Source organism: Triticum urartu, chromosome 3A (genome assembly GCF_056163025.1).
Source record: "Triticum urartu cultivar PI428250 chromosome 3A, HENAU_Tu73, whole genome shotgun sequence".
Lineage (NCBI taxonomy): Eukaryota > Viridiplantae > Streptophyta > Magnoliopsida > Poales > Poaceae > Triticum > Triticum urartu.
Window position 1 is genome coordinate 55,207,492 of NC_141875.1, and position 144,179 is coordinate 55,351,670.

At 46.3% G+C, this 144,179-nt stretch overlaps 6 protein-coding genes and 2 pseudogenes across 11 annotated transcripts; 3 read left to right on the forward strand and 5 right to left on the reverse strand.

The window, feature by feature from the left end:
* The first annotated feature begins 18,441 nt into the window (after window positions 1–18,441).
* On the forward strand, window positions 18,442–26,277 carry LOC147978495 (uncharacterized). Its single transcript, XM_087514771.1, has 2 exons — window positions 18,442–18,825; window positions 25,960–26,277. The coding sequence occupies exons 1-2, from the start codon at window positions 18,442–18,444 to the stop codon at window positions 26,113–26,115; spliced, it is 540 nt and encodes a 179-aa protein (XP_087370897.1). The 3' UTR covers window positions 26,116–26,277.
* A 463-nt stretch (window positions 26,278–26,740) lies between these two features.
* LOC147978496 (MADS-box transcription factor 29-like) lies at window positions 26,741–28,729 on the forward strand. Its single transcript, XM_087516611.1, has 7 exons — window positions 26,741–27,029; window positions 27,342–27,426; window positions 27,539–27,694; window positions 27,813–27,854; window positions 27,959–28,000; window positions 28,086–28,282; window positions 28,395–28,729. Exons 1-6 carry the CDS (start codon window positions 26,836–26,838, stop codon window positions 28,239–28,241), a joined length of 675 nt encoding a protein of 224 aa, XP_087372737.1. The 5' UTR covers window positions 26,741–26,835; the 3' UTR covers window positions 28,242–28,282; window positions 28,395–28,729.
* Window positions 28,730–34,166: 5,437 nt separating this feature from the next.
* Window positions 34,167–91,361, forward strand: LOC125547915 (chaperone protein ClpB1-like; annotated as a pseudogene).
* LOC147978497 (uncharacterized) lies at window positions 34,921–38,962 on the reverse strand. 5 transcript variants are annotated; one of them, XM_087546328.1, is made up of 6 exons: window positions 37,579–37,713; window positions 37,295–37,491; window positions 35,935–36,088; window positions 35,727–35,828; window positions 35,535–35,624; window positions 34,921–35,405 (listed from the first exon to the last, which is right to left on the reverse strand). In XM_087546328.1, exons 2-6 carry the CDS (start codon window positions 37,467–37,469, stop codon window positions 35,240–35,242), a joined length of 687 nt encoding a protein of 228 aa, XP_087402454.1. In that variant the 5' UTR covers window positions 37,470–37,491; window positions 37,579–37,713; the 3' UTR covers window positions 34,921–35,239. The 5 variants fall into 5 exon arrangements, with proteins under 5 accessions (XP_087402454.1, XP_087402453.1, XP_087402451.1 ...); XM_087546327.1 differs by having other exon boundaries at window positions 35,935–36,094; XM_087546325.1 differs by having other exon boundaries at window positions 34,921–35,387; window positions 35,935–37,491.
* On the reverse strand, window positions 62,589–64,715 carry LOC147978498 (uncharacterized). 2 transcript variants are annotated; one of them, XM_087516614.1, is made up of 4 exons: window positions 64,658–64,715; window positions 63,517–63,586; window positions 63,145–63,427; window positions 62,589–63,052 (listed from the first exon to the last, which is right to left on the reverse strand). In XM_087516614.1, exons 2-4 carry the CDS (start codon window positions 63,577–63,579, stop codon window positions 62,661–62,663), a joined length of 738 nt encoding a protein of 245 aa, XP_087372740.1. In that variant the 5' UTR covers window positions 63,580–63,586; window positions 64,658–64,715; the 3' UTR covers window positions 62,589–62,660. The 2 variants fall into 2 exon arrangements, with proteins under 2 accessions (XP_087372740.1, XP_087372739.1); XM_087516613.1 differs by lacking the exon at window positions 64,658–64,715 and having other exon boundaries at window positions 63,517–63,688.
* LOC147978499 (uncharacterized) lies at window positions 65,837–66,993 on the reverse strand. Its single transcript, XM_087516612.1, has 3 exons — window positions 66,944–66,993; window positions 66,744–66,834; window positions 65,837–66,655 (listed from the first exon to the last, which is right to left on the reverse strand). The coding sequence occupies exons 1-3, from the start codon at window positions 66,991–66,993 to the stop codon at window positions 65,837–65,839; spliced, it is 960 nt and encodes a 319-aa protein (XP_087372738.1).
* On the reverse strand, window positions 67,007–69,507 carry LOC147978500 (uncharacterized; annotated as a pseudogene).
* A 27,536-nt stretch (window positions 91,362–118,897) lies between the features above and the next one.
* Window positions 118,898–121,236, reverse strand: LOC125531036 (uncharacterized). The gene is made up of 2 exons (XM_048695446.2): window positions 120,802–121,236; window positions 118,898–120,249 (listed from the first exon to the last, which is right to left on the reverse strand). The coding sequence occupies exons 1-2, from the start codon at window positions 120,982–120,984 to the stop codon at window positions 119,269–119,271; spliced, it is 1,164 nt and encodes a 387-aa protein (XP_048551403.2). The 5' UTR covers window positions 120,985–121,236; the 3' UTR covers window positions 118,898–119,268.
* Window positions 121,237–144,179: the final 22,943 nt, after the last annotated feature.

The window sequence follows — 144,179 nt, forward strand, 5'->3', positions numbered from 1 at the left end:
CGCTCGTGCTTTGCCCCCTCTTCTCGCTCTCCTTTGCGAATAAGTTAGCCACCATATATGCTAGTCGCTTGCTGCAGCTCCACATATACTTGCCTTATCCTGTCCTATAAGCTTAAATAGTCTTGATCGCGTGGGTGTGAGATTGCTGAGTCCTTGTGGCTCACAAATACTATAATTCCAGATGCAGGTCCAGGTGATTCCGCTCCAGGTGACGAGTACGAGCTCAAGTGGGAGTTCGACGAGGACTCTCAGCGTTATTATGTTTCCTTTCCCGATGATCAGTAGTGGTGCCTAGTTGGGGTTCGATTCAGGGCCTTGTCGCATGTTGGGTTCTTTTCCATTTTGGCGCCGTAGTCGGGCCATGAGTGTTTGTTTGATGGATGTTATTTATGTACTCTGATGTGACGTGGCGAGTGTAAGCCAACTATGTACCTCCCCTTTATATTATTTATGTACATGGGATGTGTGATGATTTCCTGACTTGCGACATTGCTTTCAATGCGGTTATGCCTCTAAGTCGTGCCTCGACACATGGGAGATATAGCCGCATCGAGGGCGTTACAATTCAATGCTGAAATCAGCAGAGGTGGAAATCAAAAAGGAACATCAAGTGTTGATGGTGAATAAAACCACTAAGTTCAAGAAAGGCAAGGGTAAGAAGAACTTCAAGAAGGACGGCAAGGGAGTTGCCGCGCCCGGTAAGCAAGCTGCCGGGAAGAAGTCAAAGAATGGACCCAAGCCTGAGACTGAGTGTTTTTATTGCAAGGGAAGTGGTCACTGAAAGCGGAACTGCCCCAAATACTTAGCAGATAAGAAGGCCGACAACACTAAAGGTATATGTGATATACATGTAATTGATGTGTACCTTACCAGTACTCGTAGTAGCTCCTGGGTATTTGATACCGGTGCTGTTGCTCACATTTGTAACTGAAAGCAGGAGCTGCGGAATAAGCGAAGACTGGCAAAGGACGAGGTGACAATGCGTGTCGGGAATGGTTCCAAGGTCGATGTGATCGCCGTCGGCACGCTACCTCTACATTTACCTACGGGATTAGTTTTAAACCTCAATAATTGTTATTAGTGCCAGCTTTGAGCATGAACATTGTATCAGGATCTCGTTTAATTCGAGATGGCTACTCATTTAAATCCGAGAATAATGGTTGTTCTATTTATATGAGAGATATGTTTTATGGTCATGCTCCGTTGGTGAATGGTTTATTCTTAATGAATCTCGAGCGTAATGTTACACATATTCATAGTGTGAATACCAAAAGATGTAAGGTTGATAATGATAGTCCCACATACTTGTGGCACTGCCGTCTTGGTCACATAGGTGTCAAACGCATGAAGAAGCTCCATGCAGATGGACTTTTGGAGTCTCTTGATTACGAATCATTTGACACGTACGAACCATGCCTCATGGGTAAAATGACCAAGACTCCGTTCTCAGGAACAATGGAGCGAGCAACCAACTTATTGGAAATCATACATACTGATGTGTGCGGTCCAATGAGTGTTGAGGCTCGCGGTGGCTATCGTTATGTTCTCACCCTCACTAATGACTTGAGTAGATATGGGTATGTCTACTTGATGAAACACAAGTCTGAGACCTTTGAAAGGTTCAAGGAATTTCAGAGTGAGGTTTAGGATCAACGTGACAGAAAAATCAAGTTCTTGCGATCAGATCATGGGGAAGAATACTTGAGTCACGAATTTGGCACACACTTAAGGAAATGTGGAATAGTTTCACAACTCACGCCGCCTAGAACACCTCAGCTTAATGGTGTGTCCGAACATCGTAATCGCACTCTATTGGATATGGTGCGATCTATGATGTCTCTTACCGATTTACCGCTGTCATTTTGGGGCTATGCTTTAGAGACTGCCGCATTCACTTTAAATAGGGCTCCGTCGAAATCCGTTGAGACGACACCGTATGAATTATGGTTTGGGAAGAAATCTAAGCTGTCGTTTCTAAAAGTTTGGGGATGCGATGCTTATGTCAAGAAACATCAACCTGAAAAGCTCGAACCCAAATCGGAAAAATGCGTCTTCATAGGATACCCTAAAGAAACTATTGGGTATACCTTCTACCTCAGATCCGAAGGCAAGATCTTTGTTGCCAAGAATGGATCCTTTCTAGAGAAGGAGTTTCTCTCGAAAGAAATAAGTGGGAGGAAAGTAGAACTCGATGAAGTATTACCTCTTGAACCGGTAAGTGGCGCAGCTCAAGAAAATGTTCCTGAGGTGCCTGCACTGACTAGAGAGGAAGTTAATGATGATGATCATGAAACTTCAGATCAAGTTTCTACTGAACTTCATAGGTCCACAAGGACACGTTCCGCACCAGAGTGGTACGGCAACCCTGTCTTAGAAATCATGTTGTTAGACAACGGTGAACCTTCGAACTATGAAGAAGCGATGGCGGGCCCGGATTCTGACAAGTGGCTGGAAGCCATGAAATCCGAGATAGGATCCATGTATGAAAACGAAGTATGGACTTTGACTGACTTGCCCGATGATCGGCGAGCCATAGAAAATAAATGGATCTTTAAGAAAAAGACAGACGCGGATGGTAATGTGACCATCTATAAAGCTCGGCTTGTCGCTAAGGGTTATCGACAAGTTCAAGGGGTTGACTACGATGAGACTTTCTCACCCGTAGCGAAGTTGAAGTCCGTCCGAATCATGTTAGCAATTGCCGCATTCTATGATTATGAGATATGGCAAATGGACGTCAAAACGACATTCCTTAATGGTTTCCTTAAGGAAGAATTGTATATGATGCAGCCGGAAGGTTTTGTCGATCCTAAGAATGCTGACCAAGGTGTGCAAGCTCCAACGCTCAATCTATGGGTTGGTGCAAGCATCTCGGAGTTGGAACATTCGTTTTGATGAGATGATCAAAGCGTTTGGGTTTACGCAGACTTATGGAGAAGCCTACATTTACAAGAAAGTGAGTGGGAGCTCTGTAGCATTTCTCATATTGTATGTGGATGACATACTGTTGATGGGAAATGATATAGAATTCTTGGAAAGCATAAAGGCCTACTTGAACAAGTGTTTTTTAATGAAGGATTTTGGAGAAGCTGCTTACATATTAGGCATCAAGATCTATAGGGATAGATCGAGATGCCTCATTGGTCTTTCACAGAGTATGTACCTTGACAAGATATTGAAGAAGTTCAATATGGATCAGTCAAAGAAGGGGTTCTTGCCTGTATTGCAAGGTACAAGATTGAGCACGGCTCAATGCCCGACCACGGCAGAAGATAGAGAAAAGATGAGTGTCGTCCCCTATGCCTCAGCCATAGGGTCTATCATGTATGCTATGCTGTGTACCAAACCTGATGTAAACCTTGCCGTAAGTTTGGTAGGAAGGTACCAAAGTAATCCCGGCATGGAACACTGGACAACGGTCAAGAATATCCTGAAGTACCTGAAGAGGACTAAGGATATGTTTCTCGTTTATGGAGGTGACGAAGAGCTGGTCGTAAAGGGTTACGTCGATGCTACCTTCGACACAGATCTGGATGACTCTAAGTCACAAACCGGATACGTGTATATTTTGAATGGTGGGGCAGTAAGCTGGTGCAGTTGCAAGCAAAGCATTATGGCGGGATCTACATGTGAAGCGAAATACATGGCAGCCTCGGAGGCAGCACAAGAAGCAATCTGGGTGAAGGAGTTCATTACCGACCTAGGAGTCATACCCAATGTGTCGGGCCCGATGACTCTCTTCTGTGACAACACTGGAGCTATTGCCCTTGCCAAGGAGCCCAGGTTTCACAGGAAGACCAGGCATATCAAGCGTCGCTTCAACTCCATTCGTGAAAGTGTTCAAAATGGAGACATAGATATTTGTAAAGTACATACGGACCTGAATGTGGCAGATCCGTTGACTAAACCTCTCCCTAGAGCAAAACATGATCAACACCAGAACTACATGGGTGTTCGATTCATCACAATGTAACTAGACTATTGACTCTAGTGCAAGTGGGAGACTGTTGGAAATATGCCCTAGAGGCAATAATAAAATGGTTATTATTATATTTCTTTGTTCATAATAATTGTCTATTATTCATGCTATAATTGTGTTATCCGGAAATCGTAATACATGTGTGAATACATAGACCACAACACGTCCCTAGTGAGCCTCTAGTTGACTAGCTCGTTGATCAAAAGATAGTCATGGTTTCCTGACTATGGACATTGGATGTCATTGATAACGGGATCACATGATTAGGAGAATGATGTGATGGACAAGACCCAATCCTAAGCATAGCTCAAAGATCATGTAGTGCGTTTGTTGTAGCTTTTCCGAATGTCAAGTGTCATTTCCTTAGACCATGAGATTGTGCAACTCCCGGATACCGTAGGAGTGCTTTGGGTGTGCCAAACATCACAACATAACTGGGTGACTATAAAGGTACACTACGGGTATCTCCGAAAGTGTCTGTTGGGTTGGCATGAATCGAGACTGGGATTTGTCACTCCGTATGACGAAGAGGTATCTCTGGGCCCACTCGGTAATGCATCATCATAATGAGCTCAATGTGATCAAGTGGTTGATCACGGGATCATGCATTACGGTACGAGTAAAGTGACTTGCCGGTAACGAGATTGAACAAGGTATTGGGATACCGACGATCGAGTCTCGGGCAAGTAACGTACCGATTGACAAAGGGAATTGCATACGGGATTGATCGAATCCTCGACATCGTGGTTCATCCGATGAGATCATCGAGGAGCATGTGGGAGCCAACATGGGTATCCAGATCCCGCTGTTGGTTATTAACCGGAGAGTCGTCTCGGTCATGTCTGCGTGTCTCCTGAACCCGTAGGGTCTACACACTTAAGGTTCGGTGACGCTAGGGTTGTAGAGATATTAGTATGCGGTAACCCGAAAGTTGTTCGGAGTCCCGGATGAGATCCCGGACATCACGAGGAGTTCCGGAATGGTCCGAAGGTGAAGATTTATATATAGGAAGTCAAGTTTCGGCCATCGGGAAGGTTTTCGGGGTAATCGGTATTGTACCGGGACCACCGGAAGGGTCCCAGGGGTCCACCGGGTGGGGCCACCTATCCCAGAGGGCCCCATGGGCTGAAGTGGGAGGGGAACCAGCCCCAGATGGGCTGGTGCGCCCCCCCCATGGGCCTTCCCTGCGCCTAGGGTTGAAAACCCTAGGGATGGGGGCACCCCACTTGGCTTGGGGGGGCACTCCACCCCCCTTGGCCGCCGCCCCCTTGGAGATGGCATCTCCTAGGGCCGGCGCCCCCCCTAGGGGTCCTATAAATATTGGGGGGGAGGGAGGGCAGCCGCACCCTAACCCCTGGCGCCTCCCTCTCCCTCCCGTGACACCTCTCCTTCTGCCAGTGCTCGGCGAAGCCCTGCCGAGATCGCCGTAGTTTCCACCACCACGTCGTCGTGCTGCTGGATCTCCATCAACCTCTCCTTCCCCTTTGCTGGATCAAGTTGGAGGAGACGTCTTCCCAACCGTACGTGTGTTGAACGTGGAGGTGCCGTCCGTTCGGCACTAGGTCATCGGTGATTTGGATCACGACGAGTACGACTCCATCAACCCCGTTCTCTTGAACGCTTCCGCGCACGATCTACAAGGGTATGTAGATGCACTCCCCTCTCCCTCGTTGCTAGATGACTCCATAGATTGATCTTGGTGATGCATAGAAATTTTTTAAAATTCTGCTACGTTCCCCAACAGCCGCAGCCGCGCGCGCCGCGTTGTCACAGGCCTTCTTGGCGATGGCCCTGTTCAGCCGGTCGGCGGTGACAGCCTCCCGTCACTGAACTTCCGCCCTCCACTCGTCGTTCGGCATGCCCGGTGGCTTCGACGACGGCGCCCTCGGCTTCCTCTGCTTCGGCTGGGCGACAGAGGCGGTCGCGGTTGCCGCCGCGCGGGGGACGACATACTTCTTCGGTGGCATGGCGGCCGGCTGGGAGGCGAGCGGGAGGGAGATTGGCGGGAGGAAAGGAGAAAATGTGAGGGAAGTGGGGGAAAGCGGGAATAGGCGCGGGACTCGCCGACAGGGCGGACCCACGCGCCCTTTTCGCTTGTGTCGTCGCCCCAGGCGCCCCCCAGGGCGCCAGGTTCTACCTGGGTCCGCCGGCATCAGTTTCGGCCCGAGCCGGCGAAAAACGGGCTTCTGGGGGTGACTGGGCGTTTTTTCGGCGCCGGCACGGCAAAAACGCCTGGGGAGGGCCTGTTGGGGGCACGCTGGAGATGCTCTTAGTCTCAACATGTATCATGTACAATATGTATATAGTATACCCGTGATCACCTCCCAAGTGATCACGACCCGATAGTGGAAGACGGACAAGAATGTAGGGCCACTGATGATAAACTAGCATCCTATAGTAAGCATTTAGGATTGCAGGTAAAGGTATCAACAGTAGTAGCAAGGATAGGCTATGCAACAGAATAGGATCAACCGAAAACAGTAACATGCTACACTACTCTAATGCAAGCAGTAGAGATAAGGAATAGACGATATTGGGATGATCAAGGGGGTTTGCTTGCCTGGTTGCTCTGGCAAGGAGGGGTCGTCGTCGATGTAGTCGTACTCTGGGTCCGCAGCAGTTTTGGGGTCTACCGGAAAAGAAGTAACGCGGAACAAATAAACAACGGAGCAAACAAATGCATCACACAATGTATGTCAGGGCAATATGTGTTGGTGATATGCTCTAATGCATTACTACACATTTTAAAAGAATAGTTCCCAGCTCCAGGTATTATCCAGTTTATTGACCTAGGCGTGAATTGTTGATGTTCGCCATGTTAGAGCGGTGCGCCAGGTATGTGGATGGCATATTCGGATTTGCTATATTTTTCTGGTCATTTTTCATATATAAATTATTCCCATCTGACATACGGCTTATTTTTTATGTATTTTCAAAGTTGAAAAGATTTTCTGAATTCTCTGGTTTTATTTTAATTTAATTTAATCCGAATTGACCAAGTCATTTGTCTGGTCAAAAGAAGAGGTAATGGCCTACATGTCATTGGCTATACCAAATAAATAAATAAAAACTAGCTTAATTAAATGGGGGTCCACATGTCATATGACTAGTAGCTAACCTAACTAGTGATTAACACTAAACTAATTGGACAGGGCCGTCCTCACATCTAGTGGCTGTGCCACGGCCAGCACACATGGGGCAGAACCACGGCGGTCATGGTCATTAGCAGCAGCAAGCAACAACGTAGTAGCAGGAAGATAGAGCAGTAGTAAGCAGCACTAGAAGAGCAGCGACGAGACGATAGAGCAGCAAGCGGAGCATCAGCAGTGCGAGGAGCAGCAGTAGTCAGGCAGCAGCATCGGCATAGTAGCAGCAACTCTCGGGAGCGGGTGAGCGGACGCCGCAGGGCAGCTGCAGCGCGAGCGGGGAGCAGTGACGCGGGCGAGCGCGGCGAGCGGACGTGGGGCGCGGCCAGGGAGTACCCCCAGGGGCGGCCAGGACGCGGCGTGAGCGCGGTCAGGGGAGCCCAGGGCGCGCACTGGGCGGGGGCCGGGGCGCGGGCTGGGTTTCGGCATAACAAAATACTAAGTACATATGCATGTTTTTAACCTCATCTTGTTTAGCCAACCAATCTGTGGTTGGATGGTTAGAGAGTCAGTAGTACCCTTAGCCCTGGTGCTCACATTATTTCTTTATTTATTTCAGGACTTTCGGCAATGTGTTTTCAGTGTGAGGAGACGCTTCCATTAACGACGAGGTGTACTGATGTTAAAAAACCCGTCTTGTTTAAGACTTTATTAAGTACAAACAAAGTAGCATCAGGCGGAGCAAAAACAACAAATTTTGACCTTTATCTAGTAGAGAAAATTAGCAATAACAGTAAATAAAGGATTTGAACAAACTTTATTATTCTAAAATTATAATTAGCAGATCTATAGCATGCATGTTTGTAGCTAACACAACCTACATGCAAATGTGAAAAAAAATCTGGATGAAAATTAGTTATCTCACATCTAACTTCTAAGCCTTTTGATGGAAAACTTTAGGATTCGTGTTTGTTTTGAAGGGTGCACTCGTACAACGCCCTTTTTCTCGTCCCGTGCGTTGTCGGGAGTAACTAGTTAACGAGCGCTTCTTCGGGAGCCTCGCAACGATCAACGTCACTTGACGCGCTCTCAGCCATTCGCCACGTGTTGTGCTTTGGATACTCCCTCCGGATTTTGTTTTTTTATTTTTCCGCACACGTTTTCAATTTTTTAAACGGGTTTTTTTCGATGTTTTGGTTTTCCCCGGTCTTTCTTAACTTTTCGATAAAAAAATCCGGGGAAAAAAATTGCGCAAAAAAAACACGTTTCTTTTTTGTCTTTCGCGAAAGTCACGGTTTTTTTCCGCGCGAGGCACAGTTGTGCTTTAGTAAGAGTCACGGCCGTGCCCTTCGAAAACGAAAAAAAAACACGTTTTCTGTTTTTTTTGTTCTTTCGCGAGAGTCATGGTTTTCCTTCCGCGAGAGGCATGGTTGTGCTTTCGCGAGAGTCATGGCCGTGCCTCTCGGAAAGGGAAAGACAAAACACGTTTTCTATTTTTTTTTCTTTCACGAGAGTCACGGTTTTCCTTCCGCGAGAGGTACGGTTGTGCTTTCGCGAGAGTCACAGCCGTGCCTCTCAGAAAGGGAAAAAAGTATGCGTTTTCTGTTTTTCTTCTTTCGCGAGAGTCATGGTTTTGCTTCCGCGAGAGGCACGGTTGTGCTTTCGCGAGAGTCACAGCCGTGCCTCTCGAAAACGAAAAAAATGTGTTTTCTATTTTTTTTCCTTCCACAAGAGTCATGGTTTTATTTCCACGAGAGGCACGAGTGTGAATTCGCGAGAGGCACGGGCGTGCCTCTTTCGGAAAGGGAAAAAACGTGCTCGCGGTTTTGGTTTTTTCCTCTGTTTTTTTCATGAAAAAATAGTTCGTCAAAACCTATCAACAGTTTGAAATCTCGACGCAAGGAATCCAATAGTGAAAACAGTTTGAGATTTGGACGCAGGATTTAAAAGATAAAACGTTTTGAATAAATGGATCTACGAAAAAAAGAAAACTCCCAGGTTATGACAAGTGGCGCGCTGCATGTGCGCCACTTGTCACGACCTGGGAAAGTGGAGTGTTCTTTACAACGAGTACTCCTTAATTAATGATTTCGTGTGTTTGTCCTAGCGGTTTCTATGATAGGCTTTTTTTAGCGAAATTCCTACGCTAGGTGCAATCGGCTCAGATGGGCTGTGGTCTTTTCTCATGCATTTTTATGGGCTGCCTTTTCCTATTTTTTCTATATGGATAGCTGTGTTTTTTGGTCATTTTATCTTTTTCCTTTTTCTTTTTTGGTTTCATTATTTTTTAAAATTATGAAATGTTTTAAATTCATGTTTTTATCTTTTATTTATATTTTATATTTCCTATTTTTCATTTATTTTCTATTTTTGTTCCTTATTTATTTGTTTTAAATTCTTGAGTTTTTCACTCAGTCATCTGTTCGCTTTAAAAGTCATGCAAATCTTAATTGCGGGTTGTTTTGTCAAACGGATTTTGTTATTACAGATTCTCGGACCTTTTAATATCATTTTTATGTAAACAAATCCCTTTTTTTTTTTTGCGCCCCGTCCTATCCCTGTACACCTCCCCGCCGCCCCACATTCTGCCGGTCCGCCGCGACAGTTTAGTCGCCGGTCACCCTCCGTGAGTCTGCCCTCCTTGCCCATTTCGAGGAGGAGAAGGGCCGATGGAGGGCTGTCACGACGGCGCTGGCGCCGGCAATGGCGACGAAAACAGCAGCAGCTGCGGAGGGGGAATTAAAGTCAGCCAGAGCGGTGGCATGGAGGAGCAACAATGTCCAGGGATCGTCGACAACGCCGAGTCCCGCGTGGAGGAGCAACCGCGAACCAAGAGGAGGAGGAAGAATAAGGTGAGAATCTGAGTTTTAGTTTGGTTTATTATTTGTGTGTCTGCTGCTGCTCCTTGATGATCCCCTCCGCCTACCCCTCAACAGGTCAGCCTCGACAATACCAATGTTACCACAGCTTTGACATGATAAGCAAGGTGGTGGTGATAAGATCGTCGCTCTTCTGGCCAGGGACAAGAGCAGAAGAGGGTCCCTCAGAAGAAGAAGTCAACGCGGCCCAACCGCATCAACACGTCTCGCTCGCGTTCTCAAACCAAACCCAAAAAAAAAAAGATGACCTTTTCTTCTTCGCGCACAACAAGAGATCGATCGAGACGTACGAGGGAGCCTAAGCTTCGTCCCCGATTCCGGCGCTGATCGATGAAGCATATCAAGGCGACCTCTTTCGTCCGCCACGTCGTCTCGTCTCCTCTCGTGCCCAACGTCCCCTGCCGTAAGGCGACGTCCAGAGCCGCCGACCTACTCCTCATCCTCATCCTCATCCTCATCCTCATGCATGCTGCAGTCCGACCACGAGAGCTCTCTCCCTCAAATTTAAAAGCTCGGCCTTTTCTTCTTTGCAGATGCCGACAACAGTAGAGAGAGGCTTCTTCCCCAGTTCCGGTACCGGCCATTCTTTGCCGCGCCATGACGATCGGTATTTGCATGCATGCCGTCCTACTCATACCCGCAGAGAGTGTGGATCCAGGTCCGGGAGCTAGCGGCCAGCTGCCCACGTACGAGCGAGCTCTTCCTGACCGTAAGATCGTTGGCCTAGTTAGTTAGCCGCACATAAACTTGAAGGTAATGATGAAAACAACACGGGAAGGAAAAACTAAAATTGACAGACAAACAACACGCTGTTCCCATTTATACATGCAAGAAAAGTCTTGTTTAGGATGCTTTTCAAAATAGTGTGAGACGATCGAAACATCTAAGCACAATGGGGCAATTTTTGAGACACATAAGTAATCTCAATCTCTGAAATTTATGTCCATCTAGTAATCATACTCAAACAAGCACAATACCTAGGACAGGCAGACATGTATCTCCACCTCCGTCACCCATTATGCATATCTTTTTTTGTGTGGAAAATTATGCACACAACACAAGAGATTGAAACAAGTAGCATTTCACGTTCATCTAGCAACAGCGGTCACACACATTGTCAAACCAAGTACTCATGGATACATCAGTTAATCATATATAGCAAACTAGATTATATAAACTGAGTGGAGTGTTTCGGTGCTCAGGCTCATTTGCACCCGGTCAAAAAAACACAACTTTTTTTGCATGGTAGAAAATTTATTACGTGGGGTCCGCTTCAATTTTCAGATCATTTGAACATCTGAGTATCTCTCAGCAAAAAACACAAATCAGGTCAGAACAGTGCATGAACAGTAAATCTTTTTTGCAAACACTAAATTTGTCTTTTTTACCAAGAGCTGTTAAGATGTCCAAATGACTTGAAAATTAGAGCGGACCTCACGCATCAAATGCGCCGGCTCCGTCACCGGGCACGGGGCCGGCCTCCTTGGCCTTGGCCTTCCCGACACACCAGTTGGGCAAAACCACAACGGTGGCCAGAACGACACAACCGATCAAGGCGGCCGCCCGCTGGCCCTGGATGGCCTCCTGCCAACAGGAGGACCCCGGGTAAGTGTTGTTGAGAACCGCGCTGGACATGCCTACAGTAACAGTTCTGCTTCGGTACAACCCCCTTAAACACATCAACAGACGAGATCTCTTCATACACCTTTATAATAAAGGGAAGAGCTATGTGTATAGCTGAGGGGGATGTCCCCCCTCCCCCCCGGCACCAAATACAAATCCCTGAAGGAAATTTGCTCCCCCTACATTGCAGTCAAGCTCCGTCACTTGGCACAGGGTCGGGCTCCTTGGCCTTGGCCTTCTTGACACACCAGTTGACGGGCAGAACCACGACGGTGGCCAGAACGACGCAACCGATCAAGGCGGCCGCCCGTTGGCTCGGGGTGGCCTCCTACCAGCAGGAGGACCCCGGGTAAGTGTTGTTGAGAACTGCACTGGACATGCCTGCGGTAACATTTCTACTTCGGTACAACCCCCTTAAACACATCAACAGACGAGATCTCTTTACGCCTTCATAATAAAGGGAATGATGGTCTTTTCAAAAAATATGTCGTCCGCGTGGAGTGTGTCGATACACGGCCTGTGTACGTACTACTCGTACACGAGCGGCATACATGGCATACCCAAAACCGAATTTGATGCGCTCAACTTGCTCGCACCTCATCCGCTTTTGTTGCTGCCTGGAGCAAGCCATATCATCATGTCACGGATCCGCTCATCGCAGAAGCCATGGCTCTACGAGACGGAGTCATTTTCGGCAAGCTTCGAGGTGCTTCGCGAGTGGTGCTCGAAGTAGATTGTCTGGAGTTGGTACAGCTCTGGAACTCGCGACAATTTTCGCGCTCTGTCATAGCGCCTATTCTTCTCAAAATTAAAGGGCTAGCCTCAACTTTTCTTAGTTTTGATGTTCATCGTGTATTGAGACAAGCTAACAACTCAGCGCACCTCTGTGCAAAGCATGCAAGCACATTGGGAGTGACTGATTGTTGGATGGACTCTCCTCCCGGTTTCCTAGTGACGAGCCTGATGGCTGATCGCGCTGGAGCCGTTTATGATTGAATAAAGCTCTATGTTTCCCGCAAAAAAAACTTTCTTCCTATTTTTTTTGCATGGTAGAAAAATTATTGCGTGAGGTCCACTTCAATTTTCAGATCATTTGAATATTTGAGTATCCCTCAGCAAAAAAGTCAAATCGGGTCAGAATAGTACATGAACAGTAAACTTTTTTACAGACCCTGAATTTGTCTTTTTTACCAAGAGCTGCTAAGATGTCCAAATGAATTCAAAATTGGAGAGGAGCTTGCGCATAAAATTATTTATCATGCAAAAAAAGGAATTTTTAAATTTTTTTAGTATTTGTTTTGATTTTTTAGCGCAGGTGCAGATGAGCCTGGGCTCGGAAATTGATTATCAATATATACTAGTGGATATATGCCAGCATCAGCATGTACCGAATCAATCCCAGATGGTAGTAGTATGGCATATGTTCACAAACAGTACAACAATATAAATTAACAGTCACATCCGAACCCTTCCCGTGCGTATATGACAAACCCTTATTTTCTGTAAAGTGGTAGTGCAGATGACCAATGTGGTGTGAATTCCACTTCTGCAGATATCTTGTTGATGGCACTATTTTCTGTCACTATAAATACATCGTTGTATACTATTGTTACACATGATTTCATAGTTTGCCAAGTATCACAGAATTTGTGGTTGAGTACTTATATCCAAAAGCATCGTGTTAGTACTGAAGTTAATTTATGCATTGTTATTGGAGTTGCCTTAATGTTTCCCGTGCTATCAAGATCTACCCATGCTCTGTTTTTCACCATCTAAAATCATGAATAACCTGAGCCATTATCGTCTATCGAATCGCTTATGTAACCTCTAATACTGCAGCTTGTTGCTTTCCCCAAGCAATTCAATTGGATATTTCTAGGGATCAATTTCGGGAAATCACATAGGTACTCAGTTTATCTCATTTTGCGGTTATTTGAATGACTATGTATTGTTGTACTGCCGTGCTCCGCGGGTTGGCGTTGGCCGCCAACAACGACGAGGCTGGCGGCTCGGGCGCGGGCGTCATCAACCTTGATCTGTGTCCTATTTTTTCTTTGGTTTTTAGTTTTTGTTATGATCAGTGTCCTGTTTTTTCTTTTATAAATTGCAATGAACGACCGAAGCTCGACGAAAATGTCCTAATCTCATTGTATTTGAGTGTTATTCATTTAGCTCTTCCAAAATTTATAGTGTGGCTTCTTGTAACATGCCATTTTCATGTGTTTATGAAGATTGCAAAAAAGCAACTGGAATGAGCGACTGCCAACTTGGCACCGCCCCAACTTCCTCTGAGGAGGCGCCACAAGGTGGCGCCCCAACCCCTAATTACTGAAAAGGGACTACATTGGCCAGGCAATCATCCAAACAGGGCTATGTCAATTTAGTCGGGCAGAGAACAAGCACAACCAACGGTTGTTTCGGGCACCGACGCAACTCCTCGAGTCGGGGCAGATAGTTGCTCGGCAGTGGCACCCATCAATGCAGACTTACACACGAGACTGCTTGCATCTCTACCTTCATGCAAAAACTCTAACGCCTAGCCCGTTGACTCTCCGTGGCCCGTCGGTGGTCTGTATGGAGACTCCGCAGCAAAATCAAATAACCCACATGAACATCAAATCCACAAGTTTTATTGTATTTTGATGAACAAAAGCAGAAAAATTGTCGCACTACAACCTACATTCATGGAACAGCTACAACTAATTATAACTATAGGGACGTTCACGGCAAGGACTAATTGCGGCCACGCCCACAGCTACCACCCATGGGATGTCCGCGAGCACCTCCGACGCCTCGGCCACCGGCACGGTCACGCCCACGGACATGGCCATGGGCATCCCCATGGCCAGCGCCAGCGCCATGTAAGACCACGTCCATGGCGTGTTGATATCTATCCTTCCTCTGGCTCCGCTAACTCCTAGGCAAGCTCCTCCAAGGTCGACTCCGTCTGTGCAACCTCCTCAATGGCTAGCACCATCTGCGTCTACCATGTTTATGTTTGTTAGTTCTACTGTGAGTGTATCCGAAATCAACTTAACAAAGTAGAAAACTAGCACATCGATTTAATTTCGTGTGCATGTAAAAAACAAGCACCTTTCACCGATAAATGGTAGTTACCATGGTTACATTGATCTCTTGCTGCCGAAACTTCGACAAGTCCCGAAGAAGTACACCTACTTGTGATAGTATTGCCACTCTCTCGGCTTCTTTGGGCAGGGATGAATCTTCAATTCGTCATCTGCTCCTAAAGATATTGCCATGCAGTCAGCTTCTCCCGACACATTCTCTGCATAGTAGGTAACACCACAACAAACATCAGTTCAGCCAAGCGACTTTGGTTTGTTTTGTAAAACACATGATTACAATAATAAATAAATTTACACGAGGATAAAAAATAGAGACACTTTCAATTAGCCCACTTTGCACTTAATTATAAGATGTAGATCCACGTTTCTTATATTTTCCTATCCTAATGAAGTAATGAGGGCTTCACATCTGTGTCTTCTTAAGCAAGAGAGCAGAGGACCAAAAGTACAACAACAACAACAACAACAACAAAGCCTTTAGTCCCAAACAAATTGGGGTAGGCTAGAGATGAAAGCCATAAGATCTCGTGACCAACTCATGGTTCTCGCACATGGATAGCAAGCTTCCACGCACCCTTGTTCATAGCTAGTTCTTTGGTGATACTCCTATCCTCCAGGTCACTCTTAACGGACTCCTCTCATGTAAAATTTGGTCTATCCGACCTCTCTCGACATTCTCCGCATGCTTTAACTGTCCGCTATGCACTGGAGCAGACCAATTCGGTATAAGTGTATCCAGAATCGACAAAATGAGCCAAAATTCTAGTCCATCAACACACACAAAACTAGTCACAACTCAATGGCTGGGTGCACACCAAGGAATCAAATCACCACAAAGGTCTATAAATGGAACATCATCTAGTCTACTAGAAATTAGGAACTACAAATATGATAAAGCACGTTTACTCTAATATGTGGAGTAAATAAAAACGGAGGGAGTACAATATAATTCAATGATTGGTAAAAGTAGCAGTTTAGATGTTCACATCTATAGACAATTTATAAATGGCTACCACATGGCTCCAGAATAAAGCAAACAAACTTCTAAATTCTAAAGGGGGATGAGTTATTTTGAGCGTCAAAACGTAAAACTCAAGGAAATCGGCACCGAAATACTGGTAAGCAAATAACCAATACAAGGAGCTATTAGCTATTCAATCAATACATATCAAATATCTTGAAACACCCAACAATGTACATTTTTCACACATGTGCAGCAGTTGGTAACTTGGCATGCATACATCATAGCAGATTACGTAAGCTAACAAATAAACTTGAGCTACACCTGCTATGCTAACGGAAAAACAATTGCACCCATAATAGCAGATTCAGAGGCGAAAGCATTCGTGCATGTTAGGATATCAGACCTGTAGTATTCATGTCAGAAACTTTATGCTAGGGGTCACTAGATAAGGAACTAATTCAAATTTCATAGAAATATCGTCAAAGCAAGATTATATAAGCCCACCCAAATCTTCACTCCCAGTCAGCTAGAACAAACAAGATTATAAATGATGCACTTGTTGTTTTCTACAAGCAGAAAAAGCTCTCAGTCCAAAAGCAACAGCACAAAACACTGGCTGATTCAGCAATATAACTTTTAGCTAGGGGAGAAGAACGAGAGGATTGCAACCTAAAGACTAGGACATCAAGTACAAAATAAACTTTTGCGTTGATACAACAGTTGAAATCTTTACACCATAACAATATAAACAGCAGACAAAGAGACTCGGGAGGACTCACCTTTAATTTTTGTAGACATCGTTGTAGTAGGGTGACAGTGGAGAGCTGGACGAAGATGAGGACCAAACAACACGGCCAGCGGACACGCATGTAGGAGGCAAGACATCCCAATCAACTACCCAATTACATACAACAAAAAAATTCATTGTATTCTCATTGCATCTGACAAGGCAATGAGGTAGGACTGCTACAGCTGGGATCATGTAAATTCTCTTGTCGGGACTTAGCATAACCCGCTCCGGAACAATATATGGTTATATTAGCCCTTCTCGATGATGTTGCACCAGAGAGAGCTAAGCAATGTCCGGTTTTCAATATATTTACTTGACAAGACAAGTATTTTTACCAAAATACAAAGCCAGAGAGAGCCCTTTGATAAAACTAAACCATACTAGAATAGGGCCCTTCTATAGCAAGAGGAAAATTGACTAGCCAGCAGGAACCACTAGAGCATCATCTACTGATATAATTGAGGCCAAACCCAAAACCTAAGTGGCCTTGGCACCCAAAGTTATACGCATAGCCATGGCTCTATGATTACGTGCTTAGAGCAAGGGGGGGAAAAGGCTCAGAGGACTCACCTTCAATTTTTGTAGCCATCGCTATTGCAGGGTGACAGTGGAGAGCTGGACAAAGACAATGAGACCAAGCCCAGCCTACATGGCCGGTGAATGCACGCGCGGGAGGCAAGACAACCCAATTAACTGCCCAACTACATACAACGAAAAAGTTAAGCTTTTTCTCAGATCGTACAAATCATAAGTGGATGCTAGTAACATGTAACATGTTGTTCGGAAATGAAACTAACGCCTTGCATCAATGATACCGAGAGTTTCAGCACCATCTACTCATCTTTTGTTCAGGGCTAATCGATGAACTAAGCAAGTGCTGACCAAACCAAAAGGCTCTAAAGAAAAGCATGGTTACAAGAAGCAGCTCCAGTGTTGGATAGCAAAAGCAAGCAGCAAGTATCTGAATATATCAACCAACAGAATCAAGAAAATCAACAAAAAAATCAGTATCTTCTCTAGAGCATAAAACAGTCAACCATGGCCAACAAAAACATATCTCAGTCACTGGACAAAATTAATACTGCAGTAGCAAGGAGGCCACTGGCACTTTTTATGCAGATTCTGAACAATGTGAATACGAGCAATGTTACACTTACAGTCATTTTTCTACTGATGGGAGGTTACGGATGGAAGTGGCCTCATTAGATTGGGGACAGGAGGGCCCCACACCTAAAATTCAGGGGGGAGTGGTAAATTAGAGTCTGCCAAATCTGTCCGTAGAAGAGTTTATGTAAGTGCCGTCCGTAAGTGGAGCATTGTGGATGGGAATACAACATGCACAACTGTACCAGCAGAAGTGGCCGTCCAATTATACAAGGAGAGGAAAAAAATGTTACCCTAGTCATTCCTGGCGAGGCACCAAAGTAGCCAGCCAATAGTGGAGAACCAGGATATTAATCTACATCTCCAAGGAGTACAATGACTCCAATGCCATGAGAAACAGAGGCAAAGGGTAACCTGCCAAGTTTTTGGCTAAACAGAACTCCCACTAATAACAAAGCAATCAAAGAGAGAAGGAACTTTGGTTGCTAGTTGAGTTAAACCATTTCCCCGAGAGGAATATAGGAATTCGGCTATAACAACATTGTATGTAGAGTCGCAAAAACTGGGAATTGATCAAATACAGGAGCAGGTAGATGGCAATGGTAGTTTTACAAACCCAATGACACTTGCTTGAGCTACAAATTATAAGTTGGAAACCGATAAGATTAAAACTTAGTGAACCGAGTATTTCAGAACATCAATGTCACTTAGCAGTGTACTCTTAGTGTTGTCCTGTACTCGAAGTTGATCATGTATTCCTTTAATATATGCCCACGAGGCGCGGATAAACATCAACAATTCCACAATCTCCCCCTCTATTCTTTGTACGGACGTGCTTTTCTTTTGGTTCCAATGTAATTGTGCTGTAACCACCCACTGAAGGATGCACATTTTACACATGTCCCGAAGATAGACTAGAGGTTAACGGGTATGTCAGGGGCGACTCCTCGGGCGACTCCCCGGGGGACCGCGGAGGCCGCCGCCGCGCCGAGCCCCTCCGCGGCGGCTAGGCGGGCAGGCATCGGGGGCCGTTTTTGGGCTCTGGTGGACGCGGACGACGAGGATGACGCCGGAGACAACGAAGACAGAGAAGGTTCGCCGCACTCGCCTACACCTTCGGATTTGATTTGTGATCTTTTTCATGCAGGATATGATGAAGATGATGTGGCCAAGACCGTAGACACGGTAGTGCCGGTGGAGGATCCGGCGCGGGTGGGGCTTCATCCGGACGAGAGGACGGAATTGGTGCGACGTGTCGTTCATCGGAGGAATGCGGCATCGGCGGTCAGGCCATGGAAGGGCCCGTTACCTAAGGTTCGCCTTCCAAATCTTACTCTCTTCGACAAGATTAGGCCAGATTCGTGGATTACGGTTAAGAAACGTAAGAACGGGAAGCTGAGGGGCGATCGTCCCACGCCGGCGGCGGCCATGGCATACGCAGGGCTCTCCCAGATCGCTGTGATGCGATCGGCTCGGTTGAATCAGTTGGTGGGCTGCGTTGGGCCGACTTCGTGTCGGTCGGAGATGAGAGAAGTTGGGCCTGGGACGCCTGGGTATGTGGCCCAGGCTGGACCGGTACTGAGTCTCTCACGTAGCGATACTCCATGCACGAACGCAGCGATCGATCTTTCCTCCGCTACCGTGCCGACGGCTGTTAACCCTAGGGCTCCTAGGCGCGGGACGCCGGGCTTCCCACCGTGCGGTGCGGGTCGGGCGAAGAGGATCCCACCTCTCCAGGACATGGCTGGTCGCGGGACGGCAGCGCCGCCGGCCAAAACAACCATGGCGGCCGCCCCTTCAGGTCGGGATGGGGTTGTGCCGCCGACGACCGGGGCTGCGGCGGCTCCTTCAGGTCGGGATGGGGCTGCGACGCCGAGTGCTAAGGCCGCCGGACGTGGGGCACCAGTGCCCACAGGCCAGAGGCAGCCGGCGGGTGATGGCGCGGCGCCGGCCTTCCCTGGTCGCGGCGTTGGTACCCAGCGGCCAGGGTATGTGCAGCAGCTGCCGTCGGCTGGTCGGGGTAGGCAGCGTCCTCCGGCACCAGGCTCGGTTGCCGTGCAGACGGCTGTGGGTCGGGGCGGGACTCGGCCCCCAACACCGGGCGCGGCGCACGTTGTGCAGCCGGCTGCGGGTCGGGGCGGGGCTCGTCCTTCGGCGTCGGGCGCGGCAGCACCAGGCCGGGGTAGTGCTTCAGGAGCTACGCCAACTTTAGGCAACCAGCCTCATGGCAAGCCTCCGCCGCACTACGTCGCGCGGCCCGCGCAGGATCGGGCGGGATCCGTGCAAACGAGACAGAATTCCAACTCTACAGAGTCCTTTGATCCACCCCGAGGTCAGTGGGGGGATGATGGTTCTCATGCATATGGAGTTGGACAGCATCGTGGGTCTTCATCCACGGGTGGTGGCCGTGGCTATGCCTGGCAGAGTGACGGGTCGGCTGAGAGACCGTTCCTCGGCCCGATAGGAGGTTTCGTCGAGGGGGCTTCCGGCCCGGATCACCGTCAGAGAGGAGGTTTTCGTGGTCATCGTGGTGGTAGGGGTGGGGGCCGTGGGAGATTCCGCCGTCCACCCCCGCCCCAGGCTGTTGATCCCGCGGCGTCCACAGCGGAGGTTGACCATACGCTCACCGAGTCCCAGGCGATGGAGGTGACGAACGCCGTGGTTACGGTCGAGGTCCCTGAGGCTGGGACGGTAGATGAGGCTGCTGAAAGGGCGTCCAAATATGCACGAAAGAAGGAACGGATGCTTTGTTACCGCTGCGGTGAGAAGGGTCACTTCATTGCTGAATGCGTGGCTCAGCTGTGTGAGACGTGTGGCAAGACTGTGCATGAGTCCGGGGAGTGCCCGCTAATGCGTGACCTGCCTCCGACGTTGAACATTTATGGAGTCTATTGTGCTGAGCTCATGTTTTTCGAGTCCCCGGCGGCGAGAGTGGTCCCGGAGGATACACTTAGCTTGACTACCGGGATTGTGAAAGCAACCCAGGGCGAGGTGACTGAGGCACAGATTGTGAGGAGGCTTCAGGAGTTGGCTCCCGGGGATTTTCGATGGGAACTGGTGCTTATCAAGGACAGGGCTTTCAAGGTCGAGTTCCCATCTGTGGATGATCTGCAGAGATTGTTGAGCTTTGGCTTGTGTCGAGTTCCCGGTACTACGTGTATCTTGGAGTTCCATGAGTGGAAGCAGGTGGAGCCTAAGGGGAAGCCGCTTACGCAAGTCTGGTTGCGGTTTACAGGGGCCCCTTCTAAGCCTCTGCAGGACGCTCGAGTGGTGGCTAGCATGGGCATAATGGTGGGGAAGACAGAAAAAGTGGATATGGCTTTTACACGTGCCCATGGGGTGGCCCGGATATTGGTCAGTGTGCTGGATATTGAGTTTGTGCCCGATAAGGTCAACTGGACTTATAGGGGAGTGGTGTTCCCGCTAGACATCGAGTTTGAGGACACGGATTTATTTGACGATGCGGTTAATGGTAATGATGTTGACATGCAAGACAGAGATGGTAATGCCGGGGCCAAGGGGGCACCGTCAGATGAGCCCACGCACGAGGGGTCTAATGGTTCTTCTCAGTTGCCCGGGGATGGGACCGGGAGTGAGCCTGCTACTTCCCCAGTGGTGCCCATGACTACTCTGCGTTTTGGGTCTTTTCAGCCAGCCTCGGCACCTCCCAAATTATGGAGTGACCGGGTAGATTCTGATGACTGTCTTGAGCACGCGCTCCCCCCGTTGGAGTTCGGGAGGGAGGCTGGTTTGTTTGCGGGTCGCCAGACCAGGACTAGGGTCGGAGCTACGGAGAGGAGCCTGGAGGGAGCTTCTCTTGCACTGGCACCCCAGGCGGACGTGACTCCGGTGTCGGCGTCTACGGGCAAGGTGAGTCGTGGGGGAGGAGCTTCGGGGCAGGTGGCCTCGCCTCCTCCCCACCCCACCACGCCCTCGGCGGCGTCGGTCACGCCGGCCCAGTGTGGGTCGGCCGGTACGAGGGGCGGGATCCCGAGGCAGGCGGCCTCGGCTCCTGCCTCCCCGACGGTGGCGGTAACCACCGCGGCAGCAGCGGAGCTGGGGGGGCGCTGGGGCAGGAGGCCTTGGCTCCCCCTTCACCCTCGACGATCAGGAGGACCGTCTCTCCCTCACTGATGGCTCACGCGTCTGAGCCTGCGGCTGCGGTCGGAGGAGGGCGCGGGCAGGCGGCCCCCGTCATCATCTCCTCTCCGCCCCTACCCATGACCAGGGTCCCTAGTGTGGGACTCCCGTCTCAGGGGATCGGGAGCCCGCTGACGCCTGCTCAGGTAACCCCAGTAGAGCCTTCGGGGGGCTCTATGCCAGGTGTTACTAGGGAGGAGGTGGTCGCGTTTGGCGGGATCCCGGACCCGATCGCCGAGGGGAGACAGATGAGTGCTCGCATCCTGGACGTCCCCGAGATTGATGATATGCAGCAGCGGTGCGCTATGAGGGCGGCCAAGCTTCAGGAGGCTGCTTTATCTTCCGGTATGTCTGTCAACATATCTAATTCCTTATTGCATTTTTCTAATGAGGACATTATAAATAATGCGAACCAATTCGGAGTTTCACTAGGGGCTACGGATAGTGCGATTTCCAATTCGGTGAATGTTTTATTAGATTTGGAGGCGGAACGTGCCCTAGAGACTATTCGTAACCTTGCAGCCGTTAAACCATTGAAGGATGATGAGATTGATGCGTTAGGGGTCAGAGTGCTAGACAAGCTATGTGCGGATTTAGCACCACACAATCATGACTCTGACGAAGATGATGTTCCCCTACAGAATGAGGATAGTAATATTTGTGAACCCGGTTATGCGGACCGGGCGACAGAACCTAGTAAACCTAAGCGTAAGTGGAATCGGAAGATCTATCCAGATTCCGCCGTTCGTAGGAGTGCTAGGATTCGAACCACTAAAAAATTCCATGATGAATTATGAGAGGAATATTTTGGAATAGCAGAGGTCTGAAGGACTTGGCTAAAAGAAGATTCCTTGCCGAGGCAGCTTTAGAGCAGAGGTTAGATTTTGTTGCTCTATCGGAGACGGGTAGAGATATCTTTGCACCCCAGTTTCTCTCTTCTCTGGTGGGTGGTATTGATTTTGATTGGCATTGCCTCCCTCCGCGAGGAAGGTCGGGTGGTATCTTACTGGGTGTGAGATGCGATTCGCTAGAAGTCCGCAGTGTAGTGATGGGCGACTTCGCGGTGAAGTTCCGAGTCAGGTCTAGGATAGATGGTTTCAACTGGGCTTTGGTGGCGGTGTATGGTGCCGCACAGCCAGAGCTTAAAGCGCAGTTTCTGGCTGACTTGGTTCGTATCTGTGGGTCAGAACAGCTTCCAATTTTAGTTGGAGGTGATTTCAATATCATCAGGAGGAGAGAGGAGAAGAACAATGATAATTTTGACGGTAGATGGTCGTTCATGTTTAATACCATCATTGAAAGCTTGGACCTGAGAGAGATAAAGCTTTCTGGTAGAAAGTTCACCTGGGCTAATGCTCTGCCACACCCAACATATGAAAAACTTGATCGAGTTCTTGCGAGCGTGGAGTGGGAACAAAAGTTCCCTCTGGTGACGGTACAAGCTCTTTCAAGGGGAATATCTGATCATACTCCATTGTTCGTGGACTCTGGTGAGCCGAACCATGTGGGTAACAAGAATACCTTCTCCTTCGAGATGTCTTGGTTTGAAAGAGAGGGGTTTTTGGATTTGATTGCCCGGGAGTGGGATAAAGGTCTTGGAGGCAAGACTGCGTTAGAGCGTTGGCAGAATAAAATTAGGCATTTAAGGAGTTTCTTACGGGGATGGGCTAAGAACCTCAGTGGTGTGTATAAGATGGAAAAGGATAGACTCCTTGCTCTTATACAGGCCCTGGACATACAGGCCGAATCCACTATCCTAACGCCAACTGAGCTTCAGGCTAAAAATGAGGCGGAGAAGAGGTTGAAAGAACTGCTCCGCGAAGAAGAATTGAAGTGGGCTTTGCGTGCTAAAGTTTGCAAAGTGGTCCAAGGGGATGCGAATACTCAGTTCTTCCATTTGATAGCCAATGGCAAGCACAGAAAGAAGCATATCTTTCAGCTTGAGCAAGACGAGGGTACTATCTTAGGCCAGGACAATCTAAAAACATATATTACCGACTATTATAAGCAGTTGTTTGGACCTCCAAAGGATAATTGTGTGTCCCTCGATGAGTCCAGGACTGAGGATGTGCCTCAGCTATCGGCTAGCGATAATGATATTCTGGTTGCCCCGTTCTCGGAGAAGGAGGTGTTTGATGCTATTGCACAGATGAAAAATAATAAGGCTCCCGGGCCGGATGGATTCCCGGCAGAGTTTTATAAAAAGTGCTGGCACATTATTAAGGGGGATTTATTAACTATGTTTCATGACCTATTCAGTGGCCAGCTTCAATTATTTCATTTGAATTTTGGGACAATCACATTGCTTCCCAAGAAGACGGATGCGGTGAGGATTGAGCAATTCAGGCCGATCTGTCTCCTCAATGCTAGTTTCAAAATTTTCACCAAGGTCGGGACAAACAGACTTACACAGATTGCGCATTCTGTGGTGCAGCAGTCTCAAACTGCTTTCATGCCGGACAGAAATATCCTTGAAGGGGTGGTCGTCCTGCATGAAACGCTCCATGAAATCCATTCCAAAAAATTAGATGGAGTAATTTTTAAGGTGGATTTCGAGAAAGCGTACGATAAGGTCAAATGGCCATTCCTCCAACAGTCATTGCGTATGAAAGGTTTTGATGAAGCCTGGCGTCGACAGGTTGAATCATTTACGCAAAAAGGTAGTGTAGGAATTAAAGTTAATGATGACATAGGTCATTACTTCCAGACACATAAAGGCCTCAGACAAGGAGATCCGATGTCCCCTATCTTGTTTAACATTGTGGTGGACATGTTAGCAATTTTGATAGGAAGGGCTAAGGAGAATGGTCAAGTCGGTGGATTGGTACCTCATCTAATTGATGGAGGTGTATCCATCCTTCAGTACGCCGATGATACCATCATCTTTATGGAGCATGACTTGGCCAAGGCGAGAAATATGAAGCTGGTGCTATGCCTCTTTGAACAATTGACCGGGTTAAAGATTAACTTTCATAAGAGCGAGCTGTTCTGCTTTGGTAGGGCCCAAGATGAACAGGAGGCTTACAGGCAATTGTTTGGGTGTGAGTTGGGCCAGTTACCCTTCTCTTACCTGGGGATTCCAATCCATCATCGTAGGCTGACTAACAGAGAGTGGAAGTGCATCGAGGATCGGTTTAAGAAAAAAATGAGTTGCTGGAAGGGTAAGCTCATGTCATACGGAGGCCGATTAATCCTGATTAACTCGGTGCTCACGAGTATGCCAATGTTTCTCCTATCGTTCTTTGAGGTCCCAGTTGGAGTCAGGAAGAGACTGGACTTTTATCGATCGCGCTTCTTTTGGCAGGGTGATGAGCATAAAAGAAAATATCGGCTTGCTAAATGGGACATCATCTGTAGACTGAAAGACCAAGGGGGTCTAGGTATTGAGAATCTAGAAGTTAAGAATAGATGCCTTCTTAGCAAGTGGCTGTGGAAGCTCTCATTGGAGAATGACGCCATGTGGGCTCAAATCCTTCGCAGCAAGTACCTCCAGACAAAAACTTTGTCCCAGGTCACTGTTAGGCCGACCGATTCGCCTTTCTGGAAAGGCTTGATGAAAGTAAAACAGTCGTTATTTAATAGGACGAAGTTTGTTATTGGAAACGGCACGAGTACACGTTTCTGGGAGGATACTTGGCTCGGCGATACACCCTTGGCCATCCAATATCCGTCGTTATACCGTATCCTGCAACGACGTGAGGTGTTCGTTGCATCGGTCTTTCAATCGACCCCCTTAATATTCAGTTCCGACGAACGCTAGCGGGCAATCGTTGGGAACAATGGCTCCATCTAGTTAGGAGACTGATGGACGTCCAGCTTTCACAACAACCCGATGAATTATGCTGGAAACTGACTAAATCTGGAGCATTTACGGTTAAATCAATGTATATTGATGTTATTAACTCAAACTCCATTCCTACGTCCAAGCATATTTGGGATGTCAAAGTTCCTTTGAAAATAAAAGTGTTTATATGGTTTGTCCATAAACAAGTTATTTTAACTAAGGACAACCTTTTGAAGCGTAATTGGACAGGACCTACTAGGTGTAGTTTCTGTGATCGGGATGAGACTATCAAACATCTCTTTTTCGATTGCCCGTTAGCCAAGGTACTTTGGCAGACGATCCACATTGCTTTTAGTATCACTCCACCGAATTCTGTTTATGCGTTATTTAGGACATGGCTTAATGGGATTGAGCCTAACTTAGCGAGACACATTCGGGTTGAAGTTTGTGCTTTGCTGTGGACTATCTGGACTTGCAGAAATGATTTGGTTTTTAACAGAATATCATGTATACATTTTTTGCAGGTCATATTCCAAACTACGGCACTGATCCGTTCGTGGTCGCTGCTCACTCAGACGGAGGCCAGGGAGCATTTGGTTACTGGGTCTTTCCGATGGGAGATGGTAGCTCGGGATATTATCAACCGGTTTGGATGGCGGTCATGTAATAGGATTGCTTAGATTTCCTATCTATTTTTTTAGCCAGCCGGTTGTGCCGTCTTTTCTTGGCTAGTTGGTGTTTCTAGCCCCTGTTTTTGCTCTGTGTGAGCTGTCTGTACTTTTATTTTGAGACCTTTGGTACCATGTTGACACTACTTTTTTGGTTAATAAGAGGGCCGTATGCATCTTTCTGATACAGAGGCCGGGGAATCACCCCTTTTTCAAAAAAAACGTGCTTTTCTTTTGCTTTTCTTTGTGAATGGATAGACGCGCTTTGGGAAATTTACCGATCGACATGCTACTTATTACCGTGCGCTGGACCGCTGGTCACCGCCGTGTATCTTATCGGGGTCACTCACGGTCGGGCCGCGCTTTCGCTTTACGCCGGAAACGGCAAGTTTCCACGGCCCGGAAGGAGGCGCGGTGACCCAACCACTTCCCAGACTGGCAACGCAGCCGCCGCTTTTGTTTTCTTCCACGCGCACCGCCGCAGAGGATCGGTGACCGGCTTGCTTTCCGGTCGGCTGTGACGGGCGGACCTTTCACAGTACTACTATCCATCACTAGTCGCCGGCGAAACTAACTGGAATTTTCGTCTGTACGGCGGCGCGTGGCCACGGACTATCACTAGAGGAGAGGAGAGCACCACGGACTGACTGACTTGCTGCTCGATCTCTTCTTCTTCTACCTAGCTTGGCGTCGGCGTCGATCACCAGTCCCCGCGTTCCGAGTCTAGAGAAGATGGGCCGCGGGAGGACGGAGATGAAGAGGATCCACAACGACGTGTCGCGCCGGGCCACCTTCGGCAAGCGCCGCCGCGGCCTGCTCAAGAAGGCGCGCGAGCTCGCCGTGCTCTGCGGCGTGGACCTCGGCCTCCTCGTCTTCGACGACGGCGGCGCCGGCAAGCTGTTCGACTACTGCAGCCCCAGCACAAGGTCCGTTCTCCGTCCGTTCCGTCACGCGCTAGTCGAGACAAGCGAGATTCTGCATTATGGTTTTGATGATCATGCCGATTACTGAATCTGCATCCCTTGCAAGTGCCATCTTTGGCATCGTCCTAGCCTGCCGCAGTATTGGCAATTGGCATGCTCGAATTGTGTTTTGTTTGTGATCAAGTTAGCCAGATGATGCTTTCGAATTTGGCTCTGATTTTAATCTTCTGCTCGGATTCAGATGCTTATGTTCATATTCAGTGTACAATATTACTATAGTTGTGACATATTTATACTTCACCTGTCAATGTTAAGCTGGAGCGAGCTAATTCAGCGCTACGAGAGCATCACCAACCACAAGTTCCAGTTCCAGGGGATAGATCATGATGATGATGATCAGGTCAATAAACAAACACATCCAGTCATGTACAACATACACACACACATTTGTACACTCAGAGTTAACTGCATGCTTGCCTTTCTGATTGATCTATGCGATTCTTCGCACACAGCAACCGTTGGCGGATCTGAGGCGTGAGCGTGACCGTCTCGAGGCCAGCGTGAGGAGGCAAACCGGAGAAGATCTGCCATTCGCCGCGACGGCGGCCGAACTGGACGATCTGGAGCAGCGGCTGGAGTGCGTGCTGGGTGAAGTCCGTGAAATGAAGGTACACACATCCTACACTGCACACAATTCTGTGTTGCTCACATGCCCAGTGTTTGAGTGAGCTGCATGACAGTCTCGTGTGTGTGTGTGTGTGTGTGTGTGTGTGTGTGTGTGTGCAGGACAAGCTGCTGGAGCAGCAGTTGGCCGAATCATACCACAAGGTAAGCGTAATCCTAGGAGAACCAAAATCAATTCAATCAGAGGCACACACGCAAATTTTCATCTGGAAACTAACTGTGGATGACATTGCACATATGACACGTAGGTGCACATCTTGGAGGACCAGAACAGCTACCTTCGCCGCATGGTAATTTGCATCGCTGCCTGCCTATGTCTGCTGAGCTGCTATGCATACTTACTGACTTCCTGAATTTGTTTTCACTCTTTGTCAGATGGGCGAGGAGGGGCAGCAACGTGCTGCTGTGGAGGCGTCATTGGTGGCGCCAAAGCTACCGGCGATGGCGTTCGGGGGATCCTTCCCGGAGGAGGAGGAGAAGGAGGAGTTGACGGCCCTGCGTTTGTGGCCGCGGCAGCTCCCCGACGTGTAAGGCATATGCCTGAAGCCCAGCCTGCAACTCCGGTGATTAAGGTCGTGGGCATGGACACACTACTAGACCACCTTCCTGCAGAAAAAAAGACTGCCTTATTGGTGATCAATCTGCATCCTAACAAGACTGCCTTATTGTTCTGTTGTTTTGCAGGTCGAAGAGAGATGATAGCCTGACGGAACACAAACGGAGATTATAATTGACGATTAGTTATTAAGAATCTAGCTTAAACTTACTAGTAGCAGGCCTAAGGATCCGGCGTATGTTCAGAGAGCATGCATATATACGTTAACAAGTAGCAGACGGACGCCAGTATTTTGCTCCGCACAATTTCCTGTACGACTGTGTGAGCAGCACTCCCAAATCCCCATATGTAGTGGTATCACGTTGGTTCATATGAATTTTACATCAGTGTTGGAGCTCTTTTTTTTTGAAAGAAAGTGTTGGAGCTCTGACGTGAATGGATTGATCAACATGCATGGGTACTACTTCGATTTTTTAGGTAATATCGCTAAGGTTTATTGGTCAACCATAGCTTCCTTCTTCCTTGCAGCCTTGCCACGAGAGATGGAGCGTTGTGTGCCTGCTTGCCTGGTGCTGGGCTAACAGGCCCTGCAAGTTACACCAAATTGGATGCGCAGCTAGGGTTCTTCGCTAGAGAATTTGCCAATATTAACCCAAACTGGAAAATTACAAAAGCTATTCAAACAAAAAATTGGAGGGGGGAGTTCATGTTGCTTCGCTGAACTTGTTCTAGAGTTTTAGATAGACTTTTAGGTAGTAAAACTTAAATTTCGATTTGGTTCAGTTTACATCCAAACTTTGTAAACCGTTCACCTTGGCGAATTCAGCAAGCTAGTCGCACTCCATGCTTGAGTTGCCTGTGTGCATGTGGCTGCGGGTTGCCTGCCTGCTTCACGACGGCCGTCTTGGATCGATCACGCCTTATTTCCAGGAAGTCGTCCATTGTGATAGTTGATAAACTCGGGACGAGACTTGAGGAACTCGTAGAACTCCTCGTCCGGCGGAGATACTCCACGTAGCCTCCCCCGCTCTTGAGGTGTAAAGTCTGCAAAAAGGCCGTATTTCTTTCGCACAGACGGGGAGTGGTGCGACTCGATGCACTCGACACTGGCCTTGAACAATTGAAACCGCATAGCCTTCTCTTCCTCGTCGAAATATGTTTTGTTGTACTTCTTCATCCAGTCCTCGAACTCCGCCTCCATGTCCCGCTCTTCCTTCAGGGGCTCGCTGCCACCAGTCGCCTCGTGTCCGGCCTTCCCATCGTCGCGCGCCTCGTCGCTGACGATCTTTCCAGGCTTCATGTCAGTCACCTCCTTCTCGTCCCGACTCATCTCTGTTTTTCTTGAGATGCAGAAACGCGAATCCACCGGATGACGCAGCCGCGGCTACAGCGGCGCCACCGACGGCGAGGCTCCTCCAGGAGTGGAGAAAGCGCGACGGCCTCCCAGCAGCCGATCCTCGGGTGGGCGGCGCTTGTGCCTGCGCGCGTGGCGAGAAGCTCCGTGTGAGGAGCGAACCGAGGGCCCGGAGAGACATGCTTGCGACCGCCCCCGGCCTCTTCGATTTCCTTTTCCCTCGTCTCCGCCGCGGCTGCCGCCTCGCCTGGATTCTAGTCTAGGGCTTGACGGACCTTCGCTCGTGCCTAGAGTTTTTTTTTTTTTTTAACATCGTGCCTAGCAAGGTCGTCTTCAGAAATTCGAGGACCCGATGCGAAATGCAAATGGGCCCTATAAAATCTAAAAGTTTCTTACAACAAAACATGGAAAACTCTTACCTCCTACTGACCGACCCGCGCGATCGTTCCACCTGCTCCTTGTCCGTCTGATCATGACTTTATCAGACGGTCGAGAGCATTCCCGCATAGGCCGGCTCCGTGTCCGTTTCCAGCAACCCAGCTCTTATTTCATGTCCGTTTCCTGCAACTGCAGATCTAGCGCTGGGCATCTGCCGCCTGCGGCACATGACGCGTGTCGCATGTAGACCCACTGCACCGCACATCATTCTCCCCTTATCTTATCTCTTCTTCAATAAGTCTTTCTTCCCCAACTCCTGCAGCACTGCCCGCCTCGTCCCAGCAATGCCGTCCTCATTATGGGCTTTTACCATTCGATGCCAACACTCCTCGTTCATGGCTGGCCATGGTCACCACCATCTCAAGCTCCTGCAACGCCACTGCTCACTCAAGCCAGCCGGCCGCCGCTACGCGCTCGCACGCGCCCGTGCTCGCGATCGGCCCACGCGCAGCAGTCGTCGTTCGCCGGTGAGGTAGAGTGAGGCATGGCTCACAGCGTGCTTCTGCAACAGCGGCAATGGCAGCGCATGTCCGCGGGCGACCATGGAGAGGTAGTATGCAAGCAGCAACTAGTGGCTACAGCCGCGAGCGCCATGGAGGTAGCATGCGAGCTCGTCGGCCGATACGGCCGGTGATGAGGATTGGCGGTGCTCGGAAGTGGATGGCCTTGTGGTTGGCACGACGACGCGAGCAACGGCGGTGTTGTCGGCAACACCTCCATTCACTTTCATTGATTTTTTTCTGCAACATCATCAATGTTTTAGAAGTTTCTTCTGCAACAACACCCATATTGCAGAAAAGTAAAGGCGATTTTTTTCCAGCAAGATCATTTATATTGCAAAAGCTCCTTCCGCAACAACACTCATGTTGCCGAAAAGTAAAAATGTTTTTTTTTGCAAAACCATGTATGTTGCAAAAATTCGTTCCGCAACAACGCCCATGTTGCAGAAGTTTGTATGTAACATGCTCTTTTGTCACAAAAGTTTTTATGTAACCTGATATTTTCTTTTTGAAAAAAATCTGAAACATGCTCTTTATTACAAAAGTTTTTCTGCAACATAAACTCTACTGTAAAGGTTTTTGCAACCTCATATATGTTGCAAAGTTTCTTTTTGGGGGTGCAAAGTTATTTTGCAACAAAACGCTTGTTTCTGCAACTCGACCTTTGTTTCAGGAATTAATGGGTCGAGGGAGGCGATCGAGCTGCGTGACAGAAGTAGATCAGATGGCCCCGCGCGCGTACATCGAACGGCCGTCGAGGTGGTGGATATTTCATACGGATCAGCCGGTGGACGCGTAGCAGTCCCCAAAAAAAACATCCTCCAATGCATTTTCGTTAATGGGGCGCCTGCAGTGCACACCACTTCCCGCGGGCTGAGCCGGCCCATTTAGCGTAGCAGTCCCCAAAAAAAACATCCTCCAATGCATTTTCGTTAATGGGGCGCCTGCAGTGCACACCACTTCCCGCGGGCTGAGCCGGCCCATTTAGCGTAGCAGTCCCCAAAAAAAACATCCTCCAATGCATTTTCGTTAATGGGGCGCCTGCAGTGCACACCACTTCCCGCGGGCTGAGCCGGCCCATTTAACTTTTTCTGTTATCTGCTATTTGTTAAATTGCAAAAAGAAGCGCAAAGGGAATCGAACCAGCGACCTCCTGCTTTCAAGCACCCCGCGCTAACCACCCACCGAACTCCTTCTGACCCTTTTAATTGCCTTCTTTTGAGTTGATTTACATATAGTGTTTTCGAATGGTTTTGTTCGTTTTTCTTTTTACATTTTTTCCTTTTTCTTTCTTTATTCTTAGACTTTTTGATAAATGATCACTGTGCAAATTTTCTTCAATTTCTCTTTTCTATTTGTAAAATCGATGAACTATTTTTCAGAAGGTGATTTTTTTTGAATTCAATAAACTTTTTTTCAACTCGATGAACTACTTTTTCAAATTCGATAAATTTTTCTAATTTGTGAATTTTTTAAAATTCGATGGATTTTTTTTCAAATTGGATGAACTTTTTCCAAATTTCATGAATATTTTTTCAAATTCAATGAGCTTGAGCATTTATTTCTAATTCGATGAACTTTTTTCAAAAAAAATCTATGAACTTTTTCAAATCGATGAACTTTTCGATTTTGGTGAACTTTTTTTCAAATACAATGAACATTTTATTTCAAATACGCTGAACTATTTTTCAATTCCATGATTTTCATTTTTGTGAATTTTTTCAATTGGTACAACCTTTTTTTATTCAAATAATTTGTAGCGGATATGTAATACCGGTATATGTTTTAAGTTTCGTACTGAAAGAATTGTCAAATAGTACTATTTTCCTCTAGCAATCAACAAAATTGAGTTTGGCTGGGTGGTTAACTTGATTTGTATTACTAACGCGTGGCTGCCTCTTTAGTCTTGGTCGGTGTTACAAATCGGGACTAAAGGTCCTCCTGCTGGGGCGCCCCACAGCGGCCACGTGGATCGCCTTTAGTCCCGGTTCATAACACGATCGGGACTAAATGTTGTGGGCATTAGTCCCGATCGTTTAGTCCCGGTTGCAGAATCGGAACTAAAGGTCCTCTGAAACGGGGACTGAGGCCCTTTCTTTCTACTAGTGTGCAAAAGACTTCTTCTCTCCAGCAAATCCACTCTTTTGCCTCTATAGGGACACACTATTAGGACATATCTTCTTATTTCTGGGGCAAAAAATTATTTTGATGCTTCTTTCGAATGCACAAAGATCCCAAGTCTAACGCATGAACAAACAACCACGGATATTGGTGTCTTTCTTAAATTTTTCCAGGATCAAAGGAGCATGCAAGTCTACATTCAAGTCTCGACCTAGCTCACCTTTTCTCCATTACAAGCAGAAGCACATGCTCTTGTACTTGCTACGAGGGTGACACAACTTTTGTAGATTAGCCAACCTACCTTCCTCACTGATAATCTCTCTTTGGCTAAAGCAACAACAAGAAAAAATGTATTAGCTGATGCGATTCCTTGGTCGATCACAAAGCTCGTTGCAGAGTTCTACGACACCACTCGAGAGTTACAATGGCACATGTTCCATATATTCAGGGAAATCAATGGGATATCCCACAGTGTAGCTCATCAGGTTCTGACCAGATCCACGGGACCTGTTTTTAGTTGTTATTCAGCTCATTCTCACTCAACTTGCCATGTCATCTCCACTTTGTCTACTTGTAACATTCAGGGAGTTGCAATTCATGTTGTACACTGCTACTATACTGAGTTGAATGAAGTTTTTTTTTGATCAAGAGTTGAATGAAGTTGGCACCATGGGGTGCCTTTCTCCGTTCAAAAAAAGAAGAGAAAAAAAACCTGGAGGCCCAGTTGCGGCAGGGCCCACATGAGCTTCAAGGCGTTAATTGGTGGGTCGGACTCGAGCGGCACCTGCTGCCGGAGCGTAGGCGACCAGGGCGAGGGTTGGACAGGGACTCGAGGCAGCGCCGGCCGGAGCGCACCAGGCCAGGTCTCTCTTCTTCTGCTCCCTCTCTCTCTTCCTCTGCTACCTCTGTATCTCAAATTCATTCAATATATAGATCGTGAACACGGCGGCTCTAGGCCATCGGCGGAGCGGCGAAAGGTGACTGGGATTCGAGTGGCGCCGGTCGAAGCGCGCCTGACCAGATCGAGCCGACGAGGGATTCAGGGTGGGCGCCGAGCAGCGGCGGAGGGGCGCCGCAGTGCTTGGAGGACTTGAGAAGAGGTAAATTTTTCCTGTCTTCTTCTATCTTACTTAAAAAGGGGAACTTTTCCCCCCATTTGATCTCGAGTCCCGATTTTGCTACTTCAGTTCAATCAAGATCAAGAGGAACAAGCATAATCGCATGGTGACTCCATATTTAAGCTAAAAGAAGAATTATCTTTCTTTCATTCTCTCAAAGTTAAAATTTTGCACTGGTTATCTTGCATTAAGAAATATACCGTGTATGGCTGTATGCAATATGAAGTTTGATCATTTACAACAAGTCATCTCGATCATGAAGTAATGCAATCTTTTTCCTTGTTCAGATCAGGGCTTTTGGTCAGGTATGGGAAGGACCGGAACCTTCGATCCGCTGCTGGGGACCATGACTAAGGCACCCAGAGTCATATGTACAGGGTGTGGCGACAGATCGAACCTGTAGTCTGCCTTGGAGCAGCTGTTGGTCTCTGTTGGGCAGCTTGGAGCTACTACGCGCGCAAGTCATGTCTGCGCACCTACGGACGCTACATGAACGGCAAGACAAGCGGCCCGGTGGTCGGCCGGGATGACGAGATCGACAGTGTCGTCTCCATTCTCTGCTGCAAGACCAAGAATTGTGTGGCACTCGTCGGAGCCCCAGGGGTTGGCAAGACGGCCATCGCCGAGGGCCTCGCACAGCGGATTGCTGCTGGGAAGGTCCCTGCCGAGCTTTCCAAGGCACGTGTCGTGGAGGTTGATCTGGGGGCCATGGTGGCCGGCACTGTACTGCGTGGTATGTTTGAAGAGAGAATTCCTTATTTAACACTCGCTTAAATTTTTGTGCCATATTTAACATCGTAAAACTTTTTCTTCCTTATCTAACAACAATGTTAAAATTTGTTCCCTTTGTGACACTTCCGTCTATTTTGAGTACTAACGGTGTTAAATGGCATATGAAAAGACGATCTTACCCCTAATGCAACTTGTGATCAAAATCATTCACATGGGGATCAATAACTTTTTCCTGCTGTTAATTGCAAAACTGGGCAGAACTTTTCTTGTAAACATGCAATTCTGGACAGTTTTTTATTTTAAAATTTAATTCAAAATTGGGCATAGCCTATGACACAATTCATATGTATATTGTTCAACACACACCTTTCAAATTTGCCAATGGCACGAGACACTCCATATACATCCAGACTCACATCCAAGTACACATATATGACTCACATACATCATACGTATACATCATATTAGCAACCCAAAAGTGGCTCACATCATGCCCAGGTTCACATACATTACTAGTCCACACATACATCATATTAGCAACCCAAAAGTGGCTCACATCATACCCAGGTTCACATACTACTCCAAGTCCACACATACATCATATTAGCAACCCAAAAGTGGCTCACATCATACCCAGGTTCACATACATTACTCCAAGTCCACACAACATGACATGAGCAGCAACAAAAGTGACATTAAGTGAAAGAAGTTCACAAGCTGAGCCGCCTTTTGCTTCTTGTGCCCATTGCAGGGCTAGTTGGGTAAGCTTTTTTGCTTCTAGTGCCCATTGCAGGGCTGTCAAATGGCACCATCGGATTGTTTTGATCCTTTTTAGCAAGCTCCATCTTCCTTGTGGCCCTTAAAATAACAACATGGCTGTCAAATTATTTTAGTGCATGTATGACAACAATACATATGGATATATTTGATACATGTATGGCAGCAAATAACAATATCAACTATGCATAATATGTGATATTAAAATCCAAAAATAGAAAAGGTCACCTTTTCCCCCCTTTTGCATTTTTCTTGTTTGTAGTCTCCAATGTTTGGTTATGCTTTCCCTTCTTCTTGGTTGTAGTTTCCAAGTTTTGGCTATGGATTACATGAATACATACAAATCGAACTCAGTTTTCGTTTGGCACAAATAAAAACTCAGTTATCATTTGGAACAAGCATTGGTGTAGAATCGGTAACCTTGGTGGAAAATACATAGCGGCTGCCGGCGCGTCATCACCTCTTGGCACAATGGATGATTCGGATGTTTTAATAGTCTTCCTCCTCTTCTTTGGTGGTTCTCTACACGAGAAATGAGAAAGTAGTGAACATTCATAGGTGATTACAAAACAATAATGCAAGAAAGTAGTTAACATGCAATAGGAGAGTAGAATGGATAGTAGATTACCTCATAGCCATGAAAGCAGCAATGTCATCTTTGTTACCCTTCTTGCACGTATGCCAATGGTGCCCGTATTCCTTGCAAATAGGGCACACGTGCTGGCCACTTTTCCTCTTTTTCTCACCACAACCCTTATGCCTCTCAGTTTGGGGCCGACCAGCTACAGCTTTTAACAAGGGTGGATGCATGAAGAATCCATGGTTAGATTCAGGCCACTGGGTCTTGTCACACATAGCAGGGATTAGTTGACCATAAGCTGCCCTAAACTTGTCAATGGAGTAATACGAGTCCACATAATTCTGTATATGTGCATTGACAAGTGATATGATGAATGCTAGAGCATGCTTGCAAGGAAGGCCAGAAACTTGCCATTGTCTACAAGAACATGTGTTGCCATGCAAGTTGACGACAAACCTAAACCCGCTGCCTCCCAATTGAGTAACTTCAGCAACTTCTTCCGAGCTTTCTACCACCTCCAAGTTTAACTCTCTACTCTTTGCATTCAACTTCTTCATTATGTGGGGCAAAATTAATAAGCCAGCTAACTTCTTTGCTACTTTTCTCCTTCGATTCCACATGATCATAATCATCTGCCTAAGCTTGTCCATTAAGTCATCCAAGTTCAAGGACTTGTGGTGCTTAATCCATTTATTGAAGCACTCTGCCAGGTTGTTGGTTACATAGTCCACCTTACAAATGGTTGAGAACTGACTCCTAGTCCACAACCTAGTGTGCCACTTCCTAAGATATGTAGTTGCCGCTGGCTTTGCTGTCTCCATTGCAACCCATTTTTTCTCAAATATATACTTGTTCCATGAGTAAGCAACAGCCCAAAGATGGTCATCAAATACCTTTCCGTGATACTTTTTCTTGAAGTTTGACACCAAGTGAAACATGCATTCCCTATGTTCTACCTCTGGGAAAACATCCTTTACCCCTGTCATCACCGCCTGCCCAGCATCAGTGCTTATGGCTAAACCCCTTGGCGACCCTATGGCTTGCCTAAGCAATTGCATGAACCAGATCCAGTTCTCATTTGTTTCAGAATCGAAAATTCCAAAACAAAGTGGATACATCCAATTATGGCCATCTACAGCGGTAGCACTGGCAAGCTGCCCCTTAAACCTGCCTATTAAGAATGTGCTATCTACTGCCAAATACGGTCTGCAACCACTAAGGAATCCATCTATGCAAGGTTTCAAAGCAAAGAAGAACCTTCTAAACCTGATTTTTTCTTTTATAGTGTAATGATCAATCTGCACTATGCTACCAGGGCAAGAGATTTCAACTTGTGATTTAAACCTATACAAATTGTCAAAGCTGCTATCCCAATCACCATATAGTTCTTTCAGAGCTAGCTTCTTACCCATATATACCCTCTTGTAGTGGATGTCAACCTTGTGGTGTTCTTTAATCTTTTTGCGCAATGCCTTCGCTCCGAGAGTAGCATCTTCAATCAGCCAATCCTTCACCTTATCACATATCCAATACTTGGTTGCATTCTTCATCTTCTTTTTTCCTTCTTGTACTAGAGCAATCATGACCACATGGGTTTTTCTTCACCTTAAAAAGAGAGATAGAGGTAATTAGCTAAAAACACTTGACAATTATGCAATAAATGTTCACAAATGAATAGAGTTAAACAATTACCATTACGGTACACTTATCCTCCGTCGTAGAAGCATGTATCCTCCATGGACAATTATCAGCATCTCGTCTTGAACAATAGCCCCTAAACCGACGAGGTGTACTATACTCGGTGTTATACTCAAATTCATGTTTGATTGCATGCTGAGAAAGTGCCAACTTGAACTCTTTCATGCTGGGATATGTAAAGCCTTTTGTCATTGGAGGGTCTAATTTGTCATACTCTACATGTGGAGTATGCTCTGCCTCATGCAACTCCTCATCCTCCTCTACTTCATCATCCTTTTCTTTATTAGGACAAAGAACCACATCTAAGGGCATAGGTTCGTCCACTTCATACATATTCTCCTCATCAACACCAACATGCTCATTCTCATGTCTTGGGTTGCGAAGGTAAGTATCATCCTCATGTTCTATATTGCTGTTAGGTTCATCCCACTCAGTGATAGGCTCATATGGCTCCGAGGGATCACAATATGCAATAATCATATGCAGCACCTTTGTCTCCGAGTGTTTTTCAAACATAATCATCAAATCTTGGTCAGATTTTACTTCTGGACAGTTTTTAAGAGCATAGTCATAATATTGCACATGTGCAACTTCCAAATAACGTGGCGGGTACTGCTCTACAATTGACTCGACCAAATCCTTATAATTTGTCAAGTCACAATCGATGACCTTCTCAAAACAAAAACATCTTATGTCCTTTCGAGCTTTCTTTGGATTGCCAAACAACTTAATTTTGAGCAAATAACTCGAATTTGGATCCATCCTGTGAATTAAAAAGACAACTTTAAACTTTGCTTTAAACCTATGCATGAGTATTGCTAGACAATCTGATCATCAACCGAAATTAAGTGAAAAGATCTCTTCCTCAAATACACAGCTACACAAACTAGCACAATCATGATAATTGCTACTAGATGGACTGGCCCTTACCCATCTGGACACGCCCATGTTGCTGGCGGCAACTGAGTACCGCCCTGGCCTGAAGCTGCTGCCAAGAACGACCCAGCCGTGCCCTCGTCGGAGACCCCAGCCACTGCCGCGCCCTGGCCCGAGCCAGCTACAGCCGAGCCACCGGCCAGGCCCGAGCCAGCTGTAGCCGAGTCTCCGGCCTGGCCCGATGCTGGCTCAACCCCACCGCAGCCCGAGGCTAGCCCGACGCCCTGGATTGACCTGACCTCAGCCCTGCCGGCGCCATCGGCAAGCCATGGCACGTCCGCAGCCGCGCCATGGCCGTCGTTCGCAGCCGCGCCATGGCCGTCGTCCGCGGCGTCGTCTCCATCCGCAGAACTGCCGCCATCCATAGCCCTCCGCCGCCGCTAAGCCTGGGAGGTTCGCCGCCGCCGCCGCCTCTAGGGTTGGGAAGAAAGGGGATGAGAAGAGTCGGGTCGGGAGAGAATAGAGAGAACGGGTTGGTCTCTGTTTTTCTTTTTCCTCAAAGGGTAATTTCGTCCAACGAGAAAATACTGACATCAGTCAATCCAGATCTTAACGACATATGCTAACGGACTTGACGGAAGTGTTAGAAAGGTAAAAAAAATTACACTTGGTGTTATTTAGGGAAGAATTTTTTTAGTGTTAAATAGGGAACCAATATTTAAAACAGTGTTATATAAGGAATTTTCTCATGTTTGAAAGCCGTTTGAAGACCATGATAAAGAAGGCGGAGAATTCGGGCGGCAATATAATTCTCTTCATCGACGAGATGCACATGCTGATTGGCGCCGGTGATAAATGGGGAAGCAATGATGCTGCTAATATTCCGAAACCCGCGTTGGCCCGTGGTCGTATCCGATGTGCGGGCGCGACAACTTTTGATGACTATCGCAAGTACATTGAGAAGGATGCAGCGCTCGAACGACGGTTCCAGAAGGTGCATATTGAAGAACCGAGCACGCAGGCGACCATTGCCATTCTGCGGGGCATAAAGCAGCAGTATGAACGGCACCATAGCTTGGAAATCCAAGATGCCGCTATTGTTGCTGCTGCAGAGCTCGCTGGCCACTACATCACTGGTGAGGAATTAATTTACTCGTATTGTTTCTTGAGGTGATCAGTAGAAGCATAACCTCACCTAGCTACTTAGGAAGTACTCCCTCCGTATCAAAACATAAGATGTTTTTTGACACTGTCATAGTGTCAAAAAACATCTTGTATTTTGATACAGAGGGAGTATGACAAAAAGAAAGAAAAAGAAATGCATGCTTAATTGGTCATGGTCAGATGCCCATCCCTGTTGAGGTCTACTAGCTCATGTGCCTATCCTTGTTGAGGTTTACTAGCTCATGTGCCCATCCTTGTTAAGGTTTACTAGCCCATGTGTTAAATTTTCTATCTACGTGAAGGTTATGATGTGCACTTCAAGGGCAAGAATGATCACATTAGAGCACCCTGGAGTAACTATGTTATGTTACCTTGGATACTTGAAGTTGAAATAATCTATGAATCTTTTTAAGGTTCTAATTAATCCGTGACAGTCATATGTATAAAACTATAAATTGATGGGGTAACCTGAACTGCAATGTTTCTTCTCTGCCGAGTTGCACTTGTCAGTGGCAAGAATGGCTATATGTTGTAGTACAATGTTAATGGGTTTTATCGCTGGATGTATTTGTAGGTCGTCAGTTTCCTGATAAGGCTATTGATCTGATTGATGCGGCGTGTGCTACTGCAAAGAAAATGATGCAGAATGACAGTCAAGAAAAGGAAGAGGACAATGTGAAGAAAGCAATTGTTGCACCAAATCATGTCGCACAAGTGAGCATTCTCTTCCAAATGACTTTTGTGTACCATTTCGATCAATGAGATGTGTTTTTCATGCAAACTCTAACTTTGTCATTTGAAGGATGTGAGCCGATGCACCGGAATTCCTGTCTCTACGCTTGATCAAGAGGAGAAGGATAGGTTAATCCACCTAGCGGATAGACTTCATGAGCGAGTTGTTGGCTAGGATGAAGCGGTAAATCTGGTTGCAGAAGCAGTCTTACGTTCCAGGGCTGGCCTTGATCAGCCTGGCCAACCCATAGGCTCGTTCCTCTTCTTAGGATTGACTGGTGTTGGAAAGACAGAGCTTGCAAAAGCTCTTGCCGAGCAGCTATTCGACAGTGAGAAAATGTTGGTTCGCATTGACATGTCTGAATATGTTGGGTTTGGAGCTGTGGCGCGCCTAATTGGAGCTGCACCAAGGTTTACTTTGTATATTGTATGCTCATTACGTTATGATATCAGTACGGATCTTTCATTTGACTGATGTTAATGCTTCTTTTATAACTTCTTAAAGCTGCATTGGCTATGATGATGGTGGACAACTGACTGAAATAGTGAGGAGGCGCCCATATAGTGTCATCCTTTTTGACGAGGTGGAGAAGGCAGATCCCTTGGTGTTGAACGTTTTTATTCAACTTCTTGATGATGGTGTTCTGACTGATGGCAAAGGCCGGACCGTAGATTTCAAGAATACTATCATCATTATGACCTCAAATCTAGGAGCAGAGCACCTAACAGCTGGAATGGCTGGAGAAAGCACAATGGAAGCTGCAAAGGAGCTCGTGATGAAAAAGGTTTGTGAATACCATATTTGCTGCTGTTAAGGCTCTATACTAGTGTGACCTACTGATGTGTCATATATATATATATATATATATATAGAGTGGAACTATTCTAATCCCAGGATTAGAATAACTATTTGGATCACAGCAGCCCTATATAGAGCCCGAAGACAGGTTCCCGAACTTCCCTGAACTGCCGGCCCAGCCCGACAGAATCCCACCTGGACCCCGATCCCGACAGAATCCCACCTGGACCCCCGATCTCAATCGAGCCGCCCCTCCCCAACCCCCTCCTCGCCGCTCCTCCCCTCGATCTCCGCCGTGATTCGCCGCCGAAAATCCGCCGGATCCAGCGCCTCCTTCCTTCTCCAGATCCTGGCCGACTGGATCGAGCTCCGCCCCCTCCGACTCCACCTCCTGCCCGACCGTCGGCACGGGCGAGCGAGCGACGGCGGACGCCGGCGCGAGGGAGCCCGCGTCGCCTGGAGCCGGCGGAGCCGGCGAAGCCGCCGGATTTCTGCGACGAACGGCCGCCATGGACTTCCGGAAGCCTCATCCTCGGTCCATCGTCGCCGCCAGACGGCTTGGCAGTGCTCGTGGCAGCCAAGGCGCAACCTACGGCGAACAATGCACCCAAGGAAGCATCTCGGCGGTGGAGGCCGCATCGGCGGCGCCTTCAAATCTAAGAACGGTATATGAATTTCCTCACTGATCTTGCCTTCTTCCTCAATCTTGCCTTCTCTGATCTTCTTGCTTCGTGCAGATGAACTTCGCGCCCCCTGCAAGACATGGATTTCCATCGAATTCCTCTCATACCTCCACGACGAATTGTTCTCAAGCTGGCCTATCAGCTGCTGGAAAAAGGTTGGCCGACCTTCTAGCCAGGGTATGGTTGAACTTCTTCCTTCCTTCGGTTTGTTATTTGCTTACAGCTATGTGAAGTTCAGGTGGTGTGTGAGCATTAGTCCAGGCTACAACAACTTTTTTAAAATCTGCGTGCCTACTTACAACCATGTGAAGTTCTGGTAGTGTATGAGCCTCAGTCCAGGCTACAAAACAGTATTGTAAAATCTGCCTGCCTGCTTACAGGCATGTGAAGTTCAGGTAGTATGTGAGCCTCAGTCCAGGCTACAAACACTATAAAATCTTCCTGCATTCACATTCACATGTGCAAAAAGCCATGTGAAGTTCAACTAGTAAGTGTGCTAGAGTTCAGGTTGCTATGTGTCTGGTTCTATGCAAAAAAAAAGGAAAATAGAACATGCATGTGATATGACATGAAGGTCAGGTTGGTATGCACTAGCAGTCCACCCATTCAAAAACTCATGAAGGTCCAGGTTTTTTAACTGTAGACAGTATTTCCCCTTTGCAAAACAAGAAGTTCAGGTTGTGGAGAGTGCTTAGTTCAGGTACATATAAGTAATCAAAATATTGTAGAATTGAAAAACATGATGTGAAGTTCATTCTGTGAAGGGTGCTCAGTTCAGGTACAAAGGCGTTGACAGATGCTTAGCTCAGTGCATAGTGTGATGGCTCTCACCACTTTTATATAGAGAAGTTCAGGCTGTGAATAATGCTAAGTTCAGTTACAAAGGTATATGCAGATATAACTTGTGTGCTAATAGACATTTTTTTCTTTTATGTCAGCAAGACGAGAGACGCATGAAGAAGCTTAGAAGTTCCTAGCAGCAAGTACACAATCCAAAGCCTGTACGCGTTGCACCACCCCCTCAATGGGTCACACCTCAAACGCACCAACACCAATACCAACCTGCTCCAGACCAAAAATGGATGACACCCGAAACACACGGATACTTCCAAGATGCTGGGTCACAGCCCTATCCGCACAGCTTTGCGCCTCCACCTAATTGGGTGACGCTGGAAATCCCCCGCGGATTCTTTGTATCCACCAGCAAACTCCTAAGCACGCCGATGGAGGAGGGGGTTAGCTCAAGTCCTGCGTGTAACTTTGGAGGTTATCCTGGTGTGCCTCATTAATGCCAAAGCGAAGCAACTAAACCGGATCCCAGGACAAATCCAACAGCAACACACACGCGGAGGAGAGTGATCTGCACACTACCACTGTTTGATCCTGCTGCTGCTCCTACAAGTCAGAATTCTACGGGGCATAAGGTAGATGGATTGCTTCACAAAACAAAAGAGCAAACCAAGACCAGGATTGCAATACCTCCACAACCACCTCAAGCAAAAAGGACGCAAACAAGAGAGAGGCCATCTTTAGCCCTCCTTCCTCCTCGTGATCCACTGCTGCATCCTGCTATGATTACTCCGCCATGCCCCATCCCAGAGGGACAACAGCAGACACCAGCGGAGTTGCGATCATACACGCACGTAAGTGAAACAAAAATATATTTATATACGCATCTTGTATTATCTGCACATTTTCTGCTCCCTCCAGAATAACAAGTTCATAAAATTGCATTTTAACATGCTATTTGGATTATTTTTTCTTTTTCTACAGACGACGGATCTACTGGATTATCTAATACCAAGACTAAAGATGCGATTCAAAGATGTAGAGAAAGCAAGGGAATTTTATAACAGATACGCCAAGCACGCTGGTTTTGGAATCAGGAAGACGGGTGGAAATGACAACCACAAGTATTTTGTTTGCGCCTTCCAAGGGATACACACATCTTCTGTTTCAGAGGCCAACAGGAAGAGAAACAAAACATCGCAGAGGACGGGCTGCAATCCAAGAATGAGGGTGAAGGTGCAGGAGGATGGCACATGCGTGGCAGTGGACATTGAGTACAATCATAATCACCAGCTCATGCAAACTGATGACATGCTGGTATTCTTGCACTCACACAAGAATTATGACCCCACTATTCTGGAGTATGTAAAGCTCCTGCAGTACCATGATGTCAAGCACACAACAATCATGTCCATGCTATCTGAAAATGAAGATGGAAGCTACTTCCTAAGCATGACCGGACGAGACCTGCTAAACCAGTAAGTATTCAAACACCCACATGCTGCAATGTAAAATAGCATCCTAGCTCACAACCCCTTTGATAGCAAAAATAACAAATGCATGTTGGTGTGTGATTTGTAGGAAAGCCATGAATGCAAGGAAAGATGATTTGGATGATGTATTAAAACTTGTTTCATTCTTCAAAGACATGAAGGCAATAAATGATGAGTTTTTCTATGACATCCAAGTGGACAAGGACAAGTCAATTAAAAACATTTTCTGGTCCAATGCAAGCTGCCGAGGAGCCTATCAAGACTTCGGCGATTGCGTAACATTTGACACGACTTACAAGACAAATTGATTTCATATGCCCCTGGGAGTGTTTGTTGGAACAAACCATCACTTGCACTCAACGATATTTGCCGTTGCCCTGATAAGAGACGAAGATGCAAAGTCATTCAAGTGGCTGTTCGGTACATTTCTACGGTGCATGAACAACAAGCACCCAACTTGCATTCTAACAGGTGAATTAAAAAAAAACTCCTTAAGTTTCATCATCTTTTTCAGTCTATGGGTCTCAGTTGATTGGGTACATTTGTTTTTTCTGAAAAATATGTAAAAAATGCAGTTCAACCACTGTTAGCACAGAAGTCCAACTAACAATACAAGAAAGCAAAATTATCTGTCACATGTTTAGAAAAAAATTAGTTATGAATGTGAAGTTCAAGTACATGAATCATAGAAGTTCAAGGACGAAGCTGTTAGATAAAAATATGTAGAATGTTCAGAAAAACATAGTTATTTATGTGAAGTTCAATCACTGCTACCACAGCAAGTTCAACAACACTGTTGTAAGAAAATTTTTGAGTCTGACACTACTAGTTTGTCATACTACTAACTGTGAAGTTCAAGCACTGGTACCACAGAAGTTCAGCAACACTGCTGTAAGAAAAAAATACATGTGACATTCTTAGATAGCCATACTACTAGATGTGAAGTTCAATTACTTGTGCAACATAAGTTCACCATCAGTACAAAAAAAATCAAGTTTCATTTTTTTTAATTCAATCAGACCAGTGCCCATCGATGGCGAAAGCTATACCACAATCATTTCCAAACACCGTCCACAAGCTATGCCGTTGGCACATATTGAAGAAGTACAGGGAATACCTCACGTTGCTGTACAAAAAGTATAAAACATTCAAAGAGGAGTTCACAACTATATTGAACTGGCCGCTGATGGCAACAGAGTTTGAAGATGCCTGGGCTGAACTCGTGCACAAGTACCACCTGGAGAACGACCAGATGATGATGCAGCTCTGGTGTGATCGGAAGATGTGGATTTCAGCATATTACAAGAACATTTTCTGTGCTAGAATGACTTCCACACAATGAAGCGAGAGCATGAACCACGTGCTAAAGAAAGGGTTTGTCAAGGGGACCCAGAACCTACACAAGTTTGCTAGGCGGGTCAATGCTTGCATACAAACTCGGATGCAGAAGGAGAACGAGCAAACAATGACCAGCATGGTATGATGACAAGTACAAAACACCACCATTATGTTATGTTTACCTTCAACATGTGCACTTTGAATTTTAAAAAATGAAACCCATATGATTCTGCTTCGACTAATATCTTGCTTTTTGACATGTGCAGACCAATCCTGTGACAAAGACAACTTACGGCTACGAGGAAGACATGTCTATCAAGTACACGAGAGCCGTGTACACCGAGATGAGGAATAGGATGAGAAAAGCCACGCTATTTCGCGCAAAGCGTACAGTAGAGTCCACTAAGTACCTTGTGTACTACCACAACAAGCCCGGCCATGATGATGAAGAAAGATTTTCCTGGTCAAAGCATGAATTCCAGGTTGTAGCTGACCCAGACAATGAAATATACGAGTGAGAATGCAAGCTCTGGACACACACAGGTGAGCGGGAAAACAAACTCATTAAATAGCTAGACTAGTAGTATCATATCAAAATTTATGAAACTCATTGCTGGCTCACAAACTATGTATTCTGCATTCATCGCAAAATGCAGGCCTGTTCTGCCTTCACATCATGAACATACTGGACTACCTGAAGCCTGACAAATTTCCAAACAAGTATATCCTCAAACGGTACACAAAGACTGCAAAATCATAGCCAACCTTTGATAAAAGGGACTACAACACAACCGCATCGGATGGCAGCTCAAGGCTATCGAAGCAAGACATCTTGTTGCAGCTGAATTTGATGGTTAACAAGAAAGCGATGAGATGTGATCAGCAGTATGACAGAGCCTACTATGTTCCCAAGAGGCTCGTGGAAGAGCTTGATGCAATACATTCAGCAAATCGAGCGGATGCTGACGAAAGGATGGCTGAAGAGGACGCTGAAATTGAAGATGACCTTCACTATTATGCAGCTGAAATGCTAAACGCCGCCGCTGAAGCCAACCAATGCAAGCAGGGTGATGGCCAATCAATGGAGCAGCGACAACAAGAGACGATGAAACTGCCACTGTATTCTGAAACAAAAGGTAGGAAGAAAAATACTGCAGCAAAGAAAAGTGACAAGAGAGCGCAAATAAAGGCACCACCTGCAGGAAGAGTCGTGGTGCTCGATGAGAATGGAGTGCCACTTGGACACAGGAAATGTAGTGTGTGCAACCAGGTTGCGGGACACAACAAGCTGACCTGTCCAACACTCTTGGAAAGAAACAATGCCGAGGAGGTCAAGCAACCACAATCTCAAAAACAGCAACCCAAAGTTATGGAACAAAAGAAGGGACCACACCCACAGAAAGCAAGCACCAAACTTTGTAGCATATGCAAGGAGTATGAACCACATAATGCAAGAACATGCCCGAAGCGAGAAGATGCTGAAAAGACAAGCAAAAAGCCATAGAAGAAACAGAAAGCAAAACCCAGAGCCAGCAACAAGAAAGAGGTGGAAGAGGAAGAGGAAGACGAAGACACCGTCGAAGAAGAGGAAGACGAAGAAGAAGAGAACGATGAAGAGAAGGAGGAAGAGGATGATGAAGAGGAAGAGGAAGAGGACGATGAAGAGGAAGAGGAAGAGGACGATGAAGAGGAAGAGGTACATGTCAAGCAAAAACCTATACAACCAAAGCCTAGGAGGAGCGCAGGGCTGATGAACAGTTAGAATAGGTCAATTAACACAATGCAAACTTATGTCATGTCAATGTCCAGAAATATTATGTCATCCCCTTTTATTGTTGAACTTTCAAAGAAGTCCCGGTAACACACACTGTGAAGTTCACGTAGTATTACTGCAGAAGTCCTGGTATGTTATGAGATGAAGTGCTGTGCTGATGATGTACTGCATGAAAGAGCAAGCAGTAATAAAATGAAAAACATACACTGTGAAGTTCAAGTAATATTACTGCAGAAGTCCTGGTATGTTATGGGATTAAGTGATGTGCTGGTGATGTATTGCATGGAAGTGCAAGCAAGAACAAACATGAAAAACATATACTGTGAAGTTCAAGTAAGCTTACTGCAGAAGTCCTGGTATATTATGGCAGGAGGTGCTCGTGTTGTATTCCATAAAAGTGCAACTAGCAAATAATCATATAGTACTGAAGTTCAGGTCAGCTTATAGAAGAAGTTTTGGTATATAAAAATCGATGTAGGAAAAAATATGCTTAAAAAATAAAGTTTCACTGCATAAACTAAGGTTAGCAAGCCTAAGACAACGCGTTCAAATGTGAAGTTCTGCTTGGATACGTGCAAAAGTTCATGTACAATGCGGACAAAAAAGATAAAGAAACGTCAACAATATTTCTGCACAGATTTACATATGAAATACGTCTGCACTTGAAAAAAACACAAAAAAACAAAATATAGATTCTAGGCAAAAGCATACATATTGGTTAGGTTGAACATTACCAATACATTACACAAACACAAAATATCCTCTCCATCTGAAACCACCAGCCCAGCCACATCTCAAAGCAGAAGTTCAAGTCTACGATCATATGTTGGGAGCCCGAAAATAAACAACACAAAAAAATCAAGCAGCTAAACCAAAACCGAGGCAGAAGTTCAGGTACATCTGTTGGGGTAAAAACATTCAACACATGGATACTGAAAAACGACGCAGTACATTGAAATTCACAAAGCCAAATCATTCTTCACACCAAATGCATTTTTCCACAATATCATAAGTAATAGTGCTACACCTATAGATACACAAATCACTAAAAACATTCTTACAACCAAATCTTTACGGAATTGTTCCAATCATTATCAAACCTAAAAATCTGTATGAAATCAAAACTACAGATGAAACTAATGCTTCGAATTCACGGGCCAAAGGACTGGATCTCTTTAGGGAGCTCTGAACCCACGACTTCATTCTTCTCGCTAAAAATCAGAGTGTGCATGAACTCAGCCTTCCAGTCATCTGCAGCAGCCTGCAAACAAAAGAAAGGTGAAAACGATGGTTTAGTAACGGATATCTAAAACCACAGCAGGAGTGTCTCAGCAAAAACACACAAGAATAATCAAAGGATGATGAGACAAGAACAAAAGACAGAACATACTTCCACATCACCAAAATCTTCAACAATATCATCGCCATCATACGAAGAGCTGAACTTCACGGCAAAGAAACCACAATCATTACTCTTCAACTTTCGGGCGTCGGATAGATGAGGGTAACTGTATTTTTTCAGGGGAGCGATAGGAGAACGGCACTTCAAAGGAAATCTAGATGCTCTCTTGGAGGAAGTTATGTTCCCAGACTCAACTGCCGGTTTCCTCCTGGTGATGACAGCATTCTTCCCACCTCTACCAGCAACAGTACCAGCAGCACATTTGACATTCTTCGGGTAATCAATCTTCTCAAAATCATCATCGAACGAAATCACTTCTGCTTCGGCTGCTTCGATTGCATCAGCCTTCCTGTAGCACGGGGTTTTTGGAGTACCGCGAATACCACCAGCCCGCTTCCCCAACTTGGAAGGAATGAGGGTCCGAGGTCTATCATCTTCTATCGGAGCTGTACTCATCGGTTCCTCCCTAGGCTGGTATTCCTGTGACCCGAGGAATGAGTAGTGGTAATCGGTCAACTCCAACGGATCCACTGTCAAAGAAAAAATGAAGAGAAAACATCACCATTAAAAATACAACTAAAGTTTAGGAACATCACAATGTGCAGTACAACTAATAAAGATGACATGGTTACTACTCAAGCTGACCTAAAAAAATTAGTTGCAGTAAAAAACTAAATGAAGTTCAGGCACAACCAGAGGCACAATTCAGGATAAACCGATGAACTGGAAATCATTCAACTACAGCTAACAAAACCATAGAAAGGCATCATCTCTGAAGTTCAATTATAAAAGAAAATTCTCATGTCCATTTAAGCAAAAAAACACACAAGCAAAATTAAAAAAGATAGAAATGAAGTTCATGTACAAAGAAAATGCTCCTCTCCTTCCGAAATCAGCAGCCCAGCCAGACCTCAAGCAGAAGTCCAAGTTTAGAGAAAAATATGAAGTTCAGGTAGAATAAAAGATGTAGTGCAGGTAAGCAGTACAAGTTCCAAAATACTTACATGTGTAGTAGCCAAACAGAGCTTGGAAGTCTGTCTCAAACAGGTTAGAAGAAGCGATTGAGTACAGCCACGTCTTCCTGATATCCCCGATATTCTCATGGGAATAATTTGCAAGAACCCCGTCATGATACGAATTAACATTCGTAAGCATGAAGAATCCGCAGTCGATACTGCCATCAAACGAAGTAAAAAGAAATAGTGTTAGGACAGAAAAAGAAAGCCAATGAATTAAACACGTCACAGCTTAAGTACAACTACAGTTAAACAGATGTGATAAAGAGAAAAAGTCGAACTCATACTTGTTTTGCTGCTGGGGGACATCAATCCAATCCAGAGGGAAATTGTCGATGCTAATAGGACTGAAGGGTGTCTCCCTGTCGTTGCTGGCATCCTTCCAAAGCCTCTTGATGTTGTCGGTCATCTGTCGAAACAGTCGTACCGCACATTCATCTTTTGGTCCATAGTAGGAATCGAGAAGCTGGAACCTTGAATTCTTCAGGTCAAGGAACACCGACACCCAATGAACGACACCGCCCATGGAAGCAGGAAGCTCAGGCGGGTCAAAAGTAGGGAAAACAACCTGAAGCATCATAAACACACGAATCATTAAAAATGAAAATTAATATCAGAATGGTACAAAAGAGAAATAAAACAAATATTAACACAGTGGATCGCACTGCAAAACTAATATAGAGGCAAAGAACAAGATATTGCAAACCAAATCATGTGCATCCATGCTATCTGGACCACTCGCCATGAAGTACTTCCTCACACGGGAATCAAATTGACCTCTGAAAATCTTGTCCTAAAATAATGCAGACAACACCAACATATGAAAAAAATACAAAAATGAGACGAATAAGTTTTAACTAAAATGGTAAGGAACAAAACAGAAAAGAAATCACTCTATGGTTGACTTACACAAACCCAATACGGCAGGATGAGTTTATCCGATCCCTGGTACTTCGCACGTAGATAATAGAGTGCACACTCAGCCACATTAGATGTAAGCATTCCGCGAGGACCAAAAGATATTGCGACTTCTTGAACAGAAGCTTCACACTCCTTGTTTTGGAACATAATCATTGATCTAAAAACAAGCGAATAGAAAGTAAAACAAGTTAAGCAGTAGGAACTCAGGAAGTTCATAACACATGTTAGCACAGAAGTTCAGCTATATCACAACAGGCAGTACAGTACAAAATAGGCCAGAAGTTCAGCGCCAGAGAAGCAAAAAAAACAAGAAGTTCAGGTACATAGAGTTGAGAAGTTCAGCTATGAAACCACAGGCAGTTCACAGGGGGTACATGGATGATGTAAATGTTGAGCAGCTGCACTCACCTCTTGGAACGGTCGCTCCTAAGCCTAGTTACACTGTAATAAAAGTCATCAACCTTCTTTCGCACGACAGCAAGGTCACTATCTGCTCACCAAAAAGAAAATAGCAATTAACAGCAACACTCAAAGCACATAGATTCACGACAGTTTCAATTAAGACCAACATTCAAGCACAAACATTCAAAACATAAGCACATCTCAGCTGCTACATCAGAAAAGATAAAACACAGCATCATAGACATCACAACCCATGCATTACAAACATCCACTCACATAGAAAATAGGTTCACTTAAAATTCTTTACAACCCACACGACAAACAACAAAACCAGAAGTTCAACTTAGACCACATAGGCAGTTCACAGGGGATATCATGGACTAAACCAAAACAACAAAGGGGGAAGGGAATGGGAAAGAAGAGAGAAGCATGCTCCTCTCTTCATGGATCCTTGCCTAGACCAGTGGCAGCACTGGAATGATCAACCTCCTCTCCATAGCTATCGCTTTCGGTATCTTCATCGTCATCTCCAGCAGACGTTGCAGCGTCGTCAGGAAGGACACCAGCAGCAGCTGGAGCAGCTGGAGAATCTGAAACAAGAAAAAAATTTGGTTGTGCCTGCACAGCATTAACATCAACTGATGGCTCTGCTGCAGGAGACTTCTCCGGGCTTGCAGTAGCACTACCACCAGTTTCAACAGCAGACTCAACAACATCTTTCTCCAAAATGATGTCTGCAGTTGTCTTGCCCTGCTCAGCATTTGAAACCTCGGCGACAATGGACGACTGAGGTTCAGTCAGGACCACCCCGTCGGAGCAGCCGGTGCCTGAGACGGACATGTCTGCAACGTTCTCTGGAGGAACACTAACATCATCATTCTGCTGCTGCAAAAAGAAACAGAAAGTCATTACATAAGTGCTGACTGAACCTCATGCACAGGAGCAGCAAGTCCGTCTCAGGGGCAACAAGACAAAATGGACAAGAAAAATGGTACCTCATTTTCACTGCCATGAACCTCATCAACTATTACGCCACTAGCCGGAGCAGGTTCATGCACAGGGGCAGCCTCATGCACAGGAGCAGCTTCATGCGCAGGTAAAACATCCTCCTCAACCCTAGCATCATCATGAACAGCCTAAAAAATAAAAAAATCATTTAAAAAACAAATACCTAATTAGCAGAAGTTCAGATTGCACAATCAGAGAAGGTTCAACTATCACAACTGACACATAATGAAAGTCCAAAATACAGTAAACATAGTAGGTCAGATATCAAACTACTCTAAGATACAAAAGGGAACAAAAAAAGGCCAGTCATCAAAGTCATGGAAGTTCAGGTGCTGTAGCAGTTGAAGTTCAGGTTCAATAAATAGATAAGGTCACCTAGTAACGCTACTGCTAAAAAATAAACAGGTTACGGCACATCAAATCAACAACGCTCGCCTATGACCACAAACAGTAATAACTGAAAAGCTAACATTTAACATTGAACATTAGTGCAAACCTCTTTGGTATGCTCCACGTGGCCTCCTTCACGACCTGAACGAACAGAATCCTGCCTCTGAATCTGTCTCACAACAACACTTGCCTCATCTTCAAAAGGCTTGCAACGAGCATCCTGCATTTCCTTGAACAACCCAACGCTAGTCCGGAGGTGGGAAGTGCTCTGACGAAGCTCTTCAAGAAATTTAGCTTCAATACATAAGACCTCCTTCGAAGACTCAGCATCAAACCCGTGCCCGGGAGGAAGAATCCCATCAACGCGACTAAGACGCTCAGCAGTCGAAGGAACACGAGCCAACTCCCCACAAACAGTTTCAAGAAGACTGTCAATCCTAACCAGAGAAACATTGGCAGCTTCAAACAAATCCTCGCAAGAAACGCTACCTGCAGCACTCACACGGGCAGAAGAACCTCCTGGATCTATAGGGGGCACCAGTATTAACATCCCGGGAGAATTCAAATCTTGGGGAACTCCCACTCCCTAGGCCGGCAGAACGAGGCATAGTTAGAACAGGACGTTCAATAACCCTAAAGAACACAACCTCAGCCTGTGTCTTCCACTGCATACAAAAACAAAAGTCAACGCGTCAGAAAACAAATGAAGGAACATGGGAACAAAAAATATACAAGACAATACCAGAAGTTCAAGGTAAACTACACAGGAAAGAATAATGCATAGAAACACTCATAGGTAGTCTCCCAAACACCCAGTTGGCTGGGTCATCATCACCTTTTGTGACCAAGTCAGCCGCAGCAAGCTCAAGAAGCTTGGCCTGATCCATGAAATTGATGCGAGGGGTCCTCAAGTCAATATTAGGCGTCTTGCCAATGATAAGGCAGTCCAGATACATAAGAAGCGGCGGGATGGCACAGCCTGTGACAGCTTTTCCTTTGCTAGTACCTTGCTGATACGTAACAACAGCACTCCGAATATCTTCAACAACCAACTGGCAGTAGTCCATGTCTGCCATATCCTCAAACACAAGGTTCTCAGCCATTGCTGCCTCCCTCGACACTCGTGTAGACGTTCCAGGGATAACCACCTTCATGAAAACAATAAGGTAAAACACCTGCAGAGCAAGATCATCCTTCGTCTCATCCTTCACAAGTTCAGCGAGGATATTCCGCAAATCCTTTGTCTTGATGTCATCACTCCTAGCATACCCAAGCTTGCCCTTCAACCTCATAACAGCATCATCGAAACCATCATTCGAGGGCCTAGGGGGGGTACGATTACCTTGAGGGAACCCAAAGAGATGGTGAACAGCATCACTTGTAATACGTATAACCTTATTCACCTCACCCATGTCCAAAATCATGGTTGAAGGGTCAATCCTCGTGTAGATGTTGCCCATCAAAGGACGAGAAATGTTGGAATCAACCTTCAAGTCAAACACACAACCAAAACCAGCCTTGATAACCCTCGCCTTGTGCCTATCTTGTAGCATTTTCGCACACGTCTTGACCTCTCCTAGTGAGCAGCGAACTGTCTTGTTAAAACGTTTCGCCTCACCTCCTCCTTGGCCACCTTCTTCGGGCGCTTTGCCTCCTCTCTTCCTCCTCTCAGGCCGCTGCACAAGCTGATACTGAAAGAATACATTGACAAGGAAAAAAGGCAGAACAATGAGACACACAACCTTCACCAAAATTCCACTTATGCCTACATATACGCACTACATCTCAGAAGTCCAACCATGTCTACATAGGCAGTACAACCATGTATGAACACTAGTCAACATGCTTTCAAAAAAATGTTGGAAATTTACAAAAGCAGAAGTTCAACCATGTATACCAAGGCAGTAATCAAACATGTATCTCAGAAGTCCAACTATGTCTACATAGACAGTACAACCATGTATGAACACTAGTCAACATGCTTTCAAAAATGTTGGAAATTTAAAAAGCAGAAGTTCAACCATATACACTAAGGCAGTAATCAAACATGTATACAAAACAAGTTGAGCTAATTTCTTCATGTATATACCCAGAAGTCCAACTATGTACACAAAGGCAATAAATACCATAAAAGCAAAGCACGTCGGCTAATTTATTCGTCTATATTGAGATGGAGCAGAAGGTCAGCTATGTATGCCAAGGCAGTGCTAAAAACAATAAAACTACAGCAACAACGACAAATGCTCTAAAAATAGTAAACATGAGACATTCATACCTGATTAGCGGCAGCATCATCATTGACGTCGTCCTCGTCATCAGCATTGAAATCAGCATCATCCTTGTTCTCTGGATTGACACGAGAACGCTTCTTCACACCCTTGTTGACCTTTGCAGGTGGAACCTTGCGCTTCACGCCGCATTTCTTCCCCTTACCAGATGCACCAGCACCAAGCGGAGAAGGTGCAGGCGCGACAGTGGCAAGCACACGAGGACTACGGCGTGGCGTACCACCAAGGCCTAACCCTTCATCTTCAACAACTTCTGCAGGCCTTGAAACACGTGGGCTCCTCCGAGGAGTAACTGCACCAACTACTAGCTTCCTCGCAGTAGTCTTCTTGATTTTCTTCTTAACAGGGACAACCGTGCCATCACTACCCACTACAAGAAATATGTCAACTTATGACCACCACTATTGGTCACTGAATGGTCACAAATTTCCATTTATGACCTTTTTGTGACCAAAAACATAAGGTCAAAAGCTGGGCGTCGTAAACTGACTATAGCGACCTTTCTTCTGGAATGGTCGCAAACGTTTATGACCAAAAAAAGGTCGTAGATTTAACGACCAACTGTTTTGGTCACTAGCAATCCGACCACACCACGTCAGATCCACCGTGGCAAGCTGACGTGGCAGACTTACGACCAAATGAAAAGGTCGTAAAATAGAATCAGCCCGGTCCATTTCAGCCGTCTTGATAGCCCAATAATTCAGCCCATTTAATTTTTTTTCTCTTTATTTTGCTTATCTGCATGGGCCTGGCCCAATAATTTGGCCTTTTATTTTATGGAAATGGAGCCTTTTTCTGATGATTTTTTTATATTCCACTATTGTTTTGGGCCACAGCCTTTTTAGTCTAGTTCGAATTTGGGCCTTGGCCTTTTTATTTTCTGTTATGCAGCCTTTTATATTTTTTTCTTACAGTCATTTCTTTTTTTAGGCCCAAGCCTTTTTGGTCTAATTCTTGTTTGGGCCTTGGCCTTTTTAGAGCCCAGGTTCTCATTTTGCATAACTATAAACAGAAAGGCCCAGGTGCACAAGTGATCCACAAGTGATCCACAAGCCCAGGTGCACAAGTGATCCACATAACTTCACAGAAAATAAACAAAATGATCCACAAGTGATCCAGGTTCACAAGATCACATAACTTCACAGAAAGGCCCAGGTTCACAAGTGATGACATAACTTCACAGGATCCATGTGCTCTAGTTTAAACAGCAAAATGCAATAAAATGCAACAGCTCTCAGCTCAGCTCCCAGGTTCACAGGTTCAAAATGCAACAACTACCTTAGCTCAAAGACAAAGAGGTTCATAGCACAGCCATCAAACTACCTTAGCTCCAAAGAGAGCCATCAAGTGGGCTAACTTCTCTTCCTGTTCTTGAGACTTCTTGCGCAGCAGCTCAAGTTCCTTGTCGCGTGCAGCTTCGGATTCTTCCGCCTTCATCTTGATTGCCGCCAATTCTTCTTGCACCAGTTCAGCTTGAAGCTCGGACCTCTCCAGCTTCTGCTCAAGGTCACGAACATGAGCAGCAACTTTGCCGGAGTTGTTCCTAGATGACTGGAGCCCAACATTCCCGAGGAATGTGCTTTCCTTGGCTTTGGTCTTGAGGACTTGTTCGACAATTTCAACAGCAGACTTTGGCTCTTCACCTTCTGGTATCGGCGCTTCCTTCATTTTTTCCATCTCAAGCTAGCATATGGAGGAAAATGATAGGCATTAGTGGGAGATCTATTTCACATTTTGCAAACCAAACCAAGCAAGAGAAACCAAACCAGCACACAAATGGATTATTTGAAGTAATCAAACCAGCACACAAAATCTATACAAGAAGATGATGACTAGTGACCTGGAGACATGCAATTGGAACAATATGATCACTTCATTAAGCCTAGAATGGTGGTTCTATATAAGATGGCTTCCCGAGTGAGACGATCATCAAACTAACATTCAGATCAAATTTCATCATATCATAAAAAATGCATCAAATAGCTACAGCAAGTTCTGATATCTTTGTTGAACTATCAAACAACATCAAAGCATGGAACATAGCATGTGTTCTTGACTGGCTCCGAGTCAAACAACATCAAATCATCAAAGCTGGCTGTGAATCAAACAGGGCAAAGCATGGAGTGACTTACTATAGCAGTCTTGACTGGCTCCGAAAACCCGTGCTTCTTGCTGTTGTGGGTGGCCTTAAACAAGTCAATCGCAGACAGCTCCTCACCCTTACGCTCTTCTTTCTGAAATGTTTTTCAACAAAAATCAAAATGTTATTCAGCAAGAATCAGAAATGTTATTCAATGAGGAACCAAAGGTAAGGTCTCTAGAGAAGAGTTCTCACAGTGGCAAAAATGTGTGTTGTGTAGTGCCTGGAACCAGTTCTTTGATTGTACACGACTTTTTGTCGATTCATCTTGTTCGACAAACAGGTTTCCTACAAAAAAGCATACTGTCAGCATGATCTTGCACTAGCATATCATGTGCAGAACATAAAGCATCAAACAAAGCAGAGACAAACCTTGTGTCTTGGGGTAGACCACATCTCCACCAGAGCTTGCCATTCACCATCCGTTAGATCAGGCACCGGAGACTTAATGCTCACTTTATTTGCGGCTACGGTATCAAAATACTTCTTCTTGATCTAATGGCGTCTGTTCTTTGAATATTTCTGCAGAATATCTTTGCACGAGGTCTTGATGGTCTCCGAGTCCGTGTTCATCTCAAAATTTGCCTACCAAGATAGCAAACAAGGTAGGAACAATATTAGTGATCATGCATAGGTGTAACAGAAAATAGATAGCACATTAACTATGAAACAAGTAGCTTACAGCAACTTTCCCAATGTAGTTCTCCAATAGACTAGCATTTTTTGTATAGCTTGAAGTGAGGAAGAACCGGAAGATGGCTTTTTGCAACGAGTCCACACTCAGAAGCAAGCTTTGCTGCCTGCAGATGCTTCTCTGGACGAATCATCCCTTCGGCAATTTGGATAGGCACCTTGCTACCAAGCGACTTGGTGATCCTCTCTAGCCCTCTGCCCTTTCTAAGTCTAGTCTTGGAAGTCATTGCATCTGAAAATGAAACTGAACTCATAAATTAGAATAGAAATCAACAAATGCAGGAATCAACAAAAGCATACATGATCATTCCATTTGGAAAATGCACTAGTAAAAGATAGCATTGCAAAGGTCAACTTGCCTGATTGAAGCACAAGCTGCTATTCTTCTTCATTGATGACAGCGTTCCTGTTAATAGAAGGTGCAACAGGGCTGAGGTCTGTGTGGACAGTGCCTGCTTCATCAATGCAGATGGTTCCTGCTTCATCTAGGCAGACAGTGCCATTTCCATCCATGCTGAGAGTGGTTCCTTCATCCATGGGCGGCAACTCATCACCCGTTTGCACCGAGGTCTGAGAGTCCATGAGCAGCATACTTTCCTGATGGTCCGTCGCAGTCGCCATCCTTGCTTTCTGCCTTGTGACTCTATCAAGGGCAGGTTCATCAGGTTCCAGGATCCTCTTTTTTTGTCCTGGATCTGGGGCCATCACCCTTCCTGGAGGCATTGCAGGAGATGTTTCTGAGCTCTTGTGCTTCTTGCTGACTGTCTTCTTAACACCAGGCCTCTTCGTCCTAGATTCCTTCAGTGCCTCGTATAAACAGCACGGAAAAAAGCATTAGAACACAAGAGAAATATGTGAGCACAAGGAATAACATAGAATAACAGAATCCCAACCCTCCAAGCAAGACAGAGTTTGCACCCTAACAATCTTGTTGACTACAACATCATCCACTTCCTCTCCATCAATAACTTCATCCTCCTTAGGATTGTACTCTGGGTCATCATTGATAACTCCACTACCCTCTTGAACCTCATCACTTCTACCTTCTTGTACACCATTTGTTTTCCTAATCATCGACGCTATTGCACCGATGCCAAGGGACTGGAACATCCGATTGTTCCTCATGATATTTCTAGCCCTAACCTTCTCGTACTCGGTGAGAGGCTCTTCTTTGCATGATACAGGAAACATAACTATTAGGTGAATGTTTGGAATGCATGGACAGGCAGCCAAACATATCTTATGAAATTTTATTATCATTTAATCCTAGTTATTCAGGTAAGGAAGACTAACAGCACACAGGCACAATAAAGCCAGCTTATTCAGATTGCAGCAATACATTTCACTTAGCATATTAAGACACAGATTTTATGAAACTGGCCACAAGGAGCAAGTTGCATACCAACGGTTGGCCTCATGCTTGACCTTGTCCTCCTTGCCATGGATGATCTTGAGGTGGTGCTTGCAAAATAGAATAAACAACAATCAGATACAACAGGGATAAAGTAAAATGATGCACTTGTATCAATAAAGGAAAGCATTTGGACCATCATGCACATACATGTAATACATGTGAAACAAACTTGATGGATAAACAATACAGTGGTCTAGTGTTATTAATTAAGAAAACATGTAAGTGCACCAAACAAGCATGCATGTACACTAGGAGCAAGTAAGCAAAGTGCATAAGTGCTACTAATACAAGCAAGCAAGCAAAGTGCTACTGATAGAAACAAGCAAGCAATGAAGGAAAATGAAGAGAAGGAAGCAAGTACTATTGATACAAACCCTAATTAATAAGCAAGCAAGTAGATTCTTCTCCAAGTGCTAGTGATACAAGCAAGTAATGCCGATGGAAACCCTAATTAAGCATGTATGCCAGCAAGCAACATGTATGCTAGCAAGCAAGCAACATGAACTAGTGAATTGGTGTCATGTACACATGCTTAGACAGTCTGACAGGAAGCTAGACGAGTATATCATGAGGACCTTCAAAACAACTAGATGTTGCCACTGGTAAAGCATGAAACAACTATACTTGCAGCAGTACAAAAGCAGATGAAAAAACTATACTCAACTATTGATTATGTTGTCTCTACACACCAAAAATGGCTACAGACTAGATGACACAAGTTAAGACATTTTGACAATTAGAATCAACCTTGTATATTACAGCAATCAAAATTATCTAGCACCAATCTAGTATATATTAAAACTAGTCATACTGCCTTAACACAGCAGGAATTCCAATACCACAATAAGTACTAAGCATTCCCGTGTTCACTGGAAAGAAGAACACAAGCATCATGCACATATCATGAAAGAAGAACACTGCTACAAACCCCAGTAGTGCTACTGATAGCAAAGTGCTACAAGCAATCAAGTACATGTTCATACTAACCCAAGTTGCAAGCAAGCAAAGTGCATAATACAAGCAAGCAAGCATGGAAAGTGCTACTGATAGAAACAAGCATAGTGCTACTGACAGTAACAAGCAAACAAGGAAGGAAATTGAAGGGCAACAAACAAGAAAGTACTGTTGGTACAAACAAGGAAGCAAGTAGCTTCTTTTCGAAGTGCTGTTGGAAACCTAATTCACCATCTATGCTAGCTGAGTAATTGAACCATACACAAGCAAGTACTGATACAAGCACCATCAACCAGACATCATCCACTTCCTCATCCCCTAAAATCATCCACTTACCCATCCATCTCCATCTCCTAAAATCATGAACCCTAAACCATGAAGCGGACCAAACGAACCACCAGGAGGTCCTAACCCTAACCCCATGAACCCAAACCCTGACCCCATGAACCCTAACCCTAACCCCATGAACTAGAGGGAGATCATCCCCACGCAACAATAAACATGAACCCTAACCCCAAGAACCACCAGGAGATCCAGGAGACCTACCGAACTAGAGGACCTACCGAACCACCAGGAGATCCTAACCCTAGAATATCCTAACCCATGAGGGGGATCTACTAGAGGGGAGATGGATCCACCAGAGGGGAGGTGGATCCACCATAGGAGGGGAGATGGATCAAGGGAAGAAGTACCTAGGGGGAGATGATGTTGACGATGCAGCGGTGGTCATCGTCGATCGCGCCGTCGTCGATGTAGCCGCCGTCGTCGTTGATGTAGTCGATGTGGCCGCCGTCGTCGTCGATGTAGTCCGCGGCGTGGCGGGGCGGCACGGAGGAGGGGAGGGAGTGGGAGCGGGGCGGCGCGGAGCAGGAAGGTGCGGGGCGGAGCAGAGGAGGGGCGGCGCTAGGGTGGGGAGCGGGGCGGCGCGGAGCAGGGAGGTGGGGAATGGAGGGAGAAGCTAGGGTTCGTCGGGGAGAGGGGAGGGGAATGGGGAAATTTTTGGAGGGGAGGGGATGGGATCCCGCGTGTTAGTGGGAGAGGGAGTGGTGGGTCCTGCCTGGTAGTGGGAGAGGGAGTGGAGGGAGTGGAGGGAAATTTTGGGAGAGGGAAATTTTTGTGGAGGGAAAATTTTGGTGTGGGAGGGAAATCCTTTTGGGTTTGGGTGTAGAAAAAAATAGGGTTTTTTTGTAAACTTTGTAGAAATCATGGTTAAAATCATACCGAGTAGCTCAAGAAAACGCCGGTATTGCAAGTTTAGTATTTTTGCTAGTTGGTAGGCCACATTTGATGATGTGACGCGGAGGTCTCCCATTTTTTTGAATTTTTTACGGTGTTTTCAAAAACCGGCCGATTTCGTCGCGGCGACCGTCCATGGCTAGGGTTTGAGCCGTGCAAATCTGTTGTCGATTCTGTGATGGAATGCCTGCCTGTGAAGCTAAAAAGCATTTTTAGTGAAAATAACGGGCAAGCTATGGAGGACCCGCAGTTCAAATTCCAGCCGGTTCCAGCTGAATCGGCCGAAGGTGGTCCGAATTGCCGGGAGTAGCTACGAGGGTCGGAAATGCATGCTTTTTGGCGACCGTCCGTAAAATAGGGTCTACTTTGAGATAGACATGGAATGGCGCCGTTTGGGGTGCCCCTCCCTTTAGCCGCTTCACAAAAAACGCATGTCTTTTGCATTCAAAAAACGAAAACGGTTTTTTTTTGTTAAACAAGTTGGAACCTCGCTTTGGCAACATTGTTTGCCATCACAAGACGGAGGCATGCACCCAATTTGGGCATATTATCAGAAACTATTCAACGGATGCGGCCATATCATTGCTAGTTTGGCTTGAAAGCCATGAATCTTCGTTCGTGGTAGGTCGTTTTTGAGAACACTTTTTCAAGAAAACGCCGGTATTGCAAGTTTAGTATTTTTGCTAGTTGGTAGGCCACATTTGATGATGTGACGCGGAGGTCTCCCATTTTTTTGATTTTTTTGAATTTTTTACGGTGTTTTCAAAAACCGGCCGATTTCGTCGCGGCGACCGTCCGTGGCTAGGGTTTGAGCCGTGCAAATCTGTTGTCGATTCTGTGATGGAATGCCTGCCTGTGAAGCTAAAAAGCATTTTTAGTGAAAATAACGTGCAAGCTATGGAGGACCCGCAGTTCAAATTCCAGCCGGTTCCAGCTGAATCGGCCGAAGGTGGTCCGAATTGCCGGGAGTAGCTACGAGGGTCCGAAATGCATGCTTTTTGGCGACCGTCCGTAAAATAGGGTCTACTTTGAGATAGACATGGAATGGTGCCGTTTGGGGTGCCCCTCCTTGTAGCCGCTTCACGAAAAACGCATGTCTTTTGCATTCAAAAAATGAAAAACGGTTTTTTTTGTTAAACAAGTTGGAACCTCGCTTTGGCAACATTGTTTGCCATCACAAGACGGAGGCATGCGCCCAATTTGGGCATATTATCAGAAACTATTCAACGGATGCGGCCATATCATTGCTAGTTTGGCTTGAAAGCCATGAATCTTCGTTCGTGGTAGGTCGTTTTTGAGAACACTTTTTCAAGAAAACGCCGGTATTGCAAGTTTAGTATTTTTGCTAGTTGGTAGGCCACATTTGATGATGTGACGCGGAGGTCTCCCATTTTTTTGATTTTTTTTGAATTTTTTATGGTGTTTTCAAAAACCGGCCGATTTCGTCGCGGCGACCGTCCGTGGCTAGGGTTTGAGCCGTGCAAATCTGACATACTTAACATTGACATGTTCATATTACACTAACAAGCTTAAACCTAACATGCTGAACACCTTCTTAACACCTTCACTCCTCCTTCTTCTCCTTCATCAACCTGATGCGCTCAGAGTGGCGAATCCCAACGCGGATGTACTCCTCTACCACAATTGGCATGGTCCTGTCGCCAAGCTGTGGGATTGCAGGCGCCGCCACCATCGCGAGGTCGTCGTCCGCCACCACCATCGCGAGGTCGTCGTCCGCCACCACCATCGCGAGGTCGTCGTCTGCCACCACCATAGCAAGGTCGTCATTCGCCACCAACATAGCAGGGTCGTCGTCAGCCACCACCATAGCATGTTCGTCGTCAGCCAGAATAGGCTGCTCCTCGTCATCCCCGCTCTGCTCCTCGTCATCCCCGCTCTGCTCCTCGTCGTCGTCCCCGCTCTGCTCCTCGTCATCCCCGCTGCTGCTCCCATTGCCTGGCCAAATGCAACAAAGTGTGAACATGGTGTTGTCATCGTGCAGGTAGAGGAAGCCAAAAGGACAGGAAGAAGAGAGGCAGAGAGCTTACTGGCATCGTCGTCGTGCTGGTAGTACATGCGGCACATGGTGTTGTCGAACATCTTCACGGTGAACATGGCGTCGCCGTCGTAGCGGAAGACAAGGAAGTACCCGAGCTGTAGCTCATGGGCGCGGGCGAAATGCTCCCAGCCGGGCCCTAGGTACATGTGGCCTTCACCATCAAACACCACCAACACTTTCCACAGCCTGTGAAGCCCGCTGTCGGCCTCCCGCAGCTTCACTTTGTGGGGCTCACGGCCCGCGAGCATCTTCGCAAACTTGTCAGGCAGCCTCTGCAGTGAGGGTCAAGAAGTGGTTAATTGTGGCAATCAAGCACTAGACAGCAGAGTGATGATAAAGAAATGAGTGATGATAAATATACCTGCCTACTGCAAGATTTCTCAATTATGATCTCGAAGAACTCAAAACCTTCCAAGCCAGCCATCTCACTTCTACTCTAAACAAGCAATAGGAGAGGAAGAAGCACTTGTGAACAGGACTGGACATAAATAGGAACAGAACCAAGTTTATGATGGCAAAAGTGATAAAAATGAGAAGAGCAATGCACTTGTGGATATTTATGATAGCAAAAGTGAGAAAAAAGCAATGCACTTGTGAACATTTGGAATACTACTACTCTATCTACAATGGACCATATCTGCCCATGTGCCCATGTCTACTATAAATGGCAAACATAGCATCAGGATCATATCTACTATAAATGGACCATATCTACAATGAACCATATCTACTATAAATGGACCATATCTTCCCATGTGCTACATTTTGTTAGAACCCAGCACTTAAGAACCGAACCCTAGATTCTCAATTTAAACACACCTACCCAATACAGTCATGTACAAAACTGAACAGCTTTATAGTCGTCGATATGCGCATGAAAGCTATTGGGTTGACACCGATATAGTCATGTACAAAAATGAATTTAACACTAGAATTTCAGAGATTCAGAGCTATTTGCTTAATTTGCTTTGCTAGGGTTTATATAGCCAAAGGCCACTGGAGGCTAGATCCCCTACAAGTTTAACTGCTCCAGTGTGCCGCTGCATCTTTTTAGACAAATATAAACATGTTTATGTTAAAAACAAACAAACAAAATTGGAAAATACTAATACACTTGCAACATTATAATTGTTGGCATCATTTTTCCCCTTTCGGTCTGCCTTTTCTATTTCTGATGAATTCTACGTCACTGTGAAGAGAACTACAGGGAAACTAGCATACCTAGCAAGGTAGCACCACATCAACTGAACATGGCCAAAAGGGACCTAAACCTAAATGCCTAATTCAGTCTGCAAAATCCCTCTGAATGTGGTCCAATCGCTCGACAGTTGGGCTGGAATCAACAGAACGCACGCGCAGGCACAATACGACCATTAGCCATACGCGCAGGCACAATACGAGTAACTCCTAAATCAGCATGCTTGTTGGCCTTGTTGGCCTTGTCGACAAAGACCATGGGGGAAACAAAGCAAATCAAAGAACACGGGGGGAACAGAACGGACCTGGGGGGACGGCGACTGCTTGAGCTTGTTGGCCTCCTCTTGATCTACTACTCTATCTACAATGGAACCCTAATCAGCATGCGCCAGGGAACCCTAATCTAATCAATAGGAAGAGGAACAGGAAGGACTCGGCGGATTCATACCTTAGGAGGCCGTCGCTGTCGATGGAGGAGTGGTTCGCCAGGGAGGTCGTCACCGTCGATGGAGGAGAAGGGGATGCCAGCGGCAGAGAGGAGGAGTGGGTCGAGTGGATAATGGAGAGGAGGAGCGGGTCAAGTGGACAGGAGGAGTGGGGCAAAGAGTGGGTCCACTTGTCAGCGAGTTCTGTTTTGATATATTGAAAAGGGTTGGCATAGAGTACAAAACCAACAGCCTCTAACTAGCCCAGTGGTAGAAAAACAATGGAATAAGCGGCAGGTTGTGGGTTCGAGCCCCCGCTCGCCCAATATTTTTTGGTAGCTCAGGGGAAAAGGGTCGAGTGGGTAGAGTAGCAAAATGGCCCACTTGTCAGTGAGTTGGTCGAGTGGCCCACTTGTAAGTGAGGTCTGTGTTTGATACTTAACTGGTTTGATGATTTGAAAAGAGATGGCATAGAGTGGACGACCAGTAGCCTCTTCCTAGCCCAGTGGTAGAAACACAGTGAAACGAGCGCACGGTCGTGGGTTCGAGTCCCCGCTCGCGCATATTTTTTTTGCTCACAATGAAATGGGGCCACGCGTGGGATCAGATGGCTGTCTGATGGAGCGCGTGGGATCAGTGGTAGAAACACAGTTAAAACAGCTCTGAAAACATCTTCAGTTCACCAAAAACAACATCTTCAGTTCAAAAAACATCTTTAGTCCAAAAACAACATCATTTTGCAATCTTTTACATCACAACCAAAACTACATGATCACCAAAACTAAGAAAAACAGCTCTAAAAACAACATCTTCAGTTCATCATTTTGCTTCTTCATTCAAAACAACATCTTCATTTTGCATTGTATCTTCCGTCACCAAAACTACATCATTTTTCATTCTATCTTCAACCATCATCTGCCTCTCCATCACTACACAGTCTCATGCATTTTGGTACCTGGAGAGATTTGTAGTACAAAAACTACATCAGGATCACATCAACAACAACTACCAAGGAGACAAAATAGCATTAGATCACCAAGGAGACCAAATTTACCTTCGCTACTCATCGTCGTCGATACGAAAACAAGGAACTCTATGCCCACTCCTGTTTTCCTCATCATCACTACAATATTGCAGCATAGTATGATCAGTCCGGTTTTCCTCATCCTCGCTTTCATGTCCATCCTCTACCACCTTTCTTCTTTTCTTAATGCCTTCAACTGTTGCAGCACCAATGATCACACGTTCCCGGTCCTTTCGCACTCTGCTTTGCACCGGAACTTCCATAGAGTCATCATCAGCTTGCAATGGAACTTCCGTAGAGTCATCATCTTGGTATGTTAGTCCACCATCACCGGGGCCCTTTTCCACTTCAGTTTCAGTCACACTCCACAAGTGTCTGTGCTGAAAGTTTTGCACAACTCGCCATTTTCCGTGCAAAAGAGTGTCTGGCAGATAAAACACCATTGTTGCTTGTGTTGTTAGAATAAAGGGATCACTCTTATACCAGCACCTTGCAGTGTTGATGCTTTTGAAGTGGCCATCATATTTGACAAAAGAGTCTCTCCTCTTCTTGCTACCAAGCTCAAACCAGTCACAGCGTAATAAGACAACCGAGCGATGGATGCCTCCACTAGAGTTGTACTGCAACTCTACGATGCTTCTCAACTGACCATAGAAGTCAATGATCTCACCATCATGTGACCCCTCAGTGACGATTCCACTATTCTGTGTCTTCCTTTTTTCCTCACGGTCAACGGTGTGGTACCGGACACCGTCAACAATGCATGCTGAATACACTCTCACTCGCTTATCCGGTAAGCATGCCAAAGCAAATAGATCATCACTGACCTTCTTCTCCTCATGCAACTTTCCAATCTGCACAAATAAACCATTTAGAAAACAATGGTATTTAACAATGGGTGAATAACACAGAAAACATAAAACATGTGGCTAAAGATCTCACATGATTCTTAAACCAATTAGCAAACACCTTGGCAACCCTTTTATCAACATTGATATTGCTTTCTTCCTGATTTAACTCTTCCTTGCATTTCCTACAATGCCAACAAAACATGTGAATTAAAACATTAGGCTGGTGCCAACCCAAGCAATATATATATATATATATATATATATATAATGAGTGCACAAGATATAACGTACTCGATATATGGTAGAACCTCGGCGCAATTGCTGAGCACAAACAAAACCATCTTGTCATACTCATCACCAGCCTCCAAGTATTGTGAGGCTCCAAGAAAGTTCACACCATGGTTGAAAACAGAGACATCACCACTTTGCGAATCAGACCACTCTCTATTTCTGCCCGGCCGGTTCCATCTTGTTTCCACATCACCAAAGTATCTAGAGAAAAAAGTCAAGCACTCGTCAACGACATATGCTTCAGCAATAGAACCTTCAGGTCTTGCTGTGTTTCGCACATAACGCTTACAAGTAAGCAGCCTTCTTTCGATTGGGTACATCCAACCGTATTGCACAGGGCCTCTAAGCATTGCCTCTTTGGGTAAGTGCACCGCCAAATGGACCATCACGGTGAAGAAAGCTGGAGGGAAAATCTTCTTGAGCTTGCAAAGAATAATTGGGATTTCTTTTTCAAGTCTTTCCAAGACAGTTAACTTGAGGGTTTTGCAGCACAGTTCTCTAAAGAAATTTCCCAGCTCAGCAACCGCTTCATATATATCCTTGTGCATGATTCCTCGGAGGCCCGCCGGTAAAATCCTTTGGAGGAGGATGTGACAATCATGGGTTTTCAGTACTGAAAGCTTGAATCCATCAGAACTAACACACTTTGCTAGGTTAGCAGCATAACCATCTGGAAATTTCACCGCTCTTAGGAATTCACAGAATGCAAGCTTTTGTTCTTTATTCATTGTATACCATGCTCGTGGAATTTCAAATGAATCTTCATCTTCATTGTGCTGTAGATGCAAATCTTCTCTTATGCCCATGTCCTCCAAATCAAGCCTAGAACTAACCGTGTCCTTTGTCTTCCCTTCAATGTTCAGAAACGTCCCTAGCAGATTCTCGCATATGTTTTTCTCAATGTGCATTACATCGAGATTATGCCTTAATTTCAGATCAGCCCAGTATGGCAGGTCCCACAAACAAGACCTCCGGTCCCAACATTGACCTTCCTCACGCTTTCTTTTCTTCGCCAGCTTTCCTGGTCTCACATCTTTCACCTTTTCAAGTTGTTGCTCCAGCTCTTCTTTAGTGAATTCAGCTGGCTTGTCACGGGTTTCATTCTCACCATTAAAATCTTTGCTTCTTCGCCAGCGATGGTTTCGGGGAAGAAAGCGGCGGTGCCCAATATAGCATATCTTGCTCCTTATTCTCTTTGAGCAAGGGTCTTTGTCATAATGGACACAAGCCTGATAACCCGCTGTGATCCTCCCAGACAGAGTGTGCAAAGCCGGGAAATCATGGATGGACCATATGATCGCAGCACGTAGATTGAACTTTTCTTCCAGACTCAAGGCATCGTATGTAGGTACACCAGTCCAGAGATGGAGCAGTTCTTCTACGAGGGGCTCCATAAAGACATCAAAATCCTTTCCTGGAGAATCTGGACCCGGGATAAGCAATGACATCATGAAGTTGGACTGATCCATGCATGCCCATGGTGGCAGGTTGTACGGCACCACAAAAACTGGCCACATGCTATAAGACGTGCTCATGTTCCCAAACGGATTAAACCCATCTGTGGCAATGCCAAGTTTTATGTTCCTTGGATCTGCAGCAAAATCAAAATGTATACGGTCAAACTCTTTCCATGCCTCTCCATCCGCTGGATGGCTCAGCTCATTGTCCACAGGTTGCCGCTTCAGCTTGTGCCACTGTACCTCACGCGATGATTTCTTTGAGATGAACATCCGCTGCAGCCTTGGTATCAAGGGAAAGTGCCTCAGTACCTTCTCCGGTATTGACTTCTTCCCATCAGCATCTTTCCACCTAGATGCATTGCATTTTGGACAGTTGTCATGCTTTGCTAAATCCTTCTGAAACAAGACACAATTATTTGGGCACACATGTGTTGACACATAACCTAACCCCAGCCTGCGGATTATGCTCAATGCTTCATCATAAGATCTGGGAACACAACTATTAGGGAATTGCAAGCTCAAAAGACGGAGTATTGTGTTGAATGCGGCATTGCTAATCCGGTAGAAAGACTTGATGTGGAGTAACTTCACGATGAAGGTAAATCTTGAAAATTTACCCCCTTCATGAGCTGCGCGCTTCGCCTCCTCTAACACCTCAGCAAACAATTATTTCTGTCCATCAGCACGATCTTCAGCATCGTACAAATCCTTCAATAAGTCAGGAATCCTATCATCTTCATGCCCATCCTCTTCCTCCAAAACAGCATTATCTCGCAAAACCTTTTCCATGAAATCAATGCCAGCATCACCACCACCCATCATATGAGGGGCCTCTGTATCAGCTTCAAAATGTTGAGGTTGTCTGTCTAAAGGTTCTCCATGATATATCCATCTATCATATGTGCTGGACATCCCATTAAGAAGCAGATGATCTTCCACTCTTCCTTGAGCCATTCTTGGACGGTTGAGGCATTCACAACATGGGCAAAGAATGTGAGCATCGTTGGCAAAATTTGCCCGAACAAATGCCATGAAATCATCAACTCCTTTCATATGTTCTTTCGAAAACTTTCTAACTCCTTCTCTAATCCAGCTTCTGTCCATCTGCCAAAGACAACAAATTGTTGCAACTTAGCAAATCAATCTAAGTGCATCAACATTAATTAATGAAAATGGATGGAAGTAATGGAAGCTAAAATTCCAGAAAATTTTATATGCTAATTGCCTAACCACAAGGCCTGAAGAATTCTTAACAAACAAGCTGAACAATTCCTAACAGCACATCAAGAAAATTCATCTATGCATTATCTACCAAACAAGCAAGCTATCTCCTAACTACTAACAGTGCATCAACAAAATTCATCTATGCTGAAGAACATCTGACTGAAATCCATCTCCCACTGCTCGGGTGACGAGAGAGGAGAGGGGGGAAGAGGTGAGGGGTGCATACCGGGAGGTGTGCTTGCGGCGGCGGCGAGTCCCCCATGCTCGGCGAGCCCCCACCATCGTCGGTCACCTACGCCCCTGCTGCCCCCCGCCTCCACGCCCTGCCTCACCTCCGCCCCCTGCCGGCCCCGCCCCCGCCTCCGCTGCCGGCCTCGCCCCCGCCTTCGCCCCCTGCTGGTTGCTTCCACCGCGAGGCCGTGGGCGAGGTCACCTGCGGCGAGGCTGTGGGCGAGGTCACCTGCGGCGAGGCCGTGGGCGAGGTCACCTGGTTGCTTCCGCCGCCGCCCGCCGCCACCTGGTCGGAAGACCTAGAAAAACGCTAAGTGTTGCTCTGTTCGATGCCACCCGCCGCCACCTGGTCGGAAGGTCCCACTTGTCACTGGTACGTGAGAGCCGTGGTTTTATATACTATATGGAAAACTACCCACACATTAGCAACAATCTCTCTCTAGCCCAGCGGTAATGAACGAGCGAACCCAGCGCGAGGTCGTGGGTTCGAGTCCCCGCTAGCGCATATTTTTTAGGGAATTAAACGCTCGCTCAACCACCTGTCAAATGGGTCCCGCCTGTCAGTGTTGCAAATCGTTGCTCTCTTCGATGCCACCTGGTCGGAAGGTCCCACTTGTCAATGATACGAGAGAGCCGTAGTTCTATATAATGTATAGATAAACTCCCAGATGCGAGCAACTGTCCCTCTCTAGCCCAGCGGTAGCATGCGAGCCAACCAAGCGCGAGGTCGTGGGTTCGAGTCCCGCCTCGTGCATCTTTTTTGGGCGAATTAAGCGCTCGGCCCCATCTGTCAAATGGGTCCCGCCTGTCAATGTGTCCCCCCGTCTATCTGTTGAATATTAAAACTCAAGCAAAAATGACACCTAGACAGTGACACATAAGCGAGGTTGCTGAGGTGGCTGCCTAATCATCCTAATTCATTCAAACTCAAGTGTAGTGACCATTTTATATTGGTCGTTATCAGCTACGCATGAGGCAGTGGACAGTGCTACTAGCTTTACGACCATTTCCTCTAATGAAATTATGACCTTTCTAACCAAAATGGTCGTTATGGTTTAGGGTTTAGAGCCCCCCAGATAGCTTTTGACCAATTGGTCTAAAATGGTCATAAATTTATGACCAATTCTTCGAGGGTCACTGACAGAAGGTCATAAGTTGACATATTTCTTGTAGTGACCACGCGGCACGTCTTCCTCAACACTGAGCTCAGCCGCATGAACAGATCGAGGAACATCAGAACCTTTCTCAAGGCAAGCCGCCCTCTTCTTGTCAAAATTTTCTTGCTTCTTCCTCTTATGTTGGTCCTCCAGGAGAAGCTGAAAAGGCACATCCTCGGGTTGCGTGACAGGTTCAGTGCCATCAACAGACTGCGACTGCGTCTCTGACATCTGAAGAGAGCACAAAGGATCCGGAACGGAATCACAACCTTTGACTGAGGGAGCCCCCTCCTCAGCTGCAGCAGGGTTTTCTGATAAACCCAACTCAGATAAAACATCATTGATGGTGTTCACAGCTTCCTCCTCTGTGGACACATCTGCAAAGAACACAAAAAATCGAAGCAAAAAATAAAAAAAGTCATGAACAAAAAACAAAAACAAAACGACATGAACAAGCTAAAAAAACATGGCTGAAAACTTTAAAATGAAAAGAAAGGGGTTTCACATACTAGGTGAAGCAAGAGCTGCAGAAGCAAGATCCTCGAGGCTTGAAACATTCTCAAGGCTCGAAGTAACCTCGGCAATCAAAGTCAAAGGGATAATGGGTGATTTAGCCGCATCAGATATTGGAGCATCAGTATTAACCTCTGAAGCTCCATCTTGATCGCAGGCATTTTTTTCAGAACTATTCAACTCATCACCAACTACAAAAAATGCAAGTAAAAAGCCAGCTAAGTTCTAATGCACAATCCTACACCAAAGGGACTTCTACTTTGACAACAATGTCCAATAACAAGAAGTTCAACAATACCTAACAAAGCAGTAAACACAACAAACAAACTAAAATCTACACACTAACTATAAAAACAATCTACACTCAGAGGGGCTACTACATATAACATGAATGTCCAGAAGTTCAACGATATATAACAAAGTAGTAAACACAAAATGTGCATAACAGAAGTTCAACCAAATTTCATTATGAACAAACAATAATTAAAACCAGAAGTTCAACTATGTGACCCAAGCAAAATAGCACATAAAAAATATGTAGCATGACCACAAATAGTATTTCACAACCAAACTGAATATCAATACCATGAACATGATAACAAATAAAAAACAAAAGATATACACTATAAATATGAATCATTTGGGAAGTCCAACAACACTTGGTGACATAGTTTCACCTGCAAATCATCAACTAAAAAGTAAAGCAACACTACTAACTCAAGCTAAGGGTAAAAAACATACACATAACCTTTCTTAGAAGTTCACACTAATAAGAATGGTAGTCCAACAAGAAAACTAAATGAAGATATGGGCAGACATATGTAAGAAATACTCCTTTAAAATACAAGATCCAACTACATTAAGATACCTGGAGAAGGTTTGGAAGCCATGACAACACAACGCCCTTGACGAATGAAACTCCAAACCCTAGAACAACCTACTAAAAACAGGGGATTGAATGCATATAGTTAGCAGGTAGAAAATCATACAACAAATACAAAAAACAACTAAATGAAACCCTAGGATGAAACAACTAGATAATATCAACAAGTATGAAAACATGAACAGTAGCACATATAGGCAAGCACAAACAAAAAAAGAATCCAGAAACTAACTAGCATGTGACAGACACAATCTAGACTTCAAAATCAACAATACTAAGACAATTAGATACATCAGATTCAGCATTAAGCATCACACCACACCCTCTCTCACATGCATCTAAATGCTGAAATCACCAAAGGGGAAATGAAATCCAATCAACTCTGAATGGAGAAATAGCACACACAAGCATCTCATAGACAAATCTGACCACAGGGGAATGGAATCCACCCACCACACGCACAAGAACCCTACCTAATCTCCCATCAAACCATCAAAAGAAGGGGGTAGGAGGCGGACACGAGAGCACACAGGAGGCGGACTCGACAGATCTGGCGAAACTAAAAGCAAGCATTAGGGGGGCGGCGGGAAGCATTTTTACCTCTCGAAACAACCCCTGCACACACAAATCCCGCGGCGGTTCTTCCACTCCCCATGACGCCACGCGCACCTTGCAACCGCGCAGGTAGTTGCCGCCCTCGCTTCAGAGCAGAATAGAGCAGGTTGGGCGAGGGAGAGCGGGGCGTGGGGAGAAATAGGAGCGGGGGCGTGCGCCGGTTACTCCAGCACGAGGGCAAGGGACAGGAGCGGAGAAATCGAGGGAAGTTGGAGGCGAGGAAGGCAGCGGAGCGACGGAGAGAGGGAAGAGAGCGACGACACGGGGAGAGGGGTTTTCTGACAGGTGGTGACGAGGGAGATGCTCACTTAATGCCTATGTGTCATGGGAATTGCAGCGCCCCTGAATTTACAGTTTTACCCCCCATCACCCCAACAGCTAAAAATGTAAATACATCTATAGATAAATGAATGCACCATTTGAATGCATCTATTATAATTAGATAACTTCAGACGATAGCACTGCTGATATCCTTACAACCAAAAATAGAAGGCAAATGCACTACCAAAGGAAGAAAAATACGTACATAAATATGCACCTAAACAGTAACAGAAAGAAGTTCAAAAAATAAAGAACAGAAGTTCAAGTACTCTAATAAAAGAAGTAATGGCATAAGAATAAATAAACCCTAAGAAACAAAATGAAGAAGTTCAAGTACAAAAACAGATGAAGTTCATATCTAACACTAAACCATAATAACCCTAAAAACTCTAAGATAGATAGTGGGGTCACGGATGTGACGAACTCGCCTCCGCATGCGACGACGCGGCACGCCGCGTCGTCGCCTGCTCTGGCTCGTTCCTGTCTCGGCCTCGCAGGGGGAGGGGGGGCCCGACCCCCCCTCCCCCCTGCTCGGCCTCGCGCTACCGCATTGGTCAATACCCGCAATGCCGATTTCAATATCTACAAAATATTTAAATCCAAAAAATAACAACCTCAAATTTAACATGTTAAAACGATTATCACACTGAAGTTCAGGATAGTTATTCAGTGAAGAACAACAAATATTATAAGTACAAATAACATACTAGAAAAAATAAAAAAAATACGCATATCCATCGCCCAATTACATGGCTGTTCACGGGACTAACTCAAAAAATCCAAAGAAATGCAAAGAATGAAAAAGTAACATAAAAAAGAAGGAAATACAGAGGAATTGCTTTATTACTTCGCAAAGAAGGAAAAAGCAGAAGTTCACGTATAAAGAACATAGAAGTCTAGCTTCTACAAACGACCCTTACATGATGTGGAAAAAGTGCATGCATACTTGGGCTAATCCCATGATTGCTCATGAGACAAAAGTATAAAAAGGAACATCTGAAGAATTAAAAATACGAAAGGAAACCAAACAAAGAAAAATATAGAGCACCATGCGCCTTCGCCTTGCAAATGTGGAATGTAATCTGGAAAACCAGAAGTTCAACCATTAATAAAAAAAAGAGAAGTCCAGATCTTACCAAAGATAAGTGGATGATCAAAAAACTATACCAAAACATAGACTAAGGGAAAAAGAGGGTGCATGTTCCTGTGGTCCAGCTCCACGCTTACACACTAGCTACAACAAAAATTGCAGAAGAAAATCTAGTAAGGTTTTCTGATACAAAGGACTTGCTGCATTATCTTGTAGCCAAAAAAAGAAGAAGTTCAGGTATGACGACGTAGAAGTCCAGCACAGAAACCCGGACAGATCCAACAGGATCAACCTGATCCTCCCCCGATCCCGATCCCGAGCCGCCCCAGGCCCGACAGGATCCAACGAAGGAAAAGAAGAAGTTCAGGTATGAAAACGCAGAAGTCCAGCTTGTACAACAACCATTAGAAGATCTAGAAATAATGAACAAACAAATTCGTCCAAAGCATAAAATCATCTCCACAAGATTGCAACACATCCGCACCCCCTTGGAAATGATCTGGCAACTACCTTTCGACAACTGAAAGGACCAGAGGGTAAATTTCAAAACCGCTAAAATAACATGTGCAGAAACCCGCAGGGAGTGCCAACATCAGATCGCTAGAAATCAAACCGTAAGGACCCTCCCGATTAAAATTTACGGATTAGTAAGCCTCAAATTTCACTAAAGTACTCAAATCAGGCAGCAAACTTTAAAGAAAAACGAGAAATCAATAGAAGCGCGGGTTGCATCTCGGGCGGATGAAGAACACGGGCGATTTCAAATTTGTTTGAAATAACAAAGAATTTGTGCTCCAAACTCGTACTAAAACCTAATCCCCATCGTTCTAGAACTTCGACAACATCCAAAACATGCATTAAAATTGTAACAGAAACAAGTTCATCACGACCCGAGAGCAAATCCGCCAACGTGCTAGAATACGAATCAAAACAATCATTTAGACTCCAAAAAATGTGTCCACATTACACATACATCACAAACAACACGAATGATCAGAAAAACTCGCAGGGAAAGCCACGGTTGCGAAGATAGCCAGAAGGTCAGGTTAGTACACAGGGAAGTTCGGGCGCGTTACTCAAGCAGTTCAGGTTGTGATCAGAATATTATTCTGATCCCGTGATCAGAATAGTATTTATGTATATATATATATATATATTTGTTGGTGCAGGTTCACAAACACTTTAAGCCTGAATTTCTGAACAGACTGAGCGAGGTGGTGATATTTGAGCCACTTCTGCATGACAAACTGAAGGAGATTGTAAAAATTCAAATGAAAAGTGTCACTGCAAGGGTAGCTGCCAAGAGCATCTCTCTGTCTGCAAGCGATGCTGCGTTGGACGTCATATTGTTGGAATCATGCAACCTAGTAAGCACAGTTTCTTTTCGTATCAAAATAATTAGGTCCTGCTTTCATACCCTCTCCTGTCGGTCTGTCTGCCTGTCTGTATGGTTTGGTAACAATGCATATGCATGCTTGGTGTCTTTGCAGATGTATGGTGCAAGGCCCATAAGGAGGTGGGTGCAGAAGAATGTGGTGACAGTGCTGTCCCGGATGCTGCTCAAAGGTGAAGCTGTTGAAGGCTCAACTATCGTCATTGATGCTACAGATGACAAAAGGGGGCTCAAGTACGAAGTGGTAAATCCACAAGGCAAGAGTCCAGTGGTGGAACTTTCCTGTGACAAGAGCTATGTTGCGGCGGTGACCAATCCCAAGCCATGACAAAGGTGACATAACCCCTAGTAGCTGTTGTTTCTCGCTGAGTGCCTGAACTCCATAACCCTGCTGAACACAAATAGCAGAGGTAGAAGAAGCATGTAAATTGTAGCAAAGGCAGAATGCATGCCCGACATGGTTGTAGCCACACCATGGCAAACACCCTTTAACGTTTTCTTGGTAGGAGGAGATCTGTAAATTGCCAATTTCTTACTAGTATCTTATAGACAGCATGTATGCCTTTATGCTCTTAGCAGTAGCATAGACACTAACCCTGTGAAGTGTGATTGTGTGTGATGAGAATGATGGTTAGAGGAAACAGGGGGGAAGCTCCTTTCTTTCGTTACAGCACATGTGATGATTAATGGAAATGGAATTACAGTTGAGCTATGGGATGAGGCTTTTGCACCCATCCTGTTTGCATCAATTGTCGTTGTTGGCCAAGCCGTAGCCCCCCCCCCCCCCCCCCGCGCGCCCAGGTTTTTTTATTCATAAGGCAAAATACTTACATCATGTCCATAAAAAAATTTGAAAATAGTTTCCATTAAAAAAATGCTTACAGCGTTTGTGATGACAGCCACAAGAAATCAATGCAGGAGGTTCCTCTTGCCAACCACAAGGGCCAGAGTTCTCTGACTATAACTAGCTAAAGCATGTGCTATCATATTTGGCTTCCCTATAAGAAAAATAAAAAGAAATATCACTGAACTCATGGCGGAGGAAGAAACAATCATTATAGATCATCGTCGCGGGCCCTAGCGAATGCCCACCATTCTTCATGACCTCCACAACTTTCATGCAATTAGAGTTCACCACCAGCCTGTTGCACCCCATAGAATTTGCTAGGGGAAAGGCCGCCGCCTCCACCATCGTCGTTGTTAATTACAAGTGTTCGGTTGGAAGCGGCCACAAAGTAGCCCCTATCATCTCTGAGAACAGCTCCAGTTCTCCCAGTTTTACTCCCAATATCAAAAGTCGCATCTATGCTAAACTGTATTTAATCCTCCTTTGGTCGTGTCCACCCATGTCTAATAATAGGAGCACTGTTCTTCTTCTTCGTCCTCGAGTAGTTTGTAGCCAATGCAGATATTGCTTGTGCAGACCTGATGGAGAGTTGACTCTCTCGCCATGAGTTGCCTGTCGGCGCTCCCACCAAATGCACCAGGCAGTGGTGGCAATAAGATCAGCCCAGAGAACATTTGAGAGAAGTGGCGCCGGCGATGAGTTATCCCTCAATTTTTTTGCAAGAACTGAGGACCCTTCCTTACCAACAGTACATGCAATATCGACAACTTGATCAAGACCCAAGTGTTGCCAAATTTCACAAACACATGTGCATTGGAAAAAAACATGTTAGATACTCTCACAATCCATGCTCCATAATGGGCACCCCCGTCTGTTTGAATATGTCAATTTGCCAAGATTCCATGACTAGTGTTCTATAATACTCCCTTTCTTCAAAAATATAAGATGTTCTAACTTTTTTGTGAGTCAGAAGTATATATACACGTTTTAGTGTGTTTGTTCACTCATTTCAGTCAGTCTGTAGTTCATACTGGAATATCCAGACCATCTTATATTTGTGAATGGAGGAAACATCTTAAGAACTACAGTTCGGTCATATTGACATAATGGTGCAAAAGAAGGGTGATATATCAAAACAATGGAGAGAAACGGGTTTCTATGGAGCCCCAAGGGTGGACGATACAAGCCAAAGTTGGAGGTTCATGAGGACGTTGTTCGTAATCAAGCATGAAGCATGGCTTTGCATTGGTGATTTTAATGAGACACTTTTCTAAGTTTTTCTTTATAACACTTCTCACGTATCCCCAGACCCGTATGCGAGATGAAAGCATCCCGGGAGGTGGTTGATGATTGCTCGTTTGGACCTTGGTTGGGGGTGGATATGTAGTGATACCATACCCTAAATGCTCCCATGATACCATTTAAAAAATCCATTTTAAATGTTTCAAAAAATCCGAAAAAATGTGGATGTTCGCATCACATGAGTGTACAATCCTGAAAAATTTCAAATCGAAATTCAAAATACATATTGAGAAACAAAAAAGATAAATCCAGCATGAATGTTTAAAACCCCCTGAACATTCCTGAAATGATGCATTGGTCCACATCGTGTGATGCTGCTCGCTGGATCACGATCCAACAGCCGAGCTCGCATCGAAGCACTGGATATTCCCCCCTTGGTTGGTTAGGGATGGAGTATACTTGGGACAGCAACAGTCAGGTGCTTTGAATGTACAGCTCGGTTGGATAGAGGTTTGGTAATGATGCACCATTGCACCTGTTTGAACATGTAAAAGTGAGGCATATAGTAGCTGCAGAATCTGATCATTGTTTCATGTTTGCGGATCTCCGTAAGCATCTACCTTCAAGTATACCTGGCCATGGGCAGGCCGGCCCGGACGCCTCGACCCAACCTGGCTTGAAAATCCCAGATCGGGTCGGGCCTGAGCGTGCCATCGAGTCGTACTCAGGCCTGGAACTTGAGCCCGACGGACAGATCAGGCCAGGTCGGGCTTATGGAAAACAAGATTTTAGTCGTAGTCGGGCCAGGGTGATCGGGCCATGTCGGGTCTTTCGGGCTTGGGCCCGATTTAGAAGCCCTGGTGATCGGGCTGGGCCATGCTTGGGCCTGGGTTTCAACACCGGACTTTTTTGGGTCTAGCCCGAGATATGGCCAGGTATACTTCAAGTGCTGCTAGAGGATCGAAGCCATTCAAATATGAGGATGTTTGGTAGACTAGCATTGACTATGGCAAGTTAGCCCTCTACAAATGGCAGAAGGGAGTGGGCCAGCATGGCCTGCAGGGTGTGGTTCAAGCCCTCGATATGCCACAAGGCAACTTGTTTTGACAGCAACTAGACTTTATGTGACGCCCCGAGACCGATGTGCCAGGTGTCCTCCAGTTATTCGCTGTTGTTGCCTTGTCATTGCTTGCGTGTCATGCATCTCATATCATGTCATCATGTGCATTTCATTTGCATACATGTTCGTCTCATGCATCCGAGCATTTTCCCCGTTGTCCGTTTTGCATTCCGGCGCTTCTATCTCCTCCGGTGGTCCTTTCTACCTTCCTTTCATGTGTGGGGGTTAAACATTTCCGGATTGGACCGAGACTTGCCAAGCGGCCTTGGGTTACTACTGGTAGACCGTCTGTCAAGTTTCGTACCATTTGGACTTCGTTTGATGCTCCAACGGTTAACCGAGGAACCGAGAAGGCCTCGTGTGTGTTGCAGCCCAACACCCTTCCAATTTGGCCCAAAAAATCCACCTAAACCCCCTCATCATCTCGGTCGTTCGATCACGATTGCGTGGCCGAAAACCGCACCTCATTTGGACTCTCCTAGCTCCCTCTACATATATATATGTGATCCCCTCCAAAATACGCGGTGCAAACCCTACCCTAACTCTCCCCGCCGCCGCCGGACATTTCTTCCACTGCGCCGGACACGTCCGATTCGCCGCCCGCCGCCACGTGTCGCTCCGCGACTGGCCGAGCCACCGCGCCGGCGCGCCCACATCGCCGCAACCCGCTCGGGCCCGCGTCCGGCCCTCCCGGCCCGCGACCGCGCCCCGCGCCCCGCTGTCTTCCTCCTCAGCACCAGTCGCCGCCCCGCCGCCCTTGCAGCGCCGGCGACCGCCGCGCTTCTTCTCACTGGCCAGAGCTCGCCGCCGGACGCCTCGCGAGCTTGCCGCGCCTCCTTGACCACCGCGGTGGGCGGAGCCTCCCCACCGCCGTTGGATCCGGTCGGGAGAGGCCGGATCTGCCTCCCCCTCGCCTCCCCGCTCCTTCTTAGACATCACCGGAGTTGCGTCGAGCTTGCCGGAGTTGCCTCGGTTCACGTGCACGAACCCTAGATCTGTTCTCGAGTTTTCCATGTTTCATATGCCCATCTTCATCATGTCGTAACTTTGCATCCGTAGGTCCGTTTTGGGGGTGTAGCATATCGAAATGTTCACCTCAGAGAGTACATCATTTCATATCATTGCATCATTTTCATTTGAGCTCATCTTGATGCCCGAAATGCTGTTGGAAGAGTGCTATCTGAGTTAATTGTCAGATCTGCTGCTCCAAATAGCTATTTGCCATTTTTGCCATGATTAATATGTGCATGATATGCCCCTGAGCTCTACATGTGTTTTGTTATATGCCTTGCCATTTTTCCAGAGGTGTCATCCATGTATTTTTGTGATATGTGTGGTGACTAGCACAAGCTTGCAAAGTGGTGCATTCGTTAATGCTGATTTCAGGGACTTGACAATTCCACTAAGTCCTTGATCTGTTCTTATCAATATGCCATATGTTCCTGTTGTTTCCTAGTGATCCTTGCCTCTTTTGAGGATGATCAGTAAGGATGTTTTGTTAATCTTGTAGTGCTCTATCCATCCATGTCTTTGTTTGCAATTATGGAGCACCCTAGCTTGAGTCAATCGAGCTCTACTTTTGCTATTTCGTGAATCTGGGCAGATTGTCTACTTGTTAGCGATTTTGCCGAGGATGTTGTAGTTGGTCCATGCATGCTATGTTGTTGTTCTTGCCATGTCTAGCTTGTATAATGTGTATTCTTGATGGGTGTATGCTTAGATTGTCATGCCTTGCTCTGTAGTGAGTGCATCGAGCTCGTAAACATGCCTACTTGATATCTGATTCGCATGCTTCAGTTTTTCTCTAAGTCTGTGACCTGATTATGTTTTTGCCATGTTCACATGCTTGCAATTGTATTTTCTGATCCCTTTTGGCTCAAGGTCACTAAGGGACTTTTGTTAAGCTCTTTGAGTAGCTCGATGCCATGCCTTGCTTTGCCATGCTAGGTTCCTGTAACATCTAGTTTTCATGCTTCAAAGTGTGCTACCTGATCTGAAATTCCAGGCTTGTGTTAATTTCACTAAAGTCTGAATCTGTTTATCGTTTGCATTTTTGCCATGCTTGTTTGAACCTGTTAATGGATGAATTGGCCGTAGCTCAGTGTTCATCTTTTGTTAAGCATCATGAGTGGATCCCTGCCATGTATTTTGTTGCCATGTTTGAGTGATGTAGCATATTTATCTTGATGCATTTAGATGGCTACTTGCTGTTTATCGCAGACCGATGCCATATTTGTTTCGCTTGCCATTTCCAAACCGTGCATCCGATTCCGGTGATCTTTATATCGATTTCAACCGAAATCATCTCCTCTTTCCAGGGGCACTCTTGGATTTCCAAGTTGATTCCAGGTTCATTCATTCCCTTGCAAATCATGCATATGCATCACATACCGCATCCCGCATAGCATACCATGTTTGCATCATATTGTTTGAGCTTTGCACGTGGTTGATTGTGTTCTGTTTGCTTGTTTGTCTTGTTTGGGTAGAGCCGGGAGACGAGTTCGCTAACGAGGAGCCCGTTGAGTTTTCTTTCGAGGATCCAGTCAACTCTGACAACTTTGCAGGCAAGATGACCATACCCTCGAAATCACTTCTATCTTTGCTTTGCTAGACGCTCGCTCTTTTGCTATGCCTATGCTACGATACCTACCACTTGCTTATCATGCCTCCCATATTGTTGAATCAAGCCTCTAACCCACCTTGTCCTAGCAAACCGTTGTTTGGCTATGTTACCGCTTTGCTCAGCCCCTTTATAGTGTTGTTAGTTGCAGGTGAAGATTGAAGTTTGTTCCTTGTTGGAACATGGAGATGTTGTTCCTTGTTGGAACATGTTTACTTGTTGGGATATCACAATATATCTTATTTAATTAATGCATCTATATACTTGGTAAAGGATGGAAGGCTCGGCCTTATGCCTGGTGTTTTGTTCCACTCTTGCCGCCCTAGTTTCCGTCATATCGGTGTTATGTTCCCAGATTTTGCGTTCCTTACGCGGTTGGGTTATAATGGGAACCCCTTGACAGTTCGCCTTGAATAAAACTCCTCCAGCAAGGCCCAACATTGGTTTTACCATTCGCCACCTACCCTTTTCTTTCCCTTGGGTTCTGCAGACTCAAGGGTCATCTTTATGTAAACCCCCGGGCCAGTGCTCCTCTGAGTGTTGGTCCAACCCAGAGCACCGTGCGGGGCCGTCCCTTGGCAACTTGGGTTACGTTGGCTCCCGTACGCTTAGCTTATCCGGTGTGCCCTGAGAACGAGATATGTGCAGCTCCTATCGGGATTTGTCGGCACAGCGGGTGGTCTTGCTGGACTTGTTTTACCATTGTCGAGAATGTCTTGTAACCGGGATTCTGAGTCTGATCGGGTCTTCTCGCTAGAAGGAATATCCTTCGTTGACTGTGAGAGCTTGTGATGGGCTAAGTTGGGACACCCCTGCAGGGATTTTGAACTTTCGAAAGCCGTGCCCGCGGTTATGGGCAGATGGGAATTTGTTAACGTCCGGTTGTAGATAACATGAAACTTAACTTAATTAAAATGAATCAACCGCGTGTGCAACTGTGATGGTCTCTTCTCGGCGGAGTCCAGGAAGTGAACACGGTGTTGGAGTAATGTTTGACGTAGGTTGTTATAGGATCACTTCTTGATCATAGTTTCTCGACCGTGCTTTGCCTTCTCTTCTCGCTCTCATTTGCGTATGTTAGCCACCATATATGCTAGTCGCTTGCTGCAGCTCCACCTCATACCTTTACCTTACCCATAAGCTTAAATAGTCTTGATCGCGAGGGTGCGAGATTGCTGAGTCCCCGTGGCTCACAGATACTTCCAAACCAGCTTGCAGGTGCCGATGAGTCCGTGCAGATGATGCAACCAAGCTCAGGAGGAGCTCGATGAAGATCTTGTCCTTTGTGTTGTTTCGTTCTAGTTGATCAGTAGTGGAGCCTAGTTGGGGTCGATCGGGGACCTTGTCGCTTTCGGGGTTCTTCTTTTATTTTGGTTCCGTAGTCGGACCTTGATTGTATCTGGTTGATGTACTGCTTTATTCATGTAATTGTGTGGAGTGGCGATTGTAAGCCAACTATGTATCTTTTTCCCTTATGTATTACATGGGTTGTGTGAAGATTACCTCACTTGCAACATTGCTTTCAATGAGGTTATGCCTCTAAGTCGTGCTTCGACACGTGGGAGATATAGCCGCATCGAGGGCGTAACACTTTATTCCTCACATAATAGATAAGTTGTTTACAATAAGAGGAGAAATAAAGTCTGGGATAGAACTATCCCAAAATCCTGAAATCCAATAATAAGAGAATTTTTAACTAGGCTATCTGCTACCTCATTCGCTTCACAAAAACAATGCACAAAGGAAGTCTTTGCAAATTCCAACTCCATCTCACTAGTAGAAAACAGGGCTTTGGTCCAGGCCGAGGTGGCCCATTAGTCCCGGTTTAGTCCTGAACCAGGACCCATGGGGCCATCTGTCTCGGTTCATGAGGCCAGGGGCCTGTGGGCCTCGTGGGGGCATTGGTCCCGGTTCGTCTGGCCCATTTGGTCCCGGTTGGTGGGACGAACCGAGACCAATGGGCCTCGCTCCTGGCCCACCACCATTGGTCCCGGTTGGTGGCTTGAACCGGGACCACAGGCTGCCCTTTGGTACCGGTTCATGCCACGAACCGGGACCAATGAGGTGCCTATATATACCCCTCGCCCGCGAGCAGAGCACCCCAGTGCTCTGTTTTTCTCTGGCCAGCGAGGGGAGGGCTTTGTGGTGCTCTAGCTCACCTCCAATGCACATGAGGTGTTCGATGAAATGCCCGAGGCACACTAGTTAAGCTTTCTCCTCGACCTCAAAGCTCCATTTTCCTCGAGATTTGTCTAGGTTTAGCGGCCCGTCACGTCCCACTCCCGTCTTCACCGCCGTGGATCGCCCGCACCGATCTCGTCGCCGGCACCACCGTGGTGAGCCTCTTGTTCTTATCTTCTTTCTGAAAGAAAAAATTCTTACTTTAGCTAGATAGATACTTGTCTAATTTTTTTACTTTTATTATTGCTTGTTATTATATAGTGCGATGGTTTTGGTATCCGCCCCCGTCGGCCCTCGTCCTGGCTATGATTCGGATGTGGTATATATTATCTTTTTATAACTATTTGGTTCATTTATTGTTTATGACAATTATGCCGACCAACGTGACATAGATTTTATTTATCTAGGAGGTAGTTGAACCGGAAATTCCAACCGACCCTATTGTCGAGAGGTTAAATTTAGTTGAAGAAGAAAACAATTACTTGAAGAAAAAAATAAAAAAAATTGAGGAGAAGATGATATTGGAGTTGCATGTTGCGGATGTCGTCGATGATCACAAGATCAAGATGGATGCAATGCGGTTGAAGATGAGAAAGATTAGAAAATATGCTATTCATACCGAGGCTTGGTATCATTATGTCGTTGGATCAATTGTTACCTTGGTTGCGATTATGATCGCATTTGTTTTCGCATTGAAATGTTTTACATAGTTTCAATGTATGGTTTAATTAATTAGATGCTTTGGAGAGCTATATGTTGTTAGATGAGAACTATGTATGTACTTTGGTTTTAATGTGATGATGAACTTCTATTAATCTGGTCACTTAATTATCTATTCATGATGTTCTGTAATGGTTTTTGACACACTTAATTATATATAATGCACGTAGATGAACCGGCAATGTATGTACGGTGGCAGACACACCTCCAAGTACATTAAGGGCGTGCATGATTTTCTCGAAGTGGCTGAGGCAAACAAGTAGAATGGTTTTATGTGTTGTCCATGCCCTAAATGTGGGAATACGAAGTCTTACTCTGACCGGAAAATCCTTCACACCCACCTGCTTTACAATGGTTTCATGCCACACTATAATGTTTGGACGAGGCACGGAGAAATAGGGGTTATGATGGAAGACGGTGAAGAAGAAGAAGACGATGACAACTATGTGCCCCCTGAATACGGTGATGCTGCAACGGGGGAAGCTGCTGAAGATCAAGAGGAACCAGACGATGTGCCCAATGATGCTGCAACGGGGGAAGCTGCTGAAGATCATGAGGAACCAGACGATGTGCCCGATGATGATGATCTTCCTCGGGTCATTGTCGATGCAAGGACGCAATGCGAAAGTCAAAAGGAGAAGCTGAAGTTCGATCGCATGTTAGAGGATCACGAAAAAGGGATGTACCCCAATTGCGAAGATGGCAACACAAAGCTCGGTACCGTACTGGAATTGCTGCAGTGGAAGGCAGAGAATGTTGTGCCTGACAAAGGATTTGAGAAGCTACTGAAAATATTGAAGAAGAAGCTTCCAAAGGATAATGAATTGCCCGACAGTACATACGCAGCAAAGAAGGTCATATGTCCTCTAGGATTGGAGGTGCAGAAGATACATGCATGCCCTAATGACTGCATCCTCTACCGCGGTGAGTACAAGGATCTGAACGCATGCCCGGTATGCGGTGCATTGCGGTATAAGATCAGACGAGATGACCCCGGTGATGTTGATGGCGAGCCCCCCAGGAAGAGGGTTCCTGCGAAGGTGATGTGGTATGCTCCTATAATACCACGGTTGAAACGTCTGTTCAGAAACGAAGAGCATGCCAAGTTGATGCGATGGCATAGTGAGGACCGTAAGAAAGACGGGAAGTTGAGAGCACCCGCTGACGGGTCGCAGTGGAGAAAAATTGAGAGAAAGTACTGGCCTGATTTGCAAGTGACCCAAGCAACATATGGTTTGGTTTAAGCGCGGATGGCATTAATCCTTTCGGGGAGCAGAGCAGCAATCACAGCACCTGGCCTGTTACTCTATGTATGTATAACCTTCCTCCTTGGATGTGCATGAAGCGGAAGTTCATTATGATGCCAATTCTCATCCAAGGCCCTAAGCAACCCGGCAACGACATTGATGTGTTCCTAAGGCCATTAGTTGAAGAACTTTTACATCTGTGAATTAGAAACGGTGTACGTACGTGGGATGAGCACAAACAGGAGGAATTTAACCTGCACGCGTTGCTATTTGTAACCATCAACTATTGGCCCGCTCTCAGTAACCTTTCAGGAAAGACAAACAAGGGATACCACGCATGCACGTACTATTTAGAAGAAACTGAAAGTATATACCTGGACAAATGCATGAAGAATGTGTACCTGGGCCATCGTTGATTTCTTCCGACCAACCATCAATGTCGAAATAAAGGCAATCATTTCAAAGGCGAGGCAGATCACCAGAAGAAGCCCGCCATGCGTACGGTGATCACGTACTTGCTATGGTCAATGATTTACAGGTAACCTTTGGAAAGGGTCCCGGCGGACTAGCTGTTCCGAATGACGCTGAGGGACACGCACCCATGTGGAAGAAGAAATCTATATTTTGGGACCTACCCTACTGGAAAGACCTAGAGGTCCGCTCATCAATCGACGTGATGCACGTGATGAAGAACCTTTGCGTGAACCTGCTAGGCTTCTTGGGCGTGTATGGGAAGACAAAAGATACACCTGAGGCACGGGAGGACCTGCAACGTTTGCACGAAAAAGACGGCATGCCTCCGAAGTAGTATAAAGGTCCTGCCAGCTACGCTCTTACGAAAGAAGAGAAAGAAATCTTCTTTGAATGCCTGCTCAGTATGAAGGTCACGACTGGCTTCTCGTCGAATATAAAGGGAATAATAAAGATGCCAGAGAAAAAGTTCCAGAACCTAAAGTCTCATGACTGCCACGTGATTATGACGCAATTGCTTCCGGTTGCATTTAGGGGGCTTCTACCGGAAAACGTCCGATTAGCCATTGTGAAGCTATGTGCATTCCTCAATGCAATCTCTCAGAAGGTGATCGGTCCAGAAATCGTACCAAGGCTAAGGAGTGATGTGGCACAATGTCTTGTCAGTTTCGAGCTGGTGTTCCCACCATCCTTCTTCAATATCATGACGCACATCCTAGTTCATCTAGTCGACGAGATTGTCATTCTGGGGCCCGTATTTCTACACAATATGTTCCCCTTTGAGAGGTTCATGGGAGTCCTAAAGAAATATGTCAGTAACCGCGCTAGGCCAGAAGGAAGCATCTCCATGGGCCGTTAAACAGAGGATGTCATTGGGTTTTGTGTTGACTTCATTCCTAGCCTTAAGAAGATAGGTCTCCCTAAATCGCGGTATGAGGGGAGACTGACTGGAAAAGGCATGCTGGGAGGGGCCTCAATAATATGCAGGGACGGATATTCTTGGTCTCAAGCACACTACACAGTTCTACAGAACTCTACCTTGGTGACCTTGTATGTCGATGAACACAAGAACAGTCTGCGCTCCAAACACCCGGAGCAGTGCGACGACTGGATTACATGTGAACACATCAGGACATTCAGCAGTTGGATGGAAACACATCTCAGAGGTGACAACACTGCTTGTGATGAGCTGTACTTGTTGTCCAGGGGACCATCTTTGACTATATTGACTTACAAAGGATACGAGATAAATAGGAATACATTTTGCACGATCGCCCAAGATCAAAAGAGCACCAACCAAAACAGCGGTGTCCGCTTTGATGCAGCAACCGAGAGGGGAAAGGACACATATTATGGTTATATAGTGGACATATGGGACTTTGACTACGGACATGATTTTAAGGTCCCTTTGTTTAAGTGCAAATGGGTCAATCTGTCAGGAGGCGAGGTACAGGTAGACCCACAGTACGGAATGACAACAGTGGATCTCAACAATCTTACGTATGCAGACGAACCGTTCGTCCTAGCCAATGATGTGGCACAGGTTATCTATGTGAAAGACATGTCTACCAAACCGAGAAAAAGAAAAGATAAGGAAGCGAATACATCATACGATGAGCCAAAGCGCCACATAGTTCTTTCAGGAAAAAGGGACATCATGGGAGTGGAGGGCAAGATAGACATGTCTGAAGATTATGAAAAGTTTCATGAAATTTCTCCCTTCAAAGTCAAGGCTGACCCAAGCATCCTGATAAACGATGAAGATTATCCATGGTTACGGCGCAATAAGCAAATGACACAAGCGAAGAAAAAGTGAAGACTTTCTCCCGCAACTATTATGATGATACCATGCCAACTTTGTAACAGACGAGTATGATACCATTGTCCGTTTTGTACATGCACATGCTATGTGGGTGAAATTATGATACCATGCCAACTTTCAACTTTTTCAGAGTTCATTTGAAATGCTTTAATGTCTTATGGTTCGGCCCTCGTAATACCATTATTCAAATTTTAACTATTCAAATTTGAAAAGTAATGGCACTAACAGAAAGTTTGTAATTTTTTCTAAAACTAATGGCACTAACAGAAAGTTTATAATTTTGCTGACCTAAAAGCAAAAAGAATTAAAAAATAAAGCAAAAAACAAAAGAAAATAAATAATGCAAAAAATAAAACAAAAAAACTGGAAAAAAAAACTATTTTTATAGTAAAGTTAATCACAAACTTGTGATTCACACAAATTTCAAAGTATTCAAATTTTAACTATTCAAATTTGAAAACTAATGGCACTAACAGAAAGTTTATAATTTTTCTAAAACTAATGGGACTAACAGAAAGTTTATAATTTTGCTGACCTAAAAGCAAAAAGAATTAAAAAAGCAAAAAACAAAAGAAAATAAATAATGCAAAAAACAAAACAAAAAAAACTGGAAAAAGTAAAGTTAATCACAAACTTGTGATTCACACAAATTTCAGAGAATTCAAATTTTAACTATTCAAATTTGAAAACTAATGACACTAATAGAAAGTTTATAATTTTTCTAAAACTAATGGCACTAACAGAAAGTTTATAATTTTGCTGACCTAAAAGCAAAAAGAATTAAAAAAGCAAAAAACAAAAGAAAATAAATAATGCAAAAAACAAAACAAAAAATGAGAAAAATCTATTTTTATAGTAAAGTTAATCACAAACTTGTGATTCACACAAATTTCAAAGAATTCAAATTTTAACTATTCAAATTTGAAAACTAATGGCACTAACAGAAAGTTTACAATTTTTCTGACCTAAAAGCAAAAGAACTAAAAAATAAAGGAAGAAACAAAAGAAAATAAATAATGCAAAAAACAAAACAAAAAAACTGGAAAAAAAATAAAAAAACTACCACCTATTGGGCCACCACGGCCTGAATACGACTAGAAACCCAACCTGGGCCAGGATTCAGGCCCGCAGAAGGCCCAATAGGCCCACAGATAGCATAGTATGAGATTAGGCCCGTAAGCCTGCATTTGAGAGGAGCTCGAGAGGGCAGCCGCAGTGGGGCTTATAAACCACTCCGAGCCCCTCTCAACTAGCGAGGTGGGACTAAACTTTTGGCCGCGGGCAGCGCAAGGCCTTTGGTCCCGGTTGGTACCACCAACCGGGACTAAAGGGGCATTGGTCCCGGTTCGTGGCACCAACCGGGACCAATGCTCCTCGCCCCTGGCCCATGACCATTAGTCCCGGTTTGTGCCACAAACAGGGACAAAAGGGTTGGTCCTCGTTGCAGGCAGAGTTTAGTCCCACCTCGCCAACCGAAGGGGGCTCACACCGGTTTATAAGCCCTTCCCTCTCTCCCTTGTTGAGCTCCTCTCAAAATGAAAATAGATACCCTTATAGAGAAAAGTTTAACCTAAATTCAGAGTGAAATTCTCTGAAATTCATAGAAATTTACTATGAATTTAGGTTGAATTTTCTCTATAAGCACATCTATTCTCATTTTTTAGTAAGTTAATCACAAACTTGTGATTCACACAAATTTCAAAGAATTCAAATTTTAACTATTCAAATTTGAAAACTAATGGCACTAATAGAAAGTTTATAATTTTTTAAAACTAATGGCACTAATAGAAAGTTTATAATTTTGCTAACCTAAAAGCAAAAAGAATTAAAAATTAAAGCAAAAAACAAAAGAAAATAAATAATGCAAAAAACAAAGCAAAAAATAGGAAAAAAGCTATTCTTATAGTAAAGTTAATCACAAACTTGTGATTCACACAAATTTCAAACAATTCAAATTTTAACTATTCAAATTTGAAAACTAATGGCACTAACAGAAAGTTTATAATTTTGCTCACCTAAAAGCAAAAAAGAATTAAAAAAGCAAAAAACAAAAGAAAATAAATAATGGAGAAAACAAAACAAAAAAACTAGAAAAAAACTATTTTTCTAGTAAAGTTAATCACAAACTTGTGATTCACATAAATTTCAAAGAATTCAAATTTTAAAACTAATGGCACTAACAGAAAGTTTATAATTTTGCTCACCTAAAAGCAAAAATAATTAAAAAAATAAAGCAAAAAACAAAAGAAATAAATAATGCAGAAAACAAAACAAAAAACTAGAAAAAAAACTATTTTTCTAGTAAAGTTAATCACAAACTTGTGATTCACATAAATTTCAAAGAATTCAAATTTTAACTATTCAAATTTGAAAACTAATGGCACTAACGGAAAGTTTATAATTTTTCTAAAACTAAAAGCAAAAACAATAAAAAAAATAAAGCAAGAAACAAAAGATAATAAATAATGCAAAAAACAAAACAAAAAACTGGAAAAAAAACTGCCACCTATTGGGCCACCACGGCCTGAATACGACTAGAAACCCAACCTGGGACAGGATTCAGGCCCGCAGAAGGCCCAATAGGCCCACAGACAGCATAGTGTAAGATTAGGCCCGTAAGCCTGCATTTGAGAGGAGCTCGAGAGGGCAGCCGCAGTGGGGCTTATAAACCACTCTCGAGCTCTCTCAGCTAGCGAGGTGGTACTAAACTTTTGACGCGGGGCAGCACAAGGCCTTTGGTCCCGGTTGGTGTCACCAACCGGGACTAAAGGGGTGCATTTGCCACCAACCGGGACCAAAGGCCTCCGCTTCCCGCCCTTTGGGATGTTGAAAAGAGACCTTTGGTCCCGGTTGGTGGCACCAACCGGGACTAAAGGGGGCATTAGTCTCGGTTAACGCCACCAACCGGGACTAATGCTTGGACTATATAACAAACACTTGTGAAAATTTTCAGTTTTCATCGCCAGTTGCCTCCCCACCGAGCATGACGCCGAGCTCATTGCGCCGTCAGGCTGCTCCACCTTGCCAACTACGTCGCCGCCGCCAACGCCATCGCCTCCCCGATCCCGCGCCGTCCTCGTCGTCGGCATCCCCGAGCCCGCCGTCCTCGTCGTCCCCGTCGCCGCGTGCCTCCCCGAGCCCACCCTCCTCATCCCTGTCGCCCCGTGTCGTCCCGAGACCGCCGTCCCCGTCACCGCGTGCCGCCCCGAGCCCGCCGTCCTCGTCGCCGGACTCCTGCCATCAGCGCCCCCCTCGAAGTGAGCCCCCCCTTTCCCCCTTTCAATCTTCTCCTCTATTAATATCTTCTTCTTCTCTTTTTATTTCTTCTTTGTCTTCTTATTTTTTATCGGATATGTCGTTGTCAATATACTCCGTGTCCCGATAACTTCAACACGAGGGGGGTTCAACCTACCCCCTCCCCGATAACTTATACCACGGGAGCACCCCCCGGCCCTCTCGCTCGACCAAAACTCTCGAGGACACCCAAACCCTTGAAAAAAACGATGTCGGTCTCCTACCCCCTCCCGTCGCGCCCCTATCCTTGAAGCGTTGTCGAGGCCACCCCAAACCCGGAATAAGCTAGGTCTATGTTTGCCACTAATATATCCACATGCTGTCATGTTTGTGTAATAATTGCCATGTTGTAATATTTGCAGAAACAATGGAGTTCGGGCGAGACGAGGAACAAGAACAGGTGTTGGGGGACATAATCTTAGGCGGAGGTGATGTCATGTCGTATCTTATCGACAATGATGGTCTGGAAGCAGAACATGCTGAAGCTGGAGCAGGCTATGGTGATCGAAGAATGGAGGAGGAAACACATGATTATGATGGCTCCGGTGACCCAATGCTGGTGCAAGAAGGAGCCCGTGGTGACGGCTCCGGTGACCGAATAGAGTCCGGCCAGGTAAATATATTAGTTAAGCCTGTGATGACTAGCTAATTGATGCATTCATTGTTTTGGTATGTACACATATTAACTAACTCTCGTCTAATTCTTCTTTTTTCTAGCCCTTCGGATCGAGCACAACTTCGGTAAAGAGATGAGACGCGAAGAAAAAGTTGCGCTCGGATGAAAGGTTTGAGATCACAGAAATCGCGCGCGGTGGCATGCCGATTGAACCCATCCAGACAAAGGAAGCATTTTCTGCTCAGTGTGGGGTTCTTTTTAGGGACAAGATCCCGATCAGCATCCAGCAATGGTATAAGCCTAAGAACGAAGACCCTGAGGTGTCTTATGTCAATGATATGCAGAAAGATGATCTTTGGACTAAGCTGAAGGCAAATTTCACCCTACTGCCAGAGGAGGATCCGGAGAAGCCAGTTAAAGAGCAATTAATCAAGTCTCATGCTCTTAAGAATATGGCAGAGCTATTCAGGAGGTGGAAGAAAGAGCTGAAAACGTTTGTCGACAACAAAGAGGCACCAGAATTCATCGGCAGATATGAGAAGATCAGAGATCACTGGCCCGCATTTGTGGCCTACAAGACATCGGAAAAGAGTAAGAAGATGTCGGCGACAAACAAGAAAAATTCTGCAAAGAAGAAGCTTCACCATCGCACGGGGTCAGGTGGCTACCTCAAAGCCCGGCCTATGTGGACCAAGGCTGAGAATGATCTGCTTGATAAAGGGATCGAACCAGAGACAATGAACTGGCCAGACCGTTGCCGGACTTGGTTCTTCGGGGCTGGCGGAACCGTGGACCCTGTATCAAGGAAATGCGTTTGGACGGACGAGCAAATGAACATACCAGTCAAGAAGCTAAAGCACTATATCGATGCAGCGCAGCAAGGGACGTTTGTTCCAGACAGAGAGAACGATGGGTTCACAATGGCCCTCGGGAATCCTGAGCACCCTGGACGGACACGAGGCACGCCAGGGTCCATTCCGTGGAGGGTTGGGTTTCCGAACGCAGGCGGTTACAAATGCCAGGAGAAGAGGAAAAAAGTGCAGCAGACCCAAATGCAGGCGTTGCATGCAAGGGTACAAGCGATAGATGAACGAGAAGCAAATCGCAGCAAATGAACTGCCAAAGCTTCCCCCGAAGCTACCCCGCCATCTCAGCGGAGAAGCAGCGTGGCTTCCACCGAGCTGCTTCAGCCGAAGCATGTCTTAACGGCTCCTGCCAGCTATCCCGTGGATGCTATGAAGGAAATATGTCGTAGAGGCAATAATAAAGTTATTATTTATTTCCTTATATCATGATAAATGTTTATTATTCATGCTTGAATTGTATTAACCGGAAACATAATACATGTGTGAATACATAGACAAACAGAGTGTCACTAGTATGCCTCTACTTGACTAGCTCGTTGATCAAAGATGGATATGTTTCCTAACCATAGACATGAGTTGTCATTTGATTAATGGGATCACATCATTAGGAGAATGATGTGATTGACATGACCCATTCCATTAGCTTAGCACCCGATCGTTTAGTATGTTGCTATTGCTTTCTTCATGACTTATACATGTTCCTATGACTATGAGATTATGCAACTCCCGTTTACCGGAGGAACACTTTGTGTGCTACCAAACGTCACAACGTAACTGGGTGATTATAAAGGTGCTCTATAGGTGTCTCCAAAGGTACATGTTGGGTTGGCGTATTTCGAGATTAGGATTTGTTGCTCCGATTGTCGGAGAGGTATCTCTGGGCCCTCTCGGTAATGCACATCACTTAAGCCTTGCAAGCAATGCAACTAATAAGTTAGTTGCAAGATGATGTATTACGGAACAAGTAAAGAGACTTGCCGGTAATGAGATTGAACTAGGTATTGAGATACCGACGATTGAATCTCGGGCAAGTAACATACCGATGACAAAGGGAACAACGTATGTTGTTATGCGGTCTGACCGATAAAGATCTTCGTAGAATATGTAGGAGCCAATATGAGCATCCAGGTTCCGCTATTGGTTATTGACCGGAGACGTGTCTCGGTCATGTCTACATTGTTCTCGAACCCGTAGGTTTTTCGGAGTCCCGGATTTGATCACGGACTTGACGAGGAGTCTCGAAATGGTCGAGACATAAAGATCGATATATTGGATGACTATATTTGGACACCGGAAAGGTTCCGGGTGAGATTGGGACAATACCAAATCACCGGGAGGTTATCGGAAACCCCCGGGAGGTATATGGGCCTTATTGGGCCTTAGTGGAAAGGAGGGGAAAGGAGCAAGGGAGCCCCCCCCCAAGCCCAATCCGAATTGGGAGGGGGGCCGGCCCCCCCTTTCCTTCCTCCCTCCTTCCTCTTCCTTCCCTCTCCTACTCCTAATAGGAAAAGGGGGAGTCCTACTCCCGGTGGGAGTTGGACTCCCCCCCTTGGGCGCGCCACCCTCCTTGGCCGGCCCCCTCCTCCACTCCTTTATATACGGGGACAAGGGGGCACCCCAAACACAACAATTGATCATTGATCTCTTAGCCGTGTGCGGTGCCCCCCTCCACCATAATCCTTGATAATATTGTAGTGGTGCTTAGGCGTAGCCCTGCGACGGTAGAACATCAAGATCGTCACCACGCCGTCGTGCTGACGGAACTCATCCCTGACACTTTGCTGGATCGGAGTCCGGGGATCGTCATCGAGCTGAACGTGTGCTAAAACTCGGAGGTGCCGTAGTTTCAGTGCTTGATCGGTCGGGCCGTGAAGACGTACGACTACATCAACCGCGTTGTGCTAATGCTTCCGCTTCCGGTCTACGAGGCTACGTAGACAACACTCTCACCTCTCGTTGCTATGCATCACCATGATCTTGCGTGTGCGTAGGAAATTTTTTGAAATTACTATGCTCCCCAATAGTGGCATCCGAGCCTAGTTTTTTGCGTTGATGTTATGCACGAGTAGAACACAAGTGAGTTATGGGCGATATAAGTCATACTGCTTACCAGCATGTCATACTTTGGTTCGGCGGTATTGTTGGATGAAGCGGCCCGGACCGACATTACGCGTACGCTTACGCGAGACTGGTTCTACCGACGTGCTTTGCACACAGGTGGCTGGCGGGTGTTAGTTTCTCCAACTTTAGTTGAACCGAGTGTGGCTACGCCCGGTCCTTGCGAAGGTTAAAACAGCACTAACTTGACAAACTATCATTGTGGTTTTGATGCGTAGGTAAGAACGGTTCTTGCTAAAGCCCGTAGCAGCCACGTAAAACTTGCAACAACAAAGTAGAGGACGTCTAACTTGTTTTTGTAGGGCATGTTGTGATGTGATATGGTCAAGACATGATGCTAATTTTTATTGTATGAGATGATCATGTTTTGTAACCGAGTTATCGGCAACTGGTAGGAGCCATATGGTTGTCGCTTTATTGTATGCAATACAATTGCGTTGTAATGCTTTACTTTATCACTAAACAATAGTGATAGTCATGGAAGCATAAGATTGGCGAGACGACAACGATGCTACGATGGTGATCAAGGTGTCGCGCCGGTGACGATGGTGATCATGACGGTGCTTCGGAGATGGAGATCATAAGCACAAGATGATGATGGCCATATCATATCACTTATATTGATTGCATGTGATGTTTATCTTTTATGCATCTTATCTTGCTTTGATTGACGGTAGCATTATAAGATGATCTCTCACTAAATTTTAAGATAAAAGTGTTCTCCCTGAGTATGCACCGTTGCCAAAGTTCGTCGTGCCCAGACACCACGTGATGATCGGGTGTGATAAGCTCTACGCCCATCTACAACGGGTGCAAGCCAGTTTTGCACACGCAGAATACTCAGGTTAAACTTGACGAGCCTAGCATATGCAGATATGGCCTCGGAACACTGAGACCGAAAGGTCGAGCGTGAATCATATAGTAGATATGATCAACATATTGATGTTCACCACTGAAACCTACTCCATTTCACGTGATGATCGGTTATGGTTTAGTTGATTTGGATCACGTGATCACTTACAAGATTAGAGGGATGTCTTTTTAAGTGGGAGTTCTTAAGTAATATGATTAATTGAACTTTAATTTATCATGAACTTAGTCCTGGTAGTATTAGCATATCTATGTTGTAGATCAATAGCTCGCGTTTAGCTCCCCTGTTTTATTTTTGATATGTTCCTAGAGAAAACTAAGTTGAAAGATGTTAGTAGCAATGATGCGGATTGGATCCGTGATCTGAGGTTTATCCTCATTGCTGCATAGAAGAATTATGTCTTTGATGCATCGCTAGGTGACAAACCTATTGCAGGAGCAGATGCAAATGTTATGAACATTTGGCTAGCTCAATATGATGACTACTTGATAGTTTAGTGCACCATGCTTAAACGGCTTAGAATCGGGACTTCAAAGACGTTTTGAACATCATGGACCATATGAGATGTTCCAGGAGTTGAAGTTAATATTTCAAGCAAATACCCGAGTTGAGAGATATGAAGTCTCCAACAAGTTCTATAGCTAAAAGATGGAGGAGAATAGATCAAGCAGTGAGCATGTGCTCAGATTGTCTGGGTACTACAGTCGCTTGAATCAAGTGGGAGTTAATCTTCCAGATAAAATAGTGATTGACAGAATTCTCTAGTCACCATCACCAAGTTAGTAGAACTTCGTGATGAACTATAATATGCAAGGGATAAGGAAACAATTCCAAGCTCTTCGTGATGCTGAAATCAACGAAGGTAGAAATCAATAAAAGCATCAAGTGTTGATGGTAAACAAAACCACTAGTTTCAAGTAAAGGGACAAAGGGAAGGAAGGAGAAGAAACCCAAGTCTGGACCTAAGCCTGAAACTGAGTGCTTCTACTGCAAGCAGACTGGTCACTGGAAGCGGAACTGCCCCAAGTATTTGGCGGATAAGAAGGATGGCAAGGTGAACAAAGGTATATGTGATATACATGTTATTGATGTGTACCTTACTAGAGCTTGCAGTAGCACCTGGGTATTTGATATTGGTTCTGTTGCTAATATTTGCAACTCGAAACAGGGACTACGGATTAAGCGAACACTGGCGAAGGATGAGGTGACGATGCGCGTGGGAAATGGTTCCAAAGTCGATGTGATCGCGGTCGGCACGCTACCTCTACATCTACCATCGGGATTAGTATTAGACCTAAATAATTGTTATTTGGTTCCAGCGTTGAGCATGAACATTATATCTGGATCTTGTTTGATGCGAGACGGTTATTCATTTAAATCAGAGAATAATGGTTGTTCTATTTATATGAGTAATATCTTTTATGGTCATGCACCCTTGAAGAGTGGTCTATTCTTGAATCTCGATAGTAGTGATACACATATTCATAATGTTGAAGCCAAAAGATGCAGAGTTAATAATGATAGTGCAACTTATTTGTGGCACTGCCGTTTAGGTCATATCGGTGTAAAGCGCATGAAGAAACTCCATACTGATGGACTTTTGGAACCACTTGATTATGAATCACTTGGTACTTACGAACCGTGCCTCATGGGCAAGATGACTAAAACGCCGTTCTCCGGTACTATGGAGAGAGCAATAGATTTGTTAGAAATCATACATACAGATGTATGTGGTCCAATGAATGTTGAAGCTCGTAGCGGATATCGTTATTTTCTCACCTTCACAGATGATTTAAGCAGATATGGGTATATCTACTTAATGAAACATAAGTCTGAAACATTTGAAAAGTTCAAAGAATTTCAGAGTGAAGTTGAAAATCATCGTAACAAGAAAATAAAGTTTCTACGATCTGATCGTGGAGGAGAATATTTGAGTTACGAGTTTGGTTTACATTTGAAACAATGCGGAATAGTTTCGCAACTCACGCCACCCGGAACACCACAGCGTAATGGTGTGTCCGAACGTCGTAATCGTACTTTACTTGATATGGTGCGATCTATGATGTCTCTTACAGATTTACCGCTATCGTTTTGGGGTTATGCTTTAGAGACGGCCGCATTCACGTTAAATAGGGCACCATCAAAATCCGTTGAGACGACACCTTATGAACTATGGTTTGGCAAGAAACCAAAGTTGTCGTTTCTGAAAGTTTGGGGCTGCGATGCTTATGTGAAAAAGCTTCAACCTGATAAGCTCGAACCCAAATCGGAGAAATGTGTCTTCATAGGATACCCGAAGGAGACTGTTGGGTACACCTTCTATCACAGATCCGAAGGCAAGACATTTGTTGCTAAGAATGGATCCTTTCTAGAGAAGGAGTTTCTCTCGAAAGAAGTGAGTGGGAGGAAAGTAGAACTTGATGAGCTAACTGTACCTTCTCCCTTATTGGAAAGTAGTACATCACAGAAACCGGTTTCTCTGACACCTACACCAATTAGTGAGGAAGCTAATGATGATGATCATGTAACTTCAGATCAAGTTACTACCGAACCTCGTAGGTAAACCAGAGTGAGATCCGCACCAGAGTGGTACGATAATCCTGTTCTGGAGGTCATGTTACTTGACCATGACGAACCTACGAACTATGAGGAAGCGATGGTGAGCCCAGATTCCGCAAAATGGCTTGAGGCCATGAAATCTGAGATGAGATCCATGTATGAGAACAAAGTATGGACTTTGATTGACTTGCCAAATGATCGGCGAGCCATTGAGATTAAATGGATCTTCAAGAGGAAGACGGACGCTGATAGTAGTGTTACTATCTACAAAGCTAGAATTGTCGCAAAGGGTTTTTCACAAGATTAAGATGTTGACTACGATGAGAGTTTCTCACTCGTATCTATGCTTAAGTCTGTCCGAATCATGTTAGCAATTGCTGCATTTTAAGAAATTTGGCAAATGGATAACAAAACTGCAATCCCTAATGGATTTATTAAAGAAGAGTTGTATATGATGCAACCGGAAGGTTTTTTCAATCCTAAAGGTACTAACAAAATATGCAAGCTCCAGCGATCCATCTATGGACTGGTGCAAGCATCTCGGAGTTGGAATATATGCTTTGATAAGTTGATCAAAGCATATAGTTTTATACAGACTTGCGGTGAAGCCTGTATTTACAAGAAAGTGAGTGGGAGCACTACAGCATTTCTGATAAGTATATGTGAATGACATATTGTTGATCGGAAATAATGTAGAATTATTCTGCAAAGCATAAAGGAGTGTTTGAAATGAGTTTTTCAAAGAAAGACCTTGGTGAAGCTGCTTACATATTGAGCATCAAGATCTATAGAGATAGATCAAGACGCTTGATAAGTTTTTTCAATGAGTACATACCTTGACAAGATTTTGAAGTAGTTCAAAATGGAACGGTCAAAGAAAGAGTTTTTGCATGTGTAACAAGGTGTGAAATTGAGTAAGACTCAAAGCCCGACCACGGCAGAAGATAGAAAGAGAGTGAAAGTCATTCCCTATGCCTCAGCCATAGGTTCTATAAAGTATGACATGCTGTGTACCAGATCTATTGTATACCCTACGCTGATTTTGGCAAGGGAGTACAATAGTGATCTAGGAGTAGATCACTGGACAACGGTCAAAATTATTAGTGGAATAAGGATATTTTTCTTGATTATGGAGGTGACAAAAAGGTTTATCGTAAAGGGTTATGTCAATGCAAATTTTGACACTGATCCAGATGACTCTAAGTCTCAATCTGGATACATATTGAAAGTGGGAGCAATTAGCTAGAGTAGCTCCGTGCAGAGCATTATAGACATAGAAATTTGCAAAATACTTACGGATCTGAATGTGGCAGACCCGTTGACTAAACTTCTCTCACAAGCAAAACATGATCACACCTCAGTACTCTTTGGGTGTTAATCACATAGCGATGTGAACTAGATTATTGACTCTAGTAAACCCTTTGGGTGTTGGTCACATGTCGATGTGAACTATGGGTGTTAATCACATGGTGATGTGAACTATTGATGTTAAATCACATGGCGATGTGAACTAGATTATTGACTATAGTGCAAGTGGGAGACTGAAGGAAATATGCCCTAGAGGCAACAATAAAGTTATTATTTATTTCCTTATATCATGATAAATGTTTATTATTCATGCTTGAATTGTATTAACCGGAAACATAATACATGTGTGAATACATAGACAAACAGAGTGTCACTAGTATGCCTCTACTTGACTAGCTCGTTGATCAAAGATGGATATGTTTCCTAACCATAGACATGAGTTGTCATTTGATTAATGGGAACACATCATTAGGAGAATGATGTGATTGACATGACCCATTCCATTAGCTTAGCACCCGATCGTTTAGTATGTTGCTATTGCTTTCTTCATGACTTATACATGTTCCTATGACTATGAGATTATGCAACTCCCGTTTACCGGAGGAACACTTTGTGTGCTACCAAACGTCACAACATAACTGGGTGATTATAAAGGTGCTCTACAGGTGTCTCCAAAGGTACATGTTGGGTTGGCGTATTTCGAGATTAGGATTTGTCGCTCCGATTGTCGGAGAGGTATCTCTGGGCCCTCTCGGTAATGCACATCACTTAAGCCTTGCAAGCAATGCAACTAATAAGTTAGTTGCAAGATGATGTATTACGAAACGAGTAAAGAGACTTGCCGGTAACGAGATTGAACTAGGTATTGAGATACCGACGATCGAATCTCAGGTAAGTAACATACCAATGACAAAGGGAACAACGTATGTTGTTATGCGGTCTGACCGATAAAGATCTTCGTAGAATATGTAGGAGCCAATATGAGCATCCAGGTTCCGCTATTGGTTATTGACCGGAGACGTGTCTCGGTCATGTCTACATTGTTCTCGAACCCGTACGGTCCGCACGCTTAACGTTACGATGACAGTTTCATTATGAGTTTATATATTTTGATGTACCGAAGGTTGTTCGGAGTCCCGGATGTGATCGCGGACTTGACGAGGAGTCTTGAAATGGTCGAGACATAACGATCGATATATTGGACGACTATATTTGGACACCAGAAAGGTTCCGGGTGAGATTGGGACAATACCGGATCACCGGGAGGTTATCGGAAACCCCCGAGAGGTATATGGGCCTTATTGGGCCTTAGTGGAAAGGAGGGAAAGGAGCAAGGGAGGGGGCGCCCCCCCCCAAGCCCAATCCGAATTGGGAGGGGGGCCGGCCCCCCCTTTCCTTCCTCCCTCCTTCCTCTTCCTTCCCTCTCCTACTCCTAATAGGAAAAGGGGGAGTCCTACTCCCGGTGGGAGTTGGACTCCCCCCCTTGGGCGCGCCACCCTCCTTGGCCGGCCCCCTCCTCCACTCCTTTATATACAGGGGCAAGGGGGCACCCCAGACACAACAATTGATCATTGATCTCTTAGCCGTGTGCGATGCCCCCCTCCACCATAATCCTCGATAATATTGTAGCGGTGCTTAGGCGAAGCCCTGCGACGGTAGAACATCAAGATCGTCACCACGCCGTCGTGCTGACGGAACTCATCCCCGACACTTTGCTGGATCGGAGTTCGGGGATCGTCATCGAGCTGAACGTGTGCTAAAACTCGGAGGTGCCGTAGTTTCGGTGCTTGATCGGTCGGGCCGTGAAGACGTACGACTACATCAACCGCGTTGTGCTAACGCTTCCGCTTCCGGTCTATGAGGGTACGTAGACAACACTCTCACCTCTCGTTGCTATGCATCACCATGATCTTGCGTGTGCGTAGGAAATTTTTTGAAATTACTACGTTCCCTAACATGCTATCACGGAGTCTCAAAATTGCCACCTTATGACGCAATGGATGAATTTGAAGGTCAAGGCGGTTGTTGGCTCTGTTTTTCCTACTGAACCCGGTGCAACTTTTCACTGTCGGCCGATTCCAGAAGGATATGCTAGGGTGATGGTGGATGAAATAATGGAGGGATTTGAGGACCTCCAGCTTGACCACCCTACCGGTGAAGGGGAGACTCGGCTGGGTTCTGCTTTGAAGACTCCATGCCTATGGCGGAAGGAGCTCATCAACCTTCCGAACTGGACTCCTCCGCCTCCTCCTCCTCCTCCGGCGAGTCAGGGCACTCCGCCTCCTCCACCGCCTCCTCCTCCGGCGAGTGATGATCAGGGCACTCGGCCTCCTTCTCCGGCGCGTGGCGGCACTCCGCCTCCTTCTCCGCCTGCGCCGGCGCGCCCGGGCAGCCAGCCTCCTCCTTCTCTGCCTCGTCAGTAAGGACGGAAGAGACCCGCCGCCGCTCCGGCGCGTCATAGTCCTTCTCCTCCGCCTCATAAGCAAGGAAAGAAGACAGCTGCAGCCGCTCCGTCTGCTCTGCCGGCGTCTAGTAGTACAACCAGAGGTGGAAGGCAATACAGATTCGGTCCTTCTCTGAAGACTCCAGAGAAGTTACCATACGAGAGGACCCCGGAGGAGAACGCCGACATCGCGCGAGCCGAAGTGAGGAACTTCTTTGAAGGGGTTAAAGGAAAGAAACATCCACCTCCGGAGGAGAAGGTAGATCCGGTGAAAGCGAAGCGCACTCTGGCTGCCCTGGAAAAACCAGCAAAGTCTCCGCCGAAAGGCAACTATCAGCGCATTATTGAAAAGTCATTTGTCGAAGTGGAGCGGTCGGGAAGTACTGTCAGTGATCAAAGGTTAAAAGAACGACGAGCTAGGAAAAAAAATCCCCAGCTCGGCGAACAAGCGAACCAATCATGCCCCCCGCTCAAGGTGCCTACTAATGATCCGAGGATGGTGCCCGATTATAGCAATCTTGGAGATTACCTGCCTGACAATGTACATTATGAGTTCTTGGAGGTGGAGGAACACAGATACGAGTACGGGAAGCCTCTCGTCAAAGATGAAAGATCTCTAACAACGATGATGCGAAGATTCCATGATTGGTACATGAAAACCTTCGGAGAGTCTCGGGGGGGGGGGATACTTTGCCGCTGAGAGTTAGAGAGGAACATGACCTCGTTGGAATTGAACTGTTGAATGTTCCATTTGAGGAGTTCTTCCGGTTTTTCAATCAAAAGTCCCTCGATAAAGTAACGGTCACTTGCTACTGTCTGTAAGTAGTAGTACTTCTTACATTAAGTCTCTCTATATAGGTCAACTCTTTCATTGCATGTATTTATAATTATCCTCACTATATTATGCAGATTGAAGATCGCCGAATTGAAGAAAAGACAAATCGGTGATATTGGGTTCATTAACACAAATCTCATAGATGCAACTAAGGTTAAATATCGTGCCGAAGATACCGAGGCCAACTTGGTACGATCGTTGGTAATAAATGAAAACAAATATATAATACTCTTTCCTTACAACTTCAAGTGAGTGTTACTGTCTTGCGCATATTCGGTTTTCCTTATTAGTCCAGGTTATAGTAATGTAATTGATGAGTTATGCATGCGTGCGCAGCTTCTACTATATTCTCCTAGAGATTAAGCTTGAGAGGGACTAGTAACCGTCTTAGACTCGAGACGAAAAAATCCTCAGGACTATGCGGACGTGACTCAAATGCTCGAGAAGTAAGTTAAATTGATCATTATCCACCATATCAGCAACTTTGTTCATTTCCTGATATATCAAGTAATTGTTTTCTTTGTCTGGCAGGGTTTGGAGAAAATTCACCAAAAAAGCTCCGGGGCTGCCGAAGAAGCTGTAATTTAGACACCCGAAAGTAAGTACTATATAGTAACATGTTCCACGCATCTCCTAGTGATTCAAGCGCTAGTTTCATCAATACCATTTATAGCATGATTGCTTATCAGTTTGATTGACATCTATTTCTTGTAAAGTGGTTGTGACAGGAACCCGGGAATAATTACTGTGGATACTACGTTTGCGAGTCCATCCGCCACACGACCTGTGAACGTGGGTACTCTGACGAACAATATGAAGTGCGTAAGCAATAATATTCACAATTTTATTTTATTACCATCATTTGTGTTGAGTTTCATATATATATATATAGACCCCCTTGTTCAAATTAGATGTTTCGGATGCGGGATGAACTCCTAGCACCAGTTCATATGCGAGCAATTCAAGAGGAATTGGCGGCATTCTTCCTTGACCACGTGATCACTGAAGACGGAGAATACTATGTGGACCCTGTGTTCATATATAATTAGGAGATTATATTGTAAGAGATAATTATTGTATATATATGTAGCCGGTAGTGTCGGATAGATATACGAGAACTTGTTGTTCGACCAATCTCTCGAAGAAGGAGAGGTGGTCGATATCACTTCTCTCTGTATGCATATATGTTCATGACGATCTTCTGTTTCCTTTATTTGTTTACTAGCTAGCGTGTCTAGTCCTCTCTATATATACGTATATATAGCGTCGTCCAAGCAAGGACATAAGAGAGGACACTTCTCTCTATTAATTAGCTAGCTAACACAATATATAAAACACCTAAATTAAACCCCCAAACCCTCCCCCCCCCCTCCCCTTTTCAAAAAAAAAACCTCAGCCTCTGAAATGCTGACGCGTGGATGCTTATTGGTCCCGGTTGGTGCCACCAACCGGGACCAGAGGGCCTCCTGCCTGGGCTCGGCGCACCGGCCACGTGGAGGCCCGTCTGTCCCGGTTCCTGTTTGAACCGGGACTAAAGGGTCAGGGCATTAGTAACGACCCTTTAGTTCCGGTTCAAAAACTGGGACAAAAGGCCCTTACCAACCAGGACAGAAGACCCTTTTTCTACTAGTGTCTGCTTACACCCCATGATGATAGCCGCCTCATGACCAAAGTATACTTCTTGTTGATTAAAGGATTCCACTGCAATCGTACTGTCAGATTTAATGACCAATGAATTACACCCAATCCTTTCCGCGAGAATCATTTCATTTCGAACCACAATTATTTCAGCGGTATCAATATTACTAACATGTGGTATGAACCAGTTAGCGGTATGGGGTGCGAAAGAGTTTGGTTGTTTTGCACGTACGTTGCAGAAGCACGTGAGAAACTTACACGACTATGTGGCTAGTCGGTGGACAGAGACCCTTCTGACGAAGAGAAATCGGTCGTAAAAAAAACTGAGACTTGCACTCCGTCGGGAGGAGATTTGGATCCATCAGCGGTACAGGGTTGCATGGCCACGTGAACGTGAAGGTGACCGTAACACGGGATACTTCCATGCTCAAGCAGCCCAACGAAAATGAATGAACAAGAGTGAGACACTTGAACGCGCGGATGGGGACTAACTGTGCAAACATCGGACGGGATCATGCTGAAGTACATTTTTCAAAAACGGGCACTTTGTTACTTAAAGGATAAAATATATTTTTCGTCCCTTAATTTTTGGAAGAGTCTAGATTTGATCCTCAATTTTGAAACTGTACAATTTGCACTCCCAACTATTGAAACCGGACAAGGTTCGTCCCTAGGCTCGGTTTTGACCCGTTTTGATGCTAACTTTCCGCGGTTTTGACAGTGTTGACTCAAATTCACATACTTTTTTCAAATCTGTTTATATTTTCCAAGTCCGCGTACGTTTTTCAAGTTCACGTGCTTTTTTCAAATCCATGTACTTTTTCGAAAAGTTGATGAATTTGAAAAAGATACACGGATTTAATAGTACATGAATTTAAAAGAAAGTACGTGGATTTAGAAAGAATATGTGCACTAGAAAATAGTATGCGGATTTAATAAAGTTATGTGAACTTTAAAAAGTGCACTGATTTGAAAAAAGTACATAGATTTCAAAAAGGTAGGTTAATTTGAAAATTTTATGCGGACTTGAAAAAAGTACACGGATTGGAAAAAAACGAATTTTGAAAAATAAATCACAGATTTCAAATATATATGCGAATTGGAGTCAGCTCTGGTCAAAAGCAGGGTGAGTCAGCGCCAAAATCAGTCAAAACCAAGGCAGGGATGAACCTTTTCTGGTTTTAGTAGTTGGAGGTGCAAGTTATCCTGTTTCAGAGTTGAGGGGCGAATAATATACTTTTCTCTTACTTAAAAGGTTTAAGCATTATACCCGGTCTCTGCATAATTAATATGCACGCAACCAAAAAATATCCACTCACATAAACGAAAAATAAAAAAGCAAAATACAAAGAAACGTGTGGAGTCCGTATAACGCCTACAACGGATTGGGGTCAATCCTAAGATCATCCTGCCACCCATGTTGGGTAAAGGTATCCCTTGTTGTAGCCCGCAATCTTGTACACATCTTCGTAAACAGGTCTTGCTTCTCCATACGTTGTAGAGAGGATTATAAACGAAGAGTCTCGGTTCACCTGTAGATAACCTGCATAAGAGAAATACTTTTATCATTAAAAACCATATCATTTATACATAGCCAAAGCAACCAAATAACGACAAGCGCTCCCAACCTGAGAAGAGTTTTAAACATGTGATCAATCCCATGTCAGTTGCCAAATACATTAGCAACACTACAAGGAGGATACAAGTCAGAAGCTATTTGGATGATTGCCATATAGAACGAGTCAATTTGCGTTGGAAGAATAAATGTTTTATTGTCCCATCATGATGACAAGACACATTGCAGACTTCCATGCCAATTCCTTTTAATAAGGTTATCTTTAGTAAGAATGACTCCGTGATAAAGATATCATGCAAAAAAATTATTTTTGCCTTCTATCAAGCATTGTATACTGAAAACTCACAAGTGTAGGAGATCTATTGTAGCATTTTCAATAGGTAAGAATGCCGAACCTAACGAGGAGCTAAAGGTATGATTAATATACTCTCATATCAACCACTGATACAACTCTATGCACATCAAACGTTTGCTTTACTTATAAATAAGAAATGAATCTACTTCACAGGCATGAAAAGACATCTTTGCAAGATAATAAAAAACTTAAATATAAAAGTCAGTTGATGTTTTATTAAAGAACAATAAAAAACGTAAATATAAAGTCAGTTGATGTTTTGTTAAAGAACAATAATGTAAAGGATTTTAAAAGAACAATAAAGTAAAAAAAATGTCCCTAGGCAAATGGATATGTGTCGGTGTACTAGAGTAGGGGTACCCTTGTACCCCGAACTTGTGCACGGGCAGTCGCAGCGTCCCGCGGCAAGGCCTGCCAGTTCGCCACCAAGATTCCTTGTGGTCCCTCTGAAGACCATTCAAGAACAAAGTACTCAAGACAAGACCCCGGTAAGAGGAGCTTGCCGGGAAGAAGGCAAGACCCCGGCAAGAGGAGCTTGCCGGGAAGGCCATCAGAAGCGTTCCAAGGCCCCGGCAAGAGGCGCTTGCCGGGAAGGCCGTCCGAGACATTCCAAGGAACTTGCCGCGGCGCGCTTCGCGCCCCGGCAAGGCCCGGTAAGCGACAAGCTCCCGGAAGCGACAAGTCGACGGCCGCGGCAAGGCGCTTGCCGCGGCAAGCCCCCACTCCACGCCCGCGCTCCAGCACATCCACCCACGTGTCGCTCTGGGGCCCCTCCCGAGCGCACGTGGCAGGAGGCTGTGCAGCTAGGGGCGTGCGGTGGCACGCAGGCGCTGACAAGACAACCACCGTGGCAAGACAGTGGCGTCCCTAGTGGTCCCTTTCGGTGCTGTCTAGGCGACATAGACGGGCATTTAATGCCCTTGTCCCCTGCCGTCAGGGTTAGGTATGATAACACTGTAGCAGCTAGTTGTGCCTACTACAGCGCCTAGCTGTGCCTACCCACGGCACCCTTTCCATTTTTGCCCTTGGCCCCCGTTGCTCTATGTCGGTAACCCCTTGAGTATAAAAGGAGGCCCGTGTGCAACGTAGAGGGGGTCGGCCACTTCGAGAGCCCTCGCGAGGTTCAGCATTTCCACACACTCACGCTCGCTCTCGCTCCCGAGCTAGAGATCAATACCAATCCACAAAGCAGGAATAGGGTTTTACGCATCCTTGCGGCCCGAACCTGGGTAAATCGCTCGCGTGCTTCGCCTCGGTTTACTCTTCGCACGACCAACCGCCCGCTTGCTTCGCCTCGATCTGCTCTTTGCGCAACCTCCGCCCCCCGCCGAACCAAAAGGGACCCGGTCCGCCGGTCCCATAGGTGCCCGTGGATCAGAAGCCCCGGCATCTCCGGCGCGCCAGGTAGGGGGCGTCGAAGTTGTGTGAATCAGATCCGGCGTTCTTGCGGGCTAGATCTTCAACTTCCTCATCGATCTTCACCATCATCATCAACATGCCGCCAAAGAAGAAAGTTTCGGAGGCAGCTGCTCCGTCCGCGCCGAGCCACCCACCGCCGGAGCAAACGGACGGTGGGGCAGGCGCCGGCGGAAGGGCACGCATCGACGAGGGAACTCTTGGTGCTGCCAGGTCCCAGGACAAGGCCGCGCTGCCCATCGGCGGCGTGGCCGGCTCCCACAACGACCGGGCGCACTCCAAGACATCGGCGTCCGTGCATGCACCGCGCCCGTCCCAGGAGGCGCGGGACCGGCAGCGCCATGGTACTCACGGTACCATGCGCTCGCTGGACCAAAATCAAGCTGGTGGATCTCGGAGCGCCCAAGGTCACCATGCACGTCAACACACCCAGAACAGATAAGTTGCCAAAGCCTGAGCAACCAGATCTCTAATTTTTGAGTTACTTCCCCTGGATCGGCTCACCTTGTATGAAAAGCCTGTGCGCGGAGGAGCCGACTCGTAGCCGGCTGCGCACTTGCGTTGTTTCGAGCTCGCTCAACAACATTAAGTGAGCTGCGGCTGGTTGCTGCACTAGCCGCGCCCTTGCATTGTTTCGAGCCTGCTCAACAACGTAAGTTAGCTGCGGCTAGTTGCTACACTAGCCGCGCCCTTACTTTGCTTCGAGCCCCGCTCAACAACTTAAGTGAGCTGCAGCTGGCTGCGACAAGGTTTCTTGCCGGTAGCGGCACTGCCAGTTCCGCGCTCAGCGCTCGCGGACTGGATGCCTGCGCCGGCAAGTTCCCTAAAAGCGTGGGGTAAAAACATACAAAGTTGACGCCGGAATGGGAAGGGCCTTACCGGGTGAAACGAGTCACTGGGCCCGGCGCCGGCCGCCCTGAGACCGAAGATGGCATCCCAGTGAGCAACTCCTGGAGCATCGAGCATCTTCGTGAGTTTTACCCGAAAGGCGCGGTTGCCGGAACCCGTTCCGGCAACCACCTCTTGTACAAAGTCTTGCCGCTGTTGCATGTAATCCTTTGTACGAGGCCGGGCGCAGATCCCGTGCGCAGCAGAGCCCGCGTGCTCCGCACATTTTGTCGATTTTATGCTTTCTAATTTCTGGCATATATGATCTGACATTTCTGCAGCACCAACACCACGGCAAGCGTTGACGAGCTGCTAGGCTCTCTATCTTTATTTTCTCTTCTTTCTTTTCTTCCTTCTTCCAAGGAAAGAAAGGATCCCTCGCCCACAAGTTTGCCGGGGGGAAAGGGAGAAGAGAAGGGTATGGACCAGGCGTCGTTCAAGAATTTCGTCTTGCCGGGAAGCAAACGACAGAAAAGCTAAGTTGCCAAAGTTTGAGCAACCAAGTTTTTTAAATTTTAGGTTATCTCCCTTGAACGACCGCACTTTGTATGGAAAACCTGTGCGCGGAGGAGCCAACTCGAAGCTGGCTGCGCCCTTGCGTTGTTTCGAGCTCGCTCAACAACATTAGGTGAGCCGCGGCTAGTTGCTACACTAGCCGCGCCCTTGCATCGTTTTGAGCCTGCTCAACAACGTAAGTTAGCTGCGGCTAGTTGCTACACTAGCCGCGCCCTTACTTTGCTTCGAGCCCCGCTCAGCAACTTAAGTGAGCTGTAGCTGGCTGCGACAAGGTTTCTTGTCGGTAGCGGCACCGCCAGTTCCGCGCTCAGCGCTCGCGGACCGGATGCCTGCACCGGCAAGTTCCCTAAAAGCGTAGGGCAAAAACATACAAAGGGAAGAGTCAAGTAAAGGGAATAACATTGCAATGGCTATCCAGAAGAAAATTATATTACAAAATAGCTTGTCGCAGCCCTAATAAATGTCTTCTATGACATAGCTAGCAGCGACAAGGAAAAAAGGAAGCCGGCGGCCTAGTCTACGTGGTCGCCCTCGACCCTCTTGATCCCGCTCACCTTGTCCACAATGGGTGCGACAAGGGCCTTGAGCTCTTCCTGATCGATATCAGGCGGCAAGGATCTGAGGACGTTGTGGAGGCGGAGGCCTGGATTGCGGAAGGCCACCTTCATCAACACCTTCTGAAGGGCTCCCGCGCAGATCTCGCGCGACTCGTCGGCCAGCCGCTTCGGGATCTCATCCTGAAGCCGCTGGAGCGCCGTCGCCATGCCTTGGAAGAACATAGTGAGCTTGGCGCTAGGCTGGAGGTTCTCGTCGGAGGAGTACCCGAAGTCCTCCACCCTCAGCTGCGCCAGCTCCTTATCGATGTCCCCGGCAGCGTTCATGAGGCTCTCCGTCCAGTGCTCCACCGTATCCCTAAAGGCGTTTTGGGTGGTGGCAGCACTCTCCAGCAACGCCTTGTCGGCATCGATCTCCTTCTTCAAGGCTGCCTCCCGCTCCTTGGCGCCGTCCAGCGCCTTGGTCAAAGCGACCAACCTCGACTCGAGGGCGGCGCTGGAGTCCTTGGTGGCACTGAGCTCTTCGCCATATGCTTTGCGGTCAGCCTCCAGCTGCACCACCTTCATCTCCAGCACCTTTTTGGCGGCCTCGACAGCGGCAGTAGTGTCCTCCGCTTGCTTGAGGGCTCCGCCCAGTTTCTCCTCGCGCGCGGCAAGCTCCTCCTCGTGAGCGTCGAGGTCGACCTTCCGCTGCGCCTGCTCGCCCACTTCCGCGGCTAGCTTCGCGGCGGCAAGTCGCTGCAGCTCTTCGGCTTCGGCCTTCTCGAGGAGAAAGGCCTTCTTCGCCTCAGCGAGCTGCTCCCGCTCCTCTGCCAAGGATCGGACGGCTTCCCGGTGGAAACTCGCGAGCTCTTCTGCGCGCTTCTCAATGTCTGCTCCCGCCTTCGCGACAAGCGCCTCGCGGGATTCCAGCTTGGCTTGTCGCGCGCGGTAGAGCGACATCAACCTGCGCAGCAGCCGCTCCTCTTCGGGCTCATTGCTACTGCTGCTCGGCGCGTCGACCAGCTTCAGACCCGCGGAGGCAAGCACTTCCCCGTCGAAGACCTCCCCCTCGACCGGCGCCCTGGAGCTTGATGCCCAGGGGAGGTTGATGAAGACGCCTTCGCCGGCTTTCAAGTAAACGCCCGGCTGGGGCTCCTCGATGCTTGGCGCTGCGGCTTCGGCGGACGGAACGGCGGTCGGTGCAGCGCCTGGCGCTCCTGCGGCTTCCGGGCCGTCAGTACGATCGCCAGACCCCTCGCCAGCCGCCGCGGCGCCAGCCTCGGCGGCCTCGGTGCTGGCGGCGTCACCGCCACCGGCTGCGTCCTCAACAGCGACCTCGGTCTCCACCCGCTCTGCAGCAGATGGGTCTGATGACCGGCAAAGGGGGAAAGAGTCAAACAAGATCCAGCCAAAAACTCAAAGAGACCAGAAGAAGAAGAACCCAAGGGAAGATTTGAAGCAAGGAGATTACCTGTGCTGGGCTCGGTGGCCATGGTCTCTGCCGCTGGGGGGACGCTGGCGCCGTCCCTTGGCGGAGAACTCCCCCTTGCCGGAGAGCCACCCCCTGCCGGAGAATCTCTTGCCGGAGAATTTTCCCTAGGCGTAGTTGAAGTAGATCGCATGCCGGGGGCTGTCTCCGGACGCTCCTGGTGAGGCTGCTCTGCTCCTACGCAAGGCAACAAGTGGATATCAGCAAAGACAAGTACCCATGCGCGCCTCACCGCGGCAAGAAGTTCACACACTTACGCTGGGGGCTGCCATGAAGGAAAGTCGCCAGGTCCGGCAAGATTGTCTCGGGCGCGCCACCTGTTGTCGCAGTGGGCACGTCCTCGACGATGACCACCGGGGCCTTAGCTCTCTTTGCCGCTCTCTGGGTCAGAGTCCTGAAAAGGAGCAGGCTCAGGGAGAAGCAATTGAGAAGCAAGAACCGAAGAAATGCGAGTACAACAAGAAAAACTTACTCTTCTTCATCCTCCTCGTCGGAGCTCAGCGCGGAGAAGTCGAAGCCCGGCGCGCTCCCAGAGCGAGGAGGCGGAGGAGAAGCTTCCCTTGGCCGCTTAGCGGGAGCAGTGGTGGCGGTCCGAGAAGACCCCGCTCCGGCTGTCGGCACGGCACGGGAAGCAGCAGGGACCGAAGCGGCGGTCCGGCTAGACCCCGCTCCAGTTGCCGTCGTAGCATGGGGCGCTCCCGCGGCAACGGTGTTTGCCGCGGTCGAGCGCGTCACGCGGCGTGGCGACTGTTGACCCGCTTGCCACCCCGCCTCGTCGCCAACCTTGTGGAGACGCCTTCTGGGCGGCGCTGGGGGCTCTGCTCCTGGTGGGCTGTCCGGAGGCAAGGAGGAAGAGGAGTCGACTTGCCGCGAGCTGCCCGTATCTCTGGTAGGCTCGCTCGGCTCAGCATCTTGCCCGGCAAGCCCCTCCTTGCCGGCGGACTCCCCTTGCTCGCCACAGCTCGCCACTTCTGCCGCGTCTGCTTCCGCGGTGGTGAACCCAAACTCGCCCGCGGCTGCGGCTGCCGCCGCCTCCTCCAGCCTGGTGGCGATGCGCGCCATCTCCGCGTCAGTGATGTCGCGGGTGAGGCCATCTTTCTCGTCGAGGCGGACAGCCACTTCCACCAAGTTGTCGAAGAAGTGCTGCACGACCTCGCCGGCAGGCTCCTGCCAAGTCGGCACAATCCCGTGCGAGTCGCATTCCGGCATCATTGCACGGATGCGGTCGAGCGCGGAGTTGTTGCACAAAGGCACAACGCCTCCCGGCAACCTGAACACCTCGGGATGCTGGGGGTCATACCTGAACAGCTCCTGCAGCATCGCGTGGAGTTCCAGAACTGTGAAGTTATAGTTGAGGCCCGGCCGCAGCCTCATAATGTCTGCCGCGTTTTTGAACTCCCAAGTTGGCCTCCCCCGCTCTTGCAGGGGGGCGATGCGACGGCGGAGAAAGTCTGCGCCAACCGCGCCGACAGTGAGCCCGGCATTCCGGAGACGCAGGATCCTGGTGACGGCGATCCCCAGCCTGTCGTCCTCCGGGGCCAGGTCGCTCCAGTCGTCGCCGCGCGCCACCGGGGTTTGGCGCCGGGCGGTGAAAGGCTGCGGACTCTCCTCGACAATCCAACACCAGTCAGCCCTCCACTCCTCCCACTTGCCGCGGAACTCTCCCTCCAGATAGGTCTCCTTCTTGCCGGGCCTCGAGATCCAGGCGATCCCGCCGGAGAGAGGCTCTCCTCTCTCTACACGAGGAGTGAAGAAATGGCGGAAGAGGGCCACATTGGGAAGAACTCCGACAAAGTTTTCGCAGAGATGCGCGAAAACTGCCATCGTCAGAACAGCGTTGGGGGTGAAGTCGAGGAGGTGGAACCCATAGGTGTTCATGACGTCGCAGAAGAAATCAGAGAAGGGCGGACAGAGCCCGCAATAGAAGAACAACGCGAAGAAGGCATACCCATTTGGGGCAATCTCACAAGCGGCGGCGGGGAGAACTCTTGTGCGCGGATGCGCGCGCGTCTCCGCCGACCAGAACAGAGAATAGTCCGCCTTCAGCTCCATCGCGCCGAGCCTGGGGGGGAAAACAGCCCGCGTCTTCCGCAGCGCCGCGAGCCGGTGCGCCTCGGTCGTCTTCACGGTCTTCCCCCTGTCGGCTTTCGGAGCCATGGCGGGAGCAGTGGAGGGGGTCGACGGCGTTGGTGGTGCTGGCGGCGGCGGAGGGCGGAGTGCTGCTCTCTCTCTCTCTGCTTTGGGGAGGCGAGAGGGCGGCAGAGATTTCCGAGATTGGGAACGGCAACGGGCGAATAAGCCAACTGCCCCCGCTTCCCCTGCTCTTAAAGGGGGAAGGGGGCGGACGTTCCGCATTTCGAGAAAAGGAACCCCCACGACCTCCCCCACGACGCCGCATTCAACGCGTGCCGTTCGGGGAAGGGCGCGGGGGAAACGGAGGAAGGTGCGGCGTGACCTAGGCCGCGCGCGCGCCCGTGCACTGTTTTGGGCCTGGCCCAACAGCGCTCGGCACCGTGTCTGGCCCAGGCCCGGGGGCTCCTGTCGGTGTACTAGAGTAGGGGTACCCTTGTACCCCGAACTTGTGCACGGGCAGTCGCAGCGTCCCGCGGCAAGGCCTGCCAGTTCGCCACCAAGATTCCTTGTGGTCCCTCTGAAGACCATTCAAGAACAAAGTACTCAAGACAAGACCCCGGCAAGAGGAGCTTGCCGGGAAGAAGGCAAGACCCCGGCAAGAGGAGCTTGCCGGGAAGGCCATCAGAAGCGTTCCAAGGCCCCGGCAAGAGGCGCTTGCCGGGAAGGCCGTCCGAGGCATTCCAAGGAACTTGCCGCGGCGCGCTTCGCGCCCCGGCAAGGCCCGGTGAGCGACAAGCTCCCGGAAGCGACAAGTCGACGGCCGCGGCAAGGCGCTTGCCGCGGCAAGCCCCCACTCCACGCCCGCGCTCCAGCACATCCACCCACGTGTCGCTCCGGGGCCCCTCCCGAGCGCACGTGGCAGGAGGCTGTGCAGCTAGGGGCGTGCGGTGGCACGCAGGCGCTGACAAGACAACCACCGTGGCAAGACGGTGGCGTCCCTAGTGGTCCCTTTCGGTGCTGTCTAGGCGACACAGACGGGCATTTAATGCCCTTGTCCCCTGCCGTCAGGGTTAGGTATGATAACACTGTAGCAGCTAGCTGTGCCTACTACAGCGCCTAGCTGTGCCTACCCACGGCACCCTTTCCATTTTTGCCCTTGGCCCCCGTTGCTCTATGTCGGTAACCCCTTGACTATAAAAGGAGGCCCGTGTGCAACGTAGAGGGGGTTGGCCACTTCGAGAGCCCTCGCGAGGTTCAGCATTTCCACACTCACGCTCGCTCTCGCTCCCGAGTTAGAGATCAATACCAATCCACAAAGCAGGAGTAGGGTTTTACGCATCCTTGCGGCCCGAACCTGGGTAAATCGCTCGCGTGCTTCGCCTCGGTTTACTCTTCGCACGACCAACCGCCCGCTTGCTTCGCCTCGATCTGCTCTTTGCGCAACCTCCGCCCCCCGCCGAATCAAAAGGGACCCGGTCCGCCGGTCCCATAGATGCCCGTGGATCAGAAGCCCCGGCAATATGAAACTAACGTGATAATCATCTATTGCATTTTCATCTGATTGTTCTTTTACTATCCAACATGTTTTTCAACCAGGTAACACATCTGCCCACTTATGTGCAAAGCAAGCTAGCACTCTCGAGGTGATGGATTGCTGGTTGAACTTGAACACTAGTCCTGGTTTCCGCGTAACTAGCCTCCTGGCAGATAATGCCGAGTGAATATCAGTTGGAAACTGATGAAAAACACGTGGAAACTATGTTTTGAAATTTCTAAAAGAATCTCAAAAAATTAATATTTTTCTAAGAGAGTGATGTTTTATTATCATGTAAAATTCCAAGTTCAAACTCTAGTTCATTTATGTGGTATGAATAAAAAAATTGGTAATAAATAGTGCCAAACAGTAAATATCACTATTAATTGCTAAAATTATTGTTTTCCGTACCTCGTAAATAATTGTGTGTTTGAACTTAAAATTTCACATGCTAATAAAACACCACCCTCTTAATATACTGTAGTTTTTGTAGAATTTTTAGAAACTTTCGAATGTGGTTTTGACATAGTTTCCATCGTAACTTGGTTTCCACATGATATTCTCTTGGTAATGCCAGGTCGATGTGTGTTGAATAAAAGCTCTTCAAATTCCCTGCAAAAAGAAAATGGAGGAAGGATCTAACAAATGATGATGTTATTTAATTAACCAGCACTCCGAAGTCCCAACAGGTAGCATGGAATCCCTAAGGAGTGTATCGATATTGGCCCGACCCAACCCACTCCTTAATGCCCCCACCCGCATCGCTCCCGTGAGCGACCGAGGGAGGGGGCCAACCCTAGCCACCACCGGAGACCGCCCCCTCTCCCTCTCCTCTCCTTGCCGCCAGGGGCACATCGTCGGGCAAATCCTGGCCGGCGTCAGCGTCGGTGTCGGCGGCGGCAGGGCCTCCTCTCCTCCCGCTCGGTGGCGTTGATGTAGGCCGGTAGCGCCGGGCGGCGATGTGGCACTGTGGAGGGTACGGCGGCGCGACGGCGAGCTCGCGGGGGTCTTGCCGGACGTGGAGGGCCTCGTGGTGCTGGCTCACATCGAGGCGGCGATGGCGAGGGCTGGGCTCAACCCAGACTCCAGCGTGGCGGCGGTGGGTGATCCGAGCAGCTCAGCTGCTTGTAGGTGCGGGGCTGACAACCGGAGGTTGCAGCTCTGATGGCTGCCCCATGTGGATGGCTACCGGTGGTTGCTGCAGGGATGGCTGCCGCACGTGTCCTGGTGGCCGGCGGCCCAAGGAGGTGTGGGTCTGTCCTAGTGTTGGTCTCCTGCTTTTGGTGATCTTGTTCCAATAGTCGGAGGCTCGGAGTAGGTTGATGGTGGTGGTATTCCTTCTCTTGGGTCCATGCCGACAATGCCGGTGGACCTAGGGCTCATGCGCAGTCGAACTAGATTTGGGCCCGAGACGAGTCGAAGCTGTCGCTCCGGGTAGGCGAGATTGGGTCCGATCCGGCTTATGCCGTGGGTGGGGAGGTCCCTCTCCCTCGGGTGCGGTGGTCGGTGGCGGTGGTCCGGACACCGCTTTCTGTTGGGTAGATCGGCGTCTATGGCTACGGACTTGGCATCGTTCGAGCTTTCTCGGCAGCGGCCGTCTGTAGTCATGGGGTTGTGTCTCCTTCGGCCCATCGGGATCGTCCGGGGATGTGGACGTGGACGCCTCCTACGGTGGAGGCATCAACCCAGTTCGTGTGGCTGATGCCAGGCTAGGAGTGAAAGGATGTACCTTTTACTCCTCCTACCATGGTTGCATCGTGATGTGGGCGGCTGGTAGTGTATCGGACATGGATGCCGCGGCGGCGGCCTCGGATGGCGGTTCGCATGGGTGACTTTCTAGCAGGCACCATGGCAAAGGTGGTGACTTTCTGTCTTGGTCATGTGGGCGGCGAGAGGTATAGCAAAGGGTGGCTTAGGCGGGTGGCGTCTTGATCCGGATCTGGTGATCTGATCTCGCCCTGCCTGCCTTAGAGACCTCATGGTGACACCAAGGAGTGGCCGAGCGAAAGCCGCCGACGATGGCGACGCTCGCGGGGGCCATTATCTTCTTGAAGACGTCGTTGTGGTGCTCGGTGAAGGCCTTTGTTCATGCTGTACTCGGCAGCAGTGACGCTTAGCGCCATTCTCCCTCTTGAGGGCGTTGTCATGGAACCTAGGTATTTAGTACTTTGCGTGGCGCTGTACTCTGATCTTTCTATGGTATATATATATTTCGGTTGCGTAGTCGCGTGCATCTGGCGTGATATGATTATCTTACAATCGCAATTGTATGAGGGTTACCTCATCATCATGTATCATTTGGCCGTTTACTTTATTTTGTCCGGTTGTTGCTTTATATATAAAGCGGGTCCGAAAGAATGTTTGGAAAAGCATGGGATCCTGATCACCATTTCTTTTTATATCTAAGTCCCTGATCATCATTATATGAGCAGTAGGACTACCAAAGACGGAACTACAACAATGTTTAGGGAACTCGTTGTTCCTGACCTGGTAGAGGCAGTCCTAGTCAATATGAATGTCTTATTTACTGTTGTGCCGAGGGCCTTTATATGGTATTCCAATCTAATCAATGTATGCCGTGATCACATTTACAGGACTTGAAGGCTTAAATTGAGAGGATTGAGATGGAGTACATGTTAGCGAAGGCTCGGGTGGAAAAGGAAAGAATGTCAAAGATTGCTCAACTAGATAAGAAGAGGAGAGCTGACATGCTTGTTCTAGTTGGTTGATGTACACAATCTGGCTTCAACACGGGAAAACCTCCACAAATATCATCATTGGATGCTGCGGCAAACCTGTCTGATCGCCCGTCAACATCAAGACAGGGCGACACACTCACTGTTAGCAACAATGATGACAGGTTGCTCAGTTCTTCACATGATCTAAAGCTAGCTACTGCTTGTGATCTTGATGGTGCTGCCGGTCTGAAGCCACAAGATGACGGACAAACTGAAGGACAGGAGAACCAGATAAAAGAGAAATCAGGCGCTCACCCAGTTGCTCGAGTCAATAGTGAGAGACCAGAAGCCAACGAGGTAGCCACTGATGCGCCCCAAAGTGTTGAAGCCGTGTGTGTCAAGGACACAAACAAAAACCGTGGCTTCAGCCGTGGGCAACTACATGGGGGGTTCCGTGGTGGTGATTAATGATATGATTCAGCAGAAGATTCTTGAGGCTACGGCGTGCAGAGAAGCATTTGCGCTGGCAGATGATCTTTATGTTTCAAAGGTTCATGTGTGACGGATTCTCGGCGACTGTACGGCACCTTCAAGGCGAATATCATGGCACCAGTAGTATGGTTATCAAGGTTCAAGGACATTAGAGCAAAGATGGCGAGCCTGGACCTGGATGATGTATGTGCTGAGCATTGGGCTAGAGAGTCTAATTATGAAGCTCATGAACTAGCTAGGGCTGCTGTTTATTTTGATTTGGGGCGTCATGTGTGGCTTTTAAATACCCATGACATTGCATGTATTCCTTCTTGTGCTTTGAGTGAAAATAAATACTGGTAACGTGTGTGTTCCGCTACCCAGTTCAAAGAAGCTCGAAATCTTAAAACATTGGGCTCGGGGGATATACCATGTTTGAATTTACATGTCCACATGGTTTTCTTTTGCAGGTAAACATGCATCAAATCAAGTATCTAACTCTAAAGAATGCAGTTATTGACTATTGGCAGCAACAGCTCCATGTAATTTTCAGGACAATGGGAAATGTAAATAAAATGTACTGTCAGTATATGTGCTATCTTCTTGTATACTTCATCTAAGGGTAATTAAATATGCGGAAGCCAGCTTTCTTATAGAGATTGTATGGACCTCAGAAGTAGCACAAACAAAGAAGTGAAGCAATGCTACTACCAAGTAGCCGCATAGATCAGTACATTCAGTCAAGAACACAGTTTGCGACAGAAAGGCTACAAGCTCAACCATAGTCTTGATAAATGTCTACTCCTAAGACAACAAAATGGAAATCTAGCAACACCGGTCAGTTTAACTTGACACACATTGTCAGAACAAGTAAACTAGTCATTACTACAACATATCGATAAGGATAGATACTACTGGATATACGCAAGCATCAGGGCGTACCAAATCAATCCCAGATGGTAGTATGGCACTTCCAAATGCATATGTAACTCAAACATTGGCTGGGAAAAGCCAGGTAGGATGCCGTACCCCGCGAGTTGCCTCCGTCGCCGCCGTCTCAAATGGCAATGGCACCACTGTATTGTCTCTCACGTTGTACATGACACAGTCGAACAGGTCACCTCAGGGACCCTCTTCTGCTCTCTCGGAAGAGGCAGATTCTGTTCGGTCATAGCGTAGACGCAGTCTTCTCGAGCTCCAGGCTGGGCAGGGAGTGACTCGGAGCAGCCTCGGCTGACAAACAGAGCACGCCCCATCAGTGTATCCACCTTGCTCCAGTGCCCAGGGCCGCTGCCGCTCAGGCCCACCGCCTCCGAGACCTCGAACCGGGTCCGTATCGCCCTCACGTAAAAGGGGTCCCAGTGATCCACGTCGACCTGCCGTTCCACCAGCAGCAGCTGATGGCCGGATGCCACCAGGTAGAAGAAGATGCCCAGTTGGCAGCCGGCAGTCGAGTCAGATTCCACGCGATCTCTTGGTGCGGCGCTTACGCATTGGACGGAGCTGACAGCGGCCTGCTCGTCGCTGGTATCCAAGGCATGCAGCTCCAGTGGTTCAAGACAGCCATTACCATATTCTGCAGCGAGGACGTAAAGCTTCTCTTCGAAGATTGCAATGTCAACGACATGGGTTTCACCAGGGGGCTCCCACACCTTGGGCGAGCATGTTCCGAAACCCTGTGGCGGCCCGCGAGCAAAGATTTTGACCTTGTCCCTGGCAATGAGAGCGACAATCTTATCAGACACCACCACCTTGCTTATCCTGTCAAAGCTGTGGTAACATTGGTCCATGTCGTCTTTGTCCAGGCTGATCTGTTGAGGGGTAGCCCCCCCGGTGGAGGGGTTCATTAAGCAGCAGCTGCGGTCGCAGAACACCAGGAAGAGCATGCTGCCCGCGGAGACACGGAATTCAATGTCATCATAGTCAAGATCCAAGTGGTGGATTTTGCCGTGGGGGAAGGTGAGGTATGTCTCGTCACGGAGGACGATCCAGAGGAGCGCTGGGTGGAGCCGGGGATATGGTTTTGGCACGAGGAAGAATTCGGAACGATCAGCGCGTGCCCGTGTCACCTGCAATTAATATTAAAGCAAAGGAAGTCACGATGCAATCATGCTTCAGGTTAGCTCTGAACAAGTTGTTGAACAATGAATGACGAAAAAACTGAACATGGACAAGTTATTTAACATGAGAAAATGGAACCTTTCACAGCAGTCATAACACTGAAGAAAAGTGGAGTACATTGGTTTTAGCTAAGAGTAGCATCAAACTGAACTTACTGTTTGCCACATTTGCTGGACAATCACAAGATTACGACATTTAGGCAAAACATTCTCACAGTATAGTTCATGGTAAAGTAATGCCAGGTTTGATGATTTATTTATTTATTGCAACCAAACATTTAGTTTTCATACTTTGGTTCCTCAATATAACTCTGACTATCTACCAGCTATCAGCTATGTCAAGTAAAGATTCAGATTGTCAATTTATTTATTTATCTACCCTTGTGAAGTCCTAAGAAATACTGCACACAAGAGTACCTGGCAGTAGAAAATTCCGATTCACCAAGAACACAAATTGCATCCATGGACACACAAAGAACTACAGAAAATTCAGATTCTTACCTTGTTCTTCCGCGTCCTCTTTGTTCGCGGTTGCTCCTCCACGCGGGACTCGGCGTCGTCGACGATCCCTGGACGCTGTTGCTCCTCCATGCCAGCGCTCTGGCTTCCTTTAAGTCCCCCTCCGCACCTGCTGCTGCCTTCCTCGCCATTGCCGGCGCCGGCGCCATCGAGGCAGTCCTCCATCGGCCCTTGCTCCTTCTCGAAATGAAGAGAGGAGGTCAGGGACTCAGAGTGGCAGAGGGCGCGGGATTGGAGAGGCCGGCGGCTGCGGCGGAGCGGGAGGATGTGAGGAGGCGGGTTGGTATCCGGGGATTGGACGGTGGGTAGCTAGCCGGCGGCGCTCCGGGCGCTCCTCGACCTAATAAACGCTCGTATCCTGGCAACTGTACGAGACGTGTGTGGGGGTTCGACGTGGGGGACAGCCCACATCTCCGATGCGGCCCGTGAGTTAATTGCATGTGGCTAGCACACTTCAGCACCAACTCACAAATTGGTACCGCTATTCAAAAGTTCTGCAGTTCAATACCAACTCAGGACCTAAGTGTTGCAAAACGGTCTAAGCTGTGTATAAAGACGTATTGACGGCGTATCTGACCACTGGGACCCACGTGTCAGGAGCCAACTTGGCATATTTTTTTGCAGAAACTCGACCTTGCCGGGCTTGCTCGCCGGAGCCCCTTCGCCTCAACCTCGCCGGAGCCCAATCGCTGGCTCGCCGGAGCACCGGTGCCCCTCTCCCATCTCCTTCCTTTCCTCTCCTCTTCGCTGGTTCGCCAGGGCGGTGGTGATGGTGGGGCGCACAGGTGGGGTGATGTGGTGGCGGTGTGGGCGTCGCCCAGATCCAGATCTGGTGTTAGGCGACGAGGAGTGAGAAAGAAGTCCACATCACCCCCTGGACTTTCAGAAACCGGCCAATCCACCCCCTCAACTCTAAAACCAGTTAATTAACCCCCTGAATTCTCTAATACCAGCCAAAGCACCCCCTAATTCCAATGAAAGTGGTTTCTGCCGATGGTTTTGCTTGCGTGGCTCTCCACGGTTGTCAACTCGGCTTGGGGGAGGGGCGTGAAGTTTCACCCAATCCCCAATCCAAATTCCTAGTTCCTATATTCCTCCTCCCCTGTTCGTCGCCATGGACGCCAGCTGAAGTTTGCCCTTCCTTGTTCTATGTTCCTCTCCTTCCCTGCTAGTCGCCATGGCCGCCCCACCTCCCTAGTTCCTCTCTCCCCCCGATCCCCCATTCTCCCGGGACCTGAAAACGCCCTGGACAAGGACCAGATTCATATGTACTGAACTTTATGCCATTTCTGAATTCCATGCAATGTTTTGCTGCAACAACTGTTCACAGAGGATGGAAGAGGGCAGAGCTGTTGCGAGAACTACTCATGAGCGGAGCTGGCATCGACCCTCTCCCGGCTTTCAATCAGGTCAACTAGCTGCAATTTCGAAACGGCATATATCCACCTCCACTTTCTTTTGGATTTTTTTTACGAGTATGATGCGTCGTAGGTTCAGTTTGTGCTCTGTAGGAAACATTAGTTGTCTCAGAGACAAGGTCAGGTGTTCCCCATCGATCGATCTTGGCTACAAACTGCAAAGATAAAAGGCGAGAAGTGCTTTAACTTGCATGAATTATGTATGATACTGACAACATTGGCAAGGTGTTAAACAGTTTCATCAAATTGTTCCTCATCCTAATAGACCAGGATTTGGCACCGCCCCAAACTGAAGCATGCTCGGAGCATTAGTACTCGCAGGAAAACAACACAGGGCCCAAATGGTGTACATTATATTTTCTGTAAGCATGTACTGATGCTCTAAGAAGACAAAATTCGGTTTAGTTGAGAATTAGTATGTGTAAAAAGTCAGTTTTTGTTGCTGCTACGGTTGTCTCAGTTTAGATGAGGAGAGAGAATTCAGAGAAAACAACTTTTTTATTGAATGTACTTTTGAGTCTGCAATGTGTTGTATATGGACACATATATGTAATCGGAATACAATCTTTTATTACACAGAAACAGAGCATCTCAAACCCAGCTCCAAACCCCTCTCTGATCTTTCAAAAAAACGACTTTAACACACAAGCACTGGAGTCATCGGAAGCTTGGGACTGACCTGCTCGTTCTGGCACCGCCTCCCGTCAAACGCCAATCATAGCGTCTTGTCGCCACGTTGTCAAAAGGAAAGAAGCAGGATGAGGCCTAAACAATAGGAGGAGCAGTTAAGTCCGAGACCCACACCACCAAGCCGAGCTGGCAATCACGGAGAGCCACACAAGCAAAACCATCGGGAGAAACCACTTCAATTGGGATTAGGGGGTGCTTTGGCTGTTATTAGAGACTTCAGGAGGTTAATTAACTGGTTTTAAAGCTGAGGGAGTGGATTAGCCGGTTTCTGAAAGTCTAGGGGGTGATGTGGACTTCTTTCCGAGGAGTGAGGGCGTCACGGCGGCGTGGTTGCCGGTGGGCGAAGGAACCGCCGCTGGATTTACAGTCTGCCGCTCCTGTGTGCCTCGCCCTCGAACCCTCAATCGCTCGACCTGTACGAGAGCCAGCATCACGTGGACCGCAGGACAGCCCAACCGCGTCCCAGTGCAGCCCAACGGGGGCACAAATGGATATTAATTACTATTTTTTTGCACATCGACTGCTGTTGTGCCGACATCACTATTTCTTTCGTCTCCTGCACCTGGATGGCCATGTCATTCCTCCAGTATTCTTCCTGCTTGTTAAAACTTCCATTATTTTTCACATTTTTTTAGGGGAGTGAGGCCTGCACATTGACAACATCTTTTTATCAGGATATTAATACATAAAGGCCTGAAAAAGATATTAATTATTAGTTTTGTGCAATTATATATTAGTACAAGTTAGTGCCAAGCACCAGACTAGAACCCACACGCGGCAAGATTTCATGTGTGTTAGTATTATTTAGTGCCAAGCATGAACTTTTTTCTAAAATTTACGTGGATTAAAAAAGAACAAATGTAAGAAAATTTTATCACAGTTAAACAATTTATATCACAGTTACTGCATATATTGATTGTATTTTTTTAAATGCACAGTTACTCAAAAATATGATAACATGTATTAAAAATTATTTTATAATCATAATAAATTTTATAATGCATGACAAACATTTAAAAAATACATTTACTATTTTTAGTTTCGAATTAGTTCTTCCATCCCACTGACAAGAAGGACCCACATGGGCCCACTACCACGTTGTTGTACCTGACACAGTAGATTTGACGGAAAATGTATAAGTGCGCTGTTAAATCTTTTTCCGTGATTTTATATATATATTGAACCACTTTCAATATACAATTATCTTATTTAAATATAAGATGAAAAAATTTAAAACTTATGATGAAAAATTACTCGAAAAATTACTCAGATTTACTGCATATATTTGTTGTATTTTTTAATGCACAGTTACTTGAAAAATTGATAACATGTACTAAAAATTATTTTGTTGTCGGAATAAATTTTATAATGCATGATGAACATTTTAGAAAATACATTTACGACTTTTAAATACGCGTTCAACTTTTCCCAAAATGTTCTGAACATTTTTTTTTCAAATGCACAAACATTTTTCAACTTTTCCCAAAAATGATAAACTTTCTATAATACGAAATCGTATATTTAAATAAGATCATTGTATATATATGAGGCAAAAATATATTAAAAGATGTGGTAAACATTTTTTAATATACGATACGCTTTTATACGATGAACTTTTAATATATGATGCAACGAACATATTTTTAATTACACGATGCGATGAACATTTTTTTCAATGTCATGTAATATTTTTTTACATCGTATAAAAAGCGGAACTGCTCGGAGTTTAAAGACGTGTACGAACGAGTTGACGCATAGGGAACCCAGCGACAGTTCGTGAGCTTCGCATTGTGGTGAAGCAAGAAGGGCCCGGTCTCTTATTTCTGATGGAGACTAAGATCGCGGCAAAAAGGGTAGAAAGTCTGCAAAATCTTCTGGGCTTTGCGGGCTGTTTTGCAGTTGATAGTGATGGTCTAAGCGATGGCATTGGTCTATTCTGGACAAGTGAGGTTCAGGTGGATCTTCAGAGTTTTAGTTCGGGGCACATAGACGTGATGGTGCCGAATAGTAATCTGAATCGAGATAAATGGAGATTTACAGGGTTTTATGGGGCCCCTCGAGCATCAGACAGACACCACAGTTGGAGATGTCTTCGGACTTTGTTTTCTATCCAACATACGACATGGTTATGCGTAGGGGATTTCAATGAAACACTGTATGCTACAGAACATTTTTCGCTCGCTGCCAGGCCTGAATGGCAGATGCGTGCGTTCCATGAAGCAGTTGATGATTGCTTGTTCCAAGATATGGGGTGGTCTGGAACAGAGTACACTTGGGATAATGGCCAAACAGGTGACGATAATGTTAGGGCCCGACTCGACAGAGCATTTGGGAACCCAACACTGATCCAGATGTTCGGGCACTCAAGAGTTCGGCACATAAGTACCACGGATTCCAACCATTGCTTGGTCCTGGTCGAACTTCGTACGGATGTGGCCGAGAGGAGAAGGGGAGGGAAGCAGTTTCGCTATTAAGATGTATGGCAGACACATGCAGACTATGACAGTGTTGTCTTGAATAATTGGCAAAAAGGAGCTGGTTTGCATGGCCTGGCAGGGGTGATTAATGCGCTTAATAACATGCAGAGTTCATTATCCACATGGGGCGCACGTGAGTTCGGCAGCCTGACGGCCACGGTGAGGAAACTTCGACAGAGGTTGAACCAGATTAGGAGCGTGCGGGCAGGAGAGGTCCAACTGATGAAGAGAGAGCCATAGTCAAGAAGCTTCGTGAGGCACTTCATCAGGAGGAAATATGGATGCGCCAGAGGTCCAGAGTACCATACTTGCTCGAGGGAGACAGGAATACAAAAAAATTTCATGCACAAGCGGCTCAACGGAGGAGAATGAACAAAATTGAGGGACTTGTTGTTGGAAATATGCCCTAGAGGCAATAATAAAATGATTATTATTATATTTCCTTGTTCATGATAATTATCTATTGTTCATGCTATAATTGTGTTATCCGGAAATCATAATACATGTGTGAATACATAGACCATAACATGTCCCTAGTAAGCCTCTAGTTAACTAGCTCGTTGATCAATAGATAGTCACGGTTTCCTGACTATGGACATTGGATGTCATTGATAACGGGATCACATCATTAGGAGAATGATGTGATGGACAAGACTCAATCCTAAGCATAGCACAAGATCGTGTAGTTCTTTGCTAGAGCTTTTCCAATGTCAAGTATCATTTCCTTAACCATGAGATCGTGTAACTCCCGGATGCCGTATGAGTGCTTTGGGTGTACCAAACGTCACAACGTAACTGGGTGACTATAAAGGTATACTACAGGTATCCCCGAAAGTATCTGTTGGGTTGACACGGATCGAGACTGGAATTTGTCACTCCGTATGACGGAGAGGTATCTCTGGGCCCACTCGGTAATGCATCATCATAATGAGCTCAATGTGACCAAGTGTTTGGTCAAGGGATCATGCATTACGGTACGAGTAAAGTGACTTACCGGTAATAAGATTGAACAAGGTATTGGGATACCGACGATCGAATCTCAGGCAAGTAACGTACCGATTGACAAAGGGAATTGAATACGGCATTGATTGAATCCTCGACATCGTGGTTCATCCGATGAGATCATCGTGGAACATGTGGGAGCCAGCATGGGTATCCAGATCCCGCTGTTGGTTATTGACCGGAGAGTCGTCTCGGTCATGTTTGCATGTCTCCTGAACCCGTAGGGTCTACACACTTAAGGTTCGGTGACGCTAGGGTTGTAGAGATATTAGTATGCGGTAACCCGAAAGTTGTTCGGAGTCCCGGATGAGATCCCGGACGTCACGAGGAGTTCCGGAATGGTCCGGAGGTAAAGATTTATATATAGGAAGTCCAGTTTCGGCCATCGGGAAAGTTTCGGGGGTAATCGGTATTGTACCGGGACCATTCCTATATAAAAATCTTCACCTCCGGACCATTCCAGAACTCCTCGTGACGTCCGGGATCTCATCCGGGACTCCGAACAACTTTCGGGTTACCGCATACTAATATCTCTACAACCCTAGCGTCACCGAACCTTAAGTGTGTAGACCCTACGGGTTCGGGAGACATGCAGACATGACCGAGACGCCTCTCTGGTCAATAACCAACAGGGGGATCTGGATACCCATGCTGGCTCCCACATGTTCCATGATGATCTCATCGTATGAACCACGATGTCGAGGATTCAATCAATCCCGTATTCAATTTCCTTTGTCAATCGGTACGTTACTTGCTCGAGATTCGATCGTCGGTATCCCAATACCTCGTTCAATCTCGTTACCGGTAAGTCACTTTACTCGTACCGTAATGCATGATCCCATGACCAAACACTTGGTCACATTGAGCTCAATATGATGATGCATTACCGAGTGGGCCCAGAGATACCTCTCCGTCATACGGAGTGACAAATTCCAGTCTCGATCCGTGTCAACCCAATAGATACTTTCGGGGATACCTGTAGTATACCTTTATAGTCACCTAGTTATGTTGTGATGTTTGGTACACCCAAAGCACTCCTACGGCACCCGGGAGTTACACGATCTCATGGTCTAAGGAAATGATACTTGACATTGGAAAAGCTCTAGCAAACGAACTACACGATCTTGTGCTATGCTTAGGATTGGGTCTTGTCCGTCACATCATTCTCCTAATGATGTGATCCCGTTATCAATGACATCCAATGTCGATAGTTAGGAAACCGTGACTATCTATTGATTAACAAGCTAGTTAACTAGAGGCTTACTAGGGACATGTTATGGTCTATGTATTCACACATTTATTATGATTTCCGGATAACACAATTATAGCATGAACAATAGATAATTATCATGAACAAGGAAATATAATAATAATCATTTTATTATTGACTCTAGGGCATATTTCCAACAGTCTCCCACTTGCACTAGAGTCAATAATCTAATTACATTGTGATGAATCGAACACCCATAGAGTTCTCGTGTTGATCATGTTTTGCTCGAGGAAGAGGTTTAGTCAACGGATCTGCGACATTCAGGTCCGTATGCACTTTGCAAATATCTATGTCTCCATTTTGAACATTTTCACGAATGGAGTTGAAGCGACGCTTGATATGCCTGGTCTTCCTGTGAAACCTGGGCTCCTTGGCAAGGGCAATAGCTCCAATGTTGTCACAGAAGAGAGTCATCGGGCCCGACGCATTAGGAATAACTCCTAGGTCGGTAATGAACTCCTTCACCCAGATTGCTTCTTGTGCTGCCTCCGAGGCTGCCATGTACTCCGCTTCACATGTAGATCCCGCCACGACGCTTTGCTTGCAACTGCACCAGCTGACTGCCCCACCATTCAAAATATACACGTATCCGGTTTGTGACTTAGAGTCATACAGATCCGTGTCGAAGCTAGCATCGACGTAACCCTTTACAACGAGCTCTTCGTCACCTCCATACACGAGAAACATATCCTTATTCCTTTTCAAGTACTTCAGGATATTCTTGACCGCTGTCCAGTGTTCCATGCCGGGATTACTTTGGTACCTTCCTACCAAACTTACGGCAAGGTTTACATCAGGTCTGGTACACAGCATGGCATACATGATAGACCCTATGGCCGAGGCATAGGGGACGACACTCATCTATTCTCTATCTTCTGCCATGGTCGGGCATTGAGCTGTGCTCAATCTCACACCTTGCAATACAGGAAAGAACCCCTTCTTGGACTGATCCATATTGAACTTCTTCAATATCTTGTCAAGGTATGTACTTTGTGAAAGACCAATGAGGCGTCTCGATCTATCTCTATAGATCTTGATGCCTAATATATAAGCAGCTTCTCCAAGGTCCTTCATTGAAAAACACTTGTTCAAGTAGACCTTTATGCTTTCCAAGAATTCTATATCACTTCCCATCAATAGTATGTCATCCACATACAATATGAGAAATGCTACGGAGCTCCCACTCACTTTCTTGTAAACGCAGACTTCTCCATAAGTCTGCGTAAGCCCAAACGCTTTGATCATCTCATCAAAGCGAATGTTCCAACTTCGAGATGCTTGCACCAGCCCATAGATTGAGCGTTGGAGCTTGCACACCTTGTCAGCATTCTTAGGATCGACAAAACCTTCCGGCTGCATCATATACAATTCTTCCTTAAGGAAACCGTTAAGGAATGCCGTTTTGACATCCATTTTCCATATCTCATAATCATAGAATGCGGCAATTGCTAAGATGATTCAGACGGACTTCAGCTTCGCTACGGGTGAGAAAGTCTCATCGTAGTCAACTCCTTGAACTTGTCGATAACCCTTAGAGACAAGCCGAGCTTTATAGATGGTCACGTTACCATCCGTGTCTGTCTTCTTATTAAAGATCCATTTATTTTCTATGGCCCGCCGATCAACGGGCAAGTCAGTCAAAGTCCATACTTCGTTTTCATACATGGATCCTATCTCAGATTTCATGGCTTCCAGCCATTTGTCGGAATTTGGGCCAGCCATCGCTTCTTCATAGTTCGAAGGTTCACCATTGTCCAACAACATGATTTCCAGGACAGGGTTGCCGTACCACTCTGGTGTGGAACGCGTCCTTGTGGACCTTCGAAGTTCAGTAGCAACTTGATCTGAAGTTTCATGATCATCATCATTAACTTCCTCCCTAGTCGGTGCAGACACCTCAGGAACAATTTCTTGAGCTGCGCCACTCTCCGGTTCAAGAGGCAATACTTCATCAAGTTCTACTTTCCTCCCACCTTGGCCGCCCCCCCAATCTCTCGAAAGAAGTAAGTGGAGAATTCTATATCACGGCGCAGCTCAAGAAAGGTGGGAGGAAAGTAGAACTTGATGAAGTATTGCCTCTTGAACCGGAGAATGGCGCAGCTCAAGAAATTGTTCCTAAGGTGTCTGCACCGACTAGGGAGGAAGTTAATGATGACAATCATGAAACTTCAGATCAAGTTGCTACTGAACTTTGAAGGTCCACAAGGACGCGTTCCGCACCAGAGTGGTACGGCAACCCTGTCCTGGAAATCATGTTGTTGGACAATGGTGAAGCTTTGAACTATGAAGAAGCGATGGCGGGCCCAGATTCGACAAATGGCTGGAAGCCATGAAATCCGAGATAGGATCCATGTATGAAAACGAAGTATGGACTTTGACTGACTTGCCCGTTGATCAGCGAGCCATAGAAAATAAATGGATCTTTAAGAAGAAGACAGACGTGGATGGTAATGTGACCATCTATAAAGCTCGGCTTGTCGCTAAGGGTTATCGACAAGTTCAAGGGGTTGACTACGATGAGACTTTCTCACCCGTAGCGAAGCTGAAGTCTGTCCGAATCATGTTAGCAATTGCCGCATTCTATGATTGTGAGATATGGCAAATGGACGTCAAAACAGCATTCCTTAATGGTTTCCTTAAGGAAGAATTGTATATGATGCACCCAGCAGGTTTTGTCGATCCTAAGAATGCTGACAAGGTGTGCAAGCTCCAACGCTCAATCTATGGGCTGGTGCAAGCATCTCAGAGTTGGAACATTCGTTTTGATGAGATGATCAAAGCGTTTGGGTTTACGCAGACTTATGGAGAAACCTGCGTTTACAAGAAAGTGAGTGGGAGCTCCGTAGCATTTCTCATATTGTATGTGGATGACATACTATTGATGGGAAATGATATAGAATTCTTGGAAAGCATAAAGGCCTACTTGAACAAGTGTTTTTCAATGAAGGACCTTGGAGAAGCTGCTTATATATTAGGCATCAAGATCTATAGAGATAGATCGAGACGCCTCATTGGTCTTTCACAAAGTACATACCTTGACAAGATATTGAAGAAGTTCAATATGGATCAGTCCAAGAAGGGGTTCTTTCCTGTATTGCAAGGTGTGAGATTGAGCACAACTCCATGCCCGACCACGGCAGAAGATAGAGAAAAGATGAGTGTCGTCCCCTATGCCTCGGCCATAGGGTCTATCATGTATGCCATGTTGTGTACCAGACCTGATGTAAACCTTGGCGTAAGTTTGGTAGGAAGGTATCAAAGTAATCCCGGCATGGAACACTGGACAGCGGTCAAGAATATCCTGAAGTACTTGAAAAGGACTAAGGATATGTTTCTTGTCTATGGAGGTGACGAAGAGCTCGTCGTAAAGGGTTACGTCGATGCTAGCTTCGACACAGATCTGGATGACTCTAAGTCACAAACCGGATACGTTTATATTTTGAATGGTGGGGCAGTCAGCTGGTGCAGTTGCAAGCAAAGCGTCGTGGCGGGATCTACATGTGAAGCAGAGTACATGGCAGCCTCGGAGGTAGCACAAGAAGCAATCTGGGTGAAGGAGTTCATTACCGACCTAGGAGTTATTCCCAATGGGTCGGGCTCGATGACTCTCTTGTGTGACAACACTGGAGCTATTGCCCTTGCCAAGGAGCCCAGGTTTCACAGGAAGACCAGGCATATCAAGTGTCGCTTCAACTCCATTCGTGAAAATGTTCAAAATGGAGACATAGATATTTGCAAAGTGCATACGGACCTGAATGCCGCAAATACGTTGACTAAACCTCTTCCTCGAGCAAAATATGATCAACACCAGAACTCTATGGGTGTTCGATTCATCACAATGTAACTAGATTATTGACTCTAGTGCAAGTGGGAGACTGTTGGAAATATGCCCTAGAGGCAATAATAAAATGATTATTATTATATTTCCTTGTTCATGATAATTATCTATTGTTCATGCTATAATTGTGTTATCCGGAAATCATAATACATGCGCGAATACATAGACCATAACATGTCCCTAGTAAGCCTCTAGTTAACTAGCTCGTTGATCAATAGATAGTCATGGTTTCCTGAGTATGGACATTGGATGTCATTGATAACGGGATCACATCATTAGGAGAATGATGTGATGGACAAAGACCCAGTCCTAAGCATAGCACAAGATCATGTAGTTAGTTTGCTAGAGCTTTTCCAATGTCAAGTATCATTTCCTTAGACCATGAGATCGTGTAACTCCCGGATGCCGTAGGAGTGCTTTGGGTGTACCAAACGTCACAACGTAACTGGGTGACTATAAAGGTATACTATAGGTATCCCCGAAAGTATCTGTTGGGTTGACACGGATCGAGGCTGGAATTTGTCACTCAGTATGACGGAGAGGTATCTCTGGGCCCACTCGGTAATGCATCATCATAATGAGCTCAATGTGACCAAGTGTTTGGTCACGGGATCATGCATTACAGTACGAGTAAAGTGACTTACCGGTAACGAGATTGAACGAGGTATTGGGATACCGACGATCGAATCTCGGGCAAGTAACGTACCGATTGACAAAGGGAATTGAATACGGAATTGATTGAATCCTCGACATCGTGGTTCATCCGATGAGATCATTGTGGAACATGTGGGAGCCAGCATGGGTATCCAGATCCCGCTGTTGGTTATTGACCGGAGAGTCGTCTCGGTCATGTCTGCATGTCTCCCGAACCCGTAGGGTCTAGGCACTTAAGGTTCGGTGACGCTAGGGTTGTAGATATATTAGTATGCGGTAACCCGAAAGTTGTTCGAAGTCCCAGATGAGATCCCGGACGTCACGAGGAGTTCCGGAATGGTCCGGAGGTGAAGATTTATATATAGGAAGTCCAGTTTCGGCCATCGGGAAAGTTTCGGGGGTAATCGGTATTGTACGGGGACCACCGGAAGGGTCCCGGGGGTCCACCGGGTGGAGCCACATATCCCGGAGGGCCCCATGGGCTGAAGTGGGAGGGGAACCAGCCCCAAGTGGGCTGGTGCGCCCCCCATGGGCCTCCCCCTGCGCCTAGGGTTGGAAACCCTAGGGGTGGGGGCGCCCCACTTGACTTGGGGGGCAAGCCTCCCTTGGCCGCCCCCCCTTGGAGATTGGATCTCCTAGGGCCGGCGCCCCCCTAGGGGCCCTATATATAGTGGGGGGAGGGAGGGCAGCCGCACCAAGTCTCTGGCGCCTGCCTCTCCCCACGTAACACCTCTCTCTCTCTCGTTGGAGCTTGGCGAAGCCCTGCTGAGATCACCGCTGCTTCCACCACCACGCCGTCGTGCTGCTGGATCTCCATCAACCTCTCCTTCCCCTTGCTGGATCAAGAAGGAGGAGACTTCTTGCCAACCGTACGTGTGTTGAACGCGGAGGTGCCGTCCGTTCGGCACTCGGTCATCGGTGATTTGGATCACGACGAGTACGACTCCATCAATCCCATTCTCTTGAATGCTTCCGCTCGCGATCTACAAGGGTATGTAGATGCACTCCCCTCTCCCTCGTTGCTAGATGACCCCATAGATTGATCTTGGTGATGCGTAGAAAATTTTAAAATTCTGCTACGTTCCCCAACACTTGTGCGAGCTGATGGGTCGGTATGCCTGTCTTGGGAAGATGACTATGAGGAGGTACAACAGTTCTACACAAATCTGTATACATCTCAAGGAGTCAGACCCCTTGATGAACTGCTGGACTTAGTTCCAAATAGGGTGACAGCACCTATGAATGCACACCTAGATAAGCCATTTACGACAGAAGAGGTGAGGGTGGCGCTGTTTCAGATGGCCCCATCCAAAGCACCCGGAGTGGACGGATTTACTGCGGGATTTTTTCCGAGGCACCGGCCATTGCTGAAAGATGATATAACCCCGGCAATGTTGAGTTTTTTGAATGGGGGCGAGCTTCCAGAAGGTAATGACACATCTATCACCCTCATCCCAAAGGTTCGACATCCACAAAGAATAACCCAATATAGACCTATTTCTCTTTGTCCTGTGTTGTACAAGATTGCAACAAAATGTATTGTTAACAGAATGAGAGATTTTCTTGATGACATTGTAAGTGAGGAGCAAAGTGCTTTTGTGCCTGGGCGCCTCATTACAGATAATGTTCTTATTGCTCATGAGAGTATCCATGCAATGAAGAAAAGGAGGATGGGAAAGAATTGGGTATGTGCTGTCAAGTTGGACATGATAAAAGCTTATGACCGCGTCGAATGGCATTATCTTCATGCGATTATGACCAAGTTGGGATTTGGCTCGTCCTTTATCCGACTGATTATGAAGTGTGTAACATCAGTGCGGTTCGCGGTTCGAGTGAACGGGGAGCTGCTGCCGTTTTTCACCCCTTCTAGGGGATTCAGGCAAGGATGTCCCATGTCACCTTATTTATTCCTTCTATGCACTGAGGGCTTTACTACTCTATTAAACATATATGGTGGAGTGTATGCAGATAAGGGGATTCGAGTGTGCACCCAGTCACCATGGATTAATCATCTACTGTTTGCAGATGATAGTCTTACCTTCATGCAAGCTAAACTGGAGAGTGCAGAGCGTCTAAACAACATTCTCAGGATTTATGGTGAGTGTTCGGGACAGTGTGTTAATAAAGAGAAGAGCTCCATATTTTTTAGTCCAAACACTCCTAGTCCAGTACGGGCAATTGTGAAAACTGCGATGGGTATTTCAGTTGAGGCTTTCAATGAGAGGTATTTGGGCCTCCCCACAACAGTTGGACAGATCACCTCAGACACCTTTGATTTCGTTGGAGAAAGGGTGAGGTCAAAGTTGAATGGGGGTACAAAAAGATTGGTGTCTTGCACGGCGAGGGAAGTGCTCATCAAGGCAAGAGCACAGGGGGTGCCAACATACACTATGAGTTGCTTTAAACTCACGAAAAAAGTGTACAAAAATATATTCTCGCCGATGGCAAAGTTCTGGTGGAGCAGTTCCATAGATCGAAGATCTCTACATTGGATAGATTGGAAGTCTTTGTCGCTTCCAAAAATTAGAGGAGGCATGGGATTTCGTGATCTGAAATGCTTCAATATTGCATTGTTAGGGAAACATGGCTGGAGGCTTATCACTAGCCTGAATTCGTTATGCTCTCGGGTGTTGAAAGGCCGCTATTTCCCGAACATGGATTTCATGCATGCTACTGTTCCTTGTAACACATCGGCTACCTGGCGAGCGATCGTTGCCGGGAGGGCGGCACTGGCTACTGGCCTGCTCAAACGGATTGGCGATGGCTCGTCCACGCGCGTGTGGCAGGACGGATGGTTACCGGGCAAGCTTTTGCTGCGGCCCACTGCACAGATCGGTACAACACCTATCAATCTTGTTTCAGACCTGATCGATGATGTGACTTGGTCTTGGAAAGCTGGCCTTGTTCGAGAAAACTTTATACCACCGGATGCTGATACTATTTTGAATATTCCACTCAGACAAGGTGGTGGTGATGATTATTGGGCTTGGGATCATGAGAGATCGGGTTCCTATACTTTGAAGTCAGCGTATCGTGCTCTAATGACTCATAACGAGCATTCAGCTCTAGAGGAAGGGGCGACTACAGAATCTTCAGAGAATAATAAGCAGTTATGGACTCGTCTTTGGAAGCTCAAAGTGCTACCTAAGGTGCGTGTGTTCTGGTGGAGGGTTCTCCGTGGCATTCTTCCAGTGGAGAGCACACTACAGTACAGGCATATTGCAACCTTAGCACGATGCAAGGTGTGCATGGGAGCTGATGAAGATTTGATGCATGCTTTGATCAAGTGTTCGCATGCTCAAACTTTCTGGACAGGAGCTCGAAATTGGCTGCAGGTCAAGCTACCGGAGTTACACCCTATGACTTGGTGTAGGGATATTCTTTGCCACTCTCGGTTTTCAGAGAGTGACCGGGCAAAAATTGTTACTGTCATGTGGGCCATTTGGACCTCTCGCAATAATATAACGCATGACAGGGCAAGTATGAACCCGACGCAATCTCTCAAACGTATAAGAGAAACTCTTGCCTTGCTGGAGCTTCCCTTGGAACAGACGAAAGTTCTACCTGGCTATGGCTGGAGGCCACCTGATCAAGGCTGGATAAAGGTAAACACAGATGATAGTGTTTCAGCGCTTGAACACAGAAGTGGAGCTGGAGGAGTGGCACGGACGTCCTCGACCTTCTTGGCTACCTGAAGCAAGCCCTACCCCCACATCACGGATCCGCTGATAGCTGAGGCGTCTGCTTTGCGAGATGGGATGATCTTCGCATAGTTTCGAGGCTTTTCGCAAGTGCTCATGGAAACAGATTGCCTGGAATTGGTTCAGCTATGGCACTTACGACGGTTTTCGCGCTCCATTGTAACGCCGCTATTATTAGAAATAGAAGAGCTAGCCTTATCTTTTCAATCTTTTGATGTTCAACATGTATCGAGAAACTCCAATATATCGGCCCACTTGTGTGCTAAACATGCTTGCACCTTGGGGATCACCGACTGCTGGATGGACTCCCCCTGGCTTTCTCATGACCAGCGTTTTGGCTGATCGTGTGGGATCAGAGTATAGTTGAATAAAGCTTAAAGTTTTCCGGAAGAAAAAAAGCATAGGATGCCGTGGGGCAGAGGCAGCAAGCACGCGCTGCGAACGACTCGGCGCGCGGATCGATTTTCGGCGGAGGAGCGCGCGTTTTTTGTACTTCGTGAAAAAATCAAACTTTGAAAGGTATATAAATACTAAGGCGTCCTTCCTAAAACAATAGGAGCATTAGCGCAGCGTCAGCTAGGTAATGCTTTGAACGGCACGTCGTGGGTTCGAACCACGGGAGCGTGTGGATATTTTTGAAAAAAATATTTTTTGTGGCAATACCTTTTTGACAAACAGAGGATATATGCATGATTAAATAAAAAGTAAGGGTTCTTTTTGTAAAAGAGCATGCCACTTCAGCCCCTGACAGCGGGTCCCAGCGGTCACATACACCGTCAATACGCGTTTATACGCAGCTTAGACTGTTTTGCAATGCTTAGGCCCTGAGTTGGTACTGAACTGCAAAACTTTTGAGTAGTGGTATGAATCCGTGTTCGAAGCACGGGAGCGTGTGGATATTTTTGAAAAAAATATTTTTTGTGGCAATACCTTTTTGACAAACAGAGGATATATGCATGATTAAATAAAAAGTAAGGGTTCTTTTTGTAAAAGAGCATGCCACTTCAGCCCCTGACAGCGGGTCCCAGCGGTCAGATACACCGTCAATACGCGTTTATACGCAGCTTAGACTGTTTTGCAATGCTTAGGCCCTGAGTTGGTACTGAACTGCAAAACTTTTGAGTAGTGGTATCAATCCGTGAGTAGGTGCTGAAGTGTGGTACCAACATGCAATTAACTCGTGGCCCGTGGATGGATGTTCATCACCTACGGCGTTGGGCCAACTTCAAAAAATAAAAATGAAAACTATAATGCACAGAGGATATATGCATGATTAAATAAAAAATAAGGGTTCTTTTTGTAAAAGAGCATGCCACTTCAGCCCCTGACAGCGAGTCCCAGCGGTCAGATGCACCGTCAATACGCGTTTATACGCAGCTTAGACTGTTTTGCAATGCTTAGGCCCTGAGTTGGTACTGAACTGCAAAACTTTTAAGTAGTGGTATCAATCCGTGAGTAGGTGCTGAAGTGTGGTACCAACATGCAATTAACTCGTGGCCCGTGGATGGATGTTCATCACCTACGGCGTTGGGCCAACTTCAAAAAATAAAAATGAAAACTACAATGCATAGATGCATTTGGTCCGTTCACGTTTGTTTGAGTTTGTGCCGACAAAAATCACGACTCAACGCGTCGATACAAAGGGATGGGTGTCTTAAATTTGGGTCGGGTTTGTGTCCGCAAGGACTATGCAGAGAATATCGTTAGGAACAGAGGACGTACTCCTTGGAGATTCATCACGATGAAAAGAAGCTGAGAGAGTGGCAATAGCATCACGAGTAGGTGTACTTCTTGTGGACCCGTCGTAGTTTCAGCAGCAAGAGATCAGTGTTAACCATGATAACTACCATTCATCGATGAAATGTGTAGTTATCATGTGATTAGAACTACTCCTTTCATTTCAAAATAGATGACCCGACTTTATATTAACTTTATAATAAAGTTAATAACGAAGGGAGTAAAAGAGATCTTTCTTTTCTTTTGTGATTAGAAACGTAGTTATTATTGGTCCTGTGTGCTTGCACTTCCGTTGCATTGACTTGAGAAATAGAAGATATATTTCTGTTTTCTTAGTCAATCTCAATTTCACCTATTCTTTTACATAGGAGTAGAAGTCCTGATAAGAGAAAACTAACTGTGGTACCCAAACAATAGGAGATAGCAACTGCTTGACAACAATATATTAACTTGTAAGATCTGCTTGTTGTTGCTATATATTACATATGCTAGACAGCTCCTGACCAAACTTGTAGAAGTCTGCGTCAGTAGCACTCATACTTAATTTTTCAATTCTCGCGCCGCTTGGTCCTAACTGATGAGTGGTGGTGTGGAGTGCTGCCTGATGGGTTATTTGCTTTGCACTATATAGTATTCTGCTCCAGTTGAGGACACTAGTTAATCTTGTTCTCTCTCTCTGCCCTGGATGTGGTCTGGACTCGCAGCCATCGAGAAGTTTGATCTTATTGAGGGCCAGAAGACCGATTGATGGATGGAGCTTGTAGTGTCGGGTTGCTGGTGAGTGTTAGATTTCTGGCCGCGAGTACCCAAATTTGAAGTTTCTGCCTGGTTATGGACTAGAACTAGATTGGTGTCTGCTTAGTTGATACTCCTATCTGATGCAAAGTGGTAATGAATTTGTTGAGATTTTTAAATTAGTTATTTCATAACTAGTTTAGAAGCTTCAATAAATAAGAGAAGCGGTTTATGAGAAAAGTTTGGTCAAAATAGAGATACTTTGACTTCAGACAAAAGTTATATGCTGACTAAAAAAACGGAGGAAGTATATGTCTTTGTATTTAAAGATAATCATTATGTATAGTTGAAACTTCCTTAACAGTGTATCAACAAAATTTGATAATTTATAACAAAATTATCAAATTATATTAGCATATGTATTATTGTTTCTAAATCAATTGTATCACCAGGCTCACAGGATCTCGTGTCCAGTCTGCACGAGAACATATTCCGGAAGCCAAGTTTGAACAACTGCCAATGAAGCAAAGTCTTCATCGCATCCAGCCATCCAAGACCCCGCCTTTGCCTCTTGCAGGTCCTCTAATCACGTCATGGCATTCTTCGCATGTGTTGGTCCATTGAAAATCTTCATGCAGACATGTCCCAAGGTGTCAACAAAAACAGAGCTTTGCGGTGCCCCGGTGAAACTGGTTATACTAATGTTGCGGGTGCACACGACCGGCCCCTATCCAATCAAGGTGTCCAAAGAGCGTCATATGCGCCAATCCTTGTTTTCCTTCGAAGGAGAAGTCCGGAACTTGCAAATGGCCAGATCAAAGAGGACCGGCTGAAGGTAGAACAGTGACTTCGTACGGAGACCACTAGGGCCATTGCCTGGCCGATTATTCTGTGAGACATGAGATCCCAAGATCCACCATATCTCGCTGCCCACCTCCGGCCGGAGGAGGAGGCCGCCGCCGCCATGTTCGGGGCCGCCACTGTCGGTGTCAAAACCGGGGATCTCGGGTAGGGGGTCCCGAACTGTGCGTCTAAGGCAGATGGTAACATGAGGCAAGGGACACGATGTTTACCCAGGTTCGGGCCCTCTTGATGGAGGTAAAACCCTACGTCCTGCTTGATTATTCTTGATGATATGAGTATTACAAGAGTTGATCTACCATAAGATCAGAGAGGCTAAACCCTAGAAGCTAGCCTATGGTATGATTGTATGTCGTCCTACGGACTAAAACCCTCCGGTTTATATAGACACCGTAGGGGGCTAGGGTTACACAAGGTCGGTTACAAAGGAGGAGATATCCATATCTGAAAGAACATGCGGTGTCCCCATGTTTGGTTTTGGTAATTGTAGGATCTAGAAGTAGATGTGTCTAGAGGGGGGTGATTAGACACATAATGCTCAAGTTGCAATTTTTAAGCTTTTTCGGTTTAAGTGGAGTTTAGGCACAATTTCAACACACACAATACATATCAAGCAAGCATGCAAAGAGTATATGAGCAGCGGAATGTAAAGTATGCAACTTACAAGAATGTAAAGGGAAGGGTTTGGAGAGATCAAACGCAATTGGAGACACGGATGTTTTTCCCGTGGTTCGGATAGGTGGTGCTATCCTACATCCACGTTGATGGAGACTTCAACCCACGAAGGGTAACGGTTGCGCGAGTCCACACAGGGCTCCACCCAAGGGTAACGGTTGCGCGAGTCCACACAGGGCTCCACCCACGAAGGGTCCACGAAGAAGCAACCACCCACAAAGGGTCCACGAAGAAGCAACCTTGTCTATCCCACCATGGCCATCGCCCACACAGGACTTGCCTCACTAGCGGTAGATCTTCACGAAGTAGGCGATCTCCTTGCCCTTACAAACTCCTTGGTTCAACTCCACAATCTTGTCGGAGGCTCCCAAGTGACACCTAGCCAATCTAGGAGACACCACTCTCCAAGAAGTAACAAATGGTGTGTAGGTAATGAACTCCTTGCTCTTGTGCTTCAAATGATAGTCTCCCCAACACTCAACTCTCTCTCATAGGATTTGGATTTGGTGGAAGAAGATTTGAGTGGAAAGCAACTTGGGAAGGCTAGAGATCAAGATTCATATGGTAGGAATGGAATGTCTTGGTCTCAACACATGAGTAGGTGGTTCTCTCTCAGAACATATGAGTTGGAATGGTGTGTGTGTTCTGATGGCTCTCTCATCGAATGAGAAGAAGGTGGAGGGGTATATATAGCCTCCACACAAAATCCAACCGTTACACACAGTTTTCCAATCTCGGTGGGACCGAATTAATAAACTCGGTCGGACCGAAAATGTAAACCTAGTGACCGTTAGAGATTTCGGTGGGACCGACTGGATCAACTCGGTGGGACCGATGTGCTGGGGTTAGGGTAAATCCAAAACTCTGTTTGACCGATTACTCAAACTCGGTGGGACCGATTTGGGTAATAAGTGAAACTGAGATTTGGCCAAGCAAACTCGGTGGAACCGATTGCATATTTCGGTGGGACCGAGAATATTGCAATGGGTAACAGAGAGTTTGCAAGCCCATCTCGGTGAGACCGAAATGATTAGGGTTTGGCAGTGGCTTATGACAAGTGAAACTCGGTGGCGCCGGATAGGAAGAATCGGTAGGACCGAGTTTGGCTTAGGGTTTAGGTCATATGTGGATATGGGAAAGTAGTTGAGGGTTTTGGAGCATATCATTAAGCACATGAAGCAAGAGGCTCATTAAGCAATACCTCATCCCTCCTTGATAGTATTGGCTTTTCCTAAAGACTCAATGTGATCTTGGATCACTAAAATATAAAATGAAGAGTCTTGAGCTTGAAGCTTTAGCCAATCCCTTGTCCTTAGCATCTTGAAGGAGTTCCCACAACCTTTAGTCCATGCCACTTCATTGTTGAACTTATCTGAAACATGCTAGATCGAAATGTTAGTCCAACAAGAGATATGTTGTCATCAATTATCAAAACCACCTATGGAGCACTTGTGCTTTCAATTTCCCCCTTTTGGTAATTGATGGCAACATACATCAAAGCTTTAGATAAAGATATAAAGAACAGCAAGTAAAGCTTTGGAAGGACATGTAACAAGCATAGGCTCCCCCTACATGTATGCACTCATATAAATATGAAATATAGAGACATGTGAGAGCATAATCATGACAGAGTAGGCAATGTGTTACATGCATCTTGGCCATATGCATCAGAGTAAAAGATTATCAAGAAAAATACCTTCATGCTCATGAGTCCTTCTTGCAAACAGTATGTACATAAGCAAGAACTCCTCATACTCATGATTTTGATGCATATACTTACCTTGTGGTCTTGAGTTGGCTTAGGATGGAATGAACCTGCACAAACAAAGTTAGATAACACAGGTACATCCACTAGCCAGAGCAAACAAAAGAAACCACAAGAATACCAAGACTGGGATGACATGTAGAGAGTGAGTACAAGGTACCACATTGAAATTACCATGTCCCCAAGAATAAAGATATGCAATGAATTTGACTGATTTCTTTCCCTACGTGTCTTGCTCCCCCTGAATCTTACATGGGATATTGGGAGAAGATAGGAAAGGGAAAATCAGAGCTGAAGGATACAAATGGATAGAGCTTAATGCAAATACATGTCTTTCCCCCAAAAAGACATGTGACATCTCTCCTCTTGAACGTCAAGCATCTGGGATCCTTGAGTATTTTCTCTCTCTCCCCCTTAACAACATCTGGGATCCTTGAGACTTTCTCTCCCCCCTTGAGGTCTCTCTCTCCCCCTTAATATTTTTTCTCTTGTAGGTTTGGTCCTTGAGACTGTTTCTCTCCCTTGATGTGATCTCTCTCCAACAAGCTTTGATGTGATCTCTCTCTCCCCCTTTGACATCAATTTCCAGGAAGGTTTCTCCTGGAATCCGTCGAATAGGTTTGGTCCTTGAGATTTAGCACAAGGCAGAGGATAAAATTGTGATGCTTGTAGGGGACAAGATTCATTGAGTGGAGCTGGATCAGAAGAAATGTAGAACAAGTGGCAATCTGTTTTTCTGATTGCAAAGTCGGTGGCACCGAGTGGCATATTTCGGTGGTACCGAAAAGATTCGGTTGGACCGAAAATTGCAAGTCGGTGAAACCGAGTTTACACAGAGAAAAACACTTGTCACCTCAGCTCACTAGACAAGTAAGATCTCACAAAGATTTGCAATGAATTAGCTGAAAGATTTGCAAGGAATTTGGTGCAGAAATATGCAGAACAAGAACAAAAAGGAAAAGAGTGAAAGTTTCTAGATGAAGTTTTTTTTTGTTTGAAAGAGAAGGAAACAAATATGCAAGGGACAAATGCAATAACTCAGAAAAGAACACAGGAGAACTTCATCTAGAATTGGGCGGTGACATAGTCACCTATGTTAGAGTATATTGACTTAGGAGTCAAGTGAGAAAACTTGATCATAGGTCATACTCATCGTTTAAGCTCAAAATGGGGTTACCATTTTTCGTTTAAGCATCTTGATGTATTCACATCTTGTTGAGTTGCTTTGACTCATGTCTTGGAGTAAAGCTTCTCTAAGATGGAATGACATACCTTGGGTGGTGATGTGGTTCTTGCTCATGTAGTCGAACTTGTGTGGGTGCTCAAGGTTGATGTAGTTCATCAAGAGTTGGGAGCACCACTTGGAGTTTGAGTTCATCTACCTACATGGGTTAGTTCTTGCAAGGAAGAGCACTTGTGTATCCAAAAATGACAATCATGAAGCTTAACATAGAATTTGTCAAAGGATATGTTTGAGTGGTTTTGTGCTTCCTTGTCTTCAACCACTATTGTGTAGAGTCTTGGTGATGTAGAGATTGCTCAAGATATGAGTGAGTCGCAATCTCATGGAATTAGATTCAACCAAGCACCTACATGGGTTAGATAACATGCAAGGTGCAAATATATCCAAGACATAAGATAGTTATCATAAGAGATATATCATGGATTAGTTATAAGCTCATGTCTTGCATGTATCCAATGGAGTTTCTACTCCAAGTTCGAGGCATCAATGATGTTCAATTCTCCTCTCAACCTGCAAAACGCTTTCTCATCAAGCGGTTTAGTGAATATATCCGCTAATTGTTTATCGGTGCGAACATGCTTAAGATTGATGTCACCCTTAGCAACATGATCTCGAATGAAATGATGACGAACTTCAATATGCTTAGTTCGAGAATGTTGTACAGGATTATGACCAATTTTGATAGCACTTTCATTGTCACAAAGCAGTGGAACATGTTTCACATAAATCCCATAATCTTTAAGAGTTTGAGTCATCCAAAGTAATTGAGCGCAACATGAACCAGCGGCAATGTATTCAGCTTCGGCGGTGGATAAGGATACCGAGTTTTGTTTCTTGGAAGACCAAGACACAAGAGATCTACCAAGAAATTGACAAGTACCCGAAGTGGACTTTCTATCAACCTTGTCTCCGGCATAATCCGAGTCGGAATAGCCAACAAGATCAAAAGGAGACCTCTTAGGATACCAAATGCCAAAATTTGGTGTATGGATTAAATATCTCACTATCCTTTTTACAGCCTTAAGATGACAATCTTTAGGAGCAGCTTGATATCGTGCACACATGCATACACTTAGCATAATATCGGGACGTGAAGCACATAGGTATAACAATGAACCAATCATAGAGCGATAAACCTTTTGATCAACCGGTTCACCATCTTTGGTTAAATCATTATGTCCACTAGTAGGCATGGGTGTAGACATACCTTTGCATTCTTGCATATTGAACTTCTTGAATAAGTCCTTGGTGTACTTTGTTTGAGAGACAAATGTACCTTCCTTAGTTTGCTTGA

Coding starts and splice junctions, on each gene's coding strand:
- LOC147978495 (XM_087514771.1), top strand. CDS start 18,442: ATGTCAGGGGCGACTCCTCGGGCGACTCCCCGGGGGACCGCGGAGGCC. Junction 18,826..25,959: donor GGAAGGGCCCGTTACCTAAG/GTTCGCCTTCCA, acceptor CATTTTTTGCAG/GTCATATTCCAAACTACGGC.
- LOC147978496 (XM_087516611.1), top strand. CDS start 26,836: ATGGGCCGCGGGAGGACGGAGATGAAGAGGATCCACAACGACGTGTCG. Junction 27,030..27,341: donor TACTGCAGCCCCAGCACAAG/GTCCGTTCTCCG, acceptor GTCAATGTTAAG/CTGGAGCGAGCTAATTCAGC. Junction 28,001..28,085: donor ACAGCTACCTTCGCCGCATG/GTAATTTGCATC, acceptor ACTCTTTGTCAG/ATGGGCGAGGAGGGGCAGCA.
- LOC147978497 (XM_087546324.1), bottom strand. CDS start 37,469: ATGATTGCTCTAGTACAAGAAGGAAAAAAGAAGATGAAGAATGCAACC. Junction 35,829..35,934: donor GCTGCTTTCATGGCTATGAG/GTAATCTACTAT, acceptor TTTCTCGTGTAG/AGAACCACCAAAGAAGAGGA. Junction 35,625..35,726: donor GCTATGTATTTTCCACCAAG/GTTACCGATTCT, acceptor TGTAATCCATAG/CCAAAACTTGGAAACTACAA.
- LOC147978498 (XM_087516614.1), bottom strand. CDS start 63,579: ATGGCTGGCTTGGAAGGTTTTGAGTTCTTCGAGATCATAATTGAGAAA. Junction 63,428..63,516: donor AGAAATCTTGCAGTAGGCAG/GTATATTTATCA, acceptor CCCTCACTGCAG/AGGCTGCCTGACAAGTTTGC. Junction 63,053..63,144: donor CCAGCACGACGACGATGCCA/GTAAGCTCTCTG, acceptor GCATTTGGCCAG/GCAATGGGAGCAGCAGCGGG.
- LOC147978499 (XM_087516612.1), bottom strand. CDS start 66,993: ATGGTTTTGTTTGTGCTCAGCAATTGCGCCGAGGTTCTACCATATATC. Junction 66,835..66,943: donor GAGGTTCTACCATATATCGA/GTACGTTATATC, acceptor TTGGCATTGTAG/GAAATGCAAGGAAGAGTTAA. Junction 66,656..66,743: donor CTAATTGGTTTAAGAATCAT/GTGAGATCTTTA, acceptor TTATTTGTGCAG/ATTGGAAAGTTGCATGAGGA.
- LOC125531036 (XM_048695446.2), bottom strand. CDS start 120,984: ATGGAGGACTGCCTCGATGGCGCCGGCGCCGGCAATGGCGAGGAAGGC. Junction 120,250..120,801: donor AGAGGACGCGGAAGAACAAG/GTAAGAATCTGA, acceptor TATTAATTGCAG/GTGACACGGGCACGCGCTGA.